Source organism: Pleuronectes platessa, chromosome 7 (genome assembly GCF_947347685.1).
Source record: "Pleuronectes platessa chromosome 7, fPlePla1.1, whole genome shotgun sequence".
NCBI lineage: Eukaryota > Metazoa > Chordata > Actinopteri > Pleuronectiformes > Pleuronectidae > Pleuronectes > Pleuronectes platessa.
In genome coordinates this window covers 11,689,979-11,834,157 of record NC_070632.1, presented here as the reverse complement: position 1 = coordinate 11,834,157, position 144,179 = coordinate 11,689,979, and the positions used below count along the sequence as shown (strand labels likewise).

The 144,179-nt window shown below is 42.5% G+C and overlaps 3 protein-coding genes and 2 long non-coding RNA genes across 5 annotated transcripts; 2 read left to right on the top strand and 3 right to left on the bottom strand.

Annotated features, from left to right (window-relative positions):
• The first annotated feature begins 1,914 nt into the window (after positions 1–1,914).
• lrrc4.2 (leucine rich repeat containing 4.2) lies at positions 1,915–4,005 on the top strand. The gene has a single exon (XM_053427929.1). The coding sequence runs from the start codon at positions 1,915–1,917 to the stop codon at positions 3,910–3,912; it is 1,998 nt and encodes a 665-aa protein (XP_053283904.1). The 3' UTR covers positions 3,913–4,005.
• Positions 4,006–43,710: 39,705 nt separating this feature from the next.
• LOC128444373 (hepatocyte growth factor) lies at positions 43,711–62,152 on the bottom strand. The gene is made up of 18 exons (XM_053426838.1): positions 61,960–62,152; positions 60,093–60,252; positions 59,740–59,852; positions 59,022–59,136; positions 57,193–57,341; positions 55,659–55,779; positions 54,333–54,451; positions 51,853–52,018; positions 51,619–51,752; positions 50,704–50,797; positions 49,449–49,579; positions 48,750–48,779; positions 47,995–48,100; positions 47,124–47,198; positions 46,765–46,914; positions 46,535–46,641; positions 45,911–46,053; positions 43,711–45,459 (listed from the first exon to the last, which is right to left on the bottom strand). The coding sequence occupies exons 1-18, from the start codon at positions 62,006–62,008 to the stop codon at positions 45,280–45,282; spliced, it is 2,142 nt and encodes a 713-aa protein (XP_053282813.1). The 5' UTR covers positions 62,009–62,152; the 3' UTR covers positions 43,711–45,279.
• Positions 62,153–64,392: 2,240 nt separating this feature from the next.
• LOC128444374 (uncharacterized) lies at positions 64,393–68,816 on the bottom strand. The gene is made up of 2 exons (XR_008339146.1): positions 68,726–68,816; positions 64,393–65,546 (listed from the first exon to the last, which is right to left on the bottom strand). It is a non-coding gene; the product is annotated as an uncharacterized LOC128444374 (long non-coding RNA).
• Positions 68,817–72,899: 4,083 nt separating this feature from the next.
• On the bottom strand, positions 72,900–133,690 carry LOC128445085 (voltage-dependent calcium channel subunit alpha-2/delta-1). Its single transcript, XM_053427851.1, has 38 exons — positions 133,296–133,690; positions 127,801–127,882; positions 127,491–127,607; positions 111,114–111,173; positions 110,386–110,421; positions 109,356–109,485; positions 104,641–104,772; positions 103,078–103,147; positions 102,644–102,694; positions 102,332–102,431; positions 98,162–98,320; positions 97,021–97,125; positions 96,369–96,447; positions 96,119–96,168; positions 95,917–96,006; positions 95,427–95,501; positions 95,031–95,111; positions 94,403–94,477; positions 90,832–90,903; positions 90,450–90,521; positions 90,195–90,256; positions 89,692–89,768; positions 86,965–87,025; positions 86,450–86,541; positions 85,465–85,546; positions 84,992–85,054; positions 84,302–84,405; positions 83,669–83,758; positions 83,493–83,560; positions 83,052–83,090; positions 81,847–81,918; positions 80,166–80,318; positions 79,747–79,799; positions 78,966–79,021; positions 78,697–78,826; positions 77,781–77,893; positions 76,979–77,061; positions 72,900–75,011 (listed from the first exon to the last, which is right to left on the bottom strand). Exons 1-38 carry the CDS (start codon positions 133,382–133,384, stop codon positions 74,901–74,903), a joined length of 3,234 nt encoding a protein of 1,077 aa, XP_053283826.1. The 5' UTR covers positions 133,385–133,690; the 3' UTR covers positions 72,900–74,900.
• LOC128445086 (uncharacterized) lies at positions 122,213–123,222 on the top strand. Its single transcript, XR_008339244.1, has 2 exons — positions 122,213–122,416; positions 122,526–123,222. It is a non-coding gene; the product is annotated as an uncharacterized LOC128445086 (long non-coding RNA).
• Positions 133,691–144,179: the final 10,489 nt, after the last annotated feature.

Here is a 144,179-nt window from a genome sequence, read left to right as displayed (position 1 = left end):
TAGTGTCAAGAAAGAAGGAGATGGACTAAACACGTGAGGAACGGAGATGGAAAGAGCGAAGAGAAGATAGTTGCAGTGAAGGGAGGGAAAAGAAGGAACAGGGGAGGAGGAGGGGGGGGTGAATGTGTTAATACACAGGAACACTGCATCAAACCAATGCACTGCTCTGAGGCTGGCTGAGCATCTGAGAGGAGTGCGTCAGCAGTACATTCACGTTCCCACTGAAGGACAAAGGGAGGGGGCAGAGCGAGCATCTTAGCTGCCTGCAACACCGACACACATGGGGGGGGGGTAGCAGAGAAAAGAGCGAGATTGGAGAATAAACGAAAAGAGGAGATGTGGATCAGAATGGTTCTCCTGCTGCTCCTGTGATGGTGGGCTGCCTGTTTGAGTACTCGCGTGCCTCCTCCTCACCATCGCTCTCTCACACACTCTCCTTCGCGCACTGTGTCTTTCTCTTGCTCTTGATCTGTCAGTGGTTCTCTCTCTCTCTCTCTCTCTCTCTCTCTCTCTCTCTCTCTCTCTCTCTCTCTCTCTCTCTCTGTTCTACTCTGGCTACTGCAGTAGTCCACCAGCCAGCCGCAAGTCTGACAGCCACACACATGGCTAACTGACACAACTTACTACCTCAGCCCTGGAGAAAAACTACAAGATAAGCAGGCAGAGGAGCACTACAGGAGACTGCGCTGGGGACAAGCAGCGAGCGGAGAGAAGAATCTTCCATACCGTTCTCCGTTATTGGATACAGATACGGAGTCCACTTTCACACACATCCTCTCAACGTCATCCTCTCTCTTTTCTCTCATTGCAGAAGAGGACAAGAGTGCTCTCTCTCTCTCTCTCTCTCTCTCTCTTCCGACAGCCTTTTGCAAAGCTCCAACAGTGCAGCGCATCCTCTTCTCCACCCCCCACCCAGCGCCACCATCTCTCCCACCACCCCCCGCCCCCTGGGAGGAATAGACGGATTACTGCTAACTGTGCACACGGCAGCCCGCAGCTGCTCTGACCAGGGCCAGCCCAACATCGGGAGGAAGCGAGAGGAACACAGAGGAGGACAAGAGAGGGGGATGACTGTGCCGCGAGTTCTTTAGCCTTTTTCTGTCTCTCAGTCCCTGTCACAACGGGGCTAATCAGCGACCGACTAGCCCCTTGGCAAAGTCACAGTGAGGGAGGTCTCTCCACCAAAGAGGCAACCAGTCGACGAGCCAACACATGTATCAGGACTCAACAGAACTGGGGATTTTTTCACATTTTTTCCAGTTGGTGACTTCTTCTGTCCTCCTCTGTCATGCTGAACTGCCTTATGGATCCTTGTAATTTTTCCACAGCGGAGCTGCATTTTGGAGTCTGCAGCATGGCAGGGGGGCAGTTAGAGGGGGCAGGGGGGATCCAGGCACCTGCCAAGCTTTCCTGGCCTTACTTCTGGCTGTGAGTGTTTTCCATGCTGCTCTCAGTGTTTAATACCAGGAGCCATTTTGTACCCTTGGCTAATAGAGGGCCACCTCACTTTTTCAAAAAGGAAAAGCAAGAAAAAAATCTTTCCCATGTCTCTCCATGGAAAATAAATTGTATAGGAACGTGATGCACGACTGCTGCATTTAACATTTGGGAACAGGCAAAAAGGACCACTTTCAAACTAATGAGGTATGTCACTGATTATCTTATTCAACCCTTTTTCTTATATTGCTGCACTGATTTTTCCTCCGCTGCTTCTCTTGTATTAATATCTCCCTCTCCCCCTCTCTCTCTGTCTCTCTTTTTTCCTTCTCTCACACACATCATTTTTGATGTAGCATTTTCCTGCACTGTCAATGGAACTTGGGAGCCTCGAGTTGCTCCAGCCAGGCTAGTGTGGTCTGTCCTCTGGTGTGTGCCGTCTCCCCCCACCATGCAAAATAATGATCCCTCCACACCATGAGTCCTCTGGGCCAGGTTAGTTTGCAGCCTACCTGGAACGCAGCCCTGCTCGCCGTGCTCTCCCTCATGGTGCCTGCCCTCAGTTTGTGCCAGTCCACAGGCCCTGTGTTGGGCTCGTCTAACCCACAGAACTGTCCAGGTATGTGCTCCTGCACTAACCAGCTCAGCAAGGTGGTGTGTACACGCAGAGGCCTGGTTAGGGTTCCTCCAAACATCCCAACCAACACCAGGTACTTGAACCTGATGGAAAACAGCATAGAGACTATACAAGCAGATACTTTCAGACAACTGCATCACCTGGAGGTACTGCAGTTGGGCAGAAATTCCATCAGGCAGATTGAAGTGGGGGCTTTCAATGGCCTGACCAGCCTCAATACCTTGGAGCTGTTTGACAACAGACTGACGGTCATACCAAGTGGAGCGTTTGAGTACCTGTCAAAGTTAAGAGAGTTGTGGCTTAGAAACAACCCCATCGAGAGCATCCCCTCTTATGCCTTCAACCGTGTCCCCTCACTCATGAGACTGGACCTGGGAGAGCTGAGAAAATTGGAGTACATTTCCGATGGGGCATTCGAGGGACTTCAAAACCTCAAGTACCTCAACTTGGGGATGTGCAACCTGAGGGAGTTTCCTCATCTCTCACCTCTGGTGGGATTGGAGGAGCTAGAAATATCAGAGAATCTTTTCCCTGAACTGAAGCCTGGGGCTTTCCGTGGGCTCAAGAATTTACGTAAACTATGGATTATGAACTCTGCCATCACTACCATTGAGAGGAATGCATTTGATGACATCACAGCCTTGGTGGAGCTCAACTTAGCCCATAACAACTTGTCGTCCCTCCCCCACAACCTCTTCACCCCTCTGCAGTACTTGGTGGAGCTACACCTGCACCACAACCCTTGGCGATGTGACTGTGATGTAGTGTGGCTCTCCTGGTGGCTCAGAGAATACATTCCTACAAATTCCACCTGCTGTGGACGCTGCCACACCCCGACCCACATGAAGGGACGATACCTGGTGGAAGTTGATCAGACCACCTTTCAATGCTCCGCACCGTTCATAGTGGATGCTCCCAGAGATCTGAACATCTCTGCAGCGAGAGTGGCGGAACTGAAGTGTCGCACAGCTGCCATGAGCTCCGTCCGATGGCTTCTCCCCAATGGGACCGTCTTGACCCATGGTTCCGATCACCCACGGATATCTGTCCTTAACGATGGCACACTCAATTTCTCCAACGTCCTCCCATCAGACACAGGGGTCTACACCTGCATGGTGAGCAACATGGCTGGAAATTCGAATGCCTCAGCCTACCTAAATGTCAGTAATGCCGAACTCAACACATCTAACTTGTCCTACTTTACCACAGTAACAGTGGAATTTTTGGAGCCCACAGTGGAGGAGACCCCCAAACCCAAGCCTACAGTCCCTGCCTCGCCCTCCGTCTTTCAGCCCGTCTTCATTTCCACACCAACTGTGTTGTTCCAAAATACTCCGACTCCAAGGCAGGTGTCAATTCCCACTGCCAGAGTTCCTAGTGGGCCAGCTGCCAGCCTCGATGAGGTGATGAAAACAACCAAAATCATCATTGGATGTTTTGTTGCCGTAACCTTACTGGCAGCGGCCATGTTGATAGCGTTCTATAAGCTGCGTAAGCGGCATCAACAGAGGAGCACGGTGGCAGCAGCCAGGACCATAGAAATCATACAGATGGAGGAAGAGGTTCATCCTGTTCCACCACCCACCTCTGGATCTAGTGGCTCAGATGACACAGGGTTGGTACTGCCTACTTTAGTGGAACACAACAGCAACATCTTTAAGCCTGGGTACGTGTCCACCTCCTCATCCCGCCAAGGGGGCTATGGGGCCCATTGGACCCAGAACAACTCTCTTCATCGCTCAGTCAGACAGCATCACAGCCACATCAGCACCATTGCTGATCCTTACGTCATTAAGACTTCTCACGGCAAGGAGAAGGTTCAAGAGACCCAAATCTGAGTTATGCTCTCTGTGGATCTATCTCTGACTCTGCCCCAGACTCTCCTCTCCACCTGTCTGCTCAGCACTCCATGCAATAGAATGCACAAAGAACAAAACGGTAACTTTCTTTTGTACAAAAGTGCAAAACAGAGACAGTTTTTGGTTTCTTGTACATGCCTATACGTACGTCTATAAATATGAAAAAAAAATACAAATATATATATAAATGAAAATAATGTCAGGAGGTGGTGAGACATGCAGATTATATTAGAAAAGAAAGTAATTTGAAACTATTTTCTAATAACTGGTGACTTCTATTTAAAAAAGACTTTGAATTGCTTTTGTGATTGATGATAGAAGGTGGTGTTGTCTGTTGTAAGAAGAGTGAAGGCATTTAGTTTGTTTTTTGATCATATTAAGGATGCATTAAAAACTCTTTATAAAGGCAACAGTTTATCAATACAGGCCCAAATGTAAGCTCCAGTTTTTACTGTGCCAAATATTATATGCAATAAAATGGTATTTCCAGACTAAAGACACAAAAAGACACACAAGCAAAATCTAGATAGAATGAAACATTTGTCCAAGGATAGCAGCATAATGGCACAGATAGAATGTGCTGTTCAGTAACTATCAGCCAAATGCTTTTGGACTGCAGTGATTTTCTGCAGCTAAGATTTAACCCTCTGTTCACTGGAGCTAAGCTGCGTTTATTTGACAGTGCCGGTGCTTCTTAGTTTTGCAGCGTATCTAAACATGTTTATTTAGTGTGCACATGATTCCTCACCGGTTCAACTGGTAAAGATGAAGTGCAGGCTAATGACAGCTCTTGCGAATACTATGTTCTGTTCTCGGTTGCATTTTGTATTATTTCTTTTCCCTTAGGTTTTGACATGCTTCTTAATGGCTTGTGTAGTGTTTAGGGCTAATTTAGTAATGCATTACAGCAGTTGCCTGACTTGCCTCCGCAAGGGCTCCGTCAGAGGCTAATTTTTCAAAGGAGCAGACGTGGTGCAGTGATACAGGGCTTTGCCGATCGTTCTCTTTTTCGAGGAAAAAAACAACAGAGGATTGAAGTGGAACAAAATGAATGTCTGATACTGGGGCTTTTCCATGGACTACATTGAAACATGACTTTCTTTCTTTTTCTTTTAACAGTTTATTTTGAGCAACACTATTTTTATGGAGAGACAAAAGGAGGCTATGAAAAATAAAAAACCTTTGGTTTGTATTTCTCTAATCAGAAAAAATTCCATCTGATGTTTTTTCTTCTCTGAATATATTTCCATATGTGTGTAAGTTCTTTAATCGTAAAGGCTGGAGGCAGTATTGTAAATCGTATCCTATCCCGAAACCCCCATCTTACGGTCCTATGCATTTACTTAGTGTCTGCATGAATGGTTCTTTAAGTAACTGGTGTACAATGCTGCATTATACCCCACAGTGGGGCTCTATGCAGGTCAGATAGGCTGTTGGTCTTTGATGCCTCAGCTTAGTTCTTAACATTGATTTCTCAGTGACTGTGAAGGGAAAAATACATGTATCCCACAGTTCTACAGTTTGTGGGTTTCTTTTCCTATATGCTCAACTACAGATTATATTTCCATTCTAAATCTGACATTTTTCGAGTGAAAGAAAAAAATTCCTCTATTTTGTATTTTTAAGCAGAAGACACACACTTCTGATGCTGGCTCTTCAGGTGCGACACGAGTCTAAGTATGCAAAGCAAATAGTCTCAGAATTCAATCTAAATATATCAGCAAACAATTGATCTTTTATGTATTTGCAGATGTTGAATGTGTCAGTGCATTGCTGAACGGTCTTGACGTCATGCAGTTAAAAGGCCAGCTGCCGTAAAGAGGTGTGCCTAGTGTCTGTGCTGAATGAAACACCTTACCTATGACCTTAAACTGTTGCCCTTCATACAAGCACTCACCAGTGCACCTTATACTGCACCAATTTTTGATAAATGTCCTTCAAGCTGACAAAATACTGGTCATTTATTGAGTTCATGTTGCAATGCAACAGTGCACCTGCCAGGGCTATTTTAGTGATACGGAAGAAATAACAGAATTACCCCATTACCACATTCACAGGAAGAAGACTGCATTACACTAGGTGATCCTCTGGTGCAGTAAAACAAAACAGGGAAAGCAATTATATAACAGTCTGGAATACAGGTTGACTAGGAGTCAGTTCTCCCAGGAGCTTGGTATATATTACTTGTTTAAATAGTTTACACTGTATATACAGTATAAACAAATGAACACTGAAGGAATAAGAGCCACATCTCTGATATAATCTTTTTATTTCGGAGTTTTCCCGCATCTGGATGGATTCAGAGGTGTAAGTGTTTTCCGCTGGCACACCTGTGAGTTAACAGGGCTCCAACCAGCAGATGGAACTCATGACTATGTCAAGTATTTCTTCAATTCCTTCAAGACAACACTAGTGAGGTAAACTGCTGAACATTCAGTCACAGCCAGAATGGGATGCCTGCTCCTCGCTTTGACAAAACAGAATGTTCTTGGTTGTTACAGTATGTGTGGGTTGATAAAGACCAGCCTCTTATTATTTTCCCCAGCACAGCGTGGCTCTGGCCTTGCTTTGGCTTCATAAGAGGATGTTGGCTGTTTTTAAAAGCCTTGACTGTGCCTGACAACCGGCCACATAAAGGAACACTAACGACTACTTCCTTCTCTCTTTCTTCTTCCTCCTCCCTCTCCTCCTCCTCCTCCTCCACTTCAGCGTTTAGAGCAAAAAGAGGAAGCAGGATTAACATAATGCTATCAGCCATTCAGTCAGTTCAAGTTTGCTGCGCCAATGTCAAGGGTGAAGTGGCTATGGGCTGAGGTGGAATGGCCATTGTGTTAACTGCTTAAAACAAAGGCCCAGACAATAGTCTTGCCCTGACAACATCAGTAGAGTTAACATGAATATTTTCTCTAGGGTGGCTGCTGTCTTATCTCCAGCAGCTGAGTCAGTCTTATGCTTTGAATTTTGGCTGATGTTGCCTTGTTGCAAACCAGCTGTGAAGCAGTTATGAGCTGTCTTCTCATAACTGCCGCCATCTCCGTTTCTTTGCCCCCCCCCCCCCTTTCAACACTCTCTAATTGACTTAAAATCATTGACTGAAACCCCCTTCAATATAGCACAGATATGTTTTAGGGCAGACCCTTACACTCTCTCTCCCTCTCTGTCGTTATCTTTTGTCCTGTTATTTCTGTGGCACAGCAACTGTCACATATTTGCATAGTCTTCGGGAGCATGCTCACAAATGGCCACCTGTTTCCCCCCTCACCCCAACCCACCCCATTGATTTACAGCCAATGGGTTGCAGATAAAGCTGCAGCCAAAGACCCGATGCATCTTTTTGAAGTAAGAAGCGCGTCAGAGTGCGTCAGGGGCTCTTGCAATCCATGATGGCAGTGGATGGAAGAGGGGAAAAGAATTGCTAAGCTGCCTCGGCGTGGCTCGTCTCACGCCGGCGCGATAGGATCTGCAGAGAGACAACGGGAAAGGGGCTGGGATAAAGCTCTACGGCTGCGCTCTATGAGGTTAAGGGTTTGTTGGGAACAAGTCCTTGAGCCTGGAGATCCCTATCTGTTAATGAAGTCTCCGGCAGTAAAAGGTGGTGGTCAGGTGGTAGGCCACAGCGATTCAGTCACAATTCCTCTGCTGACTGATGCCTTTCTGTACCCACAGAGGGATTGTAAGAAATGATCCATGGTCCTCTTAGAAGTGAGAAATGGCCCGAGCCTCAATTCTCATCCCTCTCTCAACGCTTGATTAGTCAGCTGATACCTGAGTGCGCTCTTTTACCACTCAGCCGCCCTGGTCTTAGCCTATGCAACACACCTAAATGCCGGGCTACTTAAATGTCTCAGCTTCAACCACAAATCATAAACACTAAATTTGATGAAATGCGAAGGACTAAGTCATAAAAATAAAATGAAATGAAATAAAGATGCCTTTATTGCCTTTAGGAACAATATGAGGTGAACACAATTTCAAAGAGCTTAAATCTAAACTTAAATAAGTATTGGTGCTTTTTTAAAAGTTAGATGGCTGTTTAAAATGTAACTTCAACCCTCAAACACATCTTTCAGCAACATGCACTCAAAATACACAAAAAAGTTTACAGAAATAATTTCCAATTCCAACTACTTTGATCATCATTGTTCAGCGCAAAAATAATCCTTTCTTAATTTTTTTTTACAAATTCCTAAACACTCCCTCCACATAATTAAGGGCGAAAATGTTGCATGCACGTTAATCTAGCGAACCATCAACCGCACTTCCTATAATTACACTGCAAACAGTTTTTTTGAATCACGTCTGCAAAATAAGGGAGAGAGGAAAATATTTTAGGAAGTACAGCTCCGATACACGGTGGACCTTGGTGATGGAATCTAATTCCTCGAGATTGCTACTCAAGAAATTCAAAATTCAAAATTAAAAGCTGTCAGAATATTATTCTGGAAATTCTTGGAGCGTAGTAAATAGAATTGGGGCATATACTCTGAATTGCCCTTGTCCTCGAAAACATGCACGGCCACATATGCATATCGGATGCAATTTAAAAGAAAATGAAAGAAATAGTGTAAAAAAAAAAAAAAGTATTACTAAATATAACCAGTGGGCTCTATTTGTACCCAGGGTTGACAGTCTGAGTTTCTTCCTGGATGTGTCCTCCTCTGTCGGTCTGTCTTTTTGTCTTTACACATCATGTGCAGTGTGTGTGAGAGAGAGAGAATGCATAGACCAACACAGCTCTTTTATATTAACGCCTTTCACTCACTGACTGTCAAACAGAATATATACGTACATGATGACATATTGGCAGAGAAACAGTAACAGCAGCCTAATAGCAGAACTGATGGAAAAAGAAACGTGAATGTAGAGTCGAGGACAGAGTGCACTCCACGCAGCTTCTTCTTCTGTTTCCAACACTTGTGCGGGTAGTAGATAAGCTCTGCAGCTTTAATTAAACTGTTACGTAATTTTTCATAAGGTATTAAGGTGCTTAAAACCCTTCAGCACTCATGGCTAGCAAAACCCTACTGTTTCCCCGAGTCATAACTCAGCAAATTATAATCACACATAAACTTTCAGTTGAGTCCATAAGTATTATATGTATTGTAAGTATTTATAATGATTTATATTTATGAGCATTTTTATAATTTTATAATTTGTATAATTTGTTTTTTATATTAAATATTAAATTGTAATAAAAAAACATAATAAGACACCCAAATGGAATTGAACAAAATTATCAATATTGTATTGTAGAATTTCAACTGTAATTCATGGGGTTTAAACTATGTATCACATTAATGGTTTAAGAATTACAGCCATTCTTACACATCTGTTGTCAGAGGCTCAATATTAATTAAACAATTGACTGCCAATCAATTTCCTGGCCAGGTTTGGCCTGTTCCCTCATTATTTCAGAAAAGATTAAGCAGATAAAAGGTCTGATTATGTGATTCAAAGCAGGGCCTATGAAAATGTATGGGATCATTAAGCTGACAACAAAAAAACAAAGGCTGATAGGAGAAAGTGTATGAGTGATAAAATGAACAGTTCGGGTGTAATGCACTGCAGAGGTCAGCAACACCAAATAGCCTTAAAGAATATAAAGGTAGATGATCGCAGAACCTTTTCTCTGGTGAAGAAAATAAACAAGAAAACGTCACAACCTCCAGCCAGGTCAAGAACATTCTACAGTCATTGTCCAAGTCCATAATAAAGAGATGTCGATGTAAAAACAGAGGGGAAACCATACGGTGCAAAAGAAGGGGGTAGGAGTGGAAAATACATTTCTAATGAATATCTTCTGTCATCTAGGGGAATATATTTACCTTCAAGAAAGTACAAAATTTAGTATAACTTATGGTAAAACCAATCAACATCGTTCCAAATCTACCCCACTTGGTGATGCCTGCAGAACCTCCTCTCCGAACACAGAAGTATCAATACAACAGAGAAGAAACAGGTGACAAAAAAAATCATTTTTTGTTAAAATATATTGTGTGATTAGATACAATCCGACGAGGAAAGAAAAATCACATTTACAGACGACAATTCTATTGCTACGGCAGAGTGAGTGTGTGTGTGTGTGCACTTTTTAGGACAGGGACTTACCCAGTGACGGGGGGATTAGGATAAGGGAATGGTTATTGGAAGAACAGATATTTCATATTTTAACAGATATTTATAGAAACAGGATGTAACCTTAAATGACAGTGGGTCCCAGGCTACTAGGCCATTATCAAGGTCCAACCATTTCTAAAAAATGACCAAGCCTTACAAAGCATACCAATAAATGTAATAATTAAACCTTCAATGTTAAATCTGAGCCTTAAAGTCCAAATAGTTTAGGTGAATGAAATGGCCTCAGAATAACCATCCAAGTTTCACTGTTTCCTGTTTATTTGACAGTTTACTGGAACAGCAATTCTAAGAGCATCATTAGCTGGTGGAGTAGTAATCCTATCCAGTAATGTATAGTCAGATAAAGAGAGAGAGATTTTTCACCTACATTATCTCAAACTAAGAACTATTTAAATTCACAATCCTCCAAGACTTGAACTACCTGAAAACTAGACCCTACTTCAAAACCTCAGAGCAAACGTGTACCTCTCATTCACCTTCTATGAGAACATAAGAAAATAATCATAATAATGAAATCACAGCACAGAGCAGCTTGATGAGAGAAGAGATGGTTACATGGAGTGATGCATTCTCCTATTGACTGTAAAAAGCAGAGAGCAGAGTAGCTGTTGAACACCGAGGTTCTGAGTACGATCTCCAGAGACGGGCGGCTGATGACCAGCGGATGTGGTCGCTCTGTGCTCTCCTGAAATCAACAACTGTCTCTTGTTCCCAGTCAGACTTTGTTGGCTCCACGCCGGCCAGTTAGCCGTCGCACTTCCTCACTCTATGCCGACTCCTCGTCCCGGCAGATCAGACTCACGACGTTGCATCATCAGCAAACCAGTTAATGTGATTTGAACTGTGCATTGCAGCACACTCATGAGTCAGCAGATTGAAGAGCACACACGCCCGTGGACCCCCCGGCATTGCAGATGCTGATCTTGATCTAGACTAGTTGGGTGAGGGCGAGACGGAAACTGGTGGTGATGGCATCATCTGTGGAGTTTTGGGGACGGTATGCCAACTGCAGGGGGTCTGCTGAGTGGGGCAGCAGGGACTTGGTGTCCCTCATGATGAGCCTCTAAAAGCACTTCTTCAGCTCGGAGCCTGTTTGAGCTCATAATAGGTTCATCAACACACTCCCTGTCCAATCTCCACAGATCACTGGCAGTTTTAGTTTTGCACGGTTTCCTTTTTCTTCCGGTGACTTCCGTCTCTTTTCACTTTCATTCCATTGACCCTGCCAATAGCATTCAGTGTCCCGTGGTTGCTATGGTTGCCCTGGATTCCAGTGCAATGGTGATTGGCTGTTGAGGACACTGTGGTAAAAAAGGGCCTGTGTGAATAGGGAGCTTACTGTGACCCTGACAGAATGTACTGTATTTATATTTACTAAGAGGACCTTGGTTGGACAGCCACTCCAAATAAACCTCAAAGGGCCTATTCACTGGCTGCTGTGTTTTGAGTTCATGCTGTGGCAGATAGAACAGAGTGATGTGAAAAGGGGAAAATAAAAGTATTAATGTACGCTGATTTGCAAAATCACACAAAGCAGAGCTGTAATGACAGTGCATTGCTACATGACAGTTAATTTCAGTGAAGCAATTCATCAAGTTTCACAACTTAATTAGGTGAAACTACTTGTCTTAATGGAAAACAAAGAAATCACAATGGAATTCCATGACACAGAACAAATTAAGTTGTTTTGTATAATTGTATCTCCTTAACTGTTAACTCAAAATCCAACTAATTAAATTGTGTTTTTGTAGAAACTGACTCAAGGCAGAAATTTACAAATTATAAGTTACATATTAATAATGCCACTGAAAGCCATAGATGATAAGTTCCCCAATGAAATATGAGACTTTCATTGCAGCATCAATAAATCAACCGAAGCATAATTTATACGTTCTATCTACTCACATGAAATCTGTTACATTTTTACAGAAAAGCCTGTTCAATATTTCACCGTTTAACTTCAGGAGTGTGCACAAGTAAATGAATGAAAAAAATAAAAATGGAAACATGAATGAAGAGGCAATCATTTCTCTCCTGAAAGCCCTGACACGTATTCCTTTTATTTCTTGATTTTGTGAAGGAAAGATAACTGATGAATCTGGGTTTTTATTTGAGGCTGTGTTTTGCTGAGTGCAGCTGCAGAGACTTGTACGTCTCTGACCTTCTACAAAATATTCCAATAATCTAGGAAGCTGATTACTTTTCCATCGTGTTGTAGAACATTTCGGTTGTTTCTTTGACGGCTGTAGAATTTGATGTGCTGCCTTGACAAAAGAGTGCGAAAAGCGGCCTGGTGTTCAAAACATGCAAAGTGATGTGTCTGAACAAAGTGACACACTACTGCGTCTGTGCAAAGGTAAAGGTCAGCGACATCTATTTTGAATTGGTCTCCATCTGGATCAAACTGAAACATGGATCGGTTTGTTTGCTGTGAATTTTATTTTCTTGGATAGCGTGGATGTTCTGACCAATTGCTTGAAGTCTTGGCCGACGATGTTATGTTTAAACCAGAAGGAAATTAATTTTGCTTGGAGTATCATTTTACCAAGGATATTACAGTGGCAAGGAAATTAATGAAGTGCAGTGGATAATTAATTCCCTCCATTCAAAAATAAAGACTTGTTTTTTCTACGCACTTAAGTAATAAAAGAAAAATTACAATTACAAAAGCTGAATGAATTTAATGACAGGTATAGGTAGATGCAGGCCCCGCAGGTGATGCCGACAGGAGGTACGTATGTGATCCTATAAATACACTGTTTCAGAGAGGGAAATAAAAAGCACAATGATGGCAATCATGCACATTGTGTAAGTGACTGCACACAGAAGCCCAGCTATTTTCACAGCATAGGAAAATCCTTTGAATGAGAGGTTAGAAGTCTTAAGCGAAGGTTTTATGCTTTATGGGGGATAATTACACTGTTCTTAAGAATAGTGTTTATCTTAATGCAGAGAAGATTACCCCAAATCACTCTCACAAATTCATGCTGCTGGTAAACATGGGGGGCATTAATGCGTTTTTATTTCTGCACTAATTTTGTTGTGTTTGAATTACGCAGACCATTAGCACTAGCAAATGTGCTCCAGGCCAGAGCCTGTGTGCATGTTTGTGTGTGTGTGTGTGTAGATGTATTTTTTCATAAATGACTAAGTTGGAAGCAAGAGTGTTCACTGACGTCTCATTGGTATTAATAGAGGGCTGAGAGGATGCAGTTGTTTCGTCCTCTGCCTGTGCTACACATTCACTACCTTATCAATTCCAAACACTCCGGTTCAGCTCTGTCAACTCAAATGAGCTAATTGCCTCAGTCTTTCACTCTTTCTTATTTTCATTCCGGCTCCCTCCCTCCCTCGCTTTTCTTCTACCCACACACGACGGCCATAGACTCTTATTTCTCGCTGTCCATTGCTCTCTCTCTCTGTCTCACATGCACAGTTTCTAAATGCCTTTCTTTAATTTGGATTCTGTCTAAGAATTGCACCTTGTCCTAATTGCCTATGCGGCTGAGTCATACTCTTTCCTTTAAGCCGTTTTCTTTTAGTCACTCCCTCTAAGGGTAGCTCACTTTTTAGACTATCATCTCTCTATTCATCCTTTAACCACCGCTGGCATTTGTTGATCAGCTGCAACTATAGATCTTTTAAATACGTGTTTTTTTCTTCTTCTTGCCTCTTCCTCTCCCTGAATCTCCTTCCTGCATGGCCTCTCAGCAAGAGAGGAAGGATTATACCGTGACAAAGAGCCATGGTGCAGTGGAGGGGGATTTGGGGACGCCAGGCTCTCTGTCATCTCAGGACTCACTCACATACTTCTGCTCTCCATTATTGTCCCACTGATGCGTCTGTCTAACGCAGAGCAGAGAGAGGGAGAATTAAGGGATGAATTGTGTGTGTGTGTGTGTGTGTGTGTGTGTGTGTGTGTGTGCGTGTCTTTGTGTTTGCACTCATGTGTGTGGGTAGTTGACTTGGCACTTGCTTCAGTTGACAGAACAGTCAACAGTCCCTGTATTCTCGAGTATTTTGTCATGTCCAATGATAGAAGACTCTCCAAAAGACTGTTTATACTGTTTCATTCATATCATATCACCTGGATATTAAATGCCATCAGATGGGGCCTTATGATGGAGAAAACAGAGCATTATGTGCACTGAAGTGTTGCCGTATACTGAAGTGCTGGCATGCTACACTCCAAGTCACAGAATCAGATAAAATGTCTCTGGGTAGTAAACACTGAGTAAATCCCATTAGCTGTATACATCACTCCTGGCTACATAAGACCACAGTTTCCCTCACTGATGCCAATGTGTGCACACTGTGTGTGTGTGTGTGTGTGTGTGTGTGTGTGTGTGTGTGTGTGTGTGTGTGTGTGTGTGTGTGTGTGTGTGTGTGTGTGTGTGTGTGTGTGTGTGTGTGTGTGTGTGTGTGTGTGTGTGTGTGTGTGTGTGTGTTTATCTGTGTTGTTTGTACATAGTGCTCCTGTAGGAATTGTCAGTCTTGGATCTCTTTGAGGCAAAAACTCCTCCTGCCTGAACGGCCATATTGGGAGTTCCTACTCTCTGATAAGACCCATAGGAGTGTCTTTTGAAATAGTGCACCCAATGGTTGCAGGTGCACTAGACCATGCCCGCCATGTTTATCATAATAAACATGCAGTTAAGCTTGTTGAATGGTAATGGTTGGGTTATGTTGACAAACAACAATTGGGCTTTCAGTCATTCCAACCATGTTGTAGACAGGGATCACTATTTAACATCTAGTCACTAAAAAAGAATGGGGAATTATCAGTGTTTTCTTTGAGTCTTAAAATATCTGTGGACATTTTATAAGCCATCATTTTCAATAAAAAAAACCTGCATTGTTAGAGCGCCCCCTACTTGACACAGGAAATTAAATTTCTTTGCACTTTCACGCGCTCCTCCTATTTGCGGTTTCTTGCCCTGGTGCACATTGGGAGTTTTAAGCCCTGATTGCAGCTGCCTGCAGCTTTAATTCAATTTGGTATTGCAGTCAACTCCATGAAGAGGCCTGGGGTTCTCTCACTTCTCACATTTTACAATAAAGCCAAAGTTGAAGCCACTGTGCTCCTGGGATCACTCACAGCTTCATAAAAAAAACAAGATGTCCACAGAGGCTTCTTTGGACTTCATGCACTGATGTGTAGTGTAAACTGTGGGACTATACGGTAGACAGATACGTCTATACACACGTATCTGTCTTTTTGAAATAAGTCTGATTAATTCAATCTGGAGAGCCACAGCAAAGGGGTTAAATACTTTTGAAAAATGTGAAAAATATTTTTCAGCTTTGTCATTATGGGTTATTGAGTGTACAGGAGCAAGTGCAATTTCATCAATTTAAAATTAAATCTATAACACTAAAGCAAGTGAAGAGGTTTTGAATTCTATTTGAAGCCAGAGTAAGTAAGTGCCTACTGCACTGAAGCACTGTTCAGGGGAAGTGTGACTTGTTTTCCCCTCAGGAAATAGACATTTTAAATCATTTAACCGAAAACAAGTGTCACTATAGAGACTCTGACAGTATTGCTAAGGCTGTGCAGCTGAGGTGGTGTCTGTAGCAGTGAATCATAGAGAGCGCCACAGAGGCTAACTCTGCCGCTCATGCTCTCGCGGCCAGGTCTCTCTGGGGAGATTCTGGCTTGGGCCTGTTAGAATTAGACTGGAAATCAGGCCAATGGCATCACTTCAGAGACCGTTATAAAATTATACAGTATACCCAGCATTCTGTGTCAGCATTATACAGTATACTGAATGTGGGCTAGAAGAATTGTCACCAGCATAGACCAGAGTGAAAACTTAACACATGCTGAGATAAATGGCCGTCTAAGTGGGCTGACAATCTTGACATCTACAATGCAATAGTTCTTGGGTCATGGATAATAGTTACTACACTAATTACTAATACTTACACTTTTTAACCAAGCAGACAAACATCATTAGATTAACTCTTGGCCAATGTGAACAATATCTATCAGCGAAGTATGTTCTAATATATTCCAGATTAACACTGGGCAAGATTCACTTTTCACTGGGACCCTGGGCACCAACACACTTGACCTTGAATTTGCAAACTGGTGAACAATATCTTCAAATTCAAGACCAATAACCAGTTCATGTTTGATGTCCAGGGAAAGTGCAGAAAGCCGTATCGGTAAAACTGTGCTATGTGTGAGCTACTTTCATCAGCGTCAATGATTTGCATCAGTGTTGAGGAACCTAATGAGGGTTGGCCATATGAGGGAACTCTGTGAAAAGCTATAGCTACCACAACTAACAGGTGAATGCAAAGCAAAAACTATTTTGTGCCCGGTCTGCCCTGGGACCGTCTTAGCCCCTGAATTGTTGAGTGTCCTGTTGTCCTATGGGTAATTCAGCCTTGCATAGCCGACACACACCCAAGGCATTAGATATCAACTTGCTTGATTAGAGTATTAATCATTTCCACAGCCATGCACACACACACACACCTGCACAGTCAGACTTGCCCCATCTTTGTTTATCTATAGTCTTTGCCTCCTAGACAATATATGAATCACACGTCAACACAATGTTGAAAAGAACACTGAAGATAATTGTGCGAGTGCATGTCTGTGCATAGGCATATGTGTGTGTCTGGGGTGGGTGGGTTGGGGAAGAGGGTAGGGTTCTTATAAGCAGGTTAAGACTCCCAGTCGCATCAATTCTGCTACAAACTTCTTTGATCAGTTTGTATTCTCAATCCAATTTAGGCGTTGGCCCCGAGCGACAGTGTGTATGTGTTTAATTTCCTTTATAAACTGTAAAGTGGTGTTTGGTCTATTGCTGTGGCTGGCCAGAGACTTTATATATATATATATATATATATATATATATGCTGAGCAAAGTATGTGATAGGGGTTTTGTGTGTCAATGTGTGTGTTTATATGTGTGGGTACGTGCAAATGCTACGGGTAATCAAGCATCATTGATATTCCAAGTTGCTACTTGCTACATTCAGGAAGTAAGGACCAGCCCATGAAACACAGCCAGCTCTTTGTACCCCCCTCCCTCTATCCGTCACACACACACACAAACACACACACACACAGTTGACACTGGCCATTTTTGAATACATTACATAGACTTGCAATCATTTCCTGGAGATTTACCTTAATCATAACCACCACTTGTTTGAACTATACTCTCATCCTTAGTTTAAACTCAGGACATGAGCAGCCGCAGCATTAACCTTACCTATTCCCAAGCAACATCTGGAATTTGACCTAAAACGTTGACTATGACAGACACACACAGCATCCATACAGCTAACACAAAACTCCCCAAGCTTATACTTAATGAGTTATATGTTCAATATTAATTGTTCTAAAATTGTGGTGGATCAGATTAGCATTAGCGGCCCCCCCTTAAAGAAACACAGTGTAAAATATTCAGCCTCTGGAAAGAAGAGTCATGGGAGCCCTGAGAGTGTTTATTCATGTTGCACCCTGGGAGAGCTCACAGGAGCAGGTTGGAGGGAACATTTTATAGCGCACAGCAGACCTCATCAGCTGAATATATTACTCTGCTGCTGAAGGCAACCCTGCTCACTTTGGACTCCTACAGAGTGAACACTGCTGATCAGCATGAGACACACACGCACACAAAAACACACACACACACACACACTGATTCTCTCGCCCATTTCACACCCACCCACACCTCAACCTCTCTTCCCCCATGCTGCCCTTTCTTTCACTTCGTCCTCCTACCCCTTAATGGGAGGAGGAGAGGATGTTAATAGGCAAGAAAAGGTCAAGGACAGCCACTCATGTCCTGCTTAGGCCTCAAACCACCTTTAGCAGAAAGTTGATAATAGCTGGTACCCAGAGAAAGGAAGCTTGGCAGGCACATGGCTGGTTAGTCACCTTGCATGGGATTTGAATGAGTATGTCAGCCGGTGCAAATATAGCTTATAGAATGTAGGCTATATATAAAGTGTTTGGCATTTGAATGAAAAGGGAGTGAGTCAGAGTTTTCTGATTCATATAGTTGAAACACATACGCCTGACTTATTAAAGCCAGTTTCGAGCTGCTCTCATCATGCCTGCAGTTCTCTCTGTTTCTGTCTCTTCTAATTCCACCTCGACGATAAAAGTGATCATGTGAGTGAAGAGAAGTAAAACGAGAGGGAGGTAAATCCTTTCACCACATGTAGTCAACCTCGCTAACAAGGCTCAAGTATCTCAATCACAAAAAATATCAGTTTCAGCTGAAAGACGCAAAAACATCTCTCCCCACAATAACAATCTCAATGCCAGCGGCCACACACACAATGACTGGCATTTGCTGACGAACACACTTAATTTAGTTTTGTGTTATTCATTTTCCTTTCACCTACTTACAGACACACACACGCACACACTCGCTTACTCGCTCACTCTTTTTCTCTTTTTGTAAATGATAATGTTTGTGCTCTGACTGACAGGCGACCAAGCCTCCCCGCATCCTCTTCCTCTCTCTTCCCTTCTGTCTCTCCTTCTCTCTCATTTTTTGAGCTTCCCTCTGCTCTCATTCTGCCCGTCAGCATTATAAAGCTCCATTCCATGCACATACACACACACGCAGGCAGAGAGACAGCGAGGTAGGAGAAATTATTAGTAGAGAAAAGGAGGCCTTGAGTCTTAGCTGACATAATATCTCCAAGCTACTGTAACTGAAATACATTTTTTAGATTCCCTGGTTATAATAGGGACTTGAACATCAGCACGGATGCATCGCTAACAAGGAAAAGGATGACTCTTCTAGTTATATTTCCCAATCCTCGTGGCAGACAGTAGTTTCCAAATGTTTGAAAATAGTCAAACATGAAACTGACAAAAAAACATCTTGTGGACATTGGCTGCAGTGACAAGCACACAGGGAGTGCAACTGGGTGAATCATTGTAGTTAATAAGTCTGTGATTAAGATTTAAGTCACATAGTGTGAACCACACTAGCAGTTTGTGGAACTGCATCATTTTCTTTTAAATAGCACTTCTGCACAGGCACAATATTTGCAGCCATTGATTGAGGTACATTACCTTCCAAGAAGCCATCAAAATTAAACTGGGAACATGAGGAAATGCTAAGTAGGGCATTTAAATTCTTCATGACTCCACAGCATCATAAGATTCATCTGGCTGAGTTTCACAGTCACATTTATTTACATTTCATACATTAGGCCGTATATATAGCATGTAATTAAAAATGATTATCTGAAGCTATTACTGCCATCAAAACCTGTGAGGAAAGATGACATTTTTACTGGCACTGTTAAACTGAGACAAACAGGGCTTGTGCGTGTGCAGTTTGTCGAGTGAAACAACAATAAAAGGACCAAAGCCTGCGAGGCTGGTTCAGGCAGACAGCTGGAATTGTGCTTGTTGCAGTCACAGGTGACAAAAAACCACAACAGTAATAATTGGTAAAAAAAAAATGGTAGCTTGTTGAAGCTGCTCACACTTTTGAATGAATTCCTATCCTTCTCTTCAGGAGCGTTTCAAGGAACTTTGGGGGCCCGAGGCAAAAGGTACTTGGGGGCAGTGGCGTCAATTCAGCCAAAGCTAAGGTATGGCAAGGTTACTAGTCACATGACTTAACTACAGTATCAATCAATATACATGCCCAGCAAATAATCATAACAAAAGTGACAAGTCTGCTATGTAGCTTTTCTGTGTGGTTAGGAAAATTTGAACTTTTTCAAATGCAGCCTCACTCACATCCCGCTAGCGCAAGTAACTATGGACACAAACACTTAACTACGCACGTCAATCAATCAATTCAGTCAAATGCGCCGTTACGCATCCGTTTTCAGCACCATGGATAGCAAGCGGCAGGGTTAGACAGCAGTAATAGCCTTTCTGACACAATTTCACTCTTTCTGTTCACTTCATTCACTATGTAATTGCAACAATATCACGTGAACATACCAGGTAAACTGCTGTAAACTGTTAAAGTCCAAATATAAAGAGGAGAGGGAGGGAGGGAGGGAGGGAGAGAGGAGAGGGAGGGAGGGAGAAGAAAAGAGAAAGAGAAATCATATTAATAAGATGTTTGGGTATCTTACTTTGAGATGAACTTTATTAATTATTCCACAAGTGGATAACGGCGGGTCCTCAAAGCAGCAAAGTTATTGACGAGTTCATCTGCGTCCAGGGATTTTACGACAGCAGGCTCAACAGCCATCAACATGAGGTTTGTGAGCCTGTCATCGCTCATGGTGGTCCGCAGGTAAGTCTTGACTCTTTTTAAAACGGAAAAGAATCTTTCGTTGGATGCAGTGGAGACAGGAATTGTTGCTGCGATCTTGAATAGCTTGATGACCTCTGAAAAAGCGACAGACATGGTCTTCAGTCGTGTCAAAGCCAGCATTATGTTTTTCTCCTCCTCCACGTCCTCCTTCATCTCAAGTTCAAGGAAAGCTTTTGCTGTGTGACACTGGGAACTGAGAAGGGTGGTGTCGATCAGTTCATCATAGAGTTGTGCAAACTGTTCCATTTTAACTACATCCATGAAATGGGGAGATGAACAATCAAATGCCTGGATAGCATTAAGTAGCTCATCATTATCTGTAAATCGGCGATCTAACTCAGAGATGAAGCGGTCCAGTGTTTCAAAGTATAGTCTTTTTTCTTGGTCATCTCCTGTTTGTCTCTGGCCACTGGATGATCCGACAATAAACCCTGCCAAGGCTTTGGACACACTCCGTGCTCTTGCTGGTCGCAGAGGGGCAGTGTCGCTGCTTGGGAGGCCGAGCTCTGTGGAAAATGCCTTGGCTCTGCTCAGTGTGTCCTGGTACTCTTTATCTGACCTCATCTTTTCCAGCTGGGCCTTAGTACTCCGTATGAGGTTGGAAGCCATCGTGATTGCAATGTCTTTTGTCTGAAGCTGTTCAGACAGTCCATAAGTGAGATTTAAGATTTTTTCTAGGACATGAAGACGCACAACAAAAGTGACTGTCAGCATATTTGTCCGAAGTCCAGCAGCTTCAGTTGAACCCTCTGCATGAGCGTCAATAGTGGCATCTAACACAGCTAGTATAGCCTCGTAGCGCAGTTTTATCTTCTGTAGAGCCCTATACCAATACAGCCACCGAGTGGGACAGGTGCGCTCCAAGTGCAGTATTTTGTTGTGTCCCAACTTCTTTTGAGCCTCAATGAAAAGCATGTGTCTGGTATTGCTATTTGCAATAAAAGTATATAGTGTTTGAACAACACCAAAAAACTCTGCCATCTCTGGTATTTCAGTTATCGAGCTCACAAGCACAAGATTTAGTCTATGTGCATGACAGTGTATATACGCTGCATGCGGCACTTTTTCACGTATTAAAGCCTGCACTCCACGCACATTACCCCGCATAACACTTGCACCATCGTAGCATTGTGCAACACACAGCTGAATATCTAAACTCGATAATTCCTTTATTATTTTCTGGGCCAGGGATTCAGCTGTCAGGTCCTTCATGTGATAGGTTCCAATGGCTCTTTCCTTTATAATCCCGTCATGTACATAACGGATCAAAATGGCCAGCTGCTCCTTCTTAGACAGGTCTTTCGTTTCATCCACTAACACTGAAAAGTACCGTGCTTCTCCTACTTCATTTATGATTATACTTCTGATATTTTCCCCAATAACTCTCACCATATCATTCTGGGCTTCTGGGGAAGAATAGTGCGCATACCTGCGTTCCTGTTTGCTTTTCACGTTCCTGTCATCTGTTGCAATAACGTCCAAAAGTTCAAGGAAATTTCCTTTATTTTCATCCTCATCTCTCTCGTTGTGGCCACGGAGAGGGAGGGCCTGTCTTCCCAGAAATGACGTGATTTTGAACAAGGATTTGACGTGAGCCCGGTTCTCCTGCACCTCATCTGTCCTGTTTGCGTCAATCCGACTTGCGATGGATTCCTTATGTCCGCTGATCACAGCCTTAAAGTTAGACCACGCTAATGCAGCACGATTGTGTCTACTGCTCCCTTGATGATCCCGGAGATTTTTTTTCATGTTCTTCCAACATGTGTATCCAGTGTCTATGAACACACGCAGTCCATGCCTGTCACCTGTTAAAGTTGAGGCTCCTCCAAAATGACGGCATGCAAAGCAATAAACTGCATCTTCTTGCGCAGAATATTCAACCCAGTCATATTCCTGATACACACTGACATTAAAGCGTCTTCCATTTCTAGTTGGGAAGTGGGTCAAACGAGGACGCCTGAGTCCGTCTGTTTTACATCCACTAATATCCTTCTTCTCTGCTCCAGTTGACCCAGAGCGTGCTACTACTGCTGCTGCACCCGGGCCTTGACCTTCCTTATCGCTGTCCACGTCTGATCCAGCTCTTTCAATCTGAGAAATTGGTGGGGACTCAGACTCGGATTCAATTCGAGAAGTCGGTGTGGACGAGTTCTCAGCCTCCATGCATGTAGTCTCCGTCTCCCTGTTAGCATCTGCATCCCCGGCGCAGGTGCTGGAGTGGCTAAAAGCCTCGTTAACAGCTTGAATCCCACCTTCACTACCTGGTCCTTCTCCCTCTGCTGCTGGGGCAACATTGGAGCCATCACCTTCACCTGCCTTTTTTTTGATAAAAAAAGATTCTAAAGTTCTTTGCTTTCTTTTCATTTTAGTTAAATAGCTTAGCCGAAAAATAAAAAAAACGCGATAACATGACCCGCTCTGACCTCCGGCGGCTTCTCGTCAGGAGATACCACATTTCAAGATAGGGAGGGGGGATACGTTACGATAAGTATTGGGAAAGATAATATCTAGACTAGAGAAATCGATTGTGTTGTTCTGATTTTCATTTGTATTTAATTTATATGTATTAAATAATAGAATAATCAATACAAATTGACACAGAGTAATTCCATAAATTTATTTTTTTAAAACGAACATTTACATTTTCCCCTGGAGCCAAGGTGTGGCAGCTGCCATACCTTGCCATACCCAATTGACGCCTCTGCTTGGGGGGACCCTAGGATTTTACCAAACCAACCATGAATTGTTGCTGTGTCTTGTGCAAAGCAGATCATAGAACTTAAGGGGGTTCTCACAAAGCCGCTATTGCTGTGGACTTGTGTATTCAGCTGTTCTCCGGTGGGGCCCCACTCAGCTCGGGGCACCAGGCGTTTGTCTGCTTTGTCTACCTATGTGACGCCTCGCATGCTGCTGCAGTGCCCAGTTTGGATGCACTTTCTTCTTCTGCTTCCACTGCTGAATCCCACCTCCTTTCCACTGGAGCATATAAACCACAAATATCAGCTGTTTACTGCACTTGTTCCCACATCAGGGTCTGAGAACAGGGATAAATATCAGCGCAACAGTGATGAGATGATGTTGGATGAATACATTATTTCTGAGAGCAGCATGTTCAAGGTTCTCCCCTGCTTTTTGCATAATGAAAGCTCTTAGACTATAAATAAGGAAAAACGGATGGATAAATGTATTAAATAAATATAATTTCCAAGTGATTAAATCAGGAATGCTTATGATTGAAAGGTCTGAGCACCATTATCATTCTGAACTGAGCGTGATGGGCAGAGAATCTACATTTGAGAGGCTGCTAAAAATTCCTTCAGTAATGAATACATGTGTTCATGACATTTCTAAATATGATCCATTACATGACTGAACACCAGTAGTGTGAAGTCAACAGAGAAGTGAATTTGTGAGTATTTGTTTGAATCCCTTGAAAGTGTGAAAACTTAAATATGTTTATCTATCCGCCTGTTTATTTGTTGGGTTCTGTTTGCTAATCTATCATACTTAAAGTGTTCACTGGAGGACTTCCTTTCACTCTGATGTCCCAGTGACTAACCCGAGGTGCTGCTCCACCCAGAGGGGAACCCACCCACGCACATACTGCAGCCGCTGGGCACGTGCGTTTAGTTTCTCCAGGTGAGCGCTGATGCAGAGTTCGGAGGACTGCGTGACTGCTTGTATCGTGATGAGTGCTGCTGTGTATGCCGTCACTCCAAGTTCAGACTTGTGCTGCTGTTTTTCTGCTGCACTGCAGAGGCCTGCACCGCCTCGTGCTCACTTTAGACTGGTTTCCCCGGCAACCAGGGTGTCTGCACATGGAGACTAACCAACTTCCCTAGATGAGAGCTTTTGCCAGTACAGTCACGATCACACAGAGAGAGAGCGAGAGAGAGAGAGAGAGAGAGAGAGAGAGAGAGAGACTCTTACCCATATACAGTATCACTTATATATCGTGGTGTGGCATGAATTTCTGTTCCTCCAACCAAGCGGCCAAATCTTCCCAAGTTATGGTTTTCCTCCCTCTCATACACAAACTGTACTGTACACACACGTACACTCACACAGGGGGGTGGCTGTGGTTGAGGGGGTACGGTGGTCGTCCTCCAACCGGAAGATTAGCGGTTCGATTCTAGTCTTCCCCATCTGCATGCCAAAGTGTCCTTGGGCATTGAGCGGCAAATGAAGTGGTCATCAAGACTAGAAAAGCTTTATAAATACAGACCATTAACAATTTACACACACACATGTGGGAGAAGCACTTTGCGGAACAGTTGAAAACAACCTGAGTGATACTGTACATACAAAATAATCTCGCACCACTGTTGAGTATATCTACAATGGAGAAAATATTTTTTGTTTACATGAAAGAAATCAAGATTAAAGCATTGTTCACAATAATGCCAGCAAAATGTATGTCTTGGTTTATCTTATCGATCTATTTCCCTCTATTCAGTGCTGTCAGTTTATCTAAAAATTAGAAACTTTCCTTTTCCGTCCTCTCTTTGTTCCCCCGTTTCTTTATCCCTGACTGTGAGTCTGCAAAGCGTTTAGTTTGAAAGTGCGATCAAATTGGGGACCAAACTCAGGCACTTTAAGAAACAGAAACAAGAGAAGCTCTAATGAAAATCACTATATGTGGTGTAGTTATGGCTTTTGAAAAACAGCAGTGTTCAAAAAACCACCTCCACACTCTCTCCCAACTAAAGATGTTATTATGAATAAACATCTGTGAAAGCAGCAGACTTTATAATATGACTTTAAAATCCTTGTCAGAGTTAAGCGTGGACATGTCGCAAATAGTGTTACCTGACTCGCATAATAACATCATCCTCTATTGTTAGCATTTATTTTTATCCTTGTGGAAACTTTCTGTGGCAGGGGTCCCTCTCTTCACCAACACTTCCCGGTTGCTCCTGGAGGACCCCCCGGCAGTTCCACGGCCAGATGTGGCATGTACACTCTCCTCAGTGTGCTCTGGGTTTACCCCGGGGGCCTCCCATGGAAGGCACCCAGGAAGAATCCTCATCCAACGCCTGAACCACCTCGACTGGCTTCTGTCGACACAGAGAAGCAGTGGCTCAACTCCAAGCCCCTTCCAGATGTCTGAGCTCCTTACTCTATCTATATGTGTCAGTGTCGGTGTAATCCTGCAGCTTCCCTGTTCTCTCTCAACTTAATCTCCCTTCTCCCAACTAACTGGGAATTATCTCACTCCCACTGTGACACTTTACAAAGTTTATTACAAGTTTGACACATTTTTTCGGTCACAGTCGGTTGTTGCTCTGTGGGAAACCTGAAATTAATAAACATGAGTCAGATCATTTTTACCAACTTAACCTTGAAATAACATTTTGTCACCACCTCTAAATCTGACCACTGGGATCCCTGCATTCTGGCCCATCAACACATTCACTATGATCTGTATCAAACTAATATTGGACTCCTGTTTGTGTACTTACACCACATCCGTACTGCTATGTTTGTGTTTGAAAAGGCAAGGGATAAAAACAAATACACTGCCCCGTCTTAGTTTCCAAATGAAAATGTAGCTGAACAAATATAACTTTATTAACCAAGAATGGTTATCCTTCAGGTTACTGTACTGTGAGTGCCTCATGCACTTTGAGTCCAGCCGGTTCGTCAGATCAACATAAGGGGAACTGTTCTGGATTTTTTTCAAGGCTTTTCACCTATATTGGTAGGGCATTCAGCATGAACAGAAAGAGCACAAAAGAAAAACAGCAAAGGACCAGGTCGGAATCAAACCTGCGGTACGTCGGGCTCCCATACTAAAAACTTGAAAAAGATTGGACCTGATCCAGTTTATATTTGCCAGAGTTCAGTGAAATTTGATCTTAACTAAGTTAATCTGATATAGGAGATAAAACCATACCAGATTTTTCTCTCCAATTTCTCGTTAGTATTGTGTGAACTTTTACTGCATTGCTAGCTGAACAATTCAAATATGAACAAACTGACATGAACTTGTGACACGGAAACAAACACTGAAAACACACATCAGATTTCCCTGTATCATTTTTTCCTGTAAAAACAGAGCACTGCCACAGTTTGCTGCTCGAGGAAAAAGTCGTTCTTGTACTTCCAAGAAGTCCATAGGGTACTTTCCTCCCCTATCCCCACTTCCTCTCCTCCTTGTCTTACTCCCCTGTTCATTTCTCTCCTGCTGTCTGGATGTATGACTCACCAGACTCTAAGGCTCAGCTGCAATTTAGCTTTTCTGTTTCATTCAAAACATTCTCTCTCTCTCTCTCTCTCTCTCTCTCTCTCTCTCTCTCTCTCTCTCTGTCCTTTCACCCACTCCCACCATCCATTCCCCTTAATAGTGTTTTGTGGCCTCGGCTGACCCCCTTCTCTTATGAATAATAATGAGTTTTCCTTTGCACACGTTGGTCATTGAGATCCAGTCAGCAGTCGCTTGATGAAGACAGGGCGGCCTGCTGTCTCTTTAATATAGTAGTAATAAGATTACCATCATAACACTGTGGCAACAAGGGGCCGGTGGCTGAATTTGTATCCATATTACGATTGGTCATTCGATGGCCTAATAGCACATCCATGTTTGTAGGCTACTCATTACTGCCACTCACACACTCATAACTCTTCATTACCGCTAACAAGGACATGTGAACTCCAGCGACAGGGACACACACACAGGCACACCTCCAATAAATGAGGGCTGGGTTTGTTGTCGCATGGTGGCTTGTGTATATATGTGGTGTTCCTGGCACACCTCTTCAGTCTCCCAGCAGCTCCACTGTTGTGATCTACTGTCTGAACCGTTTACTCTGAAATGTTGCTCCTGCCCCAGGCCCTGGTTTTTGTCATGTCAAACATAAGGTTAAATGCAGGTCTACATGAATGGATAAATCTCGGTGAATGTAGCATGTCCTCTGTGCAGCTGATCTAGAAATGTCCTCCTTTAACTCAGGAAGACGCTATCTTGAATTGTGACACAGCAACGGAGACGAGCAGACATGATCAGCCAGACACACAAGTAGATAAAGATCAGCACTCTGACATGACCTCTGCCAATGACACACACACACACACACACACACACACACACACACACACACACATGCTCACTGCCCTGAACACAAACAATTCCACATCGACTATAGCTAAAGGGGATGAGTTTACGGCTGCATCAGGTCAATAAGCTGCACTTTGAGTCCAGCTGTTTCGTCCGAACTTTTCTAAACAACCTTCTTCTTGATTTTTTTAATGTGTAACACCTATATTGGTAAGACGGTAAGCAGGCGTAGGGCATGGCCTGGGTAGAACATGCAGGAGACAGGAAATAGTTAACTGGTTCTGCTGCGGTATTCTTTGTCTACAGCACATCAACAGAGGCGTGACCAAAAACTTTCCAAGTTGACATCTTCATCTTCCAAGTGTATGAAACCTTTTTTCATCCTAAATTATACATCCACTGCTATTATTATATTTTTCCAGTTTCGCCTCCATCACGTGTTAGAAACATAATCATCGTGCCCACTCGCTTGTGGTGAATCCTCAGGATAATCTGTTGTATTCTCACTTGGGCTCATTCGTACATTATACATAGAGTTTTTTTTTTTTAAAGGGGGCTGGCAGGAAAAGTTCCTCAGAGTGTCTGGGAAACTTTTGCCTTCTCACATACAGCCCACCGTACAATTTCAGGAGATTCATTTTTCAGCATCTTCTTTGAAAATCACCATCTGGCTGCATGCACCAGTTTAAATCATCAGTGTGGACGTCCTTAACATTATTAGTATCTGAAGACATGTTGTAGCTATTACTTGTTCAGGAATCATCTGTTTGATCACTGAAGACAAACACTCTTTTATGTATTATGTGTCACTGCTATTCACAAACAAATGAAAGGTAAGAAAAGAGTGGATGATTATGATAATACAAGTCATTTGAAGAACACTCTACTCTGAACCATCAAGCAGTCAAATAGGAATAGATCTTCTGTATTTATTTTAGCAATGGCTTTACAGGCAAAACACTTCATTCTTTGTAAGTGTTGGTGCTATGGCCGTTTACTTTTCTTTCACAAATGTTCTCTCTGAATGTCTGGCCTCTCTTAGTGGTTTGGCTGCAAAATTATAGTGGGTCAAAATTCCACTTCAAGCACTCCACCGGACTGAGATAAAGTCCAGAGGGGTGATTTTATTTTGAAACAATTTGTCAATGAAGAAATGCTGTCACAAGATACCACCTCAGGCGACTGAGGAGACTAAATTGAAAACATCATCACCTTGACCACTTCTCCAGATGTGGTCTGGAAGCCGCAGATGCCGGCCCAGCCAAAGATCCTGTTCCTCTCTCTGCTCTTCATGTGATACCCTGACTTTTCATTGAGATGATATGGTGGGGGAGGCCTAACTTTGAAGGGAACATGATGCCTCAGCGGTGCAGAAACCAGCTCTGAGGTATAGGCACCAAAAAATTCATCCTGGGAGGTCAGGAACTTTCCAGCAGATCCTTACTCTCCTGACATTTTAGGGCCAGTTGTCCATTATGTAGGAGTCACTGAAGAAGAGAGGGGACGAGGAATGAGGTCAGCCTGGCTCTTTTACAGGGAAGGCTCCAGCAGGTTTGGAAGGGCTCATCCTGATCACCTGGACATGTCGAGCACATGTATGAGCAAGGTCAAGTCAAGTTTTATTTATACAACACTTGAGTCTGTGTAGCATCTGTTACAGGGGGGAAAAAACATGTGGAAAACAAAGCAAATTTGCTTTTGTTCTGACAAAAACAGCAGCGTGTATTTATTTTTGTATTGCGATTTCAAGGACTCTCATAATAGCATGAAGCCATCAAAGTTAAAACAGCACAGTCACACACACAAAAAACAAAACACTGAGCATATCCAGAGAGACCGCACTTATCAAACACAAAAAGCATCCCCAAGGGGATTTTCACTGAGCACAATTAACAAGATTATTATTATTATTATTCTCCATCAATATGCATGACTGAATCAAAGTCCTACAGCTAAATAGTCACATTTTGTGTTACACATGGAGATAAAGAGCATCACGATGTACAGTATTACATCACTGGTGTAATTGATAGCACTGGTATCTGGCTTTGTGATCCTTTTGCGAAAAATTGCTCTCAGCACTAACAGGACAAAAACACATAATGGAAAGACCGACTGTTTTACATTAACTGAGAGTGTGGCCCAACATGATAAATGAATAGTATGCAACATGTGGTTTTCCCCCTTCTCTTTTCCAGCCAAGCAATTGAAATGACACAGACCTTTTCATCGGAGCGAGCCAAGAACATGGAGCCACAGACTGAAGTGATTGCCTTCTTGATTACCTGATTGATCAGCTGGTACGCTCATTAGATCTATTGTTTCTCTCAAACCTGTGATCTGGATTCATTCATCTGAGCTGCCGCTGATAATTCTTTCATTCGATTTCAAGCCATTACTTTGATTTAGTGTTTTTTATCTGTGTTGCTTTTACGTAATGCAACAGTTTTTTAGTGAATGTCAGTACCATGCTATGGACAATTTGTGCATGCACGTGTTGTAGGAATCCTCTTGGAGGAAAGAGTTGTACACGTATAGCCAAGGTGCTGACGCCACCACTTATAAACCAATAAACAAAATGTTACACTAAGCTGTAAATAGTAGCTTTTAATTTAACTTGTCAAATGCTCAACTTTTGTCACTTTGCATCCAGACCAAATGCAATGAGATTACATACAAAGCCCATGGAAAAAGAGATACATTTTGCATTATTTGCTTCACCTCCGGCAGGTGAAATATGTGAGCCTGAGAGAAAAATATGTGTGAATTGATTTTACGAGAGCCAATCAGGGTTGAGATTTAAAATCATCGGGGATAGGTCCTGCATGGCACTGGTCCGTGCTAGAAGGTGATCGAACTGGCCTCTGGTCAGCCTCAGGTGCTGCTGGAAATGTCCGTCATCCAGACACAGATCCTGAAGAAGTTAGTGAAATGTGCCTCCAGATGATCTTACACACGACGGCACTCGCTTCTCTAGCATTTTCACAATAGGTACAATGCAGCAATTGTAGTCACTTCAGCCGGTTGTCTCTCACCACCTACCCGCTTGTGTTGGCCCTGTTCTTTTCATTTGGAGAACAGGGCCAATATTTGTGGGTTGTGTTTACTCACACGAGTACCGTGATTAAACACAAATGATCCTGCAGTGTAATGCAACGTGGATATTTGCTTCATGTTTGGTGTAAATGCAGCATAACACCAAACTTTAAGTTAACACAGACGTTCTTATGATTTACATGCATACTTTTGAATGATTTATATGCCTGGTACACCTGATCCTTTTTCTTTGCTCTCCGTACTATGCAGATATTGGAAAGAGGTGTCAATGTGTTCTTAAAATGCTCTAAGTCTTAACGTAGATAAACAGGGTTAAGAGCAGTTTTTATTAACTGAGAGCATGCCCTAAGTGTTATACAGATATCCTTTTTATGATGTTCTGTAAGAAAGATTTAATGTTCTCTGTTGATGTGAGCAAACACAAAGAAAATGTGATTTAATTTCCCCAAACCTCAATCATATCTTCATGATTCAATAGAAATGTTCCATTACTCTGCACTGAAGCACAGATAAGAGGTAATTGACAGGAATTGACTGCTATAGCGAAGCCCATTGAGCACGCTCATTATCTCGATGACCTGACCCTCAGCTTGCCCCAACCACACCCCACAAGCACACACACACAGGCCCAGCATCAACCCCCCGGTTACTAGGCAACTGCGTCAACCGAACCTATATCCATCCCAATCACATTGCCCCGAGGGCTGACACAGATAACAGTATTGGTTTGTGTGAGTGTGTGTGTGTATATGTACTAATTTATGAAGTTATTCAATTTGCAGAACTATTGATGATGTCAGTCATCTCAGTCTCTTATTATTTCAAATCCCACTGTAAGTTAGTATTTCATAAGAAAAGCTGAACTCGTGATGTTTTAGATGTTGATATTATTAGATATGATTCCTCTAATGATTCATTCAGACAACACAAGCATTCACAAAGGTGGTTGTGTTCAGTTTTTCCTTAAGGATGGAGTTTTGGCAGCCGAGGCTAGATTGCTAAATCCCATACAAGACATGGGACTGGCCAGAGAGACAAAAAAAAAAAAAAAAAATACCTAAAGCAATGCCTTATACCCCTTGTACACTGTAGCTTTCCAAATACCGTTGATGTTGTGTGAGGCTGTTAAGTACGTGCTTTAAACTGCTCATGTGCACAATTTAAGATGAGGCTTTGAGCCACAGCCCCTAAAAAAATTGCTCTTCTAGTTATTTTTCCACTTGCATCAACACACTGTTGTAGTTATCGTTAAACACTTAATTTTTTATTTATATAATAAAAAATGTCATCATGAAATAACTTTAATTTACCGTTTTTTTTAAGGGAGTCCTATCCAAATAGTATTTAAATTTAATCTCTTTGTGTGGGTGTCCGTCAGTTGCCTTCACAGAGTTCTGTATAAGTAGTACAGCCAAGTCTCCCGGGATAAGAAAGCGAAAGGTGCATATGGAGTACATGCTATATTTGTAAAGATGGATCCAAGGTTTATTTCACAGATTTATGTCTCCTGAACCCTAACCCTAACATTACTTTGGGACACTTGTGTGAAGTTGTTTCAAAGTGTTTCCAGAAGAATGAAGCTAAGTCCGTGATGAGCATCTTCAAAGTGGCTCTACCCAATAGTAGTTCTAGATGCAAAGTGTCTTAATGCTTTACTTGCAGGTGTGGGAATTGACCTGGATATGAAGTGCCAAAATAACACACTAGTTTATATACAGTAGGAATCATCTCCATTTTCCCTTCCTTATTGGGGCCACAAAAATCTGTCTTGAACATTTTTCAGCATACAGGTCGCACAAACTCTCACACTGGTTAAGTCGATATTTCCAGTTCATTTGGCATGTCTGTCTTTAGTGTTCATTGTCAAAAGGTGGAAATTATTCCAGATGTCTTTTTATACAAAAAAGCAAATTTGAATACTGATTTGGACTTTAAGTACCAACAGTTGAAGTTTTGAGGCATGCAGTTCAGTCTGACTGAAGATACGAGACACAGTACTCAACCCCCCTGTCTTCTCCTCTCCAAAGTCCTCTCATAAAAAAAAAGATAAAATGAACAGCGGCGCTCATATTTCAGCAGTGCCCAGACGATGCTGTTAGATGTGAATAGAGGAAACACTGGTGTTGTTTCAGGTGCCAGTTAGACATGAAATAAGACCCACAAAGCTTTTGAGACGAAATTGTATTGCTCTGTAAAGTTTTAACAGTGGGACTTTAACAGACGTAGGAGGCCATCAGAACCCTGAGCAGTTGTGTCTGTCACTGCTAAAGAATTACACTGCTCGGCAAAAGTGGCCAAACCTCCCACCTAACCATCCATTCCTGTGCCTTGACTGACTGTGGTATTTTTATAAGAGAAATAGTTCAACACATTACATTATAACTTGTTCCGAGAGGGTACTGGCTCATTTTGACAGAGCGCCAGAGGCAGAGACACACACGACACAAAACATCTGAGACAAATAGTCTTCAGGGTGCAGGCTGGTCCGAGGCAGAGGTCGGCCAATCTCAGTCCTCCAGCAACACTTTGATGAACATAAAGTAAGAGAACTGCCCGATCCCAATCAATACACTCTCAAGGCAGAGACCTACCGCACACAGATAAATACACAACCATAAGCACACAAACACACACGCTCAGAGATAAAGAGATTCTTCTGAAAAGCGACTCGAGGGACAAATAGAAGACACAGCTGCCTTCAGAAGCTCATGGAGTCAAAATAAAGCTGATAACACGAGATCATAGAGGCTGGGGTTCACAGTGATTTTAGAGCAGCTGAGGGACACTGGGAGTCATGGCACACGGGCACACCATGCTCAAATCATAGCCTTGCTTATTGATTCTTATAAAACAGACAGTTGTGGTCCTTGATTATAATTGTCTGAGCCGCGTTGGAAGAGGTTGTAAAATACCCCATAAACACACGTCTTTGACTGCTTTGCATTAGCATTACTGCGCCAGAGATGGAGCATAAACGTGGATCGTTCCTGCAACATTACAGGCACTTGGACTACAGTGACAGAAGGAGATGCTGGATTGGTTTCTTTGCTTCTGCTACGACGCAATCAAAACACATTTCCAGGGCCTGAACCAACCCTGTCTGTCATCCAGAAACTTAAAAGACTCCATGGTTGTGTCACAATATGACTGACTAATCACTATTTAGTCCTCTAAATGAAGCCATCAGGACACAGGTGTAGGTACAACAGGCCCCACTTCAGCCTGGTACCTGCAGCCACTTCTGGACTCAGCCCTTTAATATCTGCCAACATTAAAGGATAATTAGATGTAGTTGTTGTCGTTGTTATTGTCTAATGATGTGTACTGTTTTCTAGGTGTTTCTTGTCCCACGAACTGTGAGGCTGGATCTCTCCTTCCGGTAGAATAAACCAACCTGCGATCAGGATCACTGGCATAACTGACGACAGTTTCCACAAGTAGACGATGAATGGCGATATCCAGAAATGACCCCCCCCCCCCCGTGTTCGTTCTCTCCACTGGTTCTGTGCATGGCTGCGTCCGTGTGTTGCCTGGCAACCTTGAGCCTCTTTCACAGCAGACATTTTGACATTTGTCATAGTTGGAAAAACAACAGGTGCTATTGATAACATGAAGACCGGCTCTGTTGGGTTCAGTCGCCCCCAGTAAGACACGAGTGTGTGACAGTGAGCCAGCAGGAACAACACCAGGACCCTGAAAGGGAAGCAGCCATTATTGATTTGATTTGCACCTGTGCTTTTCCTACTGTGACGTGTTGAAATGTCACTGAATACATTTGTTGCCTAAAATTTCTTTAGCTGTAAACTGACCTTGTTTGGCTTAGTGCTTTTACAAAACCCTTACATCATATATCTTGCAAGTTTTTATAAAAAAAACATATCGCATAAAAAGCGCCATAATTTATTGATAGCAATTAATCATTCTCCTTACAAGCTATGTAGTTCTTCTATATGAGACTTGAATATTTGTCAAGATTAAAGTGAAAACAAAAGTGTAGGCAAATCTGTTTGGAATTATGCAAATAATGACACCCTATGATCCCGCAATGCCACACTCACTTGTCATCTCATACATATTAAAATTTACCATCCGAATGGTGTTGAATAAATTATACTCAATAAATAAAGATGCAACCATGTATTTTAGTTTCAGAGATGAACTTCCCCCTCAGATCTGATTTGCATGAAAACGATGGATCCCAAGCACTGTTTGCTTATCCTTCCCACCCACTCCCTAAGAGAGATAAATAACCGGGCATTTACCCAATCATCAGTAGACTGAGAATCTCAAGTGGGGCGCGAAGACCCTCCGACAAACAAACATGGAAGGAATTATACCAAAACCAACATTGTAAAAGAAAGTGGAGTAGAAGGGAGATGAGGGGGATTGAGGGCAACACAAGGTAGAGTCATCGTGAATGCAGTCAAGTACTCGAGGGTCCTGCGTCTTCCTGCAGCCTGGCAGGCTAATCCCAACACAAACGTCAGTTCACAAGATTTCAGAGAGTGCAGCGAACTTCAGGTGAACTCAGTGGCTCTCACCAGGGAACGGGCCAGGGAGGAGGGTCAAGAACACAGGTAGCTGTGGAGCTGTCTAGTGATACTCGCATCAAGTTTAGACTCACACAGTCAGAACTCAGTGGGACGCGTCTGCCTCCTGCCTCTGAAGAGAGTCCATGCCGAAGATAGGACGGGAGAAAGTCAACAATAAAGTAGGAATTTCTCGTGGATCATTTTTTATTTCAAATCAACAAGTAGAGATACTTCAAACAAGACCGGAGGCTTTTGCATTTAGTGGTGGGAGAAGAAGTGGCACGAGAAATCCTGCGGCAGGGTCTTGCCTGTAATGATGCCTCGGATAGAAGACGTGAAGCAGACCAGTGAACTTAGCAGCCAGCAGTGTGAATGTGGCCGAGATGTGAGTGAAGCCAGCAGCAGATTTGGCATTAGACACCAGCGAAACTCCACAAGGTCAGCAGCTCTCAACCCGCATCAGATCAGTGAGGATGAGATTACAGAGAATTCTGCCTTAAAGGGGGTCGAGATACTCAAAGACTCATACACAAACATCTGCAGGAGCGCAGGCAAGTAGTGTACACTCAGAGCAGCTCAAGACAGATCGTGATCACACACGCACAAACACAATGATACACTTGTCTTTGCTGTATGTGTCCTCAAGGGCACGGCTATCGATGTGATGAGACACTTAATACATCATACAAGCTTCAAAAGACACAAACACGCTGCCGCCGCCGCCGCACTCTCCGACTAAGATCAGAGTTGCAATAAATGTCATCCGTGTCTCTGGATGTCTGCCATCATGGTGCAGGATAATGAGCAGTATTGGTGATTGACCTAATTTCCACCATGTCCAAAGCACTCCTCCGCCTCCTGTGCCCACAGACATGAACATGCATAAAAAGGCATTAAATCTTGTTTACGTATAAAGAGGGCACAGTCAATGTCACAATGGATTGCTGAATGGGAGCGGAGGCTGATAAAAGAGAGAGCCGGACAGAGAGGAGAAGAAAGAGGTCAACCCACCACTCCACTGGAGTACTTGCTAAAAGTGTCCCTGAGTGCATGTGTGTGTGTCTGTTTGTGTACACGTCTCTTAGCGCCTACGCTAAATAAGATAAAGACGTTATGAGTTTAGTTAGAGTTTTGTAAAAACTGCAGTGGGAGAGATAAAAGACGATTCGACAGCATGAGCGGTGACAGACACAAGCCACATTTGGAGCAGCCTGTGTATTCTCAGTGTGCAAAACTAACTAAATATCATTGAAGAATACTGCTCAATACCGTGGAATATATGCAGCGCTTGCATTGACAAAATAGACCTACTTATCGCGCCAGTGTATTTGCAGTGCTCCAGCACAAATGCCAAAGTTGTTTTCTGCAGAGCTGTGCACATTTAAGGAGGTCTTCTCACCCCGCTTTCTTATTAGACACATATCCCAGCTACCAACTGCCTCTGTCAGCACACACATCACCACACACACGCAAAAACACATGTCTCCAAGGGCATTCTCATACATGCATGCAAAGGCCCATGCACAATCATGGCATATGCACGCAGACACACACACACACCACCCACGCACACACACGCGGGCAAATACCCCTTGGCTCCCGAATTCAGGCTGCTATAACTGTGTGGGCCATTTTTAGCTCTTTAATAATACTTGAATAGTTGTTACCTGAGATAACCCCAGGGAGAGGAAAAACAATTCCAGTCTCCCACAAGCTCTGGAGTTTAATCCTCTCTCGCATCCTGGGGAAATAATGCTTCCTCTAATAATTCCTTTGGTCCTTCAGTTCAACATTGATGTCCTTTTGTGTTGGCTGAGGCCATTAGTTCTGACACATGTATAATTGATTATCATATTAACAGCTAAAATCATTAAGATCATTTTTTTCCGGGGCCGTGGGGATAGACAAGGTGCATAATGGCTTTGAGCAGTCGGATCCATAGCTTGTCCCCTTTGCTTTAGTCGGAGGTGTAGCCATGTGACCACGGGACCCTGCAGTGTTGTTCTTGTCTTTCTTTCAGTCCCTTTTTCACCCCGGCTGTTTATTCCAGTGTCACAGGTTAGCCCGGTCGGCCTCTGTCAGAGGAGTGGGGCTCATGCTGTATACAAGGATATATGGGAGGAACACAGTCATCCGTGCCCTCTTCACTGAAGTTCAGAGGTCACCAAACAATGTTATTCAGGGGGTCCAAGAGTTCACAAACAGAGAGAGAGAGAGAGGGAAGAAAACAAGAGAAAGTGGTTTCTGTGGCACAGTGCGATAAATGAGCAGAACACAAATTACTTTAAGCGTGTTTCCGTGAGCCAATTCAAAGGGCAGTGCTGGGCCAGCACTCTTTGACCTAATCTAAAAGGAGCGATTAGTGAGCAGAGAAAGAAATGTTTCCAGAGAGAGCAAATACTAGTTCATGTGTACAAGTGCACACACAAGTTTAACACCAAGTAATATAAGTCTGAGTGAGAATGTTTAGGAGTTTTAAATAAGTGAAAGTAAACCAAATTAAAGCCTTATAAAAAGTAAAAGAATGTAAAAAAAAAAAGATGCCATGCAAATTATGTAAAGTTGCTTTACACGTGCAATGAAGTTAACAGGTCACCTTCCAAAATTCTTCCTTCAAAAACAAACCCTGCAAAATGTACCCTTGTGAGACCTAAGCATTTATAGACAATCTTGTGCGAGCGAGTGGGCGTGTTGATGACATTTCTTACATGAGCACAAACTGTCAGAATACTAATGTCTCAGGATGAAAAAGAGGAGCCGTACACGTAGAAGACACCGACTGAGCCGTCAACTTGAAAAGAAAACGAGATACGAGAGCTGGGGGCTGATGCAAGTTATGATGTAAACAATTCCGTGTTGGAATTGATACGTCGTGTCTTGCGTCCTGTATTCTTCTTTAGCTCCTCCCCAGACCTGAATGTTTTGGACATTTTTAAAAACGTCGTATTCTTCTGCTGAGTTCTTCATAGGTGAAAGGCAAAAAATTTCCTGGGCCCAATTCTATAGACATTTGCTCGAGTTGAAAGTGACTAACGCCTGATTACCTTACCATCATGTCACACTTGTGTCAACATTTTAGATTTATGACCGAATATCTGTGAAACTTCGCCTCCTGACAAAAGTCAACTCCCGCACAGTGTGCTGTTGATATTTCTGAAAAATACAAAATGAAGGGAACATTTAATTATTGGAGATTGTGAACATTTCATGAGAAATATTCATCAGTTAAATGAGAAAGTTTAATGAGAAATATTCATCAAACAGTTGCTGAATTCGATTAATTTGAATCCTCTTAAGGATCTTAGATAAGCCACAATGAATTGTACTTATTTAAAGTCCTTATTTGCCTGTTTGTGTGTGCACTTCAGTTCGATCCAACACACAGAGGATATACTTTTTTTCTGAGCACAATAGAAGGGTCACACAGTGGTTAATGGAGGATTGGGGCGGTCTCTGACGTCAAAGGATAGTTGGTGGGATGCATCGCGTTATCTGTAGCCCGTGTCCCATGGTTACCATATGCCGAACACCACCAGGGACCTGGGCTGGAGAAAGCTGGGTGACGCACAAGACACACACACACGCTACAGGACAGCTGGCACCCAGCACCAACGCACACAAACGCACCTATCGCGGCAATAATGTGATTCCACTGCACCTGAATGCAGCACTGACGTCTCGCTCACACAGAGGGAGGTGTTTCTAATTCCATCCTGGGCTGGAGAGAGCACAGAAGGCTAATATCTACAGAATCTCCAACCGGGAGAGGTAACACACCTCTATCCCCACGAGAGCGTCCTGGCGGAGAGAGATAGATGGAACAAGGGAGAAAGGGAGAGAGATACATGCGGAGAGGGGGACGCTGCCAGACAGAGAGAGGGGGAAAAAAGGTCTGAGACAGAGTCAAAGACAGAGGCAGGCAGAAGGGAAAACAGGAGGAAGAGAAAGCAGCCCATTATCTCTGTGTAGCGTCCTGGAAGGAACAGCCTGTTTGTAGAGTGATACCTATCAGCTCCCTGGCTGTCTCGGGAGATATTACCGCTCTATGGTGTACTTTACCAAGATAAAACATCCCTGTGTCTGGTAGAACGACTCACACAGATAGTGGCAAGGTGAAAGGGGAAGTAGCAGAAAGACTGTCTGACAGATTGACAGACAAAAGACCGGCGGAATAGCGGATCACCTCCTTATAAAAAATGCATGTGAAAGCGTAATGGATAAAAATATGCAGAATATATCATTCAGCAAATCCTCGTGTCAAACTATACTTTACATGACAGAGCAGGCACTGGTACCGTCATGTCCCAGCATGTGTCAAACCCACAAGGGTATATCATTGAGTCTGAAAACATTTTAAATGTGAGTCAAGCGAAACAAGAACATCCAAATGCTTCAGAGTGAGAATGTGCTGCATGTGTACACACATACTCTGCTACGTGTGCACTTTTGTTTGTATTGTGTTTCGACAGCAAATGTTTCAGCCGTGTGCTGCAGTCACAGAGAATCTCATCATCGCCGAATCAGAAATGCATCAAGTTTTCCATATGGAGATTCGTTTTTTGATGCGAAAAAGACTTGGGGAAGTTGCCTGTCACGTTGGGATTTAGTGATCTTCCAGACAATCCTGTTTAATGTCCCCCAGCCTGTCAGCCACCTCTGATGATTCACCCTGCTGTGTCTGTGCCTGTCTGGCAGTCTGTCTCTCAGTCTGTCGTGCCGCTCCCGGGGCCCCAGATTGAATAAGTAATGATTAATATCAACACAGCCACTGACACAGCGACTGATTTACCGCAGCCATTGATCCAGACCTTGAGATGTCACCGAAAAAAAGGTGCAGATTGAACCACAGGCAACGTTTTTGTGAGACTAAATTATCTGAGCTCGACAACCCAAAAATCCGTGTGCATTGCTGAAAAAGACACACTAAAGAGAATTTAATTTTTGCTCTTCAAAGCAGTCCTCTCTTTAATCTACTGTTCTTACACCTGCTCAAAATATATAAGTATGAAATTAATGTCAATTTTTTTTTTATTTACTCCACAGTGTTTGCAAAGCAGTTGCTAAGTAAAGATTGGGCTCTTTACTCAGACTAAATACAAGTTAGATTATACAAACATCGGGATAAAGACAAGATACGATCAAACTTAATTGATCCCACACCGGGAAAATTCCCTTGTCACAGCACCAAGTCAGAATGAGGTAGACAAGAGAATACAAATATGGACCAAGGCAACAGAATATAAAAATATACAGAATATCTACATAATATACATCCTTCTCTCCAGAAAAATATATTTGCAACGTGCATTGGTACAGGTTGATTGTACAAGAATTTAAAAGCATAAAGTTGTACTCTGATACAAAAATAGGATACTAATGTGCAAAAAGATATCATTTATATGATTGATGTGATTATGCTGCACAGCTAACACATCACTGTTCCTGTGAGATCTATCAAAGCCAGGAATGAGAGTCGACTTGTGGTTAAATAAGCAATTTGATCTCCAACAGGTCTTGATCAGAGAGCAGGCTGCTACAATATGTGCACCCACAAATATGATGGAAGAGTAATGTTCAAGACTAAATATCCAACTGTTGAAAACGAATTATTTCTATAAATATATCCGACTTTCTCTTGTCGTTAAGTGACATTAATCATCTCCCTCGTGTGTTCAGGCACGAACCTGTCCGTCAGTTGAAACTATCCTAAAGCACAACAAATCAACAACAATGTACTGGAAACAACACAGCAACAAATATATATATATATATATATTTTGAACAGAAGGAAACGTAGAGGCAACATTGCTATTTTTTTATACATATTGTTTTGTCTTGACCTGAATCACACAGATTTATCCTCTACACTGCTATTTTGGATATTTGGGTTTAGTCTCAGTTTATCGGCTAAACTATCAGGCTGCGTTTTATCATCATGAAGTATTACTTATTATCTATATAAGTTGTTTGCCAGCCCTATCTTAGTTAGAGTCAGCTGCACCATAGCATTTGTAAAAATAATCCATCCGAGCGCTCAAAATCCCCCTTAAAAAAGTCCAGGTAACATTATATACAGTTTACATAATTCTCCTTTATACTTTTACACATTCAGCCACAGATGCTGAGCAGCATTGGCATCCAGGAGGTTGGGTCCGAGCCTTAAATATAATAATTTCAATATTCACTTTCCTTTTAGCTTTGTTTTGGTCTCCTCTAGTTCCTGAGGGGAATATTTGGCTCTTAAACTGGCCCATGCTTCACTGTTTCCAGCAGAAGCCTTTGTGGTGTCTGCTGTTTTGTGCTGGACTGGTAGAGCAGAGAGGAGCTTATCAAAACAACAGCAAACCACTGCCCACTGCATTTGGAAACAAGTTTGACGAGTAGAGTAAGCAGTAAGAGGTTGTAATAATAAGGAGTAAAGAATTATAGAAAGAGCACGCACTGCGGAAGTAAAAGATGGAAAAAGTCTGCTTGCTGACCACATGAACATTTCCACAATGAGATGTCAGTCAGGCAGCTAGTCAGTTTAAATATGTATTGATGGTCTCCAGAGTTGAACTCAATGTTATTGTCTCAGTCAAACGGTACCTTTCCTTTTTGAGGTGTTTATTAAGGCTACACTTTCTACTCACTGTTTTTTTTTTTTATCAACTGGACACATTATGAAAAGAGAGAATCCGCCTGACGGTAAACTAAGCATGAGGACAGGATCATGTGTCCTGTATGAAATGCCGATACAGGAAAGATAATTTGCTATGATCTCCCACACACTCTCCTCTCCTCTCGACGGTAGGAGCCCTACACATGACACCTAGATGTAGACTCTCACACACACTTACTCACCTCAGACCTAAAGCTGAGCAGTCCACAGAGAGGAGAGAGAGGGCCTAAAAAGAGGTTAAATGACATTACAAAAGACAACCCAATTAAATTATGAAAGATATTCTTATTTTAACCAAGTCTCAAACTCAGTGATCTGTAATGGGAGTCCTGTGGCTTATAAAAGCTTTTCCCTGAGATAATCAGTCCCTCTCAGTTTCCTTCTCCCTCTTTCAACCAAGCTCTCCCACACACATGTAACACACAGACACACTCACACACACATATAGACACACTCAGAGCGACCGAGACGCCACCAGTTGCACTTAGATCTCTGCATGCAGTCAGAGTGCCTTGCAACTGTGACTGAACTTCAATGGCCGACCACCTCCAGATTTAGTTTGAAATTCATGAGGAAACAACTCATTCTGAATTTGTTCATGGTCCTTTACAGTAACGGCAGAATTCATGAAATCTCCGGTGTAGCCCTTATTAAAAACACACACTCATGTGCTCCATTCTGGGACTCCTTCGAAGAAGCTAAGATCCATCTTAAGGATTTTATCCTGACAGAATAAATCTTAACTCTTCCCATATGCTGTAAATATCTTCACTTGTTTTGTTTTACCAGCCTTCTCCGATGATTGTTTCCCTTTGTCTTTTCCTGCTATCGTGATTCTATTTTATTTATCGAGTTTATCCTGTTTAATCTAAACCCTACTTAATCTTTACACGTAAATGTTCTAAACTGCTTCTATGTGAAACATTTTTCTACATCGATTATGCAAGATGTATAAAGTTATTTTCATGATTATTAATTTTATTATTATTGGACCTTTACATGTATATCATTTTAACATATTTGTTATCTAGGTACTTTTATGTGTTCATTTAGATGCACTTGAGAGAGCTGCAAGTCATGAGTGAATGTTCACTTCCTAGTCTGTTCTCTGTCTAGTGTACACACACACACACACATACACATACACACACGCACACACACACACACACACACACACACACACACACACACACACACATACACACACATACACAGAGACAAGTGCTTTCACGCCAGCCTGAACAGCCCTGACACAAGCCATGTTCTCTGGATCATTAGACTCGTGTATGCTGTAGATCTCACGGTGCACTGAGCCAGGTTGAAGTCAGCTCATTCTCACACTCGTTCTCTCTCTCACTTTCTCTGTGTGTGTGTGTGGGGGGGGGGGGGTCTGTCTGTGTGTTGCCCTTCCATCTGCCTTCCCTGTTATGTCTGCATTTTCTGTCTTTCCGTCCGTCCAGCTGACCTGCAGATGAAAGCAATCTTCTTACGCTTCATCCCCCTTTGATGCTTCCACCGTATCTGTTATCACAGAACGCTCTCTTTGTGTGTGTCTCTCTGTGTGTGTGTGTGTGTGTGTGTGTGTGTGTGTGTATGCCATATGTGTGTGTGGTGTCAGCACACATTGTGCATAGCAACAGAATTTGTCGATCCCCATGTATTTTCTGCTTGCTCTATAAGTTCCTCAATACTGCATTGACGGATTCAGCTTTTAATCTACAGCTCTCAGACTCTTGCTCTTCTGCCCTTACACCTACACTAACACGTACGTACGCAGACACACACACCTATACACACACACACATACATGCACTCTTTTATCCCTCATATCTCCTACTTCCACCTAAGTGGATGTGTCAGTATAAGTATGTGTGAGAGAGGGACAGAGAGATTAGTTTGATTAGAAGGACATTTTACAGGCAGTGTGCGACTGTGGTGCCATCTCCTGGTGGGGGAGCACAACAGCCTTGACTTCATTATACAGCGAGTGAGAGAGTGACATTTGCATTCAGAACACTGAAATGTGGCTTTCAGGGAATGCGACAAAATGGAAAAGAAACTCAGGGATTTGATAAAAAACATTTAATATGACAGACATCATAAAATATTCAAAATAATCGCTGGAATTATGTTTTATATTCAGCGTGTTGGTTAAAATGACATGAAGTGTATAGTCAATTTACATTATACAGAGAACAGAAGACAGCACTGTACAACCTCTAGGGTATAGCAGCTTGCAGCATCTTTCAGTGCACACACACTCACATACAGGCACACATATACCCACTCACTCTTAAACAACCATAATGTATTTACAATATAAAACGAGCTCCATCATTTACACTGGTTAAAGAGGCGTGTTAATTAGTTTCAAGGGCCTTTCAGTCATCTCAGTGAAGCGTCTATTACAGACAACACAGTTACAAAGAGCAAACCTTCTTTTCCATGACAAAGTTTAAAGTGACGGACTTTGCAAGACTAATATCCAGAGTGGATTGGAATTGGAGGACTGCCAAGGCCTGAGTGTTGGGAGGGGATAATTCATTCAGCTCTGGCTCTAACATGCACAACCTCAAATGCACACGCACGCACTCACACACACACACACACTCTCCTTCTGCAGTTTCTTTTTTGCATACAGGCACTGCTGCAGAAAAATGCACACAAACACACACACGTACACACCCATGATGAATTAACATAAGCATATTAAGGAAATATTTGATTTTGTATAGAAAAAGCTTGCGTGTGTACACGTGAATGTTACATTTTCTGCTGACTGCCTTACATTCCTTTATCTACACAGGAGGCTACAAGCATCCATACACATACACAGTCAGTGGTATTGTGATAAGAGTACAATACTGAACATGGAGTTTGATGTGGAGCCGACATGATGAGACAGACACATGGCTAAAAGCTGAAATGTAGATAAAATTCTGTACATAATTCATGCGCAAAACACGACATTCATTTTTCTCTTTTTATAGATCTATAAGACCCAAATCAATTGTAGAGTGTCACAAATACACTCATTAAAATACTATGTACAGTAAGGGCCACTTTATGGCGGGGGTGCCCTTAACGTTGCCCTACCTTTGGATAGTTTTTCTAAGTGGCCTATTGAGGTACTCGACCGAGGGAGCTGCTGAACCACTGCACTTTGGTGTTTTAGAACATTCAAGTAATGCCAGGAATCAAGGGTGTTCACATGCACACATGCTCTGGTGAATTTCGCCAACAAAGGACAAAAAAATACATGAAAACTAAATGTTTTGTCTGGTGTGCTTCAATCAGGGACAAATTTCCTTTTAACTGTAATATAAATCTTGGAAAGGAGTCATTTTTTCATGCAGTAGCATCATGTCCCATTTCTGAAATACGAATCCTTTTTTTTCCTCTTTATAATTCCTGTCAGTGAGTCACAGGATCAGTGTGGTCTCTGTTAATAATACGTTTAAATCTTACATCACAACGTTTCCCCTTTCCATTCATCTGTTCTCTGATCAGTTGCTTATTGACCTGTGGCCTATGGACAACATAGACATCTGGTGTCCTAATGCACAGCTGGATTGACAGAAGTTGCGGCTCCGGGCTTGATATTGTCCCCTGGTTCTGTTTAATTCTCCTCTGGATTTAATCAGTCTCGGGGTTGGGGTAGTATTTGAAGACCTTGTGGATCCACTGGGTGTAGAAGGGCACGTTGATGAAGATGCCCGGCTGGTTGGCCCGAGCGCAGCCTCTGCCATGGACGCTCACGCCGACAATAACCCTGCTGTCTCGATCCTGACACACAAGAGGGCCGCCATAATCCCTCTACAGAAGAAGAAATACATAGCACATTTCTCTGCGTCAGTGGTTAGGACATGGCTGCCATCAATGTTTACATTTTCAGAGGGTTTAATGAAAGCTAAATGTTGTTTTCATGCCCTCAGAGACAGACAGTGCCGGCAGTATTTGTGAACGTGGACATCTCTTCTCCACCGCTAGAAACCACAAAACCTTTGAGGCTTTAATCGCTGATGAAATTTAGAGCAACAGTCTACAGCTGCTCTATTTACAACAGACTGAATACTAAGCCTTCGGATTCAAAGAACATTTGTTTGAGATTTGTAAGTGCAATGTGGAGCCAGGGCGCTAATATCCTCGGAAACTCGCACAGGGAACAATCCCTTCATCTGAAGGTGTAAAGGCTTGTTCTTGTTTACCAACAAGTCCTGAACGCACCGTGACTTCGACTGTGGATTGTTCTTTAGTAACAGTTTACCTCACACACTCCCTCATTCCTCCTGCCTCCTGCACAGATCTTGGTGTCGCTGATGTGGAAGTTCCCTCTGTGCATTTCTCGACACCGCTCGTTGCTGACGATGGGCAGGTTAACCACTTTTAATACATCGTCGTGTCCGGTGCCTGAAAGAGTTCAAAGTCGCACGTTATTGCTTCTATTGTGTTGCAGCACATGTGATACAAATGCTGCCATTGTGCTGGAGAACTCCGACGCGTTTGGCATGCACATGATCCTGTAATATAACATAAATAAACATAAATATAATATAGTGATACATTGGGTTTACTTCCATTTGCAGGTTCACAGAGGGAAGTGTGAATGAAACCTGCAGACACATTTTAACTTTAACCCCACGTCTGTACTTCAAGCCACCCAATGAGCAGTACTCATCCAAGGTACAGAAACATATGGCCTAAGCTATTAAGAGACGACTGTGTTACAGCAGAGTCGCTCCTCCACCGTATATCATTTAAAGGAAAGAAAATAAATCTGGATTGCTGGGGGGAAAAATACAATATATCGTAAACCTGGCCGAGCTGCAGTGATGTATGCAGCAGCTGCAGTGAATATGAAATATAGAATATCAATATTGAATATCACTACCTTTGGTCTCGCCCCATCCATACATTTTACATATCGTTCCTTCTGGGATGGAGCACCCGGCCACAGGCAGCTGAATCGTATGCACGTTGTCTGCAGGTAGTGCAGGCCTGGACATATTTAATGAAGACAGAAAATGCAGAGCATGATTAACATCGCATATTCACTCGCTTACACAAACATGCTGCATATCAATGTAGTGTATCCTTGAGATGATTTTTCCAGGCACTCACTTCGACAGTCTTATGAGGGCTAAACTCGAGCCCTCTGGGCCACATATCACATGAGCTATGCTGACTTCCTGTCTGTTGGACCAGTCAGCAGCACCCTCTCCAATATCAGAGACCCCCAGCCACACACGATACTCACTGAGGTCCGGAACACTGGAGACACGCAGAAGACAGAGTTAGTACTTTATAAAATATTCCACCTTTATTACTGGGGAACAGTAGCAACTAAAACCAGTCTATTAGGCTTTAATATAGGGGGATATATATATGAAATCAACTAATACATTTTGCATTTACTACATTGACAGTTCAAGGTTTAAGCAGAAGAAAATAATTCAGATTTAACAGACGATGAGCGTTACCATGAGGAGAAGCACTGTCTGTCAGTGAGGACCCACTTCTCTCGTATCAGTGAACCCCCACACCAGTGCACGGAGCTGGGGAAAGAACAAGACATGAATGGCACATAGTGGACTTATCCCAGTACAACAGCAGATGTAAAAGACTTCCCATGAATAAGTGCTGTTAGTCTGTCTGTCTGTCTCTCTAGCGGTAGCTCACATATCTCAATAACCGTTCATCCCACCTGCTTCACACATGGCATGTGTATCGCTGCGGCTCAGTTACTGCAGGTAAGTTTTACAGTTTCAAAAGGAAAGCTGTAACCAGTATTACTGCAAGCCAGGCAAACAGGCAGCTTTAGAGCAGTTACAGAAATTAGCCACTGCCATTGTGCAGAGCCATATATTGACTTAACTGTGAGGAAAGCCATGTGAACTATGCATACAGTGTATTTTAAACGTTTGCCCTGAAGTCCTGTTCCACTGCATTGTTTTGGGAATTGGAAAGAATGTCATATAAGTGTCAACACTAAATTTGATTCTTGGACTTTAGGCTTTGCTGGCTTTAAAGTGTGCTGTTGGTACTGCAGTGAAAAAATGCTGCAGTACTGCACTGCCTCCTCCTAAACAACAGATAACTTTCACAATTAGGTGAGTGTTGTTTCTCTGCAAAACTTCTGCTGGATCATATATATATTTCTCAAACGTTTGCATGCAGGGATACTGAGCATTGTACAAAAGCCTCTTTTTCTAAACTGAAAAGCCAAAATATATAGAAAGAACAATTTCGCTGAATTATTTATGAATTCCAGGGTAGTATGGGCAGGATAGCCTCCTGTGTTTTTTTCGCTGTTCGAGGAAGATGTGTGGAATATTAAATGCACCGCTGTACCCTTTCTGTATGCTGACCATCCAGCTGCCGTCTGATATCCTCACTGGACCTCCTCCAACAATCCTTGTTCGCTTATGGATGAAACAACCCACAGAGGACAGCTCACCTGGAAGCAGAAACACGCAAACAGATAGGTTAACACCTCATGTTATGTGATATGTAATTCGTTTCAAATATAAAGACAGACACTAGTTAACTGGTTACACATTTGCAACACAAGGGGCACTTGAGCTGTCTAATGATTTGCTATAATAATTATTATATATAAAACAGAGGTTATGCTGATGATGCTATTAGTTGAGGTAATTAGTGAATATGCTCACATAACACATGAGCGTAATTATAACTCTGAATGTTGAGGAGTTCACCCTCTGTTCGTGAGTTATTTTATAAAGATGAACGAGTCAAACACACACACACACACACACACAAACCCACGCACTCACACACAGGCAGGCCTATAAATGCACATACACGGAAACAGATGTCATCATGATAACATAATGTCCCGCATCATGTATCATAATAGCTGCACATAAAAAGGACTTCATCGGGTTCTGAACATGCCATTCTTCTTGCCACAGAGGCGATCGAATAGCAGCTGAGCAGACACAGACAGACGGAGACAGACAGAGACAGACAGACGGAGACAGACAGAGACAGACAGACGGAGACAGACAGAGACAGACAGAGACAGACAGACGGAGACAGACACAGACAGACGGAGACAGACAGAGACAGACGGAGATGCTCACCCAGTGGAATGGTGTTCTGTGAACCATCACCTGCAGGGAAAAGGAGACGAGACAAACAAGTCAGAATTAAGTGATACAAGATAAGAGGCGACCCCACACACAGGTGTACATTTCACAGTAGAAGTAGCCGCAGCCACAAGGGCCAGGATCATGTTAATGTCTTTTTCCAAAATCAGAGGACTTTGATTGAATGTAACATTTCAAATTCAATATCAACAGGTTTTCCAAATTGATGGAGCTTAATACATTTATTTTCATGTAAAGTATGAGTCACTATTCATAAACACAGTTTTTAAAAGCTTTGATAGATTTTGATTAGCCAACTGCACCATGCTTACCTGCATAATTTGATCTAAACACAATACCACAAATACATAAACAAAGACACGTCATGATGCTTTTTAGTCCATGTGGGAATGGTTAGAAGAGGAACCCTCCCCTGTCCTCCTGATGAGTTGTGAATCTCCTCTGACACACACTGACCTGCAGGTGTAGACAGATCTACACACTGCGAAACAAAGCATGTGTGTGTGTAAGTGAGGCAGACCACCAGACAGAGCCAGCAAATCTCCTCTAGTTCAGTCTGAGATCCGGGAGTGTGGCAAATTTTCAATTTTGCACGGCCTTACAGATTGTTTCCCCTTACAGTGTGTATGCAATTGTGTGCGCCTGCACGAAGACACATGCACATCCACTTACACGGGTTTACAGTGCAGTAGTCCCAGGGTATGGCAGAGTTGTTGGTATAACACCAGGGGCCGTGTTTGTCTTTATCAGGATTTCTGCAGTAGTTTCCCTCCAGGCCAGACATCAGCATGTCCCTCTCACCGCTGGACAAACACAAAAGAGCCAATAAGTAATCTGTCATCAACATTCATCAGGCCCTAAGGACGATTTCAAAACACAGGGATGTTTTTTTATCATTCAGCTGCTGATGAAAGTAATAAGTATTTACCGGTGATTTACAACCATAGCTTCGCAGAGTTAGCCAGATCGGATCTGGACAGTCAGACTAAACAGCTGTGTAGGCTCTGCAGAGGGATTACTCACTGGGACAGAATGCACCCACCTACACTCACATACCAAATGTATGCATGTGTAGACATATTCCACACATGAGTTTTATTCTCCTAAGAATTTTGAAACCACAAACAGAATTCTTTCCCACGCTAAATTCCTGAGCTGATAAGGTGGAGAATTGTAAAAAGAAAGTGAGACACAAGAGAGGGGATGCTGGGTATCAAATCAAAGCAATGCGGAGTTTCAAATCTGTGTTTATATGTGCTGTATTTCTAGCAGCTAGGATAACAGCCGGCTCTCAGTCGGACTCCCGAACCCTGACTTCTGATCCTGGGCAGGAGCCAAGCAGGGGGGGTGATTGGCTTTGAGGTGTTCTTACGAAGAAGGGGGTTTAGGGTCAAAGGTGAGGCGTGAAGTGAATATCCCCCAGCCAAGTTATCACTGGGAGTCATTCCTGTGGAGTTAGGTCATCTTCAGGGAAACACTTCTCCGGCCATTAGGAGATGCTGGAGAGGCTACTCACAGCACCCGCAGGAGCTGTTTTGTCCTCGGAGAAAGAAGAGGCCCAACTCGACCTGCTAACAACGCTACGACTTAACTGGAGGTCAATAATAGGTCACCTCTCCACACTAACCACCACATATCATGTTCGCACACATGGTTCTTGAAAACATAAATGCATTCTCCTGCACACTGAGGCTTTCATGGACAAGCCTCTACCACTGACAAGCTAATTTCTCAAGTACTCGTTCTCCTTTTGAAACCCATCGAATTTGCATTTTATGATAATCCTGCTCATTATCAGTGGTTTTCTTTGATGCCACTGAGCTCTTTAAAAATCTCGATAATTGCTAGACTGCTACTTCTATTTTTAGCAACTTGTTCTTTGTGTAGATCTGTTTTGTAGATTGTGGTTTGGGAAAGTTGCCTGTACCTGTTGCTGTGGTCGGTCCAGGGAGCACAGGGCAGGTTTGTTCTAGTCCTCGACAGCTCTCCTTGGTAAGTCTCTCCAAAACCTTCGTAGCAGACTAGATTTGGACAAAAGAGAGGAAATAAAATCCAATAAGTAAACGAGACATACAAACAACTCTAAACAGCAAAACAAGAGGCAAGAGTCAGGATTGCTAAGGTTATGTAAAACTGCAAAACCCTAACCCAAATCTTCAAACCGTCATTGTGCATTTTGTCATATGATGTGAAAAATATTGGTTATAATCGGACGAATCAAAACAACTCCTAAATTCTTAGCTACTTTGGTTTTCTTTGGATCTAAAGCTGGGAAAACAAAGTCATCCACAATGATATCTTAGAAAAACATGGTCCATAAATAAGGTTTTGAGGCGGTCTGTCACCCTACATCTCATATGGGAATGCATTCAACCCTCAAGGGTAGACCACAATACAGCCTCAGAGTGGGTTTATAATCCCAATGCAAGGCCACGCCATCTCAAAGAAATACCCCATAGATCCCTCGGGAAATATGAGTTTGCGTACTCGGCCATACATCTACATCTTGTACTTCCAAATCTCTTGCTACAATCCTGTCAAGCACAAATTCTTCCACTCCATCTTTCGCTGTCCAGTGAGACCTGATGATCCTGAGCCGCTGTCAGGGCTCGTTTATGTGAGGCGCGGTGGTCCGTCCTTCCCACAGTACTATAGGGCGGCAGTTTTCCACAGGGACGGAGCAACCGGGGCTACTAAATAATATGTGTGGTTACAGGGTCTCATGTGAACTCGATGGTCCACAAACTTTGAAAATGCAGGATATCGTTTGGCTTCTGCTGTACAGCAAACCAACTCTCCCCTTGCTGTTCTGAGTGCTGGATAAAACGGTTGAGTCTCTCACCACTGACACGGTTTGCCTGGGTGCCACACTGAGGGATGTTGCTGCAGAACATTGTGCGGACTCTTGGGTCCGTGGTGAAGCACCAGGGGGATTCTTGGCCATCTGGATTGCGACAGTAGTTTTCTCTCAAGTCCCTGGAACACACAGAGAAAGTCTGGGCTATTAACTGAAGATTTAAGTGCATGCAGGTGGGTGAGTGAGTGGGCGGTTGTCTTATGTGTGTGTCTGACTCACTTGCAGGGGTAGGCCTGAGGAAAGAATGTGTGGTTATGGGGATGCTGGGAGTCCCAGCGTTGGCAGGTTAGTCCGGTGGGTGTCATGTCCACTGTCCCCTTGTAACCCCGCCCTCTGCCCTGGTAACACTTGGTTGTTTCCACCCTATTACTTTCAGGGGGGTTTTCTGTGAAAGAGAACAAACACATTAAGGGGTTAGTTTGGTCAAGGGAGCGCACACAACACGGCTGACACAGTCAATCATCTTTTTACAACAACCCAAGCTTACACGGTTTTATCGGGTAATATAAAACAATAAAGTATATAATAGTAGTTCAGACTTTTGTGGTGTTATAGTTGTAGCATGAAAGAATAAGACACATTTAATAATGTCAAAAGACAATTGATGCAGCAGCCAACTGAGAAAACATTTTATAATTTATTTTTATTTTATTGAAACCTGCTATTATTGGAATAGTCAAGCTATCCGCACAAAAAATGACTTATTTCCTACAGCACACTCATAATATATGATAATCAGCCTGATAAATACTGGGGAACACACTGAACAAGAGGTATCCTATAATTACAGTCAACTGTTTCAGGCAACCCAGAATTTCAACATCAGGATACAATTTCACATGTGACCGAACCAAAGTAGAAAGTAAGGCCTCCTAATTTATCCTGTGACTTTCACAGAAGAGGCAAAGCAATGCTGAAAAAACTCCTTTAGAGTCGAGTCAACTCCGACGTGAACTTTATAAGAGCGAGGCGAACTTGGGTGAACTGTGGCATTGCACTGAAATCTTGATGTACTACATTGCAGGTTCTAGAGCAGCACTCGTGGTCTTACTTCTCCGCCCCTTTCAAGATTGTTTAAAGTGATTGTTCTCACTCACACATGTGATGCCGCGGCAAGAATTTTATCTGTCGGCACCAAATGTTTCACGCTGTAACAAGTTCCTCGGATCGGGACGCGAAATCAATTGGGGTCAAAACTTCCGGTGTGTGTGTGTGTGTTTGTTTAATCAGATTGTTGCACATGCACACAGTTATACAGAATAATAAATAGTAAATGATTTAGCGCTCAGGAAATATTCAGTGGCTTTGACGTGAGGAATGGCTGAACAGCCTCGATGTCTTGGCCACCTGCTTTCCCCGAGAACAACTTCCTTTATGAGTTTGGATTAGAACGACCTACAGTGTGATGCAGCTGGAAATCTTATCTGCTTGACTTTTCACTGCTCATTATACAGAAGGTACTTGAGTCCATTAATCTGAACATTGTGCATGATTGCATCAGACAGTGTGTAAAGATGCACATCCTCGAAACCACAAAACAGATGTTTTCAGACTGTGCAGTGAATCTAAACATAGATATGCACTGTTTGTGACAGTAAACAGTAAACAGGAGGCCTTGACAAAAGACCACTTTGTCTCTCTGTCTCTTGCCCTCTCTCACCAGCCTTGTTTTGATTAAGGCGAACTGGGTCGAAAACATAGACCGTTCCCGACAAACTCCCATATCAGACAGAGAGAGATGGAGGGAGAGACAGAGAGAGATGGAGGGAGAGACAGAGAGAGATGGCGAGAGAGCAGAGGGAGAGACAGAGAAAGCAGAGGGAGAGACAGAGAGAGCAGAAGGAGAGACAGAGAGAGCAGAGGGTAGGAGATGGTTTTTAGAGAGGGGGGAAAAGCAGGGGTTGGGGGGGGCCGTGAATCACTGGGTCCACATGGAGGAGTGCCATCTAGTCAACAGGCTGCCAGGGCTGCTGATGATTCCAGCAGGCAAACAGGCCACTCGCAGACTCAGGAGAAAGAAGCTGATCCCTGCAATAAAACCACTGCCCCCCCCCCCTCTCTCTCTCTCTCTTGCTGTTTTATGTTCTTCAGAACCACAGTGGCTGTCTCAGCGACTTGTTCCCGATGACATGGTCAACAAAGAGAATGCGCTGATCTGTTGGTTTACTGCGAGAGCACGGACACGACAAGACACAGGCACACATGCCCGGCTCCAACACATCCATCACACACGAGTGTAGGAGGTGTAATGAAAGCAATCTGCTTGTGGTGTGTATGACGCTCGCGTGGTGTCGGTGTGGGTAATAGGAAGTTAATGTGGAGCCGTAACTGAGCCCTGCGCCGCTTGACCACCACACGTAAGAGCTGGCATAGAACAATAAACAGCAGGTCAGCGGTGCAGCGGAAAAATAAACAAACTGGCTGTTAGAGAAGACATAACAGAGAGCCAGCGCTAAGAGGGGGGGACTACGTGTGTCTGAGTGTGTCTGCCTGGGTGTGTATTTGTGTGCGGTCAATGGTATCGGCCAATGAGAGGAAGAGGAGCGGTAAAATGAAAGGTACAGGAAGTTGTAAACTTTGGTGCGGTCAATCATGCTTCATGGGCCTGTACCGAAACCCAAACACACCCAAACAGAACAGCGCTTATCATGCGTGAGAAATGCTAATGTGTTCAACCACACACAAACAAACATGCTTACCACAAACTTTGATGTCGCAGTACTCCCAGGGTGTGTTTGGGTCTGTGGTAAAGCACCAGGGTCGGTGGCGTCCGTCTGGGTTCCTACAGTAGTTATCATCCAGGCCCTCGTGGGGGTGCCTAGTACAAAACATACAGTATAATATAAGCTCAGGGTAAAGATGAAAAAAAAGCTATATAAAAGTAAGGTGATTGCAGAAAATGTTGTTTTTGCAGCCCATAGCACGGCTCTTTACAAAATAGTGGTACAAAATACTGCTAATTACATAATTAGTCATTCTTAAGGCCCAATGATAGCTGAAAAAGATGTTTCCATCTGGACCCGTATGAGGAGCGAGTACAAGCGGAGAGACAATTCCCCATCCTGCGCAACTGCAGCATTAATAACAGGAATGGTGCACAGACTCCTATCTGTGAATCTGCTCAGAGATCGGGGGAAGCGAGGAGGAAAATGAGCTCCACGGCTGCAGGTGTTCTACGACAGGAAGTCACCCCCGGGTCCCACATCCCTCCAGGCCTGCTGCCTCCAGGTACACGCAGCATCAGGCTGAGGGACACTCTCATTACATTAGCGCTATGAGCAGTCAGGGACCTCGTTTACACAAACACTGGGATGATTAAGGATGTGTTAACGAGTCCCCCACTAATCCAGACCACCTGCCATCCCACAAGCTGGAGCAGTCCCACCACAGATGCACACAGCCGGCGCGCCACACACACACGGAAAGAGTACGTAAAGGAATACGAATACAGCCGTTAATATATGGCCTTCCTAAAATAGGCACAAGTTTATCTCATGGCTGGACACGAGTCAGTTCTATAATCTACTGAGAGCTTAAAGGAATTTGGGCCAATTAATACAGAGTGAAGATTTTTTCCCAGCATAACACAGCTAAAAAGACCAAATTACACACTGGATTCTGATGGCAATCTCTCAGGGAAACACACACTGTCTGACTCCAAATCACTTAATCTCCAGACTTAGTGCACCACAACCACATGAACATAATATATCAACGTGTTATTACATCAAGTACTCTCGTAGTGTTTTAGTATTGCGTTACATGAATCCATGTGTGTGGGCTTAAGTGTGATTGAGCCGGCGCAACTCGCTGGGATGCAGAGTGATGCTATGCAGGTGTGTGTGTGTGTGTGTGTGTGTGTGTGTGTGTGTGTGTGTGTGTGTGTGTGTGTGTGTGTGTGTGTGTGTGTGTGTGTGTGTGTGTGTGCGTGTGTGTGTGTGTGTGTGTGTGTGTGCGTGTGTGCGTGCATGCGTGCCTGTGTGTGTGTGTGTGTTTAAGTAAGTGTGTGTTTGAGAGTGTGTCACCTCTTGGGGTGGTACAGGTGGTTGTGTGGTTCCTCCAGGTCCCAGCGCTGGCATTCCCTTCCACTCTCTGTGTGGTCCATGGGCCCTCTGTAATCTTCCCCATTGCAGCTCATGCACTCCACTGTAGAGCAGCGACACGTTCACACACACACACACACACACACACACACACACACACAGAGAGAGAGAGACATACAGTTTAGAGAAACACAATCAACAGTTAGGAGTTTGCTTTCCCCAGGCGATACTCTGAGCACAGAATAAAAATAAATGTAGCTTCTAATTTAATACATTTGACTTCATCATGTTCTGCCCGCAAATACTTTTGAAACATTTAGCAATAAAAGCCTCCATATATAAATGATAGATCTCCAGGTTCAGACTTTATAGACACATACACTTGTGTATATAACGTATAGAGGTACATGTTATATGTCGCACTAATGAAGGCAAGGATTTCTTTGATGTAAAAGCACCATTTGTTCCATGGTGAGTAGTACACACCGTCTAGCTTAAACAACGGAGAGCGTGCAGATTAGAAACAGATGTGTATGAGTCCACTGCTGTCATGACAGAGCACATTTAGTTCCACTGGCCTGTGTGTGTGTGTGTGTGTATGTGTGTGTTTGCGCAGCACGCCATGTTTTCGTGTCTGTGTGTGTGTTTCCCATTAGGACCAGCTAATTTCTAGAGAAACCCTTCCAGTCATTTTCTCCCGAATGAAAGCAGGCACTCTATCAAAATAAAAAGTAATTATCTGTGCTGTACCACTTGCGATAACCCTGTTGGGACACCATATGTGAGCCGGAGAGCAAGAAGGATTCCCTCCCTGTCTTATCGAACTGCAGCCCGGTTCCTCATTAACGTGATACAGTGTCATACATGCGGAGGAAACAGCCCCTCTAACAGGTTGAATCCCCGGGGATTAGATAACAGAGGTCATTATCATCCCCTATTCAGGAAGACATCAGTGCCTGACAGTGGTATTTTGTGCTATAACATATCCGTTGAAACACTGATGAGACCTTTTTCCTTTTCTCTCATCACAACCGGATGAATATCTAAGTTTTATTTATACAAACTCATAACCTGAACTCAGCGGCTCTCCTTCTGTGTGCACCACAGGGACCTGAAACAGCTCACAATTTATAAATTGGATGTGACTGAGGGATTAATATCATTTTACATTCACACACCAGCCTATAAGTTCAAACCATTTAAAAAAAACCTGGACATGATGGAATGAGAGAGGACACTATAAACTGAACCACACACCTGGAAATGGCTGCAGCTGGCCTCCTGTGCACCCTCACACACACACACACCCACACACACAGCTGTAGAGCGGAGCACTGTTAGGGCCAGCGTTGCTCAGTCCAAGGTATTACGTGATTGCCTAATTTGCTGCAGCTCATTTCAAACTATCAAGCCTCAATTGGTGAGGCAATTTGCAACATGCGATATCTTTAGATGAATGTGGGCTCACATGTATACAGACGTGTTTTGCATGTGTGTGTCTGTGTGTGGAGCATACCCTGTGAACACTGTGGTATGCCACACTCCTGGTATCTGAGGTGTGGCTGGGGGTCGGTGGTGAAGCACCACGGGCCGACGCTGGAGTTGTCTGGGTTGCGGCAGTAGTTTTCTCTGAGGTCCTTCTTCCTGAACCTCTTGGACATGAATCTGTCAGGAGCAGAGGGGCAGTCACACAAACAGACACATGTACCAAAACCAGTTGCCAGATATTTTCTTTTCCCTTTTTCAAACAGCCATGGCCCCTTTTTTTGTTTTTATGAAAGAATGACAAAACCTTTCTTCAATTATGAAGGAGTTTGAACCCGACGGCTGAAGCCTGCCTGTTGATATTACTGGTGGAATTTAACAAGTGGAAAAGTAATGGATGGCAATGTTAAAAGATCAAACCATCAACGACTTGAGGTTGTGAGTTAAAGAAAACACATGTAATATGTAGAAGCAATGTTAGTTCTCCACGTGATGGGTTCTGAGTACAATGTAAACACATCGACAAATGACTCACATCTTCTACATCAGGCAAGCATATGGCTGTGGTCAGCAGTCGTGATGATTTATATAATGTCATCTTTGAGTCAGCAGTGTTTTCAAAATGATGATGAAAAGATAAAAGTTTGATGTGAGGTTTTCAGTGGATTGGGTAACGACAGTGACAGACATGAAAAGACCTTAGCAGGGCAATCAAAAAGAGGACAAACCCTTCACTGATAAAAATGCAATTTCTCCTGTGTGTGTGTGCGTGTGTGTGTGTGTCAGTCAAAGTTTCCCATGACTGTGAGTTGACTGATAAAACATACAAAGTGCCTGGGTTTAATTAGCTGAACTACAGAGACGTTAATAGCGGTCTGATAAAGAAGGTTCACTGGAGGTACAACCGCTGCCCTCTTTGATTCATCTGCGACAACTCACTACAAAGGCTTGCAAAGTCATTTAATTCCTCTGAGGGGAGTGGAGAATGAAGGAGGTAGCATGTGTGTGTGTATGTGCGTGTGTGTGTGTGTGTGTGTCTGTGTGTGTGTTCGTGTGTGTGTACAAGATTCTCTAATGGTTATAACTATGTGTAACATGATCAACTTTACTTTACTTCTGTTTTCGCCTCAGTGTTGTTTTTCCAACATCTCCTACATTGACACAACTTAGTGACTGCAAACATAGCAACAAGTCCCCATAAAGATGCCTTTAATTATGTGAAATGTGTGTCATATTTTTCACGTTTCAGAAACCATGATGAGAATATTTTCACTTACTACAACAAGTAGTAGTAGACTGAACATAAAGTACTGCTTTGGACATTTATGCAAGGATAATACAGTTATTTAGTCACTTACCAGGCTGTTCCTTAAGATCAGTAATAATTTCACTATCATAATAATTTAGAAGGCATTGCTTTACTTATGGTTTTAAACTCAAGCTCATTGTTTCTTGTCTGTTAGGAGCAGCAATGTTTCAGAGAGTCTAAACGTGTATTGAAAAATTAGCTTAATCTGGGGCGTTCACTTACAGTTTAACAGCAGGCTGCAAATTAGATATGATTCTAATCCCAGTAACACACACACCCACACAATTGTGCACACACACGCATTGAAAAACAGTAGGGACGTGGCAGGAAATGATCTGTGACTCTGTAAAGTGTTACGATGAGGTCAGTTCTGATGAACGACTGCTCTCAGGAGCCTAATCAACCTTCAATATATCATACTCATTTACACATACAAACATGTACAGACTAGCCTCCGGCTGCTATAGCTAATTACATCTCTCACAGGCCAACACTAACAATGAGAAGTAGCTTTGACACGATTTTGTTTGACGTTGTCGAGAGGGTCTTACTTGTGTTCATGAGGAATAGGAGAGGCCCAGGCCTGGCACATGATCCCACTCACTGTCACTGACCTCGGGCCCCTGTAGTTCTGACCTGTACCCACAATGCACTCTCTGACATAGTCTGGAAGAGAGACAGAAAGAGAGAGGATGAGGAGCGGAATGACAGACTGAAATAAACTACAAGAAAGACATGAGGAGCCAACAACCAGAGAGCATTGTCGTGCACAGGGAGCCAGTGTGGCCGGTGATGAGGAAAACAGACCAACAGAGATGTTCACACTGAGCTGAACAAGGACGGGACAATGCCAAAAGCCAAATCTGTTTTCTGAATCTTCGGCAAAACATTTGGATCAAGCAAACTAGGCTGCACAGCTTGCTGTGGTCAGTCCTGAGTCAAGTGGGGCGGGGGGGGGGGGGGGTGTTCACTCATTTACACAAACAGGGCTTAATGACAGAAAATGAATAATGTGCTGGGACACAATAAACACGACAATGGTCCGTCCCTTCCTCGTGTTCCTCTGGAGGAATGCAAACTATACAAAACTAAATCCCTCAAAAGAAAAAAGTTATAAAACTCGATGACCTTCTACATTTTAAAGCCACATTGAGTACTGAAACAGTGTTGCTGATTAGAAGTGAAACAATGTATCAAGAAGATTGTCTGATGGAAAACATTGCTTTGGTATCAGGTGGTAGAGAGTCGAGGTGGAACAGTGGAGGGCACCTTTCTTTTGATAGAGCTGGTAGTTGAAGTCCTGTTGGCTCTGAGCTCCTGGTGCGTTCCTATCAAACGACAGCCACTGGCATTTCCTGTTTTTATGATCATAGAGGAATGCTCTGGAGAATAAGGAGGCAGAGAGAAAGGGGAAGGGTGAAATACTTAATGGTTACTTTTCTCTCTAACTACTTAGCAAAAACCAAGACAGGCCAATTAAAACTTTTGGGACCTGCTGGACAGGACAGACAACCATTAATTACTCCTTTATTGAGCATAATTAGGCAAACATGAGGAACAACCACTTTGCTCAAAGTGCACTACAGTGAGATGAAAGGGCGATGTCATGAGGGCAGACGTACCTGCAGGTGAAGGTCAATCTTTTGTTGCGGCTGCAGGATCGAGCACATTTGGCCATGCTCAGCTTCCTGGATTTGGTCAAGTGGGAGGGATCAGGAGACACCAGGACCAACCGGATACCCTCAGTCTTCTGATAGTCCTGGAGCGCATTCCGCCTGCCCTCTGATACACAGTTACATAACAAGGGCTCTCAGCAGTGTTTATTTGACAATTGTGCATTTAGCTGATACTTATCTGCACAGAGCATGAAGCAGAGCCCGCCCAATTTAATGGTTGGCTGAGAATGATGTTCGGCGATATGAGCCTGTAAAACTTTTATACAGAATAAACAATGCATTTCAGTCAATATTTTCTTAAGTCAAGTTGATTTATGATGTATTTGTGCTTTTTTTTTACTTTTAGTAATTTAGAAGATTATTTTGGATTTAACTGTAAAATGTTACGCTTTTATTATAAATTATTTGTCACAAGGGTTTGATAACTACATCTTAGGAATTATTAGCATATTTCTATTGGCCGATGAAGTGGTATCGAAAAATTTTTCCCAATTGACACCGGGCGCCTAAGAATATTGACCATACTCTGGTATAGATTATAAATATGCATTATTCAAAAGCCCATTAGACAGAAGACACACTGGAAACTGACATCCTGGAAACCATGACAGTATAATAACTTACTGTGACGTCAAGCTTCATTCTCCTGGCGCCAACAATAGGACATAAGCCTCATCACAACAACAAGCATGTCTGCCAACTGGATGGTTTGGGTCATTTTTATTTGTTTTATCATTGTTTTATTCGATATTAAAGACTCACTGTGGTCTGACACTGAGGATGATCAGCTAATGAGGCCACACTGAGAACGACCGGGCAACAGCTTTACAATGTGTAGATTAGTCTGATTCAACTGCTATTAATGTAGAGGACCTGATGGGATGCACAGTCATGTATCACTGCTCCTCATGAAACCAAGGTGGGAACACACACACACACACACACACACACACACACACACACACACACACACACACACACACACACACACATACTGGCACACAATCAGTGGTAGCCCTTCCTCAGTCGTTGGTGCACTCCAGTCAATTGAAGAGCTCTCATCCAAACAGAACAACTCAAGCTGGCGATGGTCAGAAGTTGACATCGTGCACGCGCATCTCGTGTGTGTGTTTCGGTGGATGTTGTGAGCACCCTAAGAATCCCAGAGGACCACATGCCGGCACCAGAGTATTTGACCCATCCTCAACTTGATTGACCGGCTCATCGGTTTCTCTGCCTGAGCGCAATGAACCGGCCGACTGGCGCACTGATCTGATTGTAAAGTGGGTCGCCCGTGGGGCACTGGGTTAGATCTAGTCACTTTATCGAACTGACTCATCTGACCGTCCAGCGGGATGAGCCACAGTAGTAATGCGTCCATCTCCGGTGAAATGCGCGGAGTTGCGATTACGCGCTCTGGATCATCAGCGAGGGCAACAGCGTCGTTTTCATATCTGATTATCTTAGACTGAGTGATCAGACTGAGCTTAGACTGATCACTTAGCAATGATCAGTCTAAGCTCTTCTGGCTGTTTTTTGCATATACGAGTCTTACATTGTATCCTGTCAGAAATAGAAATAGTCACAAATTGTAAAGACTTAACACTGCAGAGTTGTTGTTGTAAAGTAACACACGCAACACAGACTGATTTAGTTAGAACACGGTAGAATGGAAGTAGGTTTTTATTTCTAGGGAACCTCCGGTTTGCCAGTCTGCCGAGCGCACGGTGCGTTCAGGCGTCAGTTCCAGTCCGCGGTGACGCACGCCTTGCGGTGAGTCTCGCGGTTGTAAAATAGTTTTCTCCAAACTTACCAGAACAAGAGACGAGGACGAGTCCGAGAACGATCTTGTAAATCCACATCCCCGCGTCGCACCTCAAACAGCCTCGGGAACAAACTGGGAGATGTTGTCTCTCACTGCGCAGCGCTGTCGGACCGCAACCAGGAGATGAAGCTTCCACCACTGCACAGATGATGCGTCTCCTCTCTAAGTACTTCCTCGCCCCCCCCCCCCCCCCCCCTGTCTCTGCGGGTGTATGACTCTCTCTCTCTCTCTCTCTCTCTCTCTCTCTCTCTCTCTCTCTCTCCCTTTCTTTTATCTCTGTCTGTTTCTCTCCTTCATCCTCACTCCTCCTCAGTTTCCAGTGCTTTTTTTTTGCCTGTAATAAATATAATATCTCCAAAGCTTCAATAGTAATGCTTAATATATATCTATATTGTATCTGTATTAATTCACTTTGTGAATGTGCAACTTGTGGTTCTTTATTTCTCTTTTTAAAGTAGCATTCCCTCTGACACAGCTTCTCTATGATAGAAAACCATAAAATTGTGTCTAATAGCGATAGGTAAAAACATTGCGTGCAAGATGAAGGCCTCTATTACATGAAGATGTTCAAAGCATTCATAGCTTGTGCAACATATTCTGTCGGGAACTATCCGGAAAGTTCTTCCTGATCATAAATAACATCGTTAGATAAAAAATATATATCTCAAAACACAATAAGACTAATGCACAAACACTTCCAATCACATCTGACTGACATTCATATATGGGTTATATGTCCCTGTGGGAAAATTATAGATGAATACTAATGTTTATAGATTCATCAGATTCTGTATCCTCTCTCCATCCATCAGCTTCCCACTCAATCATCTACTGGCAGCTACTTGTCAGTGATGGGAAACTCAGTAGAGATGTGAAAGAGGGGGGGGGGGGGGGGGTTGTTTACAATACTTTCCTTCTTCCCTCTGTGTAAGATAAGGACTGGAGTTACTGGTGTGTGTGTGTGGGTGTGGGTGTGTGTGTGTGTGTGTCCCAGTCCGTCTCCTGAGTGCCATCCCTATTTGCAGCGATGACAGCAGGAGATAGGAGACATGACACTGGAGCTGACCGTAGCTTTTCCCCCCTAAACATCACCTCTGATGTGTCGGTCACACGGCAGCGCTCCTGTCCTCCAGAGACGGGTGATGGGCGCACACTAAATACAGATCAGAGTGCAGATTGAGACTCACTCCGAGTTGTGGATTCACTGTATTTTCCTCAAACTAAACACCATGTGCACAGAACCAAACCGATGGATGAACATGTAGGAGGAGGCAGTGACCATCTTCTCTCTGCCTCAATGAGTAATGCTCCTGCAGCTTCCTGACAGGACCACAGAGTCGTACACAATTATAAACAATCGGCCGTGAGTCAGATACTTTCACTGGAGCGCTGCACTAATCTCCTCGTCTCTTCTTCTCTCCCCACCTTACATGCAACAAATCCACATATACTGTCTCCTGAAGGCGCTCACACTTCTTCTGTGCCTCTTCCACACGCACGCTCACGAACACGCATGCCCGCACATAATGAGCAGCAGATGACTGGATGACCTTCGCCAGTTTGAGCGCGCCACAGAAAGCCCTCATCGCCACAATCTCATTACTGACTCTCCGAGCAAGAATCCAGTGGGTGTTTCAGAGAGCGAGGGCTTCTGCCTAGACGACAGAAAATGAGAGAGAGAGAGACGCAGTTGCCCGCTGGCTCGCTCACATGAGGGCTGTCACCATTCGAGAGTCCTCACATCTGTGCCTGGTTACACCAGAAACTTCATATCTTCCTACGGCTGGTCATAGAGGCAGGAAGTCCAGAAAGCGATGGAGATGATATGGAGGTTGAATGAGTTGATACACAGAGCGAGGGCAGATGAAGAGCAAAAGTGAGAAAGGGGAGGGGGGGGGGGGGGGATTTACTGTAGCAGGGATGTACAATACAGACCAGTGTACTCAAGGCTGCTCTGTTTGGGTGTTGGGGTGTATTAATAGACTTCCTGCAGAGTTGTTTGGAAGTTGCAATGTGTGAGTCCTATGTTGTGTACCGTTATCGCTCCATGCGTGTGCGTGTTCATGCACGCATACATGCATAATATGTGCAAATCATCAGCTGCAAGATTTTGGCTGAGCTTCACTGTGACCTCTGCTTCTCCAGCCTCTCGTCCAGATTCCATCCATATGACCTTATGCACCAGAGATAGAGTGAAAGGGAAAATGGAAAGAAGAGATGACGGGAACAGGGGACATGATGGGAGGGATGAGGGAAATGGATTAGGACTCAGAGTGGGACCACAGGGCAGAGGTGGCTCAGGTATTTCCCAGTGATGAGAATAGAAAACATCTTTCAGCCAAATTTTCAGAGAACTTCCAAACAGAAACGTTATATGATTGAGTTTTTTCTTGTAGTGAAGACATCCCCTGAATAGACCTGACATCCACTGAGGCAACACAGACACACCACTGATACCCCCCACTGAGTGTGTTGGGTTCAGTGATGACAGTGGCGTGGATAGACGCTGTAAACACAGATACTGTGTCAAGAGATCCCGGTTTAAACAAACACACACTTCCTGTTGTCGGTACATGCGGTTGCACTCGTAATTGCGATCTGGTGACAGTTACAAGTTACACAAATAAACCGCACATACGCACAATCTGTCCGTGCAAACAATAAAAAAAATTGGCTTCTCGGATAAAAGTTGTGTAAAAGCGGACTTTGTATTCGTCATTACAGTTCTGCACGTGTTCTGCCATGGAGTCATTTCAGATTGTCATACTAAAAGAAAACAGGAGAGTTGGCAGGAGACAGAACACATTGTTTCATTATCATGCACGTTAGCAGACTGACACACCAACACATCCCTGAAATAACTCTAAAGAGGATCAAAGGATCTTACCAGACAGAAGCCGCTCAATGTGCGATTGATTTTCCTCTCAGATAATTCACTTCCTAATAGCTCACAACTGGTTTTGACATGGCCAATAACATACTGACATAATGGCACTTACAGAAAGTACAGAACAACGTTTTGTGGATGAGTCATACGCATATTTGAAGGGTGGAAATAATTATATGTTTGGGCGCAGTGGTGCGGTGATTACCACAATTTATTTAAGCAAACCACTCTTGATTTATTTGAACTCAGATTGAAAGAAAACAAATTATTTAATGTGACCCTATGTGTTGAACTTAGGTAATAAAACTACATCGGAATTTAACCTGTAACTGAAGTACAGAATTTATGAGTGTGATCTGATTGTTTTGTCAACGGCGGCCTTGATAAATAAAAAAATTAGCACGACAACAAATCACAACATACACTGGCATTTACTTCTGATGGATCGACCCACTCTCTGTCACCTTAACTCAAAGGAAATGCTAACAAAACCAGACTTGGGGATTGGGTGTTTGGAATCTTTATATTCACAGTATTTACCAGCAACTTTTTAAACTCAAATATAGCTGAAAAAATTATCTCATAGTATATGTTGAGAGATACCGACTCTCACAAGTCACCTCACTTTCACAGATCCAGGTCCAGTTCGGTGCACGGTCCTCAATCGGCCTTTTGTCTGCCCCTCCTCCTGTGTTTATGGGTGTTGATATGAACATTGGAGACAGAGCGTTGGAACAATTCATGGCCTGGTTAGTTTGTATATCCACACAAACCATAACTGTTTAAATGACATATCCTTCTGCAAACACATCTTTGACGCTGGATGTCAGTCACTCAGAAGTGCACAACACTCAAACCAGCTGGAAATACACACAAATAGGTCATGTTTACATACCTTACCTATATTGTAACTGGGGACTATTATGGGCTATTGTCTTGCTTTTAGATACAATTCTCTATTTCTGAAGCAGCCTTCCTGAACACCATGGTATACAGTCGTGCGTATAGTTTCCTCTGCGACCTGTTAGTTACAGGTTTAGATTTATGACAATAAAATGTCTCATTAATCAAACACAACCTGCAATTTGTCCTCAGCTGAAACATTTTGTGACTGCGAAAGAAAACTGTCACAAAAACCAAACACTGCTCCAGGACAAGGGGAAAGGGGAGAGCAGGTCTTAGAATAGTGCCTCAACCTGTGTTTCCTCATTTCTCACACATCTGCTAACAGTCAACTCATGTTGTCTGCTTCTCACTGCTAATTTACCCCCGCATGACTCACAAAGATGTGGAGACGCACAGGGGAGGGAGGGGAGGCGGCAAAAATTAAAGAACGGAGGGAGCGAGAGAAAAGCCGCTCTGGGGCGGCAGGTACATTTCATCCCACATGTGTCTGTGTCAGACCTCATACGTGTAATTAACGTGTTGATGGTGAACATAGAGCAGGGCAGGCTTGACTGCATGCCGCCCCGGTCTTCTGAGCCCACCTGAGCGATTCTCCAGACGTGCGCGCAGGTAATTTGAAGCATGGACACACACAAAGCCATGCATGCAAACGCAGACACACAGAGACACACACACACACAGACGTGCTCTGTGAGGTCTTTAGGAGACAGCTGCAAAAGTTTTACCACGCCACCCCCCTCTTAGAAAAGTTGCGAGTGGAACAACAGTCACCAAGTTCTTTACAACCAGGTGACCTGAGTTTACTTTTCAATTCTCCTCTCTTTCAAATGTGTTGTAACACTAGGAGGTTTTCTCACTTGTTACTTCTACCAAGGATGTATTAAATAGATACATACACTTTCACACAAAATATACTGAACGGATTTTCGCGAAACTTGATTGAAGATTGGGACTAATGGGCTGAAAAAGAACCCGTCAAATTTTGAAATTTTCACCAATATCCAAGGGAAACATCAGTCATGTTCAGGGGACTGGCATTTATGAGAGTGTGCAAATAAAAATACAGATCTAGTGAATTTTAATGTGGTTCATCACAGACTGTTGGGGGTTGGCGGAGGTTCATGTGCTCTACTGAGGGCCATTTAAGTCTCCCAGTTTTGATAGATGATACTTGTTTTTAGCCTGGTTATCACCTTTAAAAATACATATTGCTGCCTCTATTAATATTGAAAAATAATTTATTAATATGCTCTAAATCAGTATTAAACTATAAGAAACCACAGCATTTGAGTCACCAGGGCACCCAACCTCTTTTTAGCTGGTCTGTATCCTCCTCCAGCACAACTTTATATTTTTAGCCAGCAATTTAGTTTACCAGATTGTTTATTGTAGATGAATAACCTTGTATTAATAATGTTATAATAATTGGTGCTGCAGCTGTATAGCGTGTTCGTTATGAAACTACTTTATGACTGGGGAGAGCGTCGGCTAGGGGATAGAGCGGGTGCTCTGCAACAAGAAGGTTGCCGGTTCGAATCCCACTCTATCCCAACTGCATGCCTAAGTGTCTTTGGCAAGATACTGAACCCCTAAATGGCCCCTCATAAATGCTGAGTGTTCTAAAAAATGTAAGTCGCTTTGGATAAAAGCGATCAGCTAAATGACATGTAATGTAATGACTAATTAAAACTGTGGTCATTAACTGATGATATCCCTGTTTCACTTTTCCAGAAGTTAAGTGGCAATGTAACTACTTTGGCAGTGGGAGGAATTCTTGAGTAAATAAAAATAGAAACAATATTTTCACAACTTATTACAAGTTTTTCTAGAAACTGATTCTAACTGTTTTATAATACATTAACCAACAATTTATCAAATATCAGTCAGCTATTATTTACAGCAGGGGTGTCCAAACTTTTTATCTCGAGGGCCACATACAGAAAAAAAAACGAAGGTCTGGGCCACTCACGGCGCCACGCCCCCCTGCCCTGGAGCGGACTGTTGAAAGTTGGGGGGGGGGGCATAGTCCATCACATTACCTTTAATTTAGCTGACGCTTTTATCCAAAGCAACTTACAATAAGTGCATTCAAGGGTACAAACCCAGAACAACAAGAATCAAGAAAGTAAAATATCTTCAAAAATAGAGCAAAACTACAAAATGCTATAATTAAGTGCCATTAAAGTGCTACTAAATTGTTAGTTAAAAATAAAAAAATTATAATTTTTTTTTTTTTTTTATTTAATTTTTTTTTAGGCGAGCCAATTCAAAATGGACGGCGGGCCGTAGTTTGGACACCCCTGATTTACAGGATCCAAATCATCTATAATGTATCAAACTAGAAGTTTTCACCCTGATGTCTCTGTTGCAATATGTTTAATTTTCACTTGTGAAGTTTTTAATTTAGCAATTTACAATTTAAAATGATTTATTCATCAAATTTTCTTATATTTATTTCATCTAAATGCTACATTCACATTCCCTGAAGTGCACTTCTTCCTCACCACTGGCACGTCTATGTTTCGTACCAACTCCAACGATTAATCAACAGAAAAATCTAGAAACCAGAGGCTGGAACGTCCTTGTGCACAACACAAACAAAAGGGGATTCGCTCATAAAACACTGCTCCACTCCACAGAGTCTCTTTAAAACCACTTAGTTCCAATGTAATTCACAGGTATGTGAGATATTTCATAAAGAGACTGAACAAAAATACCCGACTCTATGAGAATGACATGGACTTTTTAACCTTGGTGAATTTGAATACCACCCACAAATCCTCATGTTACCAGTTGATGTATGTTAGGCCTCACTCCAGTGACGGAGAAAATCCACAAATCAACCGCAGTGTGGGCTGGAAACACGTGTGTCCCGTTGAGACCATTCACCTGGACCCAGGTTTCCAGCATCATGCCTGCCAATGACACTAAACGCACACGCACACACACAGACACACTTACCAACTGCATGAAGAGGAGAGACAAAAACCAAGGTAGTGAGAACAGACAAGTGTGTGGTCATGTTTATAGGTTTGGAGAAGCCTGTGGCATTTCCTGATAACCCGTGCCAAATGTGTATTCCTTCCAACCCGCAGTTTGTGTCACACACCCACCCTCCCCTCCTCTCTCTCTCTCTCTTTCTCTCTCACCATTTAGCAAATCTATGTGAAGGTTTGCTTTGGCTCTCTTCGGTGCCAGATCGGGCGTGAGATTGTAAGAAAAGGTGCCAGAAAGTTAGAACAATAACAGAGGAACTATTTGAAGCCTATTTAGAAACCTCTTATGTGAGTAATAGCTCAATTGACACTATCAGTGTTTTCCTTTTGTGGCCAACCAAGCCTGGGGTAAAGGAGTTTGCCACATATACAGGAAAACACACAGTAGATGTACCCAAACAGCCAGTGCACTATCAATGCAGAGAAGGGGGTCGGTTTATCTCTTTTACTGGATGTCAGAGCTCCAGTACTGAACCTCAGTGACCCAGTGCCCCCCCGCCCGCTGCGTTTTATGGTGACGGAAAACTGTGACCTCGCTGTCGCAACTTACGGTAACTTTTTTTGTTATTGTTCTTATTGATAGAAAAAAGGGAAATGGTGCCAATTATAAATGCTGTTGCTTATGTAAACCAGATTCTAGTTTCCAGATTCAGGGAAGTTTATTCAGACTTGGGTTGATTGCCCTGAGAGGGTCACGAACCCAGAGGCTGCTGAGAGTGTCGGGGCTAATTTTAGAGCTAATGGTAGAATCAAAGTGACATTGAGATCCAATACCGCTCTGAAAATAGCCTTCCCTGCAGAAATTTGACGTAAATGGACGTCACAGCACTATCAAATAGATGTCAGTGAACTTCAGAGGGCTTCACTAACGCTGATCCCTGCAGATTCAGTCACGGGTCATGTTGTTGATGCAGCATCAGTCCCATGTGTCACTTCCTGCAATTAGTGGAACAAGACCAAAAAAGCCACACTCAGACTTTAACTTTACCACAGATGAGTCATGTACAGTTCCAGCGAGAGGGTTATAGACTGGGTGAAATGCTCGCCCTTGGGGAACGTAACACTAATGGTGTTTTGCAGAAATAGCTGGATAGGACCAGCAGTTCAATAGAAAAGCTACTGGTGAAGAAAAACATCTGTGTTTATAAGAGGCTATTTGGCAATGATGTTTAATAAAAAAAAGTACCTGTCATTCAAATTACAAAGCTTAATTTGTGTCCGCCATCGTTGTGTTTGACATCAAAACAATACCAGAACAGCTGCATCAGCATCTGGAGAATAAATAACCAATCTGAAGTTTTACGCAAAGCCCCAATTCAGCCCAATTATTGATACCATAGATTTGGATGCAGAAACAATGCTGACGTGCCCAAAAGATTTATAGAAGATTACATTCCTACTTTCAGTAAATCTGTGTGTGCACGCATCTGCTGCCCTGCCAATTTGGCAAGTCAACGTTAAACAGTAAGAAAATTACAGGAAAAATATGGATGTTGAACAAACAGATTAGGTAATAGTTTCAATGTTCAATTAAATGTTTCTGTCCAAATGAGAGAGGTTTAAATACCAGGATAAAATATAGACTTTCAGCCAGAGCTCAGAGACACATGCTTTAACTGCAAACCCACGGTTTGATTCTGGCCTTTATTTTCAGGTCTTCCCCTCTGTCTTCCTTGACTGTTAACTGTCTAATATATATATAGGAACAATAAGAGAAGACAATAGAAAATGGAAGCAGTTGCGTGTGCTGAATTGACTCAGTTAAGCCGTAATTAGCACCGTCCCTGAGATGTCAGAAATGAACTTGTAAGTTGTCGTAATGAGTGATGCTTAGAGCAACAGAAATAAAGAAGAGTGGAGTTCTTTCTCTTATTGTGGTTTCCTCAAGTATTCCAAGTAAATTAAGAAGGGCTGTAGAACTTGTCCCTGCTTTTACTTGCGTCTGTAACTTCTTAAGCCAGGCATGCTAAAGGCTGTGACCTCGTCCCCATTTACAAGAGTATCCTGTTACAACCTTCCCTCTACATTATCGCCATATAGCACTCATACAAAGACCTCCCAGTCCGACACATCTCCAAGAAAAACAAACATCTTTATGCTCTCCACCCCGAACTGTGGCCATATTGTTTCTTAGATTACCATCAGATAAACACAAATACCGCCAAGTGAAGCGCGCATTATGTACAACCACTCTGAGAATCTGGCGTCAGCATCTGGCTTTCCAATGGCTGCTCTGGGCATGAGATGGCAGAGCTGTCTGTGTCGATCAGGCCTCCAGAGGCGTCAAAAGATTAGAAACAGAGGGATCCTCAGGTCCTGGGTCTGAACTCATAGGGACACACTGTGCCGCGCTGCATGTCGTCATTCATGCAGTTAATTGCAGTTCATTCGGAGGGAGCTTCAGTTGTCTTCCTGAATCATGTGAAAAATGCATGTGTTTGTGTGTAACAGTTCTTACTCTACCATCGAGGACGAGGAAGTCCGCAAACAGGAAATAACTTGGCCATGGATTTGTTTTTTTAAAGAGCAATTAAGTATTCTACTGGGAGCCCCGTTTCTGCTGTACATTAATGTTTGTATGTACTGAATGCACTCATGTCAGTCCAGTGGGTTTAAGACTGAAATACATTGTTTAGAATAACATCATTAGAAATGTGAATTTGACATTATATAAAGTAGGCAATAGATAATAAAAAAAAAAGTGTGTAAGATCTTGGACTTTTGGCAGAAATTGAATATAAAATAATCCTTGTGCTGTTTTCACAGTGTGTGATCATCTGAATCATCATCTAAAGGACCCTAGTGCATGAAGATGTGCATCCCCCAGTTTGTCGATAACAATCAAAGCCCCGTTAGAACAAATTAATGGTGAAATATCTTCAGGGTCGGAAGATGCACGGCTTCATACTCTGACCAAAATTGAACAAATTGTTGTTTTCTTCACCCTGGAATGGGGCTTTTATATTTAAATACTTTGTGTTTACATCTGGAGCGGGTTTCCTTTACGGAGGCCACCATGTTTTTCACTGTAGTCCAGACTGGATAAACTAAAAACTTTTTGAGTTTTTCAACTTAAGGCTACCACAGCTTCTCTTTTATGTCTTGATGGGATGGGGTATTCAGCTGCAACATTCAACTTCACCACTAGATGTCACTAAATTCTACACACTGAACCTTTAAAACTGCAGACGTTTCTACACTTTCATTTGTTTTCTTTAACCCTCAGCAGTAATCCGAATATTCTCAACTTCAATGATATCTTAACAATGCCTGCAACTTTTATTTTAGCTCAAGTTCACTGATTTAACTTCTCACCTTCCTGCAGTGATGTGGTCGAGCACCTCAGAGTGTGTGTTGACATCGCTGTTGGACGTGGTTACAGATGCAACATGGTGAAATCACACCAATCAGAGATGCTACTGGGTGTGGTCAGATGTGACAATGGTTTCTTTCAACCAGTGTAGTGAAACACTGACTTTTTTCAACCTGATGTTAGCGGAGTTCGGGCAAAAATTGTATTAAACATTAGCATGTTAAGTTTCCTAAAGAGTTAAAAAATATATTGAAGTTGAAAAATATATTTGTATTGTTAAAAATGCATAAAATGTTATAATGTATGGTTGAAATTTCAGAACAATGGATGAAATGTTGAAAAGACTTTTAATCCCTGCAGTTCAAAGGTCCATCTTTGGAGTTCAGGCAAATGAATGAATAATATAAATCACTGAATTGCATTTAGAATATATTAAGATATAATGTAAGAATTAAATAGGATGTATAAAGCTTTGTTATACCTTCTTAATTATACTTGTTAATAATGGTGGTGCACTGGCAGCACCAGCAGCTACACCCCATGGTACTACTACTCATAGCAGCTTTAGCTTGATTGAATTTAAGGGGACTGTGAGGCCTTGGTCTATTGAGTGCAATTTGCAGATATATTTGAGAATCACCCCCGGTTATACTTTTTTATAACACAATGATTTTTTATATCTCTCTGCAGGAGCGACGACATGTTTGTTCTGCTCCCTCTGGAGTCAACTGGTCCAGCGTGTGATAAAAATGAAGCACCTCAGGTCATAACAATACAACACTTTTATTGTGAATATATTGTATTTGCACAATAATCAACACCGTATTATAAACATTTTTCTTTTCTTTCCATTTTATCTTTTATACAGTAAATAGTATTGGTGTACAAATGTATACAAAATTTATTCAGGCTAGTCAAGTTCCACAAAAGAGTAATTCATGTACAGTATTAAAGCACAATCAGATATCGGAGGGCCACGCACATGCCTGCACATAGACACGGGATCCCCGGGGTCAAACACAAGTCAACACGCGACTTTGATAGACAGGCATAACCTGACCAGTCCATGCCAGCAGGTCACCGTGAAGGCGCGGTGGAGAGAACTCAACTTTAATGTGTAAGATTCCAAAAAAGAAACAGAAAAACTAGAACACTTGTGTGTGATATTTGTGACTCGTGGTGAGGTAAGGCTATATGCAGAATTACTACTGGCAGGAGTGTTGTGTTCAAAGTTCTCTCCAGCACGCCCTGATGCTGACGGAGGCATGGACGGCGTTCAAACACAGAACAAGCTCATCCCATGACATTGCAGCGTTTCGACACTGAGCACTTCAGCATCTGCTTCACAGCACTTATAGAGAAACACAAATAAGAAACAAGCATACGGAGGGGAGTAGAGGAGAGGAGAAGAAAGAAACAGTCGTTTTGATATGCTGATCTCATTCACAAGTCATCTTGGCTCCTGAGTCTGGTGATCCGGAAAGGGAACAGAAACAGGACTAATAAAGAAGAAGTGATGGAACGCGAGCTCAGGTCTGGTTTAGGTTTGTTTTGAGCGAGGAGGGAAAATGACCTTCTTCTTACATAATCACCATCACTGGCTGTTTCTACTGATGCCATACATTGGAATAACTGAAGCAGATTGGACCCATTTCAAAATGTCTAACTCCAAGAGCTACACTCTGCTATAATGCAGCAAGCATCAGCATAGAAGCATATCATGATAAGAATGCAACTCTGATGCATTGCTTCATTCAAACAACAACACTTCTTGAGTTACTGTTTAGGCACTGGGAATCTGATGCATCAAATTGGAGACAACCAAAGCTGTCAGACCAAGAACGAACACACGTGACATTGTGATTTCCTAATAGATGTCAATTCACGTGGGCGATCTATCTATCTATCTATCTATCTATCTATCTATCTATCTATCTATCTATCTATCTATCTATCTATCTATCTATCTATCTATCTATCTATCTATCCATCTATCTATTCATCTATCTATCTATTCAGCTAACATTCAGACTTGAATACTGGCATACACCCACATCTGAGTAATCCCTTAAAATAGACTGGCCTGCAGATTCTCTGTAGTAAGTTGGTGTTTATCTGTGGTTCTTGTGGAGCTTTGGTGTCAGAGTACCGGTGTTGTCTTTAGCTCTGTACTGAGCACATGCTGCTACAATACAACACCTACCTATAGTCACAAAATGCTTGTTGATTTGGAGAACAAAACAAAACGAAATACATAAATAGTTAGGTACAGTACACTTCAAAATCACTCGAACGAAAATAAATATTCTTCATACTGTCATTGCACGGGTTTGTCGAAATAAACAATCATTACAGCATAAGGATTCATACGCAGTAGATATAATAAGCAACAAACAATACTGACAACTACACAAATCAATGCTGTCAGTGAACATACAGTCTTTGAATGGTATTTAGTTGGCATAGTGGGACAACGCTTCGCCCTCCACCAAATAAATCAAGAGAAACTAATGAGGCAGAATTAAAGGGTTTGGTTAGCTCTTACTCTTGCACCATAGGAGAGTATTAAGGAATATATCATGGACATGAGTGCAGCTGAGCACAGTAGATGTGTCTCTGTTTTTGAAACTCATGAGGAGGAAATGAATGAGCACCCTTTGGCATTGTCAAATGGAAATGTTATTGGTTGTCTGAAAAAAAAAAGAAAGGACGAAAAGAAAGTATTCTGCAGTGTCCTCTTGTGAAATGTGATCTTGATCGACGTGTGTGTAAATGAATGTGTGTGTGTGTGTGTGTGTGTGTGTGTGTGTGTACATGTGTGTTGGGGTCATGAGTGTCGTAAAGACGTGAAGAGCCACAGAAGCAGCAGTTGGAGCCCGAGCATTGGCCAGTGACACGGGCTTAGGCAGGTCCCTCCCCCGCACTCAGAATCATCCTCCTGTTGGACAGATCAGTTGTCAGTCAGTCGATCGATCGATGAATCAGATAAATCACTTCTTCTACAAACAGTAGATCTCCCACAACACCACCACCCCTTCTGCTGCTAACAACAATAACGGGTTCAAGATAATTTTATATTGTAGAGTCTTATATTATATATATATATAATAACCAGATATAGTTTGACATTTTAGGAAAATAAAGTGAGGATATTATAGCTTAACACAAAGACTGAAAGCTCTTTGGCCTAAATAAGCATATTTTCCAAATTGAGGAGTTCATTTTAAATGCTCTTGTAGTTTAAGAGGTGTTCCAGACCACATTCTGCTTTCTGTGCATATCCGTGTGTGTGTGTGTGTGTGTGTGTTTGTCCTCATACACCTGGCTATGACAGTGAGTGACTCGTGTCTGATGGGAGCATTCAGGATATCCATGCATGACAAAGGCCTAGGAGAAACGAGCTGGGAGTCGTCTGTTCGAAAAAGGAAAGACATTTGAAGCTTCCTCTGTTTACTCCGGTGACAGAATGGACTGGCCTGGACATGAAGAGCTGAGCTCAAAGTAATCGGACTCATGGAAAGAGAAAAAAGAGACGCTGCCTTCTTTTTCTCTGTTCATCTACTTCCTCTGCCATTCCTACCCTTCCTTTAGGTTCCCACCACAGCATAAACATGCAGGCAAAGGCCTGTTATGTATGTGATCTACGCCTTCACAACACAATCAAATACTGAGTCCACGGAGATATGGGAAATATCTTTTCAAAATATTTAGACGGTGTAAATTGTTCAAAGTTTGGTAGTAATTTGAATTTGATCTCATTAATGATTCATGAACTGTGCTCCCTAACTGATTTCTCTATTTAAAATGTCCATTAGATATTGTTTGCTGCTGTATTTTAAGTGTTAATGTTGCATTGCGATCCCTAAAACACTTAAAGGTAACTCGGAATGTGCTTTCCTATTTCTGCACTGTGTTTATTAGGGCTAAATTTAATGGGAGTTTATATATATATTTAGTTTTGTGCTGGTATTATTTGAGTGGTTCTGGAGATGGTGCTGTTATTGAAATACTTTAACACATTTAACTGCCCAGATTCAATCTGCTCTCCATCTGTTAGGGTTTAAAATCAGACAAATAAAAAATAAAAAGACAAATAAAAATAAATAAAACATGCCAATAGAATAAAAGATGTAGCATTCTGTTAGTAGCATGAGCATGCAACAAAGAAATTCACACGGTTATTTGTTTACTTATTATAGTGGGTCGTAAATAGTCAATGCTACAGCAAATATACTGTAATCTATACGTAATGAGTAAATGTCACTAAATATCAATGTGATTTTCTGAGTTATTTAAGTTTTACGTGAATGCAGGAGGCTTGAATGGCTAGGAAATAGCTGAAATGGATAAAGATTCAACTATTAAATGTTAAATACTTCTAGGTTTACATGATATCAACCCCAGTGTAACATTGATTTATCACTGATTCACCTTTGATTAGGTTAGTGGTTAGACTCAGGGCAGAATAAGTGGTGAAGCTCCTATAGACACCAACCCTGAACTGAGCAGCAGAAACAAGACGAGCGGTGAGGAGCTCAGGGCAGAACCTTTGCTGATTGGACACAAGGGCTCATCCTACCAGACCAGAGCCGCAGCCATTGGGATGCGAAAACAAGAGTGACAGATCATGAGCAAAGGAATCATAAAAAGCCAGTGAACAAAGCAAACAATGCATGCAGGAAACAAAACAGTAGATCAAATTAAATGAATAAATCAAATCATCAAATATGGATCAGGGTGGAAGAGCAGGCAGTGGAACAAAGCTCTGAATCGACGACCGAAAGCCTCAGTGCTGATTCAATCCAGGCCCGAAAGTGACAGAGGCCAACTGTGAAGCCTCAGTAAAAAAGAGATATTTCCAACAATACTCTCCATGAGAAGACCCATGTGTGGTTGTTCCCTTACATTTTCATTGTTGTCAAAACACGCATCCGGTCCTTTGCGGTATCTCGGGTTCTGAGCCAGCTCGCATGGATCTGGACCTTCGGCTGAACCCACATTCTCAGGAAAATGGGATTTACCAACAGCAGTGCTTATTTCACACATTTCACAACAACAGTCAAGTGACAAAACAGATATTCCAGATATTCCACGTTGTTGTGTAAACATAAGAGAGACAGTAATAGAAAGCCCTTACTAAACTCTTACTGCTATGCATGTTGCATTATGTGGTCAATCAGCATATATATATTTAAATCTTAAAGCCATATAAAGATGTCTTTATATATTCCGTGGGCCACAGCAGCATATGGAAGTAGGTGTATTACTAACTGGAGGCCCCCTGCTGTGACCCCATGTCGACCTCCGATGATGACACCTTTACTGTTACACCAGCAGGAAGCTTCACTCAATCCACATCTGTCAAACAGATATCCTGAATATATATACACACATTGTACATACACACAAACACACGCCTGCTCTTAACCTTAATTCAACCTGATGGCAGCACGCAGCCCGGATAAATTTAAACAAAGAAATTTAATCTGGGAGTAACCCGAGCCCGGCTTTCATATGCCGTGCATCTGGTTTACTGTTCACCCGTGAACATTCAGCAGGGACCTACTGCAAAGACCGTAGGTGTGTGTCCTTGTATTGAGCGTTTAAAGCTCTGCTGTCATATGGGGTGATGGATGGAGGGGCTGGAGAGAAGAAGAGAAGTGTAACTCTGTGCTTTTCTTTTTTAACGAGCTGAGTGAAAGGATACAGGGTTGTTCAGCCTGGCGAAGCGGCCTGGGGTCACACGACAAACACGTCGCCTTGGCATCAGTGATCAGGAACACCAGGTTGGTGTTTGGCAGCTTCTCGGCACGATACATCCTGGAGAGCCACACACACACACAGATATACATGTGACAAATATATAGTCTGTATTCATAAAGTAATATAGCTGTGAATGCAGCTTCAGTTGACATCCAATATATATATGCCCCACAGAAGATTGCATTTACATACAGAGTATTTACCCTGTATACATGTGCAGGTGTACTTTTCGGCACAGTTGTATACACATTCGTACCTCTTCCCTGTTCCTAGGATTGTTTTTTTATGGTAGCCATGAAAGTTTCTGTGTCTGCAGTCGTTAACATTGGGGAGTAAAGCACCGGACACGTGGGACTCATAATACCCGGTAATTACAGCCATATTTAACCCCCTCAGACAGCACAAAGTGACACAAGAAAGGAGGTCAGAGCAAAGTAAATGTGCAGTGGTCCGTGAACGTGTGTATTTGTGAGTTTGAAGTGCAGCCAGAGAGAGAGAGAGAGAGAGAGAGAGAGAGAGAGAGAGAGAGAGAGAGAGAGAGAGAGAGAGACGGAAGAAAAGCAGATAAAAGAGCTTTGGTGCTTCCCTCTGCAATTCCGGTCACTGACAGATCAAGGTAATCTGTGGCTGATCAGAACCCATCCAAAAACAGCTGCCAGAAAACAGCCTGGAAAACAACCAGGAGGCCAGGAAACCAACACTGTGCTGGGGCCATCCCCACAGACCATTAAACAGGAGGATGTTCAGGAAGAAGATTCAGTAAGAGATTGAAACCCTTTAAACAATGCATTCACAACCCGAGTGGACAGCACCACTGAGAAGCACACAGTGTACACACACGTGCAGGAACATGCACGTACCTGGAGCAGTTGCCACAGTCCAGGACACCTGAGTAGGATCTTTCATCGTTGTCAAAAAAGTACTGAGTCTGCTCTGTGATACAGCTTTCCTTGAACATGGCGTCTGATATGTCTTCATCTGCTGACTCCACTGAAAATGAGAGCCAGATTCAATACAGACAAGGAAGGGAAGGATTACTAACAATGTGTGAGGGGATTATCAACACTGTTCTCTTCTCAAAATGGGGCTGATGGTTATGTTTTACTCAGGCACAGCTTTTATTGCTCACCTGCTTCCAGAAGGTTGGGGAAAATCAGCCCATAGATGAGGTGCTGGAGTATCGACCTACACCCAGCAAATGAGAAAAACAAAAAAACAAATGAGTCATATATGAGTCAACACACCATCTTTAACTTATTTGAATTAAGCAACCAAACACCTGCACCTCACATCTGTTTAAGGCTGAAATAAGTTCTTAGGAATGATTGATCATTAGATTCCGAAAGCTGATTATATTGCAGCTGGACAGACACGTCGGTATTGATGCGTGTTAAACGTTGTGTAACTGCCCTTGTGCGACTATGACCGGGCGGCCAGCTTCATCCCTCAAAAACAAACAAGCAAATGCAATCTCCTACTCTAATGCACTAACACACTCTAGTCTTGGAGAGGTGGTGGACTAGTGGCAGAAAAATTGGACTATGGGCAGAAAATCAGGCTGGATGGTCTCTGTTTCGACTCCACGGAGTGACAACCAAAAAACATACCTGGATGGACAACACCTGGATAAGTCCAAGAGGACTCTCCCTACCCACTGTCTAAGTGCCCCTGAGCAAGGCACCTTACTCCCCCAACATCTGCTCCCTGGGCGCCGTGCATGGCTGCCCACTGTTCTGTGTGTCCTCCTGTGTTAACCAGATGGGTCAAAAGCGAAGGACAAATTTCCCCCCATTTGCATGAGTGTGCATGTGTGGGGGATTAATAAATGTATCTTACTCCCACTCCCACAAACACAAAAGAAGTGAAAGAAACAAAATGCAGCAGCAGACAGGCAGAACGTGAGTGCTCACCAGGCAGCAGTGGAGGCCCACCACCCGACACTGAGCAAGTCTGCAATGGTAGGCTGGAGAGGACCAGGAGAAGAAAGTCATGGAGAGTAAATTCCAAGATAAAAAAAACAGGAAAGGTAAAAAAATCATGAAGCTTTTGTTTACTTTATGTATAAAATCATCAGCAGATCATGAATAAATCATTATCTCTCTTTCGGGTCATATCCCTTCCCTTGACAAAGGTCTATGGAAATCAGTAGTAGTTTTTGCGTAATCCTTCTAACTAACAAACGAGAGATTAGAACATAACCTCGTTGCGGGAGGTAGTTACAATATTACAAACTTCAAGAGGTAATAGTTTTCTATCAACGTTTGTATGTCCCGCCAAAGTAAAAGCTTAGTTATTCTAATCCATAAATGTGTAAATGTGAGTGTCTTACCACATAGACGGAGCGGGGTCCTGCTGCAGCCTTGCTGTCCTTCTCTGGGTCGCAGACCGACTGGTAGTCATAGGTCTTGTTAAAGGAGTAAAGGGAGGTGTTGACCAGGTTGATCATCAGCACCGGGTCCACCTCGCCAAAGAACTGACCAATCTACATGAGTTAATGCACAAATCAGAAAACCAGTCAATAAAGGCAATGTAAGAGTCTTGTACACAATAAACGCATCTTTGTCTTAGCCACCACCATCACCATAGCACGTGGGAAATGTGAATGTACACGTCAATCAGGACGAGCCCAGTGAGTTGTTTTTTCGACAGCCTGCCATGCTTATGTCGTAGCATGTGCCGCTGCTATGACCTTTCACCCTTAGATCAAGTAGATTAGGTGGAGCGTGGGTTCAACAGTGTCACCATGTGTTGATGTGATGTTGCTGTCAGTGTGACAGCTGGGTTTTCAGCTCACTGAACCATGACGCCAGGTTAAAGGTGAAGCAGCATAAGATAGAAGGAAGATTGCAAATAAAAGTCTTATGATGACAATCAGAACAGGTCACTTCAAAGTGTCAGAAGCAGCTTCAGACCAGGATGAGCAATCTGGGGTTTGTGGAAGCAGTTTTTGACAGGATTAACTAATTTGCTAAACATATAAAATGGAATTAATCACTTTTTCTATCGGACGGCAACAAGACAAGTTTTTGAAAATATGTGTTGGAATGGCTTTATTTCAACTGTGCGATCATTGTTTTGTATAATGCAACATTCTGTCTTTTGCTTTACTTATTTTATTTTAAATCCATTTTCTCTTTGTAATGTAGCTTGTAATGAGTTACATGAGGCGCCTCAGATGAATTTAGTTTTCACCGTGAGTCCTATAAGAATGTTTTTTCGAGAACAACTCGAAAAAACTTGACGACCTGATAAAAGCCAAGGTCTTTGATCTTTTAGCTGTGGGTAAAATAGAATAATATATAGCTGTTGTTATACAATGGCATAAAGGCAGCTAAATATTTGGCATGATCCCATTGGACACAAAACGTATGACAGGATGTGAAAATGCGATAGGAACGGGGCTTTTCAAAAAATTTGAAGAGCATAAACTCTATACCAGAGTATGTGACTGTTGGACTGGATCAAAGGGAACAGATGTCCTTTCTTCACTGACATGAAATGTTGCGAAACCCTCCGTATATCCTACCTCTGACACTCAGGGGCCTCCAGCAGCCTGAAAAAGTGGAGGCAACACAGCCTCGCTGACTTCCCGGATACACAGGGGACTCAGCTCACTGCAGCTTCCATGACTGACTAAAACCCATCAGAGCATTCCCTTTGATCGTCCTCCAGTGGCTAGTCCTTTACTTTACTGGAGAAATGGATGTTCTGTCGTCCTACAGGAGCTTTCAAACCGGTCTGTGCTAACAGGCCATTCTCATAATTTAGCCGAGCCATGAGCCCTTTATTTGACCTGTATGTAAGATTGATGGATTCCTGTGACAAAGGTAAGACGATCCGGAGGTGGAGAAATGCAAGAAATATGAATGTTGGCAAAGTCTTGATTTCGACTTAATGTTTTATTGACTGATGATTTACCGATGACTGCTATCAGTGATGGTTCAGAGAAAAAGATAAGTGGTGCGTGCGTGGCTATGATGAGATAAAGAGAGGGGCTGAGGGCTGCTCACCAAAGAGATGTACTCATCCTGATTGGACATGAGAAGAAACCCTCCATCGTCCAGGATCACACAGTCGACATGCTGCAGGGGAAAAAGATGAAGGCTTTAAAATGCTACAGATCCAAGTGGTCATGATGAAGTGGAAACTGAAAATCAGATTTTTTTAGAGCAATGTATCAGTCTCGTAATCTAAAAGTCATAAATTGTAGCTTTAAACAGGTCATAAGTTTATTCCATTGGCAGATACTTGGTCCACAAACCAGAGGATTGGTTGTTCGGTCCCCGGTTCACACAGTCTGCAAGGACACGCCCAAGTCCTTATACAGGACACTGGACCCTAAACTGCCCCTGAGAGCTGTTCTGTCGCAATATGAGGGATGTGTAACAAAAAAGTGCTGCTGTGTGAATGTGTGAATGTGAATTGCAGTGTAAGAGCATGGTCACACATTTACGCGAATAAGGCTGTGATGAACCTTCGCCCCCCGTTCACTTCTACTCTGTGCAAGCCAGGGGGCCAATAAAACAATCACTCACTGTGGTGAAGCAAATCTGCAGCTGGCTTTTCGTGGAGTTCAATTTTGGTGAACTTGACTAGTCACAGCCTTAAACAATAGCAGCGATGCTGTATGTGGTGACCCCGCTTGGCCATTGGTTGTAGTTTTCATTGTGAGCAAATGAGACCCTGATATTAGCTGTGTGGAACCAGTTGCTGCTGGTTCTTAATGATAAACTGCTCCACTAAAGATATGCTCCCTGACTGGTAGTGAGTCAGGAGACTGGCAGTGAACATATGTAAACTGAAGATGTATCAATAATGAACTACAGAGCACACCATCTGATTTCTGTGTGCATCACATCCTGCACTGCACACATTCAGAAAGCAACAATTTGTATTTCACTATGCAAGGCGATTATAAATTGTAATTGCATTCGTGTATCTGTGATGTTGTCCTTAAGTGCTTTGAGTGGCCATTAAGACTAGATAAGGGTATATAAATACAGTCCATTTAGCAATATTGTAAAAAGAGATAATAATCAAACATAAATAAGAATTACATTGCAGGCAAAGAACTTATCACAACCTTTTTTTATCCTTTAATGCAATACGAAAGTCCTAATCAAAGCTGTTAGCGTAGCATAGAGAATGGTGATGATAATCATGTTCAAAGCAAAAGATGAAAATAGATTAGTTCTAATGAGCTGTATTTCTTTACCTTGTCATTCTTCAGGCAGCCACAGATTTCATCCTTGCACTAAGAGGTAGAAAATAAAAAGTAAACCATGGTGGAACAAGATTTTTCTCAATTATTGTCCGACAATTGAGCCACAACTTACACAGAGAAACCAATTATACATCCAAAGCCCATCTACTGATTCCATGTTTCTATTCTTGTTAACTCTATAGCTTTGAGTAAAACTGCACATCATTGAAGATACTTTGAAAATAGTTGCATGTTCAAGCACATTGTGTTTTTCAAAGATGCCTGGTTATTAAAAAAAAACGTGATAGATTGTCATATTTATTGTTAGTAGTGTAAGTGATTGACATTGGTCAGGACAGACCAATGTCATGTAGCCAAGGCTAATTCCCTACGTGGCTAAAGGTGTCAGAGATAGCTTATACAACACAAATAACCTTTATCAACACAACTTACATTCAGTTTCAGAGTAGCATTCATGAAAGAGTTCATCCAGAAGGAGACATTGAGTATCACTCCGACCACTGCAGAACCAAGCACAAAACAGACAGAGGGGTGAATGAGCTGTTGGATCTTTTCATTTGTGTTTTCGCACCACAAGAGACTCTCGGTCTGGGATCAGCCAAACGGACCTGCTGGTTTGAGTGTGACTTTGTCGATGGTGAGGTCCACTGACTTGCTCACGAGAATACAGGGCTCAGAAACCGGTTCTCTTCCTTCCGCTGCAGTTTAGACAGGACACACAAAGGAAGAGAAAAGGCAATCATGGCAATTATTCTGAAGTGATGTTGAAAAGTACACAAAGAGAACGAGCAGCCCCAGTTGGAATTCGGAAAATTGGTCTAATCTATTTTGGGACATTCCGCACACTTTTAGCCGCTTGTAAGTTGCGCCCGTGGAGTGGAGAGTCTGTCAGGCCGATACATGTGTTAATCCAGTCATGTGTGGCTATGGTGGCGCTACACTGACATTTGCCTGTCCTGGTGTGTGCTAGACAGATCAGTGGAGATAGCAGGAAGAATACTTGAGCGGGAGGGAGGGGCGGCCAGGGATGAGTGCTGAAAGACACAGCGGGGAGAGATGAAGGATTAAAGAGAGTGATATCAGAGGCCTGAGAGTGTGATCTCTGCCAGCAGGGTTGGGATGACGTCCAAAGGCAGGAGAGCGCAGGATAGGCTCGGTGCCAGACCACACTGAGGATCATCGTGCACGGAAACGTGTGCACACATACACATCCTTTGACCCCTTTCAAAAGAAAAACTTACTGTTGAAAGCTGGAGCTGTGAAAATATAAATTTCATTGTCCAGGGTCCTTTTGTAGAAACTGGACTCGTACGGCTCATGATTCTCGCTCCACTCTTCCGCAGCACTGGAAACATTAATATAGACACATAATGTTATATACGGACAGTTATATGCATTAAACACACGAGTGAATGTGTTTGATCTATCTGAACACTTTATATTTTAATCTGAAGCCAACTGTTAGTCATCGAAGACAGTGCAGCTGATATATGACAAGGGCATGATCCATTAAAAGCAATAACCATTTCGGTTTTTTTATTGTCAGGAGGAATACACATTCATCTTCGGCTGGAATGTTATATTCTGGCAAAGCGGAGGCCCCCAAATATAGTTCAGACTCAAGCAGCTGAGAGGAAATTGAGGAAAATGAGCTGCGTTTGGCTGCTGGATTTGTGGATTTGACCCACGTCCCGTACGGGCCTGGCAAGCTCCGGGGTTTCAGCTGAAAGTGTCTAATCCTCCTTGTTCTGGAAAGACACCCAGTGGAGCAGGTGAGTCAACGAGCCAAAAGTGCTAAACCTAAGAGCATTACAGTCGGTGTCCGTTTTCATCTCACATCACGGAGACATTTGGACAAAAGTGGCTGGGCTATTTGAAAACGCGGGAGCTAATTCTAGATGTGAAAGCTGAGAGGCGAGAGAAGAGAGTACCTTCGTGGGTAGAGCCGCGTGATTCCTCCATCTGTGGCCACAAACCTGGCGACAATCCCATCCCTGAGCGCGAGGGGAAAACAACAGCCAATCAGACATCAAAGTGAATCACGCAGTTGCAAAATTGCATCTCTACATCCCCTAATGTTAAACAGATACCCTGTGCGCATTGTGTGCAAGGAGGAAAAGTACGAGAGGAAAGACAGATGTAATAATTCTACTTTCTTAGCACGTCTTTGCAGAGCTCAGTGTGTTTGGGTGTGACATGCATTTTGTGCGTTTGCTTTCATCGCGTCTCACTGGTTGGACGTGATCGAATCACCCAGAGCAGAAAAAAATGAGAGAAAACTGGCTCAGTCATGAAATAAGCATCAGCTCTGGTCATATAGGTAAAGTAGAATGCTTCAGAGTGAAAAAATGTGTTATAAAGTCTAAGAACTAGTCAGAGATGAGCACAAAGGATTCACACTTACACACTCTGCTCATTCCAAAGTTGAACCAGTTCAGCAGTCAGACCTGCGTCCAGGATCAGCCGACTCACCAGGGACACGTTACCTTTAAGACACATTTTACAACACCACAATGACGGTGCTTGATAGAGAAATATGGCAATGGAGGCGATGACAGCCTGTTGTTTTAAAATATGGACGGGGCCAAAATGAAAAACAAATGATGTGCTTTTGGCTTGCAGAGGGATTTCTGCAGTAAATCTGTTCAACGGCCAACAGTGAGAATAATGGGAAGACTGGTGATTAAGTGAATGAAGGTGAAAGTCCGGCTCTGAGAAAGAGCAGGTGTGTTTAACCAAATCTTCTCCTCAGACACATGAGGGGGGGAAATGATATTGTCAGGAAATCATAAATATCGGAGACGTGAGGAACTGGCTGTTGTAGCTTCAGGAGAGAGGTGATAACAGCGTATTGAATTAAATAGAAAAGTACTTTTAGGAGAATGATATGTGCGTATTAAGTTCAAAGTAGTTCCAACACATCGTCTTTATTGAGCGCTGTTTTAAATCATCTCCATAACTCCATAACTTTTCATGAAGACTCAACATAATGCACAGGCTGTAGCAAGAAAAGCATTAACGCCTGAGTATAAGATTTGACCTTGGGTTAAAACGGATCAGGGATACCTCGATCCATTAGCCTGATGACGGTGGTGAGCCATACTAGGCGTGGGATCCATTAGATGATGATGAATCAAACATTGTGAGTCACTGTGTGGTATGACAGCATCAGGCTTCTAGGAAGCCCAGTCGATGTGGCTGATGTCACCGTGCTTATAGACAACACTAATCTAATAAGCCGAGTCATGCTTTGACCTTCAGCTGTTGACCATTGTGAGATCAGGGTGGAAATTCTACCGAGACGGTCAATAAAATGTATCAGGCACGAGTGCGTACTCAAAAAACTTCCACTCTTATTTCTGCACATATCAGAATGCAACATGACTCACATGCTTCTGGAGGAGTTCTCTCGATGTACTGGTTGAAGTCCAGGAGAAACTGGGTGTTGTTGAGGGACAACTTCAGCTCTTTGCAGTACTCCCTGAAGAAACATTATAGATCAGTTTCTATCCATGCGACCCAGATAGCATCTGGCCTCCTTGTGGCCCGGACAGAATGCATGTGAACCTAAAACAGCAACTGTGGCCCACGTTTGCTGTGGGTGTGTTTGTTTATCGGCGAACATGCGGCGCTCTCTAGGAAAAGTGCAATCCTGATGTTAACCCTAAAGTGGCCCATGTGGTAAATGGTGAATACGGCCCAAATAGCACGAAACCTTTGGCACCTTAGCTGTGGCCCAGATCTGGCTAACAGGAGTGGGCTGCTCCCTGTGGTATATGGGCCAGAAGACAATGTGGCAGTGTGACTGTGTGGCCCAGAACTACTTTGCTATGTGGGAACTTATTCATTCTCAGCGTTTGTTCATAATGGAAGGGGGCTGTACAGTAGAGTACGGGTCACTCACCTCGGAGCGATGTAGGTGTGACCGAATTCATCAAACCTATCCAGCTGCATCGTCTCCATAGCTTTTGGAAAACACAGAAACATCTGGTTCAGGCTTATAATTGACAGAACTGTGAAGAATCCCACTTTATATCACCACAGTGGGTAGATCACAGTGAGTGCAATGGAGACTATTCTCGATTTATGAAATGATACAAAAAAATCCCACTGGTATTCATGCTGTGAGATTTTTTGGAGTCCAGGCTCACATGACAATTAGATGGTCATATCATATTTTAAAGAAAATGCAGCGTGATACATGGACACATGTAGTGCACATAATCTATCATAATGCCCCCCCCCTGCCCCCTTACATGCATACAAACACATGAACGGACACATACAATATTGGCCAGATATGAGGTGATGAATGAAGGTAGAGAGAGTGGATAGAAGTGCAGCGGGGGGGCATGAGAGAATAATTGACTTGAGAAATACTTGCCTCCTTGCCCTGTTGTGACCCCAGGGAGAGCGAGAGGAGGGGAGGAGAAAAGTGGTGGGGGGGGACAAAGGATGACAAAAATCCATTCATCATATTAGAAGTGATGTCATACCTCGGAAAATCTGCTGAAACTCATGAATATTTCTAAAAACTTTTAATAAGATACGAATCTGCAGTAGAAACACAATACATCCAAAAGACAAACTTTAAGTACAAACAAAAAGATGGAGTGCACTTTCTAGGAACATGGAAAATGAAATGATAAGTAGAGGGCTATATTAAGACAACAACATGTAAACATAGAGAAGTAATAAAAGGAAATTACTTCAGTCAATGCGTTGTCTGCCCCGGCTCTGGATTTCATTTAAAATGCAGTCTGGTAATTCTTATCTCGTAAATGACATGACAGGCACCGATGGCCATCAGTCACTGCTCTCTTAAACTGAAGACAGTTTGGACTTGGCCTTTAAAATATATGAAGTCGTGCGGTGCAGTCTGCAAAAACAATAACGGAGCACTGAGCCTCCTCGGGGTCATGGAAATCTGGTGCAGGATGAAACAATGTCCTCCACATAAAACATAACAGGCAGATTCATTGTCCTTCTGACACTAAAGACTAAGCGGGGTGTCGATAAGTCCAATTGCTTTCCACACCATACTCTTGCTCTCTATTCTTTGCTCTTTAATTCCCTGTCACCGTCTCTCGACAACCCCAGTATCAGGTCATTTATTCAGCAAATACTGTACTTTAACTGTATGGGTGAGAAGAAGAAAAACAACCTCTACGTTCATCCATCACACCCTTGGCGGAGGAGCCTCCCTCATGTATTAGCAGGGCAGGTGGCTGCAGGAAGCACCTACTGCAGGGAAGTGGTAAGATGGATCGAGGTAGAGGTGGTCTGGCTCCAGCCTGAAACTCTACACGGCTGTACAGAGAACTTTAGAGTCCCCAAATCCCTATCGGAGCGGTCTGTGGCAGCAAGGCATGGTGTGTTACTTTCTTTAACAGGCCTGTAAACGTTCTGACAGCCTTTATGGCACAGTGACAGACTCGTTATGGCAGAGAGGGAGTGATGCACGGGCCGGAGCGCTCAGTCACAATCTCATCTGCTGGAATAACTCCGCCATTAGGAGTTTGGTCTTTGTGGCGTCACATCAAAGTTATGAAAAATTCACTAAAGCCAGATGGTTCTGTGCTGAATCCTGTGTTTTTCTGCTAATTACAGCCCTTGATCAAAGCATCCATCCGGACTTCTATAAAGGCATCATTAGCATTCATGCCCCACTGTCGTCCATCACTAAATACTTTGTGAAATACAACCATGCAAGCAAGTAAAGTAAGTAAAGTAAAAAATATGCTTATGCAGGAGAACAATTAGTACTTGCCCCAAGTAGAAGCTGTAAAATCCAGCGAAGAGGCAGCAGAGAAGGGAACATGTGGCATCAGACACAAATATACAAATTGTGACAGTTGCATGCACAGCTCAGTGTGGGTGTATATCATTGAGTTTTATCCTTGTGATTTATGAGAAAATATTTTGTTTTGTTTTGAGCTGTTAGGAGAAGCACCATCGGTGAGTCATTCAGCGAGACAGCCTTGAGAGCGCAAAGAAATAAGCTGAAGTAAAAGAGACAAAAATGGAGGGAGGGAAGAGAGATGTGGTCGGAGAAATAAAGAGAACGAGGTGAGGACAGATTTGCAGATTAGATAAAGAGACAGAGAAAAGCAGAGACCCTGACACAGAGAGAGAAAAAGATCTAAAAGTTAAGTCTGTCTGTTCCCCCCTGAAGATGGGCCTGAGGACAAGGAATTAAAGAGACAGAATTAGTGGACTATACTGAAAAAGAGTGTAGGAGAAGATAAGAGAAGTTTGGTACTGTAGGCGAGGCGATAACGAGCAGGGAGAGGAGGTGAGGGAGGTTTCGTCTTGAAGAAGAGGAGAGCGAAATGTGGACAAGATCAAAAGAGCCAGTGCTTTGGGCTGGGTCGGAAGAAGGGGGGGGGGGGGGCATGTGGATGAGTGTGTGTGGGAGAGAGGGGCCGACTGACCAGCGGGTTACACTACAAAAGAAAAGCACAGCAGGGATGCACTGATCTGAGCAGCGAACACAAAGGAGTGGCTCCGGAAAGGAGCAAGAAATACAAAACAAGTGGAGACACTCAAGTGCACAACCCAAAGACTGTGGCTGAGATACTGTAGCTGCACGTGCAGGACAAATAAAACCTGATTGATGTGTTATACTCACACATAGCTTCTTTCATGTCTTCCCCTAGTTTAGCTTGAATGAAGTGTTCACTGTATTTAGGTAGGGCGAGAGCCAGGCTGCAGGAGAGACAAACAGTCAGACTGATGAGGAGGATGATGATGATGATGCTGATGATGGCAATTTATGGAAGTTATTAGAATTTTGTATTTCTTTTGGACACTCAACTCAACTCTTCTCCAGTTCAAATGCGCAATTCAATATCTTCAATAATGTTATGTGAAGCACTTTAAAAAGTGATGATATTGTATTTCTAGAAAAGATGCACATCCAAAGTCCATGATTAAAATGCAAAAACAATTTCTTACTATTAATGTGTTCCCTGTTAACCAAACACAGTCTGGTGTTAGAGACAAGAGAGCGACCCCTATTGGTTCAAACTGTGTCCTCCATCAGCAGCAGTGCTCTTGCTGCTGGCAGTGGGTCGTCCTCAGTCGAACAGCCTAATGAAGTATTACGACATGTTACAGACTTAGCTCCCTCACCTGTAATCTGTTCCATTGACTGGAGCCCATGTGTAGGTCCGGTTTCCTCTATCTATGTATCTCTGCCAGAGATAACAAAACATACATGGCATCAGAACGGATTTGTATTGCTAATGTCACGTCATTTTTTGGGGTAGCCTTTACAATATCAGAGAACAAATCTCCTGGTTAATCTGCATCTGCAAACATGTGATAGGAAACCAGTAAAAGATAAAACACTTTTAAAGTTCCCCAGCAGCGTATTTTTTCTCTTACCTCATCCTGAGTTTTAACCAGAGTATGAATGGTGCGTTCGCCTATCTCCCCGTCGATCATCATTTTCCTGATCTACAAAGAGAGACGGAGACAAAGACAGTTTAGTTTACTGGATCTGATTCTCGGGGCATCAGCTGATTTGACAATATTCTGTGTCATCACTTCATCCTAACAAGTTAGGGACACTGAGTAAATCACTAGCAGACACTAGACATGAAGGCTTTATCGGGAGACATGAGACATCTGGTACCTGTATACCTGCCTGATGTGTATCTCGTGTGTGTGTATGTGTGTGTAATTTTTTCCTTACATCTGCGGGGGGGGTTGATGTGTGTCTGTGTGTGTGCTGGTATGAACAATTCCATACATCTTCATACTCTACCTCCACTTTGTCGTCATTTTCAAGCTCGGCATCCAGAAGGTCAAGAGTTACAGGTTCCTGGAATTTGGGATTCTGTAGAAAGAGAAAAAAACATGACACAATTTAATACGACTACACGCAAACAAATCAAATGACACATGATAGGATTGATGCCAGAGAAAGAACCCTTTACTTAAGGCTTATCACGAGCCAAGTTTGACTGGAGGCAAAGTTTATGATGTAATAATAACCCACAATCAGATCACTCCATCGAAAGCCTGCTGAGCTGATACAGTAAAATATAAAATGCAGTGGACCATTTTACTCTTGTTATTCAGCGATGGGATTTTATCATGGCAATCAGCCACAGAGAGCAATATCCATCTACGACTAACTAATGCCATTGCATAAAACAACGTATCCTTGACATCATTTTGATTTGAGCAACAGTGTGCTTTTGTGTTCAATTCCCGGAGCCAGTTATTTTCCTCAACATGTGAATCTAATCAAATCCCAGGTGTAGAGAATACAGCTTTTCGACAACACATCTGTGACACCAGACACAGCCGATTTGGATTTGATACAAAGTGACACTGCACCCTATTAATGTCCCCTCTTAAAAACCCTATACGTCTGAGTGGCTTTATGGTGGTATAAAATGGTAGCAGTAATCTAGTGCCTCTCTATAAAACAGCAGTACATGGAATCCGATACCGATCTGTCCTCGAAATGTGGGGTGAAGCGATGAGAACATAGTGTTGGTTACTTTCAAGAAAGTATTTTGTTGCAGGTTTGCAGGATAAATGCTCTTAAATGTTGTTTTTATTCCGTTAGATTACTGAAAGTGAGTATTTTACACACTCAAATGCTTAAATTGTGACTCTGGATGTGCTAAGTACATTGAAGTGAGGGCGTCCCTCTCATGGTGGTGTGTAGTCTGGCACAAAGGATGAAGAGACTCTTTCTTTTCCTTTACCCTTCCTTTCAACAGCATAATGTTGCAGTAAAAAAAAAACGTAAAAAGTAAAAAAGACCGAAATACAAATATGTGAATTTAGAGTTCCAAAGAACATTTGCACTTTGTTGGCTTGCCAATAATCTGCCTGAACTAAAACTAGCACCAGAGAAGTTGACACCCTCTGATTTCCTAAAGCACATAAGGAAGCCGGCACATAAACTAAAAGGTTGCACTTCTCAAAGTTTCCAGACATTTTGGTTCAGTATGACGATATGTATATACATTATTGGACATCAGTAATTGGCCAAACCTCCCATGTGTAGAACATTTGTTCTTCCCCCCCCCAGGCTAGTTTAATAGGCAGATCTGCAGTCAGCTTGCAATTTGACTAAAAAGGAAGCTATACGTATAAATACTATGTTACAAAATTACTTGATTTCATCTTAAGAGGAAGCTAGAGCGTTAACGAGATAAAGTGTGAATCGGTACAGTGCACGAGTTGAGTCCCTTACATTTGGTGGTAAGTGAAATTAAATGGAGCAGCAAAGGAAGACGATGACGACGATGCATGTCAACAAGAAAATGAGAAGAGAAGGAATGAGAGATCAAGCGATGCGGGGCTGACACAGAATGAAACATCAAACACACACAGGCAACACGGCAGGAAACGGGAACACTGGATGGTGTGAATTGAAAAGTGAAAGAGATCAAATGAGAAATATGGAGTGAGAAAAGAAGAGCAACAAGACAAAGAAGACAGGATGAGAGGGTAAAAAGAGAAGCTTCTCAGCAAGAGATGGTGAGCTGAAGTGGGAGATCAAAATAAAAACTCTACTGCAACAGGGGAGGTGTGTGTGTGTGTGTGTGTTTATGTGTGTTTATGTGTGTGTGTGTGGGGGGGGGGGGGGGGGGGAGACCAATGAAAAGGAAATGTTCAAATTGCTCAAGGTTGCCATCAGCGTTCACAAATTCTGATTCACTAAGACAGCGAGTGATTGACTCTTACACACAATGACTGTTGGTGGTGGGTGAGTGTTTGTGTGTGTGTGTGTGTGTGTGTGTGTGTGTGTGTGTGTGTGTGTGTGTGTGTGTGTGTGATTGCATAAAAGTGCCAAATACTATCCTCAAATGTTTCAGACCATTAATCATGACATCCATGAAGAACCTATGGAGGTTTGTATAGGTGACAATCAAATCAACAGTGTATCTCCCTTAATTTATTTTAGAACCAAACTTGCCACAATATTTTCCAACACAAACACAAATACAAAATTCACACACACGGGAAGTTCATCCAGAGCCTCTGCTGCTGCTGCTCTACTGCTTCTATATCTACAATGAAAAGAACAGCTACGGGGAGACGATACAGAATATTCCACACCTCTACGTTCAGGGACGACTAATCCAATGCACAGCAGTGTACCTCTACTTTGTCTCACCTCATGGAAAGTGACAGCATACTTATCATTGAGCCTGAGCTTCCTGTTCCCAATCCTTTTCTGGGGAAATTATAGACACAGATTCATAGTGATGCATTTGAAAGTCGACAAATGTGTCGCACTGTGCTGTGGGAAATTATCAAAGCCTTATATCACAAACACAACACTTCTCTATACTCTGTACTATCTCTAGAGTGATTTTTGTTTTTTCTCAAGAGAGAGAACTAGTAGCATATTTTCATATACAACAAGTTCTGAACCAAGATCTGAACTTAAACCTGATTAACTGCGCTTTGAGAAGAGTGGTCGATTGATTACGTGAGTGTGTGTCTCCAGGGATCCAGTGTTTCAGAATGAGGGAGGTGCCCGCCTCTGAAAATCATGCCCCCCCCCCCCTCGGTCCTGGGCAGCACATGGCCACGGAGCGGCCTGTCAGAGCCTGCATTGCCTCGGGCTGAAGGCAGTGAGAGGGATTTACTGAGGGGTGAGTCGGAAAAGCTCTCATGGGGGTCATGGCTAATTTCTTACAGGGTTGCATCTTAATACCTGCCCGTGGCTGGTTGTCCCGCTGCATTCATATGAGGAGTTAGGTGACTCAGGGGGCTTGTGGTAGTTCAACACAGGCGATACAAAGTCGGTAAAGTGGCAATTTCTATATTTCAAACTTTAATGCTGCCGTTAATACTGTTGACATCGTTTAATTGCTTGAAGGTGAGCCAGACGTCTGGTACAAGTTACTCTGAATAAGTGAGAAAATACCAACACCAGAGCCTTGATATATTCTCACAGTGGAGCAAAGGAATTTATACGGGGTGTACTATTCTCACTTTAAAACACATTATCTCCACTATATGCCACTGTGCCTTTTTTCATCCTTCATTCTTAAACATATATGCCATTCTGTTGCCAAGTCTGCGTATCCTTCATATCTATTCTTACCCGGATGGTAATGAGTGACCTTCTAGCTGACGTCTGAGGACTGATGATATCAGGTCCTGCTCTAACTTGGTAATGGTTTCTCTTTATGAAGACTGATAAGGTGACAGCACATAGACAAGTTTGAAAAGAGCCTGCACCATCTGGCCTGCAGTCGTTGTGTAACCATGTGGAAATGTCAGAATATTATATAATGTTTCAAGACATTGCCACACTGCCCGGGCCACACAGAGTGATGCACCGGGCCGGCTGTCATTACCTTTGGCAGGAGGTTGGGGTGCAGCAGGACGTATCCATTGGGGTCAATGGCAAAGTAGTATCCATTTGGACCAATCTGATACAAGAGATGAACAGAGGAGAGGGAAATTCAAACCTTATGTCCAAATAAACCACATGATGCTTGTACAAGTACTGTGCTATACAGACAACTGGCAGCACAGACAATAAGGTGGCTGTAATTCATCACAACCACAACATACAGTGACACTGCTGCTTTCAGTCGTTACTCTGGGAGTCACTGTAGCAGCCCTTCAGAGGATCTGAGAGGAGCAGGGACATGTTGATGCTTTTAAACTAAAATTAGAAACCCACCTGTTTAGTCAGGATTTTGTCTGGGGTTTTATATCTGTGCGGTTTTATTATTTTTATTTATTTGTTTATCAATATTATCTATTTTTTATCTGCTTTGTGTTACAAAAATGTCTAAATCTCTAAATCGGAATGTTTTTTATACATTTTCAACATTCCGATGTTTTGTCAGTCACTTTTATATCATTGCTATATAAATTAAGCTTGATTGATTCATGTGAGGTTGACAGAAGACTATAAGAAGTTGGATAAGTGTTGTTGTTTGCGTGCGTGTTCTCACACGTGGGTGCAAAACTCACAGTGAAGCGTGGCGTGAGTTTCTTGATGTCATCCAGCGACACGTCGATCCCCATCACACCCAGTATCAATTGGTTCTGGTGCTGAGAGAATGGGAGAAAAAGACTGATGAAAAGATTGTTATCAGATCGGCTGACTCCACCCACGATGTGTGTGTCTCAGAAGGTAGAGAGCGGATTGTCCACTGAACAGAAGCAAGGCGATTCTCCCCCGTTCCCCCCCGTTCCGTGTGTCCTTGGGCAAGATACTGAGCCCCACCTTAATCCTGACAGCTGTGCCGGCCGTGTGGGAGTAGTGTGAGATAGAGAAGGTGCTGCACACGGATGAAATGAGTGTGTGTGAATGGGCGAGTGTTCATCAAGACGAGCAGAGCGCTGTGTAAAAACAGACCACTGTACCTCGCCGTGCCTTTCATCTACGGTCATGGTTCTATTGAAGACAGGGAGTGTTCCCGTGATGACCAGACCCAGTTCCTGATGGAGATAAAAGCAAACACACGACTCCTCAACTCGGGAATCTTATCACGTTAAAACAAAAAACAATATTTCATCGTCATTCAGCTGTGAAATATAAACGATAAGTTTGCGGCCACAGGAGATGAGTACTACAACTCTGGTTACGTGTTCAGCACTTCAACTCTTTGAGAGACATGGCAAAAAGTTTCAAGTTAATCATATTTAAATTTAATATTCATGGGGCTTCTGTGTCGCCAATTAAAAAAATGATGGGGTCAGCCTTTGTGCAGTCATGTGCTCAGTCGTCCATGAGGACAAGGTGGCAGCAAGGAGGGGAGGGTGTCCATTCTCACAGCATGGTGACGAAGAGGTGAATAACTTGTAGATCATGAATTTACAATCGCCCCTTTGGACTTAAACAGTGATGTCCTACCAGGGCATCAAGGTACACATTGGTCCATTGGATCTGTTTGGCCTGCTTGTCTGCCAGAACCATGGGCCGGCCCAGGACATCCAGGTACTCCTACATTTGACAAACAGCAGCATTGTATTTCCCAGATTAAGGTTTCTGTGCAGACAGAACGAAAACGTTAAATCATGAATGAGGAAATGATTAAATCATCTGCTAAACGTACCTGCGTGTTTATTCTGATGGCTCCGATTGACGGAATCTCATAGAAGTAACCTGGAAAAATGATGAGACAAAAAGCTTCTAGAACACAACGGATAACCAGTACACATCGAGGAAATGGGAAGAAACGATTCAGGATATATATCTGTAGTGTCGACCGCTGCATCATCAGGGTCAGGTGTCATCATTAGATCTAATTCTCAGATTATCACTAATTGGCAATAACAGTCACTGATGTGTATTGAGAACTGTACCTTTGTTGGAACAAGCCATCCACTGAATGGGTCCTTTGTCATAGTTGTGTTGTCCGACTGAGAAGGTGAAGATCCTCACCTGGAGCACGAGATTAAATTTAACAATAGAGAATAGATTAACAGATTTTCCTCATTTACTATAAACTTTAGCTATTTGATGATTATTTTATCCTTATTACAATTTCTAAAACCATATTCAACAGATACACCATTATAAAATCACAGTGTGATGCATCATTCACTTCTGATTTACAATAATTTATATTGAATCAGTCATTTTAAATCAGAAATGAATGCATACATTTTCCTTAATGTGGACTTTTAATATCCTGTCATTGTTTTCTGAAGTGTGTGTGGCATTCTCATATTGTCCACTTTGTGCATGTGTCAGCAGGTCTTTGTTTTACACAACATGCAGAAAGCCTCGTCTGCCTCTTGACTAGAGTTTGGGGTAAAGAGGATGTGCGCACGGATGTTTCAGCCCAATGGGAGCTCAAAAAGGCTGAGTCTCATAAAAACTACAATGGAGCGCATCCACATAGATAAAAGCAAACGATTCACACTGCGGTATATATCCGTGTGTGTGTGTGTGTGAGTGTGTGTGTCTGTGTGTGTGTGTGTGTGTGTGTGTGTCTGTGTGTGATCTACATACCTTTTTGTCAGAATTGTATTTCTCCAGTATGGCCGAAGCTCTCTCCTCTCCTCCATCAGTAAACAGCATGATGATCTTGTTGCAGTTTGCTCTGCTCACATTTTTCTAGTCGGAGGAAATACACATTGATATTATGACCACTGTGCTATTTATTATTGCCCAGTAACCACATGGCACACAAGGCGCATACTTTCAGTCTTTTTACACACTGGGATACTGTTTTGATTTTCTCCTTTATCTTTACTTCATACTTTACTTTATAAACACCCCAAGTTGATGGGTTTATAACGAGGTAACTCAAATGTGAAATGCAATATTCCCTTAAAAAGTGCATATGCATAATCCCCAGTGGATGAATCCTGGTTATTTTGTTGAGCTCCACAACTTTCCTCTCTGGTCGAGGCAGATGTTCCCCTCGCCCTGAGTCTGAATCTGCTCGTGATTTCTTCCTGTTGAAAGGGATTTTTTTTTCATCTGCTGCCAGATGCTACTTAGGAACTGTTGGGTTTTAATTGTGCGGTTTCAGCCGTAATTTAAGAAGTGCCTTGAGATAATGCATGTTTTGATTTTGGTGTATACAAATCAAATTGAATATAATTATTCCGTTGGCAGTGGAAAATTAAAGTAAACAATAGCGTCATTCAGCTTCTTGAATATATTTACTCTCGCGAAGATAAAACCTGTAATTTTGAAGATCCTTCCACCTTTCATATCAAGCCTTGTTTGTTCAAAAAGAATGTGAACATTGCAGCATCCTGGAAACATCAGCAGGATTTCAGACCAGACAGTTTCTATGCAACCTATCTAACGTACTGTCTACTACTTTACTACTTGTATCATGTAAAATATCAGGTTTTGAGTTGACTATACATTAATCTTTAGGCAATTTGGGTATACAACTCAATTTAATAATAATTCTTATTCAGAATGGTCATACATCTGTAACATCTTAGATCTAGAGTGTGTGGACTGTTGAGTCGAGATAACGCATTCAACCAGCAGATGGCGGTGAAAGACAACACTCTGAAAATATGGAGGCATCACAAGTAGCATGCAATCAAGAAAGCTCCTGCTGCACGTTCACACTTCCACAACATATGTGGTTCTTTCCTTTGAAAAACAGGAAACTATCAAATCTCACCACAGACAGCTGCTCAAAAGCAAACTCGAAGCCTTTGGTGTAGTTGGTTATCCCCTTGGCTGTGATGTTCTGCACGGCGTCCTTCAGCAGCTTCTTGTTCCTCACGTTGGCCTGGACCAGGTTTTTGAAACACGCCGTCTTGTTCACCCTGGTGTTGAACTGGGAGCAGAGGGGAAGACGTTCAATCAGACGACCACAACATGTATACATATCTAACAAATGATATAAATGTGGCGCATGCACAAGCACACACACACACACACACACACACGAAGCACTCCCACCTGGCCTCGGCTGGTATTAGGCAGTGGTAAACAGACACATTCATCAAACCCCACTAATTGCTTCACATCCTTGGAGCTCAACGATTTGGTACCCATGGAAACAAGATTCCGCAAAATAAGAACGAGGTTAGGCAGCAACACCATCTTTTTTTAAAAGGTGAGACCTCCTCATTCCCACCCCCCCCCCCCCCCCCCCCCCCCCTCCCCCACAGCACACATATGCACGCTCTCACACACTTCACCCAGCATTGATCAGCAGCACTGAGCTGTGCTCCAAGTCAAACTTATGGCACATATTTTCCCTGTTGTTAAGTATCTAAACTGAAAGTTTAAATTTGGCCTGAAATGAACAGACAGGACATTGTTTAAAAAGCTCACAATGACAATAAGCTCAAATGACAGAATACATAATATCACAGACAATGTTATATAATAACAGTGTGTGAAGGACACTGGACAGCAGTGTAGTAAAGAAGCACATCTATTGCGGTTGCAGAACTCTTCTAAAACAATGCTGCACCTCATCGATCTCAGCTAATCAATGTGTCTCTGTGAGGCGGCCAGTGGGGAGGCTGGAAACACTGATGTGCACAGACAAGCGGCGAGGCAGAGAGAGCCCTCGCCATTTGTGTGCGTGGGTGCGCATGTGTGTTTTCAATGAGCCCGGCAGCCTTGAAGTTCCTTTTAGATTGACGGTAACAAACATACACATCTCTATTGAACTGAAAGGCCATATCAGGACGGCTGCGGTTGGACAAAGAGGGATGGAATCGAGGCGGCTGCCGAGGCACGACCAAACACACACATGTGTGCTCCACATGCACACGCGCAGATTTAATGGAAGCTCACACAATTGCCCGTGTAGACCAGATGGGATCTTTTAACACATGTTCTATTAAAAGGACAAGAGAGGAAGGTGAGGTGGAGATGTGGGAGGGTGAGGAGCAGAAAGTGCGAGGAGAGGACAGGAAAAGAGAGGTGGGGGGGGGGGGGGGGGGGGCTTGATTTATAAGCAGGACAATGAGAAGGTGTATCTCACATAGGAAATAATGAGCTCTCAGGCCACATGTCACACAACGTTACTATTTTTGTAGATAAGCCCCTTGTGACAAAACAGTGCAAAGAAAAACATACTGTAATTACCCTAAAAAAACACATGATTGCTTCATGAGATAGAGTTACTGGCCTCGCGCACAAATCTACTACAAATTCTACTGTTCCCCTGTGATCCTATTAGAACAGCTTTTATATCTGTGTGTGTGTATGATGGTCCAGGCCTTGGAAATGGATTAGCGATGACACAAGAGAGAAGGCTAATCTTCAAACCCTAATCCCACTGGACTTTCTGCCACTCTGGTTCGGTGCTCAGGCCTCGCCAACCACACCGACGCCGGCTAACAGCGCCGAGACCGGCTAACGCGGCTGAAAAGGCTGGTTAACAGCGACGGCAGCTCAGGGAGGGGCCAGGTCGAGGAAGAGGCGAGAACACGAGTGAGAAATAAAAATAAAAAAGGATGAGGATAGAGCGGGAAGGCACGAGCAGACAGGAACAGGCATCAGCATTCTTCAGAACCGCCACAGCTGTTGAGGAAGTTTGCGTGAGCATCTTCCATGACCAAATGCCAACTTAGTCCCTGGGCTACTGTTAATGAGGAGGGATTTATGGGTAATATCAGAGATTAATGATTTAGTGTCAGGTTGCAACACCCTCAGGGCCAGACATAGGGCGCTGTGTGTGTGGGTGTGTGTGTGTGTGTGTGTGTGTGTGTGTGTGTGTGTGTGTGTGTGTGTGTGTGTGTGTGTATGAGTAAGTGAGTCAATGACAGAAGAAGGAAACAGATAGGGATAGACGGTGACGGAGAGAAAGAACTAATGAGTTTTGGTGGAGGAGGAACAAATTGACCGCCACTGATTTATAGTTTGCTGACTGATAGATTGAGTGGTGGAATGAAGGTAATTAAAGGATCAATCCCATTTAATATATTGGTTATTGTATCTATTATTTTTTATAGATAGGTGATTATTACATGTTCCTCACCAGGTTACCCTGCTGATATCTGACAATGAGGAAACTTTGTGTTAAAGAAATGTCAAGATGGAGAAAGAAATACCAGCGATCACATGATCACACAGACTGTAAACGACCCACCAGGTTAATCAAATATATGAGAAGTCAAGAGTGAATATTACAAGTACGACTCTAACAATATCTATTATAAAAACGCATCACATTTTATGGACCTTTCTGATAAACTATGCACTTCTGTTTACACACAGCTGTACGAGCACATTGGTTCCTCTGGTTGTTATTTTTACTTCCAGCAAGGAGGTTTTCATCTGCGTTTGTTTGTTTGTTTGTTTGATTGTTTGTTTGTTTGTTTTTACCAATTTCCAAGAAATTCTGTGGAGGGGTGGGGCATGAACCAAGGAAGAACATGTTCAAGTTCAGTGTGAATCCAGATCAGGGGGCGCCGAATATTATATACAAATATTGTGTCCATTTGGGGGTTTTCTTCACTGCTGATCGTCATTCACATACCTCAGAAAAAAACTTTTGTTGAAACCAATCCAGACTAAAACTGAAACAAAACTCGTTAGCACTGAAATCCAGTGATTCTCTGCATCCTTCTCACAACACTACACGTTACAAGCATCACACTGCTTCAGACGAGGAGTCGGAAAACAATTCAAACAAACCAAAACAGTAAAAATGTTGTTAAACTTCATTCTTTTAACTAATCCCTCTCATTCTGTCTCACACACACAGGCACACACGCACACACACACACACACACACACACACACACACACACACACACACACACACACAGACACACACAGAGCAGAGACAGAAGCACACGCACACAATGAGCTCCCAGTTAATTGCACATCTTTGCAGAATCACAAGTCCACCGTGAAACAGAGTAAATTGCGTCCAAGACAAAAGGGTCCCCGGGGACAGGAAACAGAGTCTGGACGACAGTCTTTGTGCAGAGAGAACGAAGACAGCTCCAGACTCTCTATAAAGACCCATCTCAATAAACACCTCCACAGGCAACCAGCCACGCATCACACCATCCTCCTGATTGGTTCTCTCTGAGCTCCCTCTGTAATCACACGTGCGCGAGGCCCGGAATAGATGGTCAGCAAATGAAAAAGTGGAGAAATGGTGGGGCTGATGGAAGTGATTGGTGGGTGGGAAAAGTAAAAAGGAAGGGAAAGAAAGGGGGAGTGGTGAAAAGAGGAAAGTTGCAGCGTAGTGTATAGATGAGTAGAGGCACACAATGTACAGGGAGATCTTTCATTGACACTAAGAGACGAATGGAGGTGTGTGGTGAAACACTGAGAGGAATTGCACGACTGGGAGATGAAAGTACAAAGTGATGGAAAGATCAAGAGGGTGATGAATGAGTCACACACTTTAATTCCTTTAGGAGCAGTGGAAGTGTACACACACACACACACACACTCACACACACACGCACAATCACACAAAAACATGGGTTAGAGGGTGAGGTGGGGACATGTTGTGTTTTAATCTTGAACACCAAATAGAGCAGTGGGTATTTCATTAAAGGTCTGTTTCAGGGTGGCCAGACCTGAGAGAAATCCATATTTCATTACTTGTCATCCATCTCTCTGTCTCTCTCTAGTGTGTGTCTGTGTGTTTGTGTGTGTGTGTGTGGGCACGTGTGCAGCATCTCAGTGTGGGTGTGTACGTGCCCTAATTTGAATAAATCTGGATAAACATGAATGGGCCTATAAAGTCACAAGCCCAGTCATGCGCACATTGTGAATCTGTCAATCACGTGCATCAGGCCCCCCCGCCGCCACACACAAACAGATCAGCCCGAGCTCGGCAAGTGGACGGTTTATTAATACTCACATAAACTACATTGACGTAGTCGTCGTCAGACAGAGTCTCCAGCATCTCGCTGACCGAGGTCCGGATCAGTTTGAGAGTCAAACCAGACACACTACCGCTGCTGCAAGAAAAAAGAAAAAAAATACACAACAGTTCCTCACTGCAATCTGACTCCTCTGCTCCTCTCCTGTGAGAATTAACTTGGTGTAATTAGAAAAGGCCTCCGCCTTGGGAAATACATCACATTATCTGGCAAATCCAGAAAGGCATGCATTATAATCACTGAAATCATTACTGAAGGTTATGGATCAATGAGGTTAGAAATGAACTCACGCATCGACGAGGATTAGCATATCTTTGGGGGAAGCGGCTCCTTGGATGTACCTGGATGGACGTTAGTGAATGAATAGACAAGCTGAACTGAGACTCCCACTCAACAACACCATGCAACTCAAATGTGCTGGAGGCCGAAGGTTTACACACTGAGATCTACAAATATGATTTATACACTATGAAACATATTTATTACAGCTGTAGGACTGGGATAAATCTTTGACTGTTAAATCCTGATTAAAAATCTGAATAATGTGTATAATTGAATCATATAGTCATTATGCAATTCCACTGATAATTGAAAAAATTGGATTATTGACTAGCTGCATAAAACTAAATAATTATATTTATTCACCTGAATACACAGGCTTTGTAATCTTAGGACTACATACCGGACACATCTATAGCATCTGTATGTGTGGCAGTTCTCTTACCATGGCCTCCTGCGGACGTCGTACAGGTCAATTTTACTGGGGGTTTTACGAGCATCCATCCATGGAGAAGCTTCAGCAGGATATAAAATGTGTGTTTATCATGATGGCTTAATAATTAAAGGTAATAAAACATTAATCTGGATTTCCCACACATCTGCCTGTCAGACCAAGGTTGAATATTAGTGTCGTATTCAGCTCAGCAGCAGTCAGTCACTGTGCGGATAAAAAAACTGACACATTCTGGGAGGGAATAAAAAACACATCCTCACATTTCTGCCTTGTTAACGGTTCACTTGTTGGATAAATTCACCATCTACTTCACAACATGTTTTATGTCTGATATTGCTTGTGGAGAGATGAACTCTGATGCGTCCACAATGTGTCCATCGAGATGCACAGCACAGAGCAGTGGTTTCACGTGCTCTGACAATGATCAGTTGCTTTCTATCAGCATGCAGTCAGCGAGGGGAACCATGAAAACAAACCAGTAGGAAGCTGTGGGACTGCCTGTCATGCATGCCAACAGTTAAAAAAAAAAGAAGGAAACAAAGAGGGATAAATTCAGGGCTAATGATAGTTCATGAATATTAGACATAAAGTTTTACCATAAAGCTATGGAGTCAATGATGAGAGGAACCTCATGAATAGAAATGGCTCCGAAGCGACAACGCTTACAATAGAGAGCGGCACTACACTGATGCAGTTAAAGATAATGTGATGGTGTCTATACGGCACCAAATATAACATCTGAGTCAAATGAGCAATAGAGATAATTGATTGAGCGTATTTGTCCAGTGATGTCTGAACAAAGAAAACTGGATATATTCCCCTAGCTGATTTATCTTATTCACCAAATAATAATGATCCCTAATTGGATAATGACGAACACAAACAATGTGACATGATCAGACAGGACTTAGCCCTGGTGGATTCTAATGGGTATTCAACTACGAATGGATTTTAAAAACTTAGGAGACAACAGACATAATCACAGCTTTAACAGTTTTTAACATTCTAATGGTCAGAACGCACACACCGGACAATTTGACCACACGTGAGATTTGAGATCTCGTGTAAACTCGCACGATCAACTGTGACTTCAGAAGAGAAGCAAACACGGAGGAGAATTGATGTTGTCAGAAAGCTGTACTTGCATGTGATGTGTTTTGCAGGGAAAACCCAAAAAAGATTTAAAACATGGGGATGAATTAATGGCTGAACTTTCAGAATAAGCCTGGCTGACACATTTTGTTGTGCAAGCTGGAGGTTTAAATATGCTGAAGGCCAATGCTTTACACACCGAGATCTCAAGATATGATTTATACACTTTGAAAGAAATTTATTACAGAGTTAGGACTGGGAGAAATCTTTGAAATTACTAGTAAAATGTGTTTGATATTAACATTCGAGATCCGGGAGGCACCAACGCAATTGGTAACATAAGAATTATTTGCAGATTTTCAGAAGAAGCAAATCGGGGTCATAAATCCCCCCATTTACCCTCTATGTGCAAAAAGCCATTAAAAAGTGAAATATGAACGTTTTTTTAGTTGATTTTTTTACCTGGGAAGTAGCGAGCGAGGCCTGTAGCGCTTCCAAACACCTGCCAGAGGAGTGTCGGGTCGTCCTCTCTGTTCTTTCTAAACACGTCCTCCAGGGCCTCGGTCCAGTTCAGCTCATTCAGCACAATGGTGGCTGGAAATCCACACGGGCACAAACACAACAAAAGCACAGGTGTGAAGTGACAAAGACAGTAGAAAGACTGAACTGGGACCGACTCGCACAAAGTGTTATGTTAATCAGATTATGCGGTTTCAACAGGTCTCCAGTGTGTAATTAGGAGTGCATGGCGCTTCGGGTAAACAGGGCATTGTACACTGTCAAAGGCATGTGGACATCCCAGATTAACACAATCATTAAGATTCACACAAGCGCCCACTCAGTGTCGGCCCACTCGCCCAGCAGGACACATGAGCAAATATTAGAGCAGCCAGAGTCGATATTTAGCAAGAAATGCTCAGAAGCAATATTCTGGCAAGTTCCTGGTTTGACCAAAATCAGATTTTAAAAATCTAAACTTGAATCCCCAGGAACCGCTGTGTGTGTGTGTGTGTGTGTGTGTATGAGTGCATGTGTGTGATTGATATTGTGTGTTGTGAGAGGCATTGGACATTATGGATGTAATGACACAGCAGCCAGACAGCTCAGAGCCACTTAACACTGTGATGGATGAAGATACAGCTGCCCCGACTCTATCTTTGCAGTCTGCTCTTCCTTTACACTTAGTTTCATTTCATCTTTTCCCGCTCTGTATACTAATCTACTGAACATATGCTTTCATGTGACTGCTTGTGTATGTGTGTGTGTGTGTGTGTGTGTGTGTGTGTGTGTGTGTGTGTGTGTGTGTGTGTGTGTGTGTGTGTGTGTGTGGTGTGTGTCTTCATAATGTGCATGTAGCGGCGCGTGTGTGTGAGATAGATTGGTATCCTGTATCGAGTATGACGTGGCTCATTGATGTGCAAAGCAAACACCGTTCATTTGCATGCATACCTCCAGAGGGGAAAGTTAATGAAGCTTCAGTTGCCAGGAGTGCATGTGTTTTTATTAGAGAAAGTGAGAACATGCACTGTGTGTGTTTGTGCGTGTGTGTGTGTGTGTGTGTGTGTGTGTGTGTGTGTGTGTGTGTGTGTGTGTGTGTGCACAGTAATGTATTTGCCTCATTAAGTGAACAATTTTAACGGGAAAGAGGGGGAGAAAAACACCAAAGGCCTTGTTAACCAATGGAAAAATTACAAACTGATTTCTGAGTGAAGACCGATGAAGTGTGTAGATAGATGGCGGCCTACACACAGCTACATATTTAGATACACACATAACATGTGCACATATGCACAACATAGAGCGGTAAACAAACATGCCAAAAACATCTCACCCTGTAGGAATATGATTTTTTGTGCCCCTGAGTTAGTCATAATATTTAATAAGCTAAACTCCAGTGCTGCTTCATAAGAGATACAGCATCCTCCAGTCGACCATATTGCCACTGACACTAATGAATTCCCAGGCTGCACTCAGCATAGCTTTGATGCCACAACATATATCTACACCCAGTGATGACTTGATCTCGTTACGATATCGCGGCTGCAGATTCACTAACATATAAGAAACACATAATTCTAAACATGAAAAGGGACATTGTTGGCACTGCCCTGAATAATTGACCTTCTATCTTCTTATAACAATTATCTATGACTTTTCTTTTATCTTGCCAGCTCCTTAAAGGTACTAATGTAGCATCATGATTCATCCATAGTTCCACAGAAGTTCTGGATCAAAATCTGTGAGACATGGATTTTTTTGGTCTGTGCTCTTCTTGATATTATATATTATTTACAGCTGCCCTTAACTTTAACCAGAGGAATAATTCCATAATTTACAAAGTCTTATATTGAAAATTGTAAAAATTCAAATGTTGTTTTGTAAAAGCTGTGTTGACAACACAACAGGCTTCAGGTACAGTGGCATATAGGGAGCTAGCACTTCTGAATTGAGCCATTTTCTATCCCTCTCCCTGTATCTCATGGACAGTGTCCTTCACTGGACCAGCAGATGGGGCTTTTGTTGTGATCCCTCCGTCTGATTCCTTTCCTCCGCTCCCCTCACACACATGCGACGTGCCGCTGCGTATAGACGGTGATTTCATAAACTTGCCTTCCACTTCACCTAGAAAACCCAATTTTCTCCAGCTGAGCAGAGGCTATTCCTGGAACATTTATAGGGTGGAGATCAAATTGAAGAGCTGAGACCTCAATAACGTACGAATCTCTCGTCTCTATTTTCACCAGACATATACAATTCATACTCCTGCATGTGTGTCCATATGTGACACAATGCACATATGACTTTGTGCACACTCAGACACCCACACACGTGCTCTTGCTATTCATGTTGGCCGCACATTCATTTTACACCAGCACTATATGGACAATCTTAACCTCTACTCCACTGCCATGGCCCAGGGGTCTCCAATATGTCACTCACAGCTTTCACTACTCTGTTTTAGAGTAACTCAACCATAGGTGCAGAGAATGTATTTTGTACAGACCGCGGGTGCACAGCACAACACCAGTGAATTATTTGGATACTGAGGGAAAAACAAACCTCTGAGCCAGAGTTAGCGATTTAGCTCATTTGCATCAGGATACGATGAAAGACAGTAATTTACACTACAACAATACAATTTACAGCAAATGCATGAACTAATTTACAAACAGTACATCACATTTAAACTATGATACAACATATAGATGACATAGTCTTCACGTTAGAAAATAGCTCCAAAGTTCAGTGATCACATGACTCATTTGAATTACAAATCCTGGAGTATTAAGCAGATTTATGAACTATTTATTTGTTATCAACATCACAAATAATTATTTAATTGGATATCTTGAGACAAACTGAATCGACAATATGTGACTTATGCTTGTTTGTTCAGGTTTATCTCAATTGTGATTCAGATTTTTTTAGTGGACTCAGATGATGTTTGGGTATAAATTATGATATTTGGATATTGATGTTTGTGTTTAAACACAAAGAAAACCTCTCTTATTAGAATGTCATCAGTTTGAGTGTTTGTTCACAGTATGTGAAGAAAAGTAACTAGTAATATAAGACAGTAATAACTTTAAGTCACTTTTGTTTTTTGTAAAAAGTATACAAATGTTTGGAGACCCCTGCTTTAGTCAAACTAAGACAGACTTAATCTCCATTGTGGCAATTCATCACAACATGAGTGTGTAGTTTTGGGTTCACACACACACACACACACACACACACACTTACACACGTAGTTTCTGTCGACTTGCTTACATCAGACTTCAGCCCTGGATAGTTTCTAGCAGCTCAGTATATATGCATCCTCCAATAAACAGCCTCCTTAAACGAAGGGGAGTGTGAGGACTCATGGCACGCAGCCCAGATGATGGCCAGAGAGAAAGAATGACAAAGTCAGGAGTTCAAAAGTATGGTAATAAACCAGGCTCGCACTGGTGCAGATAACAAAACCGAAAATAGCATGTGCCCGGCCCAGTCTCTCACCCCTGGCCCTGTGTGTGGGGTGACTGGAGATGTGAGGTGCGTAACCTTGGGGCCAGACGGTTCCCCAGCAGGCTGAGAGCCGTGCTGAGGGGCTCACTCAATTCTGCTGTCCCTCCTAGTCGCTGCTGACTCATCACCTCCCACTGCCTGCTAATTAAGGGATATTTAAACACATGTACACAGACGTACAGGAAGCCAGTCTCACACAGACACAGATAAATAAAGACAAAAACACAAGCTGAGCCGTGGCCGAAACAACTGTCTTGCAACTGGTCTCCTGTTCATACTCGTTCATTTTGATCCCTCCGTGTGAGTCACACGATGATAAGAGCATCACCCAAGTGCTTACAATGTAAAAAGGAAAAAGAAAAAGGAGACTGTTCGTATTTAATGTATAATTCAGACCACAGTTGAGATATTCACCAGACCATCCGTAAGTCATTGACATTCAACTTCCGCCGCGCGAATGTCAGAGGGACTCGGGAGAATCAAATTATGCCGAACCACTCAAGGTAAATGTCACCACATGATGATGACATGGTCAGAAATGTACTTTTATAAAAACAGGGCAACGTTTTATTATATTCAAACATATAATGTCCCTCATTCTGCGTTATAACAGTGAGGGAAGTCTACATTTAGCTAACGGAGGCAAAGGAAAACAGCACAGCCATCTTGTCTGATGCTTTATAAAGTGCTACAAATGTGTGAGTGTGTGTTCACTATGATGTGAAAAAAAAACGTCTACTCTTGTGCCCTTGGAAGAAGTAGAATACAGGACTTTGAAAATATATATAGCTAAGTAAAGTGTATTTTATGTGAGGTGAGCATTGACGAACAGAAACTCATTATCAAGAGGAGGTTGGAGGTTTGAGACTCACTGTATATCAGTGCATTTCATTAAGTGACCCTCTGTTCGTCTAGGACACACAGGATACAGGAGAGGATTGAAAAATATCCTTTTATCCTCTTTCCCTTTTTTCTTTTAAACCCTCATTTAGCTGTGAGCACATTTGCTAAAGGCTCAATCCGTAAACAACACTTTGTCATGTCTTGGTGTGTCAGTTGTATCCATGGTTACCACTGGGGTTTGTGTGTTGGTGTGCATGCATATGAGTGTGTGTGTGTGTGTGTTTCTCTGTGTGTGTGTGTGTGTGTGCACGAGTGTGTGTACTCACATCCATCATAGATGTCAGTGGGGATGTGGACAGCCGTGTGGTTGTGATCAGTCAAACGCCTAAATGACGCGTCCTCTTTAAAGTCTGGTCGAAGCCGGTATTTTTTTCCCTCCGTCTCATTTGCATCCAGCTGAGGGAGGAAAAAGAAAAACATCAAGACGCAGACACTAATGCTGACGGTAGTTTTAAGATTTCAGACGGAGCATCTTTCTTCCATCTGCTGAAGCATCATGGCACTCACGACAGGCCTGACTCAGTCCTTCATCAACTCCAGTCTGACATAATAATGTCTTCGCTGCAAGTTTTCACGCCCTCCCAACTTGTTTTTGAAAATATAGCATCATCAACAACACGTCTTGCTTCCCCCCCCTCTTTTTTTGTCATCTTCATTTGGGAGGAGGCAGCCACATTGTCCGTGCACCTTGTGGAGATTTATAACTCTGACCATTTACACCAGAAACAGTATAGAGCAGATGTAGGAGATGGATGAAGAAAAGCGTGATGAGATATGGAGGAGAGAATTCACGGTAGGGAGGGGAGTGCTGGAGAGGAGACGGAGCGAGGGAGGAAAAAAGCATGAGGGGGGGAGGGAGAGAGAGAGTGTGAACAGTTACTTCCTAATAAAGCAGCGGTGTAGCCAGCTCATACATCTCATCTGTCAATTAGAGCAGAACATGGCGGAAACCTCTTCACCTGAGAGAGGCGGGGAAGAGGGATGACGAAGAGGAGGCTACACGGGAAGAAAAGCCTGGAGAAGAGGCAGCAAAAGAAGCGGGAGGGGCTGCAGTAAAAGGCCGGAGCAATGATAGAAACCCGAGAATGAGAATGAAAATAAAAAAAGACATGAATGTGGTGAATAGAAGGAGAAGAAAGGGAGGACGTGATGAGGGAGGATGAGGAGGTGAAATCGAGGACAAGGGGGACAAGGGATCGCGGCGCAAACGTATTACACGACTGTGACCTGTGTGTTTGCGGCGGCTTAAATGGAAGGAGAGCAAATAGACAAAAGGAAGAAGGAGAGCACACTCACATTGTCCTTGGAGTTGTAGTAGGAGATTTCATCGTCCTGCAAAGGAAGTCGCACACGAGCACAAACATGACTTTGTGTCTGCTTCAGGGCGTCGCACGCGTAATCACGAGAATGCTTAATCCATTTCTAAACACTTCCTAATTTTGTTGGCAGGCAACTCCATTAGTTAATTCTCCAGTTCTATGTTAATGAGGACACTGGTCTGTGCTGCCAGTGGAATGAATACTGTATGAGTTAAAGTGAATGTGTGGAGTGTTCCTCTTTTAAAGTCGGTGCCTGTGCGCCTCCAGGCATTTGTGATGCTCCGGGGTGGAATTTCTCTGCCATTGAGGAAGCAATATAGTAATTGACTGCTTGGATGCATATATATGTGTCTATGTGACTGTGAGTATTCTTTTTCCTGACCAACGCTTCCCTTCCCTTTTCAATGTCTGCCACTGTGGTTCTTAGAAAGCAGCGCATGTGTCATCTGAAATGAGAAACCTGATGTGGTGGATTAACAGATGGAGCTGTAAGCACTGCAATAACCCACCGATGTAAAGATATTAAAGCGACACAGGCAATCATTTATGTATCAGTAAATCTAGAATACGTGCGATGTTTCTGTGTCTGTGGATCTCCCCTGTGTTTTACCAACACACAGTAAATAAAAAATACATATTAAAACTTATACTTGTAGGTATTCAAGTGCACGAGCATGTGTCTGTGTTTCTGTGTCCTTCCGTTACCTCGAACTCGTCTTTCCACGTGTGATCCAACTGGAATTGCTCAGCAGCCGCGGCCAGTTTCTGTGGAGTGAAATAAGACAGGGATTTGGATTTGAAACTGCACAAGGTATGTTTCCTTCACTGCAGCAGTCTCTTTATAGAAAACCTGAGCAAAAGAAAAGTATGTTAAAAGGCACGATAGAGACTTTTCAATGATTGTGATGTCACCCGCAGAGCTCAAACTACAGCGCTGCCGTGGTCTTACAGCACTGTCCGCTGAAGGCCACGCCACTGAGCCACCGTGTCAAAATGAAAAGGTTGGAGAGTGTGTGTGTGTGTGAGAGAGAAAGAGACTGAGACAGAGCGTGAAAGTGAGCGAGAGAGGAATTAAGGGGATAAGGAGGGTCAACTGTGTAAGGAATGAAAGATCATTGAATAAAGAGCAAATGGATTACCAACTGAGAGGCTGTCAATCAAATTGGATCCTACAAAATAACAAGAGGATATGCACGCGATTAACTTCACCTTACTCACACACTTACACACTTACACACACACACACACACACACACACACACACACACACTCATCCAGGGAAACTGTATGAAAAAGAGACTAGAGTTAAGAATAGTTACTGCAATAGAAAATATCTTTCCCAGTACAGGCAATGAAAAGAGCAAATAACAAAGTAAACTGCACATAATCATCAGAACAAATGTCACCTCTGTATGTTTATAATACTGAAACATTAATTTAGAATGAACTAGAATGGCACTCGAGCATTTTCTAGGAGCTAACATTCTCCTTAAGAAACCACATGTAAATTCAATAGATCTGGATCTTTATGTGGATTGGCACCAAACTTCACACAAATGCACGCATGCACACACACTCACACACACTCACACACACACACACACACACACACACACACACACACACACACACACACACACACACACACACACACACACAAATATCAGTCTTCTGAACATGCCTGACCTCCTTCATCTAAAACCATGAATTATTCTTTGAGAAATCATCCAATTTGTTAAAAAGCGCCCAGGCTCAGAATATTAAAGAAAGTTACAAAAATGAATCCTGGACCTGCCTGATTCAGATCTTAATTCAAAACGTATATCATAATTTACTGGCTTCAGTCTTGAGTCAGGCCACACCCCTCCACAAACCTTCATGGAAAGAGATTGAGTATCTTTTGCGTAATCCAGCTAACAAGTGCGGACAGAAACATAAACTCTCTGATTGAGGTATTACTGAGCATGATGTTATATGAACACAAATTGAGATATTGCTTTTTAGTTACTTTCAATGTTTTAATTGTCATTCTTCATTGGCCTATCACGATATTTACGTTATCGCTCAATATATGGACATGACGACGTCCACGATTATATTTGCCGACCTGGATATTGCTCATTTGTTTAGCAAAAAAGGGGTTTGATCCCTTCACCGCCCAATTACCAGAGAGTGGATTCATCAATCTTTTCCACAGCCACACCCACAATCGGTCAATAATCCAATCACAATCCCAGATCACAGTCCTGCGTATTCTAATCCGTTATACGGAATTGACTTGCAGGCTGCAGAGCAATGAGTCTCGGGGTTGGAGAGGATCAGCTAAGTCACCTCATCTTTGAATTCAGTCAGGAGGAAATCTTCTGATGGATTGTTTATTCCCTGTGGAGCTCTCTGGGAGCTGCCAGCCTTGGCGGAATTAAAGGAAGACGCTGTTTACCTGAGTGACTGATGTTTATTTTCCTGAATTATTTGAGAAGATCCACAGGAAAACCTGGAGCAGATTTATTTTGATTGTATTTTTGCCTTGATATAACTGGATTGAACAAAATTGGGTTTTTCGTGGGAAGAGACTGAAACGGACATTCTACATAAAGGGACTGAACCCTGGACGCTGAGAGTTGGGGCACAAAAATGACAATATATGTCTTAAAATGACAATATAATCGATTATCTCCATTATTTCAAAGACGATATATATCCGTCCAAGAAAAGTAGTCATCGTGAGAGGCCTACTTCCTGCTGGAAGTTTCACCTCTATTCGCAGGTGCATTAGATGGAAACTGTGAACAGTATAGAGAAGCAAAAACAAAACAAACACGCCGGCACAACTGTGTATCTGTGTATGTGTTAATATAAACCATATTGATACTATATATCATTTTATACAATAATATTGTCTTTTGCACACTGTCTACATATTCTTACACTCATAGTATATTATATTATCTATTGTATAGTCGAATACTTATATTTATACCTCTACTATATATCATATCATATTATATCATACTCTTTGTATATTCTTTGTATATAATATTTATACATGTGTACATGTTATTATTTAATTACTATCATATATAAATATATATATTATGTTATATTACATACTATATATACTGTACTATTTGTATATACTGTCTAACAATAACATTACCATCATATCATCAGTACTATTACCATCATCTTGCCACTGCACCTTATCTACCTATTTATCTTACCTATCTATTTATATTTATGTTTTTTTTTTATTCTTTCTACCTCAATATTTTTTATTTTATTCTATTGTATTGTATTTTATTGTATTCAAATATACCTGCTGCTATGACGACTTAATTTCCCTTCGGGGATGAATAAAGTAATCTATCTATCTATCAACTATCCACAGTGATGGAACTTCAGCCTGGCCCTGACCTCTCCCTGCTCACACTCTACTGGGTGATGACAACCCTGAGGAGGAGAGGATCGCCCTTAAACACACAGCAGCAAAGTTACCACAGCTTCAGAGGAACTCCACTTCAGTGAGTTATTATGGAGGCCGTTAGAAATCACGAAGATAAAGTGTATTTATAGCTAAATGTCATTCTCACATCCATCTGTTGGACAGTCAGACGAGAGAAGCATGACATCAGCTCGTTCTGTGAGTAATAACTGGATTAGAGGCTCATAGTATAAAGTTTGTAATCGTGCGCCCTCACTGACTGTGGGTGTGAATGTGGATGCGTGTGACCATGTGGCCGCTGTCGGCAATGGTTCCCTTCCTGTTCCACAGTCCCATCCCTTTGGCCTCCAGCTCTGGGCTCGGTTCCAGACCCGTCTCCACCTCCTCTGCACTGGCTGTCAGCAGCTAAATATATACCCCCACTCCAGCCATAAACACACACTCACACACAACATAGCGATCAGGAGATTATTACGCACCACGTTTACTGTGAGCAAGAATAATATGTACTTACACATCATCCGTTGCTGAATCATTTCCATTTACAAATAGAAAAAAAGAGCTTGACACTGATTTTGGCTTTCAAAGACATTGACGGTGTTGAATGTATTTCAATGATATATCCGGAGATTTACATCTATTACCATCATTTACATATTTTATCTTTTATGTGTAAACATTGAATTACGGCCATCAAGGAGGTTATGTTTTCAAGCTATTTAAACCTAAGACATGGAGCATGGAATGAGGAAGAGCCCATCGAATTTGGGGCACATCCACTTGGTTCAGTTTTAGGATGAGGTGATAGATACAATCGTTTGCCCAGATCATTTAATATGAATTCGATTTATTTTTTAAATCTGTAGCCTGGTGTGTGTTTTTTGACATTGGTGGAGGTCGGTGCTCTCAGTTCCCCTTCTAGATTTACGGGCAATCCGAAAAATAGGCCCGATCAGAATCTCCACATCTTTGCCACAAAACCTTGCAAGATCGCTTCACCAATGTTTTACTGTGTTTTCAGACATTTCAGCCAAAGAACACGCAAGAAAAACCCAGTTTGAACTGGGTGGCTGTGTAAAATCCCATTAGATTCTTATTAATAATTAAACCCAGTGACACCTCGATGCACCCACCACGCTGTGAGAGCTTTCCAAACAGAGCCGTGGTGCTCCGTTGGTATTTTCATTCCGTGGTTGTTACACGGAGAAAAGAATAGATACGATTTAAGGCTGTAATAATGCTACACTCAAGGGGGAGTGGGGGCAACAGTTCATATCCATGCTGCAAAGGGCAACTGCGAGAGGTCTTGTCATTAAGCTCATATCAAATGTCCCAAGAACATCACAAGACATTAACGTCACACATTGAGATAAGCAAGTTATAAATCCTGACGATCTGTTCAAACATCTTTAATACGTTAAGTGCATATATAGGCTATAAACATGGATGGCATAATATAAACACAAATGCATGCCGAGGTACACACATAAACAGCAGCGATGGAACATATGGATATCTATTACAATTAGCTCCTCTCCTCTCATCCAGGATTTCTCTCTCGGCGTGATGTTGTATTTGATGTGATGCACACGTGTTATCAACAGCTGCTCCATACTTTATACCTCATACGTCATCGTTTGTGTGACACAAATGGAGAATGGGACCATAGTATTTTGTGTCAAAATACCTCAACCTTACAGTATATGAATACACACACACACACACAGACACACACATACACACTTATTCGCCTCCTAAGAGAGCAGACAGGGTTGTTAAAAATTCATGACAGAGCTTTGACAAGGGCTCCTTTCCCCTTCTGGGAGATATGGGGGAGGTGAGGAGAAGTGTGTGAGGAAAGATACCTAATTACCTATCTCTCGTTTTCTGTATCCCTCCCTCTCTATCTCTCTCTCCGTCTAACACACACACACATGGGGAGGTTATCAGATTACCCGAAAAAAGCGACGGCACAGTCAAATCCCCTCTCCAGAGCCGGGATTTGACGAGACCGCTCCCTGAGTGACGGTTCATCAGTGCATCACGGAGCGGCTGCAAGTTGCCCTCCTGCCAGTTGATTAGAAGCCAGCGTGGCTCCTTTGAAACACAAATTTAACACTACAACGGTTCCCTTAATGGGAGGGTCAGATTGGGTGAGATCCAATTTCTTATATTGTTAAACCTTCTCAAAATAACGGTAAAGGATACAGCTTTACCGTTTGGTTAAAATAGATTTTATATGAAGCAGTGATGTGATTTCCTTGATTAAAGCATTTTCAGCAGCACTACTTATAAGAAAGGTGCTATAAAAATATAGTGGATTAATCTTTATATGAATAATTACACAGTTGACAAAAATAGGATACATGTTCTAGTTTTAATCTCTGAATATGAAATGACATGGCACATCTATTAAACACATCCAATACTTCAGTTCAAATATTGTGCATATAGCAACTTGAATTCCATGTGTATTTTTTTATCTGTCCACCTGATGAGAATGTTGTAATCAATTATGATGCTTCTAATTCGAGGATATTTCTTTGATTACATTTTTCACAAGAGGTTCTGCCATCACTTTCAAAGCATCTTAAGCCAAACAGGAAGTGGCATTTGTTGCATGACTGTAATAAAACAGACACCATTGCTTTTATCAAATAGTATTATCTTATTACCACCTAACCCTATGGGAGAGCATAACAAACTCCCCATTGCCTGCTTGATCTAACCACTCATTAGTCAACCTCTCACTTACATAGATACCTCGAGCTACACACAATAATAAGCCCACTCTATCACTGGGTGACCACTGGATACCTAAAGAGAGCCCCCTCTCCCCTGGAGCCCTAATGGGGAAACGAGTCGTCGTGGAGACTGGGAATTGGCTTTACAGGGAAGTGGAGTGGTTTTAAGGATGAGGTCCTTCAGAAAAGGGGAACAGACATTTGTTAAGAGTCATGAAATCTATGGCTGGTAGGCAAAACCCCTCAATACCATCCACACAGGCAGCATTTCTCTTACAACTTGCTGAGCTATATCTTAATCCCAGCTGAAATTAAAAACGGTCAAATGATGACCGCAACAACAGCTGTGCCTGTCACTACTCCCAGAGCCAAACAGAACACATAATATAGTATTTCTCATTCCCTGCACCTTCCGACCTCCATGCACATTGATGTATGAGCTCATTATGCACAGAAACGTTTGGAGTGTCCCACCTGCAAACCTACAGAGACTCTGTCCTACTCTCACCAGTCTTAGTTGTCATACTGCCGGGGCAACACACCATGCATTTAGTGAGAAAGAGGAGCACAGCTTAAAGGATAGACAGCGAAGATGAGACAGGCTCTGCTAAACCTCACGGAGCATCCCAGACTCTTTGTGTGTGGATACATATATATATATATATATTTATATAAATGTGTGTGTGCATGTGCATGTGTGTCTGCAGACGCCTGAAATCAATGGGCCATTCAGAGCACACTGCCTTCTCACCCAGACAACAATGTAATACTCACAAGAGTGGTAACAGTCTGAAAGATCATTAACACCCACATCCAGCCGTATCCCTCTCTTCCTAGCTTCTGACAGGATGCCCACATCAATGAACACTCGCCGTCTATTCATCAGAATGAGTCTAAACTCAAAGGGATGGTGAAGTTTAAAAAATGGGGGTGGCATGAAGGGTCAGTATGAGAGGCAGAAAACAGATGACTGAAAAGATAACAGGAAAAGACTTAGATGATGAGTAGCTGTATTAAAAGGAAAGGAGAGTCCAAAGAGAGAAAAAACATATTCAGGCTCAGCATGATCCCAGTCTCATTAAAAAAGTGGCTTGTGAAAAGGAACAGTAGGGCGAGGGAGAGAGAGATATATTTATATATCCTGTGTGAATGTCTGATGAATACATTAGGTTTGAGCGTGTATATAAAGAAGAATAACAGCACTTTTGGACTCAAGACTGGAAATGTAGAACCGGCGAGACAGACAGACATAGTCAAACAAAGAGGAGGTATAAAGGAGGAGTGATACAAAAGGGCACAGAAAGGTTAAGTGAGTGAAAGGAGGGGCTACGATAAGAGAAATCAGGAGAGATAAAGAAAGGGTGATTTCAAATTTCAGGTTGACAGAGAACTGTGGCAAAAGGCCAAGAGCTGCACAAGGGGGTGTTATGGTGTTTAGGAGGAGGCGGGATTAAAAAAGGGAATCATCTGGGCTGAAGGAGAAGGAGGGAAGGGAATCACTCCTATGTTCCCATGGTCCAACATTCCCCTTATTAATATGGGACATAATGGAAACATGACTTAGGGTCCTGTGTTCCCAGGGTGCTATGTTCCCACAGTGCTATATACAGACTGGTGACGTAATGGAGCTAAAACAAGATCCTGGACATTTGTGCTGGGACAATGTAAATGCCCTTTGGCATTGATTCTAGAAGTCTCTGGAACTCTAGAACAACATTCTCCCTTAAGATATTCCCTCATTTGATGTTTTGATGATAAGCCCATTGGTCTTAAATCTTCCATCGTTATTCCATTGGGTTAAATGAGCATAAGATCCACACAATTCTAAAAGAGCCTACCATTAATGTGGAAACATTTCATCATAGAATAAAGATGATGTTATCTATGAACTATTTCCAAATAAAACAGGTTGAATTCGACCCGAGCATAATGGGAAGGGTTATGTGTGTTAACAGAATAATGAATTGAGGAACATATGGATGCTGGGAGAGCATGGTTTCTGTTAAGAGATATATGTTCCCAGAGGGGGAGATGTGTGAAGGCATAAAGAGCGTGTGACAGAGCGAAAGAGCAGAAGTATCTGCAGCAGTAGGAGCCCAGGGGAGAGCCGTGCTGCTCCACATGGTTTCTCTCAGAGGCCAAACCCTCCAATGGGAACAGTACATCTACAGCTGCTCCCCGTCTCATTCCCTCTCTTTGACTCTCCCGCTCTCATGCATGTATTTTGGAGATGTGTGCGTTTCCTGCTGTTCACACATTTTCTGTTGTACGTCAGCAGATCAAACTTCACAGGGCATCTTTGTTTAAAATACTGAAACACTGAGAACTTCTTTTGTTTGAATACATAGTGATCCTATGTATGCTGCGGTATATATTGACTTTTAGATTGTTATAAGAAAGTTTGCAAAGCCAGGATGAAAACATATTTTAGAGGTAATATCATTAATGCTTTTTGGTGATAATGCAGTTATAAATGGCGGTAATCCAAACTTTTGTTTTAAGAAGCCACCATATGAATAGCATCACTTTTTAAGATGATATGTCAAACTTGCTTGCACACTCATCCAGCAGCAGAGCGACATTAACATTCATTTTAGTGTCTTTCTTTGGCCAAATGTTAATTCTTCTGCGACCTCTGTGTTTGGTCTCCTGAGGGAAATATCTTATTCTTTAGTAGCTAAATACTTGTTGTTCACCAGATCACATAGGAGGTGCTAGGTCGTCACACTTGGAGAAGCGTTAGGTTAATCATAAATACATATATTTGGCGAGAGGTGGATTAGCAAAGGTCACCAGCGTAATGCATGGAGGACATTCCTTTTATACCATTTGTACTCACATTTACATTTCACATTGTGGTTAAGAAACACCATCTCAAACTGGTTAAACCTCTAATTATCTTCTCACATGTCAAGTACTGTAATTAGGACAAAATATTGACAAGAAAATGCACATTGTCACATTCTATTAGTGTCGAATATCATTATTAGATATTAAAAAATATATATACAGTAAAGGTATTTAAATGTAACCATGCATTGACACTTGTCCCTGGCCTATAAGTCTTGTCAGAATTCCCCATCTGAATCCCCCACTCCCAATCTCTCTCTCTTTTTGTCTACAACACACAGACAGACACACACACACACACACACACACACACACACACAAACACACACAGAGGAACGGCATCACACAGACGGAGACACATGCAGACACCTCTTGTCTGTTTAGTATGATCAGCACAGAGCGGAGATGGGAGGTTGAGTAACATCTGCTCGGGAGACAGAAACATCTCTGATCGTATCATATCCTCTGCTCATTACTGCCTTATACGTTGGCACACACACACACACACACACACACAAACACACGCACACACACACACACACACACACTCACACACACACACACACGCATGCCCATGAAAACATCATAAAGTCACATCTTGTGCTCCTTATTATAGCCCTGTGACAGCAGGCAACAGATTAATACAAATATGGTCCAACACCTGGGCTACAAAGACTCTATTAAACACATGCACGAATAGCACATGAAACACTTAACACACACCTCTGAAGAAGGGAAAATGACAACTTGGGTGTTGAGCATCACATATTGAACCTAAAGACAATAGGATTATAAATATAACCAAAAGAGGATTCACTGCAGTTGTTTTCCTGGTTACAGTTTGAAATTGTATCTTTTACAATAAAGGGAACGTTTTCTGACAAGAACATCAGTTTGGAAATTCCTTGCAAATATGGTTCCTTTTCAGTAAGACGCAGTATTAGTGCTACTGAAAGAAAAAGTATATATCTAACACTATGTGAAGTCATAGAATTACCAGAGTGAAGCTGTGATCTCAGGAGAATAACGTTGTAATATTAAGAGATCAAATTCATAATTTTACAACAATAAAGTTCTAATATTACGAGAACAACTGGCTAAATTTATTAAAAAATAAACATTATAAAATACAATTTATATCAAATATAATTTTGTGTAATATTCTCTGTGCATTTTTTCTCATTAAGTTACAACTTTACTTTTCCAATATTACGGCTTTCTTCTCAATAAAGAATTTCAATTTGGCCCTAATGAACTATAGAGATGGAAACTGCCACATACAATCTCGTGCTGTTTACATGGAAACACGACCGGCTAGCTGTCACTCCAAGGTGACATCATGAATGTAAATGCCATGCTACAAAGAATAGAAACATTAATAATAATAAAAAACAGTTTAGCTCCCTTAAACCGGAGCTGTTTACATGAAAGTCTTGATGGATCTGGGGAATCAGCTCATGTTGTTAGTGAAAATGAAGGTTGAACATCTAGTATTCATATTAAGTGTGATCAATTTGTCAATATTAAAATGCTTAAAAGGTGGCAGTAACATCATCGGTTATAGCAACAAATTTAATAGAAGATTTAATCACACTTATTACTGACAACTGTTGTTTCAGAACATCTTCACGTGATAACAAGCTTTTATCCCGTCCAATAAGATGATGCTCGTAAACATTTTTACATGCTGCGGTTTAATAAGGCTTGCTTCACAATATCATGGCTTGATATGAGTGTCTGATACATGTGCTTTACAAGCTACTACTGAATAAACCATATACCTTACTGGGAATGATGAAACCTTGAATCTACCCCAGTAAAGTGACAATGACAGAATCAAGAACACAAGGTATAGGCTACTGAACCTCATTTTTTGATTATAGAAATTCTCAGTGATTTCCTTGTGAGTTGCAACTTATAAAAGTGTATAATGAACAAAGAGTGTCTATGCCACTACTGAGAAATACCCTATAGTGGCTAAATGGATATATAGCTCTTTTCAATAGGACCACTCAGAGCACTTTACAGTAAGAAAGAGCCAAGAAAAAGGCTTCAGTGTGTTGCTCAAGGACACATGGGCACCCAGATGGAGCTGCATATTGAGCCAGAAACCTTATGATCACTAGGTAAACACTCTACCTCCTGAAACTGTGCTTGTGGCCTTCACAGAAGTGACAGAAATGACAGAAATCAAACATCGATTTTGTTTTACTAAATGCATCACTTAGAGCTGGAGAGCTTCAATGGATGTATTTTGTATTTAGCCATATAATGTAGTGAGTGTTTGGAACAAGATGAGTTCATGCAAAACCGAGCAATGAATTCTGACATTGTACAAATGTAATAGTAACAACTGCCAAAGTCTCTGAGGCTGACGCTGTTTGATAACTCTAATAATTGCTGTAGTTTGTGTTATCATACAGAGATGATTTCATCCATTAAAATGTTCTTACTTCATATAATAAATCATCAGGAGCACTCACTCATCATTTCAGTATTTTTTTAATAATGGATGTAGGTTGCATCATGACGCAATCATGATGCCAGAACTGAAAACATAGGACACACACACACACACACACACACACTAATAGAGAGTTGTGGGCCACCTGTGTCCAGTAGAGTTTTAGTGGTGTTGGCTGAGGCACGGACGTAATTTGGGGGGGGGGGACACAGGGGACATGTCCCCTGCGCTTTTTCAAAAGGCCGTTCTGGTCCCCTGCAGTTTTCACCGTCCGGAGACCATGTTACGCTATGGTAAACAGAGACTCGTCAGGCACTAGGACCAAGCGGAAACGGCCGCTCGAGCTGAAGCCAGTTTGCTTTCGTTTAGACCTGCCCACAAGCTCCTCCATTGGCTCTGCATTCCTTGTGTGATTGGCCGTCCCCGCTGTCACTCCATCAGGTTATAAACAGCACCAGGACGCACACCGGTCCGCCAGTTGGGGAGGAGGCCGTGTTAATCTTCCGCTGTAAGTTGGGCGTTTGTTTTGCCTGGGCCACGTCAGCTGGAAGGATTGTAATATCAGAGGTTTCATTTACATTAACGTTTGAATCGGTGTGTGTGTGTTTGGTAATTAGGCGCAGCCAGGATGTCTAAAAAAAGAAAAGTGGACATAAGAGACTTCTTTCAAAGTCAAAGTGTAAGTTACTCAAAGAAATGCGTTACACCATCCTGCGACACCTTCACTGGCTCCCAATAAAGCAGCACGTCCACTTCAAGATCCTCCTCATCAATTACAAAGCTCTCAGTAATCTTGTAAAGTGTATTTGAGTTTTATTGAAAGTGCTGATAAATAAAATGTATTGTTGTTAAAAAAAGGCGCGAAAATTTCTGGAGGAAAGCAGAGGTACCAGTTTCTATCAATCGCTCTAAAAACCCCATTTCCTAACTTTAGCCACATAAAATATATATGCAGACGTTCAGGAAGAGCTCAGGATGCTCACAGTGAAGCCGGTTCAATGATAGGAACTAACTACAGTTTGGCCAAAAATGCTTCGGTTTCAGTGGTTTGTCTCTCAGCGGTGTCAAATGTCACAGGAGCCGCTGCGGGTGACTGCTCTGCTCTGATTGGTGGGCTCCACCAGGCCCTGACAAAATTTCTTTAGAAATGTTCTAGTTGTTGTTATTATTATTATAAATATACACCCTTTCACACCTTAATTGCCACGATCATCCTGTAAGGCTTAACAAGACGAGAAACTACTATAACTGCCTAAAATGACAGTGGTTCTGTGTTACATTAATTTTAAATAAATTTGATCACTTGACTACTTACACTGAATTATGGACATTTTATTCAATTTCTCCCCACCTGTGATATTCCTGACAGTTTGACCTGCCCACCACTGGGTAGTGCTATGTAAATGAGGTCTGTTTACCATATATTCCAAAAATAAGTGTAAAATTGGTGCTACTGAGATGGAGTGAAGTTGACTAACAAGGTGAAACACAGAATTGGGTGATAATGTTTTGCTACATGCTTTACAACCAGACAAACCAAAAAAGGGAACAGTAAACTTAAAAGTAGCAACAGAAAACTAGAAGAACTACTAGAAAACACAGTGAACTGAAGAGTTTTATAAAAAATATTTGTGTCCCCCCCACCTCTGAAATCAAAGTTTCGTCACTGGGCTGAGGTATTACTCTAAGTAATGTTGTTGCCCAGCTCATTAGTCACTGAGCTCTTCACCTCAGAATGGAACTGCACACACAACCCAAAGTGCAGACACACAAACACACAAAGTGGTGTGTGAGCCAGTGTGAATGTCTGTCTTCAGAGTTTTATCAGATAGCCTTTACCTTAACAGCATCAATAATTAGGTGTCTAATTACAGTGTTTGCAGACAGCAAGGCAGAGAGCGAGCAGGCATGGGAGGAGGGGTGGGGGGGAAATACTTGGATCTGGCTTCGGGCACAACACTTTCAATATATGGTCAACTGCTTGTGACAAACATTTTCAGATCTCTCTCCCCTGCTCTTGCTCCTTTTTAGGAGTAAAGTAAATATGACTATATTAGTGTATGTTATTTGACTATGGATGTTCAATGTCTACTGTCACTTACTATTCCTATTCCTCAAACAATGGAAACTCAAGTCAGTCTAATATTAACCTGAATATAGACAAAGGGCCTCTGGAAATCCACAGTATGTGATCTGAGTTGACAGATAGAAATGTGATCGGAGAATCAGACAGGACAAGACACTGGGGGAAATGGGCTCTATTGTAGGAAAGTAAAATATGATACACATACACATAAAACACAAGGATATATGTAAATAAACAGAGCAATAAATGACAAAGCACCTCCAAACTCTTTTGGCAGAAACTCACATCTCGAGAACCATTTAATCACAACAATGACAAAGGCAGCTGATTGTCCATGTCGGGGTTCTGGGTACTGAGTCGAGCTTCACCAAACTTTGGATAAACAGGTGAACAGCCCTTTGGGCGCGGCATTATGGATCCAGTGGTTGGTCTTTTCTTGCAGCAGCTCAGTTACTGCAGGTCACTTTAGCTGTTTCAGGAAAGAAAGCTCCAACCAGCATCACCACAGGCCAGGCAAACAACCCATTCCAGACAAGCTAATTTACAACACACACAGCTCTATAGTAAATCAAAAAAGAAGGCAGCTCAATCTGAGAGGGGAACAGGGGAAGAGGCTGAAGCCCTTGTAGCTGCTTTGTGTGCACTTCTCCCAGTAGTGGTCTATGTTTGTGTGTGACTGTTCTCCATTGAGATCAAGCCTCGCTTTACGTTGTAAAACCTTTGATAAAGCGATTTCTCCCAACAGTGTGATGCCTAGTACTCCTTAATAATGCACGTTACACTCTGCTGCACACTGATTTAAGGAAGCGAGCGTAGACACACACGTGTGTCACACACCTGTGGATGCGTAAACTGTGGCCTTTCAAAGGTCATCCATCACACAGAGGAGGAGATCAGAGACGGGGGGGAGATGAGAGAGAGGATGGGGCTTTTGAAGGCGGTTGACAACTGAGTGGTGTCTTGGGCTGTAGCCAATTAAACTGACATTGAGAATCACTCCAAGCTATATGTCGAAGGCAATGAACAAGCATGGCGAGCAAAAATAAGCTTAAAGTAAAACCTTCTCTCCTGGTAAGTATATACACATACAAGTTCTGATTTGCATTTGGGTTCCAGCTCCCCCACGACCCTTAAAGGATCAGTGGTATTTGCATTTCCTCTCATTGTGGTTTAGTCGAGAAGCTCTAGATAGACACGGTGCAACCGATCTATTACCTTCTGACTTCTCACACCTCATCTCATCTGCCCTCATTGCACCATCGGCCGCTCGCATCTATCCTTTTTGCACATCAGTCCATCAATGCACACATCCATCACGTTCGTGCGTTCTTCCCTCCTTTCATATGCTCCATTCATCCATTTATCTCCCCGTTCATACTTCTCAGGAAAGAGGATCCAATATCAGCGTGCCTTGAGGTGACTCGTGGGAGAGGATGAGACGCAAAGACGCAATAAACAGTGAGAAGTGATCGATGTCCGGAGGTGGGATGGACTGTCAGTACCAGGCCAGCCGACCCCCCCCCCCACCCGCCCACCACCTATAGCCTTAACACCCACATACAAACACAAACTTACAAAGCCCGACCTCAAAGCTAAATCTTTCTCCTATCACTTTGCACTGGGGCAACATTTTATCCTCGCGGCTCAAGCATCTCATGGCACCAGTGTTCTGAAAAATGATAAGGCCACCAGGGTGTTTACTTAACATACAAAAGACAGACACTTGGCAGGAGATGTGTTTATGAACGTTCATAAATACTCCCTCTCCCATTCCTAATAAGACAACAATAACGAGACCTTATAAAGGCAGAGTAAGGGGTGCTGTGACCCAACTCCCTTTGAATCTATAAAAAGAGTTCAGTCGGCTATTATAAATGAGCTTCTCTGACCCATTTATGTATAAAAAAAAAGAGGAAGAGGGGGGAAGAGAGAGCCTCCCCAGGGTCGAAGCTCTCATCATCACACACAAAACAAGGTCCCTGCTCTCTACTCATGTGGTGTAAAGGCTTCAGTTGGTTTTGCATAGGAGGTATATCATCTATAACATGCTATTACAGTTATAAGGGAGTAGATCACCTCACCACTTATATAATGTTGCTGTTGCGTTGTTGTTGTTGCCTCCAGTGAGTTGTGAATGTTTTTAACTAACTCCACACATTTCTTTCCCTCAGAAAAAACAAAGAGACACGGCACCCCCCCCACCCCCCCCGTTCCTACAAGATCATTACAGTGTTTTGATTGTGTCTCTATCAATATAAAGGACAATGTCAACCAAACTCACATCGATCACACTTGGAAAAAATATAATTATGGTTCAATGTGGCCTCAAGGGAGATAGTATATATGATTTATACCCCAAATTAGCTTTGGTCATTCTCATGATGTTTGCTCATATGAACTTTAAAGATTTAATCAGCTGAACCTCATGCTATGTATGTGAATGTAGCTAATATTATCATATGTGGGGTTGTAAATTGATCTAATTGTAAAATATAAAAATACATGCTAAACATCTTTAAGTATACATTTAATCTTAGCACTTAGTACTTCTTCAACACTAAACTATAAAGCTGCCTTCAGACATGAACTCCATAATTGGTTCCCAACATTCTCCAGAGTCTTGAACACACTAAGAATGCAGCTGGAGTTTGTCTGAGTCAGACACGTTCACAACAACAGGAACATCTAGCCTGCATATAATTCATGCAGGAGGAAGGGGATACATATTCTTATCTTATTTGGCCTTTACTTCATGTTTGTTACCTGTTTTTCATCCTGAGATAGTTTATATATTTTTTGTGTTTTGCATCATCAACTCCTGCTGTGAATTCTCCAGATAATCGGCTCACTCAGACATTATCCGGATTCGAACCAGGAGGCTGGCAGGGAGAACTCAGGGGAGTGTCTGCAGCAACTGAAACAGACATTTGCGTTCTCACACACAGCCCCTTTGGATAATTTGGGATTATCCGGAGTTAAGTGCATGTCTGAAAGCCGGTTAAGATGCATTGTACTCTGCAGCTAAAGCCCTCAGTGTCTGGCTTGTGGTTCAATCTAATGTCCTTTGTTGGAGTCAAACTTTAAACAATAGTGTTTCCTGTGGAAAGTTTGGACATTTATAGCTCCTTTCTTGGGGTTCACCTTGGCCGGCTGAACACCACAATCAATAGAGCAAAATCAAGTTATAAACAAAGTGTCAGCAGAGATTCTCATGTAACTCAAGAGTATAAATCTTTCCCATCTCAATATTGGGGAGGCTGTTGCTAGCTTTAGTATAATCATGATTAAATGTCAACATGTCACAGATACCTACAGCACTTTATTACATCTTCAGAGTTTTCCCCACACACACTTTGGTTATTGAATATACGGACTCAAGGCTATGACACGAACGGATTGGAAAAACTTCTCTCTGTCGTAAAAAAAATATCTCTTCCTGCTCAACTTTCAGACCAGTATAGAGACAGCTGGTTCCTCTGAGTGGGACGAGTCCTACCTTCAAGGCAGCGGACCTCTTCCGCAGCAGCTGCTCTATGTTCCTGGCTGCTCTGGCCACCAGCTCCTCTGCGTCGTTTTGCTCCACAGAGTACAGGTGCTGGTTTCTCCGAAAAATCTAGACAGACACATGGAGGAGAGATTGTGTGAATAACACATGCACGTGATTTGCGTTTGTTTTGAAAAAAAAGAGAAATTCCTGCAAATTAATGACTTTAAAAGGGAGCAGTCCAATTCTCAGTCCAACTGCATGTTCAAACCAGTGTTGGATTTGGATAATGCATGCGTGTCTATGGTTGAGGTGTTTCTACCTGTGTGAGGCTCATCCCGCCTGTGGCCGTGTCTGCCAGGGTCACCAGCTCCTTCTGCATCTGATCCACCCATTCTTTAATCCTACGGGACAGAGCAGCGCACACGGGGAATCAGATGCAAGCAAACAACACATCGCACACATTTCATGTTGTAATTAGACTGTCAATCAACCTTTCTCACGTCTTCTAACAAGAACCGTCCAGCTGCACGACTTCAAAACAAACAGGGCCAAAGGGAATCGCTCTAATAGGTCAGGCAAAGTGTCAACCAATCACACGCGCATCACCGGGAACAAATACAACGGCATCTAATCCAACACGTGTCACTGGGTGTCAACCAATACGATTACTTTGTGGGAGTTCAAGCGCGATGTCAACCAATCGCACGCGTGTCAGCCGGCGCACGGTGGCCGGAGATGGCGATGTGAGTGGACAGGTGAGAGGCAGGAGGTGGCCTGGACCGGTGCACTGCTCTGTGTATCAAAGAGCTCCGGGGACATGAGGGCCAGCCTGCTGGTGCACACATTGGATTATACCTCCCTTTCATCCGCGTCCAATCATCTTGTCAAAGCACAGTAAGCTCACATGCATTACAACATACTGACGAAGTCCATCCCTCCTTGAACACAGTGGTAGTGGATAGAGAGAAGGTGGGAGAGGAGAATGACAAAGACCCAACAGCGTGTGCATTAAGTGACACCCTGAATAATCAGACTTATAAATGGGGTCCACCTGGTATGAGGGGCTTGCAGTGACAAAATACTTGTGTGCATGTCGGTGCATAAATTCCCCATATAGTCTGCATCCGTGCACACACATACACACAGAAACAGAGGCGGTCACATTAATATTGCATGAGAATAATAACAGGTTTGTATGGGATACAGATACTGCTCTGTATTCACAATAACACAGACCCAGCCGTGACCTCCCCCTAATGGCGGATAGAAAAATTATAGTCCCACATACACACGGTGGAATAAACAGACACGTATACCCAGAAAATGTTCCCGGCAAGCGCAGCAGTGAAATGAAAGTCTGGCAAGTTGCAGTATTTGTGCAAAACATCTCCTCTGATGCTCAACACGGTTGAGGGAGCTGGTAAGATGCAAACAAAAAAGAGGGCGTTACGGAAGATCAAGAAGACGGTGAAGAAATGGGAAATGGGCATCAGGGACACAAAATCCACAGCGGATGAGGCGAATTCAAAGTAAGAACAATAGCGAAGGAAGATGAGACTGTTAGCACGAGAGACAGACGGAGACGACACCAGAGGGGATATAACACAGTTTGAAACTGTTTAGGAAAAAAAGAGTTTGTGGGGTTTGGGTCAGGCTCGATTCAGCTGCTGTCCCATAATTCCCAAGGCCAGATGCTTTAGAGATTGTGAGAAACACGACTGACTGAGGCTTGGTAGAACTTTTAGATTTTTTTAATCAAATTTACATTGACGTCAGATTGATTCAGTCACCAGTCCTAAAAGTAGACTCCTTGTTTACCTGCCAACCAATACAGCAGGATCAGTAGAACCTGATGGGGGGGGGGGGGGGGGAGCTGGAGCTGGCCACTGGGCAAATCACAACCTTAAATGAAGCATGAGATCTGCTCTTCTGTCTTATTATCCAGTTGTACAACATTTGAGGATCGCTAGCGGAGAATATTGCCCCGATGATGAAGTACTTTTAACACTGATACCGACAGCGCGTAATGTGTTAGAGTCATATTTGTACTGTGCACTCCTATTCACATGAAGGTTTATTTTTCTGATACGTTTCATATCAGATTTGATACCTTAGGCTTAGTCTGTCTGCTTTTGCTTTTCAGTTGGCTTACAATGTAAATCCAATGTACATTTGAGAGCAACACACCCAGTCAGATTCCCAGTATGTGAACATATTTGGCAGATGAATCAAAGTCTTTATGAGCATTTCTACATGGAGACGTAATGAGAAACTGCTTTTCCTCTTTTGTCCTCGTCTCACCTCTCGTTCAATCTGTTCTCCCATCTTGTCTTTATCCGCTCTCTGTCCAACCCCTGTCCCTAAATCTACTAACAGCTAATTGTATGGGATTTTAGCCTGAAGCATTGACAAGTCAATGAGTGTATGTGTGTGTGTGTGCTTGTGGTGTGTGTGTGTGTGTGTGTGTGTGTGTGTGTGTGTGTGTGTGTGTGTGTGTGTGTGTGTGTGTGTGTGTGTGTGTGTGTGTGTGTGAGTGTCGGTGTGTGTGTCTGCGCGCGTGTTCCAGGGACTTGTTTGACATTCAGAGAAGCAGAGGGTCATCTCTCCAGAGTTCAGATTCTGTGAAATCTAAGGCTATTACAAATGGATGAGTCAACCCAGACGATGCATGTGTGCATGTCCAATATGGATGACATGGACTTTTCTTCAGTGTTTTCTTTTAACACCACATTCAAAACCAGCATTGGCACTTATCACTAAAACCTCCCAAATCTGGTTTTTCTTCTACGTGCATGGTATCTCTTCTTCACCCTAAAACATTTGTGCTCTTTTTGTTTTGTATCCTCACGTTGGCTCACTCTGAAATGTCCTCACATTTTACCAAGGGGCTTGAAAGACTAGTTCTGGAAAATGTTTGCAGCCCTTTGAAAAATGTTTTCAGTAAAACTTCTGGACTTCAAAGCATCTCTGAAAGCATCTTGTATGTGTGTGAGCGGGAATATCAAACACTGAGTCAAATATTGCTCTAAAGTGCTCACTTGCTTCATTTCATACAATAAATGACCATAAAATAGAAAGTTATGCTCCTAACCAATGTCCACTGCACTATTCACAAATTTCTTTACTAAATAGCCATTAAACAACCAGATGTAGAGTATTATCCAAGGACATAGAAAATCAATGAAGTCCTCATCATTAAATCATGCGTTGCCAAACATCCTTTGAGGTCCCGACCTGGCAATGCTTCATAAACACAATGAGCTGAGTCCTGCTGTCGGATGATATACATGAAGTTGCATCACCACCTGAAATTGTGACTCAAACTGCTCATTTTAGCTCTTTTTTTATTCCAACACAAATTAAGTTGAGGGCAGGGCTTGTTATCTCCCCATCTGCCACACTGTTTTTCACACACTTATATTGTAAACTCGTATCAATGACTAAAATAACAATTGTGATGATTCAGACACTTTTTTCTAAAGTTATGAAGTCAATGTTGCTGTGCTGAAGCTGCAAAATGTTTCTGCTCTGGTTGCTAGGCTTTGATTACTGCAGCCTCTGGTACCACACTGGGTAATTAAACACACACACACACACACACACACACATACACACACAAACCACACACAAATGGCAACTGGGTCAGACACTGCCCTACATTGTTTTTTCAGACACAGGAAGAGCAAATGAGAGAAAAACAGAAAGACACGCGGAGAGACGATACAAGAACGAAAGAGAAAGAAAAAACACAGATGGGGTTGTGGTATCATTACTGTGGAGCTCAACAAAGTAATGAGCTGGCCCACAGTGTGCTCCTCGATGGGAGGCTGCGTTAAACAGGTCTAATTACAGAGGCAGAGACAGACGTGGTCCAGTGTGGACACGATGGGGCATGGAAACACCAACAGTGATGCACCCAAACCACCCATGGTGCTCCGCTTAGAGCTCCGTTGTTTTTCATTAATGCCAAAGTGGCCAATTCCATCCCTTTCCAGTGGGGCTGATGTTCTGAAAAGTGCCTTGATGTGAAGAGGGGGGTTTCTTGTTTCATCATATTTACTGAAGTCATGCAAAAAGTTTAGTGCCCTGAGTATCTACGGCTTCAGTAGATATTTAGGCAGTTTCACGCCTGAAAGTCAGGACCATAGTCCGAATGAAAGTTCTTGTCTTTGTTACAGTGTTTACATTTAAGTCAGTTTTTTTTTTTTCATGTTCCATCTACGGAGCACACCACATAATGTTTCATGATCTGCTTATGTCCTGTCATTATCATCTACTTGGGCGGCATGCGTTTGATGTCACGCAAACCTTTTTGAATTAAGTGCAGATCTTTTTTTTTTCGGTTTCAGAGGAAGAATGAACCGGTTGACTCCCTTAATATCTATTCCATTATAGAGTCATTAGTTATTACTACCAGCACAATGAACGTCCTTGTCATTTTTTTTCTTATTTTATTGTGCAATGCTGTCTCCACTCACTGCAACTGGTCAGAAATGACAAACTATCCTATTTCATACTGCAAATCAAACACAGCCAAGTTTGATCGGGACCAAGACCACCTCTTCTGTCCGATGGTCCAGTCCGAAGAACCTGTTATTTTGGTTTTCTCCGATTTAATTGTAAGATGATGATCCAGGCGATAGATTTCTTTCTGCTGATGACTGAAAGTAGGAGCCCTCCACAACCTGTCTACGTCTAATGGAAATTGAATTTAGCAACCAAACCAAAACCAAGAAAGGACACGGAAATATGAAGATAGAGACTCTATCTCATTGCCACTTGTCGCTTACATATTTTATTTTTGAACGTATCTGATTTTGTATTGAGCACCTAAAGAACTGGTTTTCAATCGTATTTACTCACACCCTATATACATATAGATTTAGTAGAAGGGGGCTGCACAATTACAATTGTTATTTGCCATAACTAATGATGTGTTAACCAAAGGGTGCAGAGAACATACGTAAAGTACATATCAGCATGTTTCGATAACTGCAGCCTACTGTATCACACTGAGCAGTATTTAGAATATTTCAGTGACATGCTTGCAAAAGATATTGGTATGGTCTGACTGTTGCTTATATTTAGGTATTGTCCAATGAACCAATTTCCATTTGAGTAAAAATCTGGTAAAACTACTCACAGGTATGTAGAGTGAGAATGTGATAGCATGCAGACTTAGTAGAATGAATAAATATGAGCTCTAATATGTATTTTAAGAGATGGTAAAATAAATAAATGAACATGTATGTACTGGTTATTAGTCATTGACAAATATAAATAAATGCTGCAAAAATCTGCTTCCATGGTTTCTATAAATTGGTTTATAACATTCACTAGGCTAAATATTTTATATATAGTTTCATATACGACATGTATATTTTCCATCAGTGACACATGCACACAGCCTAAACTGAAATAGATGTACAATGAGTGGAGTGGCTGTGTTGGTATAACTTTTTTTGTTTTCATTTTGCCTGAAGGAAAAGGAGCAGGTGCGGTCACTCCAACTCCTCCACAACTTCACGGCGGCCACATTCATCCCCGGGTGACAAGCTGCTGATCATGGCGACCAGTATGAATCAGCGGCTGGGGGCGAGGCGGCCACAGAGGAGCTGGAACACCGCCTCACCCCCTGCACGCGTCCGCCCCTGGACGACCACCACCGGGGCATGAATGAAACCTGCACCGCCCAGCTCTCACTCACACCCCCATGCGTGCACGTACCTCGCAGCCCGTGCACAGACAGTGGCTCATTTAAATGAAAACAATCTGAACGACTGCAAACATCAAATATCAGGATCGGTTACTTACATGAGCTGTGTCGGAAACTGCGATGCCAGACAGCCGCCGTGCCACACCAGGACCAGGAACACCCAGGCTGGCACCCTGCAGGTATCCATTGTAAAGAATAAAAAAAAATTAAAAAAAAATAAAGATTGGAAGCTGGGGGGAAATTCCCCGACGCACGTCAACACCAAATGTGATCCAGTCCCCTCCTGCAGCCGGTGAATGGGAGAGGTGGTGAGCAGGAGCAGGAGGAGCAGCAGGAGCAGCAGGAGCAGGAGCAGGAGTAGCCTGAGTGGCAGACTGTCGCTCCCCCACAGATTAACCAACCCTGACACCTCTAATCTGATCACCGGCCATCCAGCGCCACAACAGGTAGTGGAGCGCGCACTCTCTCTCTCTCGCTCTGTCTCTCTCGCTCTCTCTCTCTCTGCCACACACTCTCTCTCTCTGCCACACACTCTCACTGTCTCTCTTTCTCTCTCTCTCTCGCTCTCTCTCTCTCTCTGTGTCACACACACACACATACTCTCTCTCTCTCTCTCTCTCTTTCTCCCTCTCTCTCCCTCTCTTTCTCTCTCTCTTTCCCTCTCACACACACTCTTGTCTCCCCTCCTTTTCAATCTAGAGAAAGAGCATCACATATGCTCCTCCGATCTTGTCATGGAGACACCTGTCTATGTGCGCCACTCTTTACCGTTATCTATATGCTCTGGTCTGAATGGTAGAGTAATGCAAAACATAACCAAGCAATAGGTGTTCGTTCTTTTTATATATAAAGACTATATAAACCCCCTCCCTCCTGTTCAGCATTCCATAGTGGGAGCAACAAATTGTTCTTTACCTCCCTATATAACAAAACGAAAAATAAAATAAATCCACCTGCTCCAAGGAGGGTCCCCAGTCTGACAGGTACCAGGAACACATGCGCTCTGAATGCGGATCTCTTTATAATACCCTCCAACTTTGCAATGCCTAAACAAACCTCAAGGGGGTTATTTCAACACCTTGATCGCACAATCTTTGCCAGTCACCGTCAGCCATGCTGGTAACAGGAGTGGCAGCAATCTGAGCAACGGTTGGTGGATCACTGCTAGAGTGAGAGATGTTCCTATTGATTTCACGCACAGCCCATCGTGTAGAACCTTATGAGAAAAGTGCAGTTAAAAGACCAATAAATCACAGAGCCATCCATCACACAGACTACCTGTTTCATAAGATCGCCCTGTGTTGAGCCTCCTTAGATGAAGCACTTACACAATATATGAATTATATATGTTTATATATATTTAAAATTAAATACATACAAGCTCCCACTGCAGAATATGAAATCAAAGTTTCTGTCATCATTTTAAATTAAGATAGCATCAATACTTGAATGTGTGTGTGTGTGTGTTAAGTGTGTGTGTGTGTGTGTGTGTGTGTGTGTGTGTGTGTGTGTGTGTGTGTGTGTGTGTGTGTGTGTGTGTGTTAAGTGTGTTAAGTGTGTGTGTGTAATTCAGGCCTGAAGGGAGGGCCGGGCAACACAAGCAGGATGCTTGGGGATTTGGTTATCAATCGTTGCCTGGCAACCGCACACCATCTCGCGTGTCCCCCTCCACCCCCCTACCCCCTTCGCTCTCTTTGTCTCTCCCATCCCCAGCTCCCCCCCTCCTCTCACTGCACTGCACTGTGGCTAACCCCCCCACCCCTTAGTTTTTCCACCATCCCCATGTCTTTACTCTGCTCCACATCACTGTGTCCACATTCTCTCTCACACACCTTCCTCACACTCATTTCCCCACCAGCAGACGAACAGACGCACCTGCTGATGGGATGGAGCAAAGTTAGTGAACGGTGAGAACTGAAGAGGAGGCTCGGAGTGGAGGAGCATAATAGCAAAGAGCAGGGTGGAGAGGTGGAGGCCTCCTCTCCAGATTTCCCCATTCAGTAGGTTTTTTATTAAATGGGAACATCTTTAGCTACCAAAGGACGAGCTGTCAGACTAATGACTGCGCTGCTAGAAATAGACATTGGTAAAAGAGTAGAATAAAAACCAATAGTGAGGCAGTGTGTGTTTGTCTAAAGCCTCAGACACCTGGCCACATCAATATGACATAGTTAAGCTTGGTTTGTCGTATGTTCCTGTATATTTTCTTTTGTAAGTTACCAAACAATGTAAATATTATTATTTTGAAACTTGTGAATGTATCCTTAATGAATGAACACACCATATCCTTTGTAACTAATATGCTCTACTATTCTCGTCCTGTCTGCAGAAATGAAACCCACTTGTAGAACTCATTGGTAATGTATAGTAGTGTGTAAAACCACCACTTGTTATAGGGCAATTATATCATTCAGTTTAAATTGAGGTTATTTGAGCGATGATACTGCCACCTAGTGGTAATGCATTAAAATCACAAGCTCTGTTCGATTAAAAATGATCTTGTTAAAAATCAAATCAATGATTATTAACTGTGATTCATTCTTTGGCTGCTTTGCTTGACTTTTAAACTCCTTCTTGCTGATTTTACTATTATTAAAATGTTCTATTAAAGCTGATAACACAGAACTGTATGTATCAAAATTATAGTAGGATTTCTCCATAAGGATATATCTTAATGAGAAGGCCACGTATTAATTATTATTATTTTAGTTTTTTAAATTGTCTAATACCATCCACTTTTTAAACGAAAAGGAAAATCAACTCTACAACAGCCAAGCTGCTCAAACTGTATTATCCTGAGTCAATGCTGCCTCACAGTGGCCATGTCTCCATATCACAGCTAAATAAGGCCTCAAATTCACCACATTTCAAACCTTCGACTAGATGAAATCTGTGACATTTTAGTTACAGGCTGCTACGGTGGCCCTGAGAGCTCAACGCACTGCAACTTAAGACTTTGAAATCAATACAAATTAAATTTAAAGTATGTAAAGGCACATATTCTCAAGACTTTTTGTAAAACCAGATAGACATGTTAATGTTGAGGATAATTTAAATAAACAACAATGTGGCCAATAACAATAAATGAGAATAGACAGAAAACTTTACATCCATGCTCTCCAAGGATTTTCATTGATGTGAGGAGGAAGAAAACGTCAGGAAGCAGAGAAGAAATTATAAGATGTACTTGCCTCTGATTATGATAAAATATTAAAATGCTATAATATAAAATAATATTACAATTTTATGTAAAAAAGGAATAAGATTTTCTTACTTTATAAATGTTCTATGTCAATACAACCACAGTGACTCGCTTTGTCACCACCTAGTGACGGTATCCAGAACATTCTGTTGCAATGACGAGTCAAAATGTCAGAAACAAACCAACTCACAACCACATGTGTAATATAGCTCTTCTTAATATTTATTCTTTAGACTCGGGGTGGGGGGGGGAACAGCTGATTTTTTTTACAGCACATTTTGCATAATATCTCAACACATCCTGTGTACAACCACAAAACCATAACATTAGATTCTTTGTTTTTACACTGAAGTGAGCATAATTCTTTACAGTCAGCATACAGGTAAATCTATACATATTCTGTCTCTTTTAAACATAATCTTTAGGCAAAATATACTGACAAACCATCAACAGAACATGCAACATCCAAAACATAAAGTCTCAGATAACTATTGAAGTTGAGTTGATCTTTTTTTTTTTTCCCCTTTGTGTTGTTTCAGCCGTTTACAGGACGTGGTTGCACAGACAGTCATTGGTTGACAGCACATGTTTTTTGATTACACAGTCAACTCCCCTTACACAACTATGGACACGCATTGCTGTACAATTATTAAGTCTTTTGTGATTTTCTTTTTTTCCCCGACACTCACATGCTCAAACTTTGGACAATATAAACATTCAATCTTTGTAGAAAATAAACACTTTATGTACACATGTCACATTCACACCCCTCAGGACAACAGCAACTGGATGGATTCACAATTACAGGCAACATCTGATCTGAACAAACAAACAGCATTTAGCTGGAGGAACGTCTAATGGAACACAAGGGGCTAAACAGTCATGACTGAGCACTGAGGGAATATGTCTTTTTTTTTTACTGTACTTTGTACATCGACTGTTCTGACTACAAGCGTGATGTGGGGACTTCTCCCCAGTTTGTGCATCGTGTATAGGAACCCCGACATGTTTGTGTATTTTTCTTTTGCCACGTGGATAAAAAATGGACACCACATTATTCTCTGCCACCATATACTCCACGTTTCTTTTCATTTCGGTGCAATAACACAAAACACATAATCTTGCATGTCATGACAGTTCAAAACGAAGCAAGAAAAATAAACCATATTTAATAATAAAGTGCACAAGCTCCATGTAGATATTAACAGCGGTTAACATCAATATATATTAAAATCAGTTAAAAAAAATTATACATTTACTTTGTATTCAATATTTCTCTCAGTGATGTATAAATTAAAGTTATTTTCTATAGACATATTTTAAGACTAAATGTTTACAGGTAAATCATTCAAACACATCTATGTTGCATAGAAGTACTTCAAAAGAACTAGTGAGTCTAGAAAAAAGAAATCTGAAGGTTGGCACAGCAAAATAATCATCAGAAAAATCCACCCTGATCCCTTCTTTACTAAATCCTCTTTCTGTTTTCCTTGGCTGAGAGATTCAAGTGACATCCTGTTCTAAGTGTATTTATTGTTTCCTCTTTTTTAAATATTTAATTCAAAAAAAAATTGCATAAGCCCTGTGATATGCCTAAATACACCGACAAAGGTTCACTTGATTTCATTCTGCAGCTATGGTGGCAAATCATTTGAAGATGAATACACGGGTCACTTGCTCGAACATTAGCACTGCGACGTGGCCCCACGTTTTCTCCCCCGACTCGATATGACTGAACCCCAGAGGGCCTGAGTGAGCGTTTTGGTCACAGGCAGTGAAAGAGGCTGGTTCACTGACACAAAACAGTACAGTGAGTTTTACAGCACAGCCAGACACACAGAGGAACCTTGACATTTGACTGATAAGAACACGTTTTTTTTTTATGGGGGGGACTCAGACCAGGGATTTTTACTAATGCACGAAAAAAAGCAGAGCTGTCAATCCGACAGTTGCAGGTTCGACGCATGGTTTTGACACAACGTGTGTGAATCACAGCTACACAGAAAGAAATATTTAGCATACTCTGAGCACAACAACAGCCTTAATGTAAAACGTCGCACACATGACAACGGATGATGTGACAAATCCTCGTCATCCTCAACAGGTGGTTTGAAACATTCAACACAATGTGCTTTGGGCTTCAGAGCACAACGAGCGATTCGTTGTTATTGTGATTCTAAACTGCCCTGCACGGTAACATGTCGATGGACGTTGACCTTGACCGTCCTGCTGAAGATCCAGTGGTGCGTCAGTGTGATCACAGGACCAAAGGAGCCATTTACTCACATAGGTCCACATTCACATGGCAGTCGACACAAGACTGCATACGCCCTCGACTAAAGTAGCCCAGTGGATTGTCAGTGCGCCACCCACAGCCTCAATCTAGATCATAGATAGAGAGATCATAAGTGTATATCTAATCATATATAACCTTCTGACATTCTATATCATATGTATATAGCGTATTTTGATATATTCTAAAATCTGATATCTTTGTATACTACATAAACATCACACTGTACAATGTGATTCTCTGATATGTTCTGTAATCGGCATGTGTGATATCTACATCTGAAGTGCTGTACATGTTTATCTTCATCCCACAACGAAGGTCAGCTGTTGGACTCGGTTCTACGTAAAAGGCTCTGTTGTTCTCTTTTTTTCAGATTTTTCATAAAACTGACGATCATACAAACACTAAGCATTCCGCCATCGTTACATCACGTCACGTGCATCACGATGAGTGTCACAGGACAAAACACGAAGCTCATTCAGGTGAAATTCAACTTTTAAATCATGTCCCCCCTCTGAAAGATATGTTAGCTCAGTGGCACAGCACCGAAGCAACAGTGTCTAATGCGGATCATGGGGTTGGAACTATGGTGGGTAAAGACATCACTGCTCTCAAAAGCCATATTGCTGTTCAGTGCCCGATGTGGCATTTGCACGTTTGCATCCTACGAGCAAAGCCCACAACTGGCAGCGACTTGACATGGGAAGAGGTGGACGTGTGCTGGCAGTGTTGGACTGATTCAATTCTTATGGTATTAGCACATTATTCACTCCTTCTTTTAACGCATCAACTGAGGAATTAAATCAAATTGTTAGTTTTTTTATTTCCTCTTCCTGAACACTTTTTTTTTTTTGCCTCATCCATTTTTCGTCAACATTGGACCTGTGACGTGGGCTTCACCTTTCGTTGAGCTGCTACCCCTTGGTCATCTTGTTGTTGTTGTTGTTGTGGTGCTCAGGGGTTGGTCAGAGCGGAGCTGACAAACAGCTTGTGCCAGCTGACCGCTCTCTTTCTCATGTCCGCCTTGTCCAGCCAGATGTAGGCTTCTCCTATCAGCGTCTTCTTCATGAACTTCCCCCCGTTAGACACCAGGAAAAGCTGGAAAAAAAAAACATGGGAGTGAGGAACACATTCGTCATTCTGCTGCTTTCTAAGCATTGTTTTCAGGGTTGTTGTTAGTGCCAGCCCCTTCAAATATGCACTTGTAAAAGCATGTTATTCCCCATGAGTAATTCAAACTGGGCCAAGTGACACACTCTGATTTACTGATCGATATATTTAACCCATCGAAAAAGAAACAAACAAGTTTAACAGCTGAATTGTGATCAAAGATGTGTTTTTGTGTTGTTCTTTATCACTTCTGCCAAGAAACTTACATTAATATCGGCCTCTGTTTGTCTTTTAGTTAGACAAAAATTATTGGACGGATTACCATGAAACTTGGTGGAAGGATGCCATACGTGTCCAGGTAGAACCAGTTACATTCTGTTGCAGATCTGTATCGGCGAATCCAATCCCCCCCCCCCCCCCCCCTCCTTGTATTAACGATGTAGGTTTTTTATGTTTTCAACAATTTCCCAGGGTATTATTGGGTATTGATGAAAACAATCATGTGTATTTAGGGGACTGATATCTCTGCTTGTGTTCAGTTTGATGCAGCTTGATTTGTTTTAAGGTGACTGGAAACTGTTCGAGTTCTCTTCTAGCACTCAGTAGCATAGCATACCCCAGCCAAGGCCCAGCACCAGTCCCCTTAAATCACCCCATTTAAATTCACTAGATCTTTATATGGATCTGTACCGATCTTCACACACTCATATCGGTCCCCTAAACATGCCTGACTCTTGTCATCAAGTTCTATGAATTATTCATTGAGAAATCAACGAAAACACCCAATCGCCTCAGGTTAAAATAAGTGAAAAGTAAAATCCTGGACCCCCCCCCCCCCCCCCCCCCCTTATCTGGATCCACATCAAAATATAATAAATTCTTTCCCGACTCATCCTGCATCCTTCCACTCAGTTTCATCGTTATCCATCCAGTTGGTTTGGTGTCATCATGCTAACTAACAGACAGACTGCCAAAATAAAAGCATGATGTCCTTGGTGGAGATAATCTGACAGACAGAAACTTGTTAATGTTACAAAATGCATCTTCCATTTAACACGGACTGAAAAAGATTCTCAGTTAGCATGAGAATGTGTAATCCTTTGAGAAGTCACTAGCGAGCTACTTTTAGATGCTCAAATCCCACAGCCCCACAGTTGGGGGTAAATCTCCCTGCTGCTTCCCGAGGCTGCAGACCAGTTTATAAAACGTATGATAATCAGCGTTAATAATTGTTATTTGAGAAGCTTCCAATGTTACACTGCACTGAGCTGTTTTGAAGGTTGTTTCTGTCGACAGTTACTTTCTATGATTATTAGGCCAATCAGTAGATCACAACAGCAGAAAATACGCCACAATAACAAATGTAATGTGATGAAACTGGGGCATTATGAAACATTTTGCTCGACATCTGGACGGAGCCACAGTTCACAACATCTGTATGTTCACATCTGTCTGGTGTGGGTGTGTATTGTACCTGAATGGCGTGTCCGGTCGGGTTCAGGGGGAACCTGAAGGTCTCGTTGAAAGACGGCTCACGGTCATGTCGACAAACTCTGGTCTTCTTCTTGATGATCCTCTTCTGAGTGGCCACATTCACCACATACAGCTTCACGTACAGGTCTGAGGGAAATCACCAGATCATTAGACAAATGATGAATATGGATGATGATTGAAACACAAAAAATCCAAAACACACGCAGTATAATCGCACACACACACACACACACACACACACACAAAGAAGTTCTGACCTGGTAGGTGATCGGGGCTTTTGAACTTGTACGTGATGTTTCTGCATTGAAGGATTTCCAAAACCAGCTGGTCTCCCTCTGGCTTCACCTCCTTCTTGAGAGCGACCTTGATCTCCCCTATTACTTGTGTTTTACCTGCTACACAACAAGGAAAGATGACATGAGGGATCAGCTCCTCAACCTGCATTTCGTGACGTCGGCCACTAGGGGTCGCTCAATAAAAACATACAAACAAAACGAGCTTGATGACGTCGTGAAGCAGCGCGCTATCGTGGGAGTTGTTGTCTTCGCCAACATTGACGATGGAAAGTCACCGGATGTGACGTGACCCACGGATCAGGTGATGAATGAAAATGTTATTCACGTTCTGCAGCTAAGCGGCGGTGAATAATATGATCCACCGCAGTGACCCATGCAAACAGTGGGAGGGAAACACAGCTGACTAGCTAACAGGCTAACTAGCCAGCAGTGTGTTTTACTCTTCTTCATTTCTAGTCCATTTTAAGCTCTATTCTTGCACTGTTTTCACTTTTTTTTAATGCACTTACATTCGCTGTATTACAGGCTATGTTAATCTAATGCACAACTTTGTATAGCTTCAGTAATTTCTCTTTAAATCTGTATTTATATTACCTATCAGTACTCAGGCTCTGTTACTTCTTTACAGTGACAGCTCTTCTGGTGGCTGGACCTTCTTATCCCTGCAGATTAATTCTACTTTTTATTATATTATGTTCTTGTGTTTGCTACTGGATGCCTAAATTTCCATCGAGATCGATAAAGTATCTATCTGTATATATATATATATATAATATATTTACATTAAAGTTGGAGATTTCTATAAACAATGTAGGGCTCAGGGTTTATATTTGTACCAGGTACCACGCACAGGCAGGATTCTACAGTTCCACAGAAAAGCGTATACTTGCAGTGTCACTGAAGCTTATTTTGAATTATTTAACAATTATGCATCACTTAACCTGGGCTCACTGCAGAGTACAACCAGGTCAGAGAACATCTCTGCAGTGCCTCTGCCATGGGCTCCTATCGATATGTAAGTGAAAGGGTTCTGCTGAGACAGGGTCAGGGTAAAACGTGTTAAAAGAGTCTTCAGGGCTCCATGGAAATGACCTCCTCACCCTCATCTGTGTAACAGCTGTCAGGCTACGGCCTAAAATGACCTTGGGCTCTTTGTTACAGATTGAAACTAGAGATGGAAGAGAGGCATCATGACACCTGAGCTACATGAAACGCAGATATAGTTATGACAGCGCGTCGGATAGTGTGACAACCACTTCTCCTCCACTATCCAGAGCCACGCGTCAAGTCATTATGCCGGCTGAATATTGTTAATTGACAATAAGCTCTCAACTCAGCACTCCACTTCACAATTGAATAGTGTCATTATGGAAACATGGTTTAGGGATGGTTAAACAAATGGTTAAAATAGGGTCGTTATTCAAAATCTCCAGCAGGTGGAGACCTACAACCGAGGAAGAAAACAGTACATGTTCTGTCATAGCCTTAAGTACACAGGTCATTTCTTGAAGGAACTTGCCTTCATTTTCTGGGGTTCCCAGTTGGTTTTTGTCGGTGCCGTTGGGAACAGTCTTACCACTGTGAGGAATAAAACAAAATGATGAGCACTGCTTTATTCATCAGACACCCTCTTTATGCTTAAAATCAGCCACAAATGGTCTTACATGCGTGGCACTTGGAAAATGGCACTGTCAACTCCAGTGCCCGCTCCCTCTTCCCCGTCCCCGTAGGCGTCTCCTATGAGACTCGGGGCAGACAGCACCACTGACCCTGAGACATCACCCAGCCGGTGTCCTGGTCCTGAGGGAGGCAAGAACAAGCATGCAGGTGAGGATATCTATCTATCTATCTTTCTATCTTTCTATCTTTCTATCTCTCTATCTTTCTATCTATGTATCTATGTATTTATGTATATGTATCTATGTATATGTTTATCTGTCTGTCAATCAGTCTATCTATCTATCTATCTGTCTATCCATCTATCTATCTATCTATCTATCTGTCTATCTGTCTATCTTTCTATCCGTCTATCTGTCTATTTACAGGAAATTGTTTGCCCATGAACACAGTACAACTCCACTGATACAGCTTTTGCCACACATGCATGCATGTCCAGCAGACATGCTGAAACACTGGAGACTCGCAGCCATCACTCCCTCCCTGACAGTGACGCTGTGACTGAGAATCACATAACAGTGTATCCCGGGAGGAACAGATCATCATATGACTGTTTGTCCTTGAAATCATCAGTAGGGTGCATAACCTCTGTTAACACCCAGCAAATCCCTTCACTACAAATAAATGAAGGTCACCGAGTTTAATTCACATCTGAAAATGGACTGAGAGTCAGATAATATCAATGTTCTTTCATAGACTTAATTATTAGGTCTTGGCTCCTGGCTGCTATTGAGCTATGCTCATTCTATACAGTATGATAGAGCTGGATTTGTTCAGGGCATGTGTGAAAATGTTTCTGTCTAGACTGGGTGGATACATTCTTTGCCTTTCACATTGTGTACACACATGTGCTTTAAAATGATGACTAATGGTAGGTACATTATGTTTGAAATAAAATATGTGACTCAGA

What these genes read in the sequence shown, in the direction of transcription:
- LOC128444373 (XM_053426838.1), bottom strand. Translation starts at nt 62,008, where the DNA reads ATGTGGATTTACAAGATCGTTCTCGGACTCGTCCTCGTCTCTTGTTCT. An exon ending in CGTCCTCGTCTCTTGTTCTG is followed by an intron (nt 60,253 to 61,959) that starts GTAAGTTTGGAG and finishes ACTGTGTATCAG; the next exon opens with AGGGCAGGCGGAATGCGCTC. An exon ending in CCAGCTCTATCAAAAGAAAG is followed by an intron (nt 59,137 to 59,739) that starts GTGCCCTCCACT and finishes TCTCTCTTCCAG; the next exon opens with ACTATGTCAGAGAGTGCATT.
- LOC128445085 (XM_053427851.1), bottom strand. Translation starts at nt 133,384, where the DNA reads ATGGATACCTGCAGGGTGCCAGCCTGGGTGTTCCTGGTCCTGGTGTGG. An exon ending in AGACATGAAAGAAGCTATGT is followed by an intron (nt 87,026 to 89,691) that starts GTGAGTATAACA and finishes GTTTTCCAAAAG; the next exon opens with CTATGGAGACGATGCAGCTG. An exon ending in TGGGCCTCCACTGCTGCCTG is followed by an intron (nt 79,022 to 79,746) that starts GTGAGCACTCAC and finishes TGCTGGGTGTAG; the next exon opens with GTCGATACTCCAGCACCTCA.
- lrrc4.2 (XM_053427929.1), top strand. Translation starts at nt 1,915, where the DNA reads ATGAGTCCTCTGGGCCAGGTTAGTTTGCAGCCTACCTGGAACGCAGCC.